The sequence below is a fragment of the Xenopus tropicalis genome, chromosome 4 (assembly GCF_000004195.4).
Source record: "Xenopus tropicalis strain Nigerian chromosome 4, UCB_Xtro_10.0, whole genome shotgun sequence".
NCBI classification, from domain to species: Eukaryota; Metazoa; Chordata; class Amphibia; order Anura; family Pipidae; genus Xenopus; species Xenopus tropicalis.
Window position 1 is genome coordinate 138,847,469 of NC_030680.2, and position 123,543 is coordinate 138,971,011.

General features: G+C 45.0%; 1 protein-coding gene across 3 annotated transcripts; it reads right to left on the reverse strand.

Annotated features, from left to right (window-relative positions):
* Positions 1 to 24,867: 24,867 nt before the first annotated feature.
* On the reverse strand, positions 24,868 to 92,444 carry mtmr14 (myotubularin related protein 14). 3 transcript variants are annotated; one of them, NM_001097244.1, is given in 19 exon segments: positions 24,869 to 25,994; positions 31,188 to 31,343; positions 47,133 to 47,312; positions 47,655 to 47,793; positions 49,928 to 49,986; positions 50,671 to 50,744; positions 54,303 to 54,339; positions 55,289 to 55,365; positions 61,295 to 61,380; positions 61,869 to 61,935; positions 71,206 to 71,280; positions 72,682 to 72,752; positions 74,036 to 74,109; positions 75,960 to 76,082; positions 77,934 to 77,991; positions 78,916 to 78,991; positions 79,614 to 79,722; positions 80,762 to 80,910; positions 92,234 to 92,419. In NM_001097244.1, coding segments are annotated over 19 exon segments (1,881 nt in total). In that variant the 5' UTR covers positions 92,324 to 92,419; the 3' UTR covers positions 24,869 to 25,813.
* Positions 92,445 to 123,543: the final 31,099 nt, after the last annotated feature.

Genomic DNA, 123,543 nt, shown 5'->3' on the forward strand with positions numbered 1-123,543 from the left:
GGAGTTTGATGATGAGTTTGATAAGAGGAAGAATGTTGTGAAAATTAAGTGGGAGAAAGAGAGGGAGGATTTCCCGGGGCGCAGGTTTGTGGGCAGAAACATTATTAAACAGTTGCTGGGTTTTACCCCACAGGACGTTTATGCCTTGCTGAGTGTCACAGACACAGAGTTTGATTTAAGCTTTAAGTTATCCCAAGGGTTAGAGGAGTTCTGGAGGCGGTACCATCTGAGTAAAGAGGCCAAGGAGTGGGAGGGGTTTAGGGTAATACCGGTGTCCAAACCCGAAACCAAACTGGTCACCATTATCATGAAGAGAGAGACAGTGCATGAGCAGGACATCCTCATATGGCTCCGGCGCCAGTGCACTGTCCTATCCCCCCTGGAGCCGGTGTTTGATGAGGAGGGATTCTGGGTAGGGGGGTATAAAGTCCAAGTAAAATTGTATGTGGATCAGAATGTTCAGAAACATCTCCCAAATTCCTTTTTCATTGGGAAAGCAAGGGGTGTCTGTTTCTATGTGGGCCAGCCCAGGCTATGCTATAAATGTGGGTCCAACAGGCATTATGCTGTAAAGTGCAACATACAGAAATGTGCTTTGTGTGGGGAGACTGGGCACCCAAGCAAGGAGTGTGTAAAGGCCATAAAGTGTAACCTGTGTATGCAATCCGGCCATGCTTATAGGGCCTGCCCCGACGCCTGGCGCAACATTAGCAAGGCTTGTCCCAATCTGGAAAATGTAATGAGTACCCCAATGCCAGGGGAGAACTTGCCCCAGACTGAGGGAAGGGGGGAGGAGAGGGCAGGTGGGGCAAAAGAGACAGACAGGGGGCGCCCAACAGAGATGAGAGGGAAGGAGAGAGAGAACAAACAGGCAAAGGCACAGGCAGTGGTACGGGCAGCCCAAGAGGAGGGAGGTGGAGGGGATGGTTGGATAGTGGTAGGCAGCAAATCAAATAAAGCTAAGGAGGCTCAGTGCCCGGGTGTAATTACCCTCCCAACTGAAAATAGGTTTGTTTTGCCAGGAGGGAAGTCGTGGGGGGATTTAGCAGAGGAACAGGTAGAGTTGGAGAGAATGGAGGAGGGGGAGGAGGAGGAGAGGGAGAAAAGGAAAAGTCTCTCATCTGATATCATCTCCAGCAGGAAGAAGAGCAAAAGAGAAGGGGCTTTTCAGTCTCAGGGGGCAGAAAAGGAGTCACTGGAGGAAGGGGAGTTGGGGGAGCAAGATGTGATGGAGAGTCAGGGGGCAGGTGTGCGGGTACAGGTTAAACGGTCTGCTGGGAAATGTTTGGACAATTTTCAAAAAAAGAAACATAAAGATGCCTCTTGATATGTGTTTTATAATGATCTGTAAGAAATAAGATGCTTTGGAGGGAGGTACGTTTTGTTTTTTGATGTGATATTGATTTATATGTTTGTTTTTTGTTTTTTTTTTGCTTGATTGAAAAGTAATTATTGTTTAATTGTATTTGTTTAATATATTTTAATAAAATTCTCTCCCTACTATACCTGCTATCCCACAGCCCCAGTCCCTTCCCAGAGGCTATTATCCCCCCCACTGCTACTATAGGCACCATCTCTCCCTACTATACCTACTATCCCCCAGCCCCAGTCCCTTCCCAGAGGCTATTATCCCCCCACTGCTACTATAGGCACCATCTCTCCCTACTATACCTGCTATCCCACAGCCCCAGTCCCTTCCCAGAGGCTATTATCCCACTGCTACTATAGGCACCATCTCTCCCTACTATACCTGCTATCCCACAACCCCAGTCCCTTCCCAGAGGCTATTATCCCCCCACTGCTACTATAGGCACCATCTCTCCCTACTATACCTGCTATCCCACAGCCCCAGTCCCTTCCCAGAGGCTATTATCCCACTGCTACTATAGGCACCATCTCTCCCTACTATACCTGCTATCCCACAGCCACGGTCCCTTCCCAGAGGCTATTATCCCCCCACTGCTACTATAGGCACCATCTCTCCCTACTATACCTGCTATCCCACAGCCCCAGTCCCTTCCCAGAGGCTATTATCCCCCCACTGCTACTATAGGCACCATCTCTCCCTACTATACCTGCTATCCCACAGCCCCAGTCCCTTCCCAGAGGCTATTATCCCCCCACTGCTACTATAGGCACCATCTCTCCCTACTATACCTGCTATCCCACAGCCACACTCCCTTCCCAGAGGCTATTATCCCCGCACTGCTACTATAGGCACCATCTCTCTCTACTATACCTGCTATCCCACAGCCCCAGTCCCTTCCCAGAGGCTATTATCCCACTGCTACTATAGGCACCATCTCTCCCTACTATACCTGCTATCCCACAGCCACACTCCCTTCCCAGAGACTATTATCCCCCCACTGCTACTATAGGCACCATCTCTCTCTACTATACCTGCTATCCCACAGCCCCAGTCCCTTCCCAGAGGCTATTATCCCCCCACTGCTACTATAGGCACCATCTCTCCCTACTATACCTGCTATCCCACAGCCACACTCCCTTCCCAGAGACTATTATCCCCCACTGCTACTATAGGCACCATCTCTCCCTACTATACCTGCTATCCCACAGCCCCAGTCCCTTCCCAGAGGCTATTATCCCCCCACTGCTACTATAGGCACCATCTCTCCCTACTATACCTGCTATCCCACAGTCCCAGTCCCTTCCCAGAGGCTATTATCCCCCCACTACTACTATAGGCACCATCTCTCCTACTATACCTGCTATCCACAGTCCCAGTCCCTTCCCAGAGGCTATTATCCCCCACTACTACTATAGGCACCATCTCTCCCTACTATACCTGCTATCCCACAGTCCCAGTCCCTTCCCAGAGGCTATTATCCCACTGCTACTATAGGCACCATCTCTCCCTACTATACCTGCTATCCCACAGCCCCAGTCCCTTCCCAGAGGCTATTATCCCCCCACTGCTACTATAGGCACCATCTCTCCCTACTATACCTACTATCCCCCAGCCCCAGTCCCTTCCCAGAGGCTATTATCCCCCCACTGCTACTATAGGCACCATCTCTCCTACTATACCTGCTATCCCATCAGCCCAGTCCCTTCCCAGAGGCTATTATCCCCCCCACTGCTACTATAGGCACCATCTCTCCCTACCTATACCTGCTATCCCACAACCCCCAGTCCCTTCCCAGAGGCCTATTATCCCCCACTGCTACTATAGGCACCATCTCTCCCTACTATACCTACTATCCCCACCCCAGTCCCTTCCCAGAGGCTATTATCCCCCCACTGCTACTATAGGCACCATCTCTCCCTACTATACACCTGCTATCCCACAGCCCCAGTCCCTTCCCAGAGGCTATTATCCCACTGCTACTATAGGCACCATCTCTCCCTACTATACCTGCTATCCCACAACCCCAGTCCCTTCCCAGAGGCTATTATCCCCCCACTGCTACTATAGGCACCATCTCTCCCTACTATACCTGCTATCCCACAGCCCCAGTCCCTTCCCAGAGGCTATTATCCCACTGCTACTATAGGCACCATCTCTCCCTACTATACCTGCTATCCCACAGCCACGGTCCCTTCCCAGAGGCTATTATCCCCCCACTGCTACTATAGGCACCATCTCTCCCTACTATACCTGCTATCCCACAGCCCCAGTCCCTTCCCAGAGGCTATTATCCCCCACTGCTACTATAGGCACCATCTCTCCCTACTATACCTGCTATCCCACAGCCCCAGTCCCTTCCCAGAGGCTATTATCCCCCCACTGCTACTATAGGCACCATCTCTCCCTACTATACCTGCTATCCCCCAGCCCCAGTCCCTTCCCAGAGGCTATTATCCCCCCACTGCTACTATAGGCACCATCTCTCCCTACTATACCTGCTATCCCACAGCCCCAGTCCCTTCCCAAGGCTATTATCCCCCACTGCTACTATAGGCACCATCTCTCCCTACTATACCTGCTATCCCACAGCCCCAGTCCCTTCCCAGAGGCTATTATCCCCCCACTGCTACTATAGGCACCATCTCTCCCTACTATACCTGCTATCCCACAGCCCCAGTCCCTTCCCAGAGGCTATTATCCCACTGCTACTATAGGCACCATCTCTCCCTACTATACCTGCTATCCCACAACCCCAGTCCCTTCCCAGAGGCTATTATCCCCCCACTGCTACTATAGGCACCATCTCTCCCTACTATACCTGCTATCCCACAGCCCCAGTCCCTTCCCAGAGGCTATTATCCCCCCACTGCTACTATAGGCACCATCTCTCCCTACTATACCTGCTATCCCACAGCCCCAGTCCCTTCCCAGAGGCTATTATCCCCCCACTGCTACTATAGGCCACCATCTCTCTCTACTATACCTGCTATCCCACAGCCCCCAGTCCCTTCCCAGAGGCTATTATCCCACTGCTACTATAGGCACCATCTCTCCTACTATACCTGCTATCCCACAGCCACACTCCCTTCCCAGAGACTATTATCCCCCCACTGCTACTATAGGCACCATCTCTCTCTACTATACCTGCTATCCCACAGCCCCAGTCCCTTCCCAGAGACTATTATCCCCCCACTGCTACTATAGGCACCATCTCTCTCTACTATACCTGCTATCCCACAGCCCCAGTCCCCTTCCCAGAGGCTATTATCCCCCCACTGCTACTATAGGCACCCATCTCTCCCTACTATACCTGCTATCCCACAGTCCCAGTCCCTTCCCAGAGGCTATTATCCCCCCACTACTACTATAGGCACCATCTCTCCCTACTATAACCTGCTATCCCACAGTCCCAGTCCCTTCCCAGAGGCTATTATCCCCCCACTACTACTACTATAGGCACCATCTCTCCCTACTATACCTGCTATCCCACAGTCCCAGTCCCTTCCCAGAGGCTATTATCCCACTGCTACTATAGGCACCATCTCTCCCTACTATACCTGCTATCCCACAGCCCCAGTCCCTTCCCAGAGGCTATTATCCCCCCACTGCTACTATAGGCACCATCTCTCCCTACTATACCTACTATCCCCCAGCCCCAGTCCCTTCCCAGAGGCTATTATCCCCCCACTGCTACTATAGGCACCATCTCTCCCTACTATACCTGCTATCCCACAGCCCCAGTCCCTTCCCAGAGGCTATTATCCCCCCCACTGCTACTATAGGCACCATCTCTCCCTACTATACCTGCTATCCCACAGCCCCAGTCCCTTCCCAGAGGCTATTATCCCCCCCACTGCTACTATAGGCACCATCTCTCCCTACTATACCTGCTATCCCACAGCCCCAGTCCCTTCCCAGAGGCTATTATCCCACTGCTACTATAGGCACCATCTCTCCCTACTATACCTGCTATCCCACAACCCCAGTCCCTTCCCAGAGGCTATTATCCCCCCACTGCTACTATAGGCACCATCTCTCCCTACTATACCTGCTATCCCACAGCCCCAGTCCCTTCCCAGAGGCTATTATCCCCCCACTGCTACTATAGGCACCATCTCTCCCTACTATACCTACTATCCCCCAGCCCCAGTCCCTTCCCAGAGGCTATTATCCCCCCACTGCTACTATAGGCACCATCTCTCCCTACTATACCTGCTATCCCACAGCCCCAGTCCCTTCCCAGAGGCTATTATCCCACTGCTACTATAGGCACCATCTCTCCCTACTATACCTGCTATCCCACAACCCCAGTCCCTTCCCAGAGGCTATTATCCCCCCACTGCTACTATAGGCAACATCTCTCCCTACTATACCTGCTATCCCACAGCCCCAGTCCCTTCCCAGAGGCTATTATCCCACTGCTACTATAGGCACCATCTCTCCCTACTATACCTGCTATCCCACAACCCCAGTCCCTTCCCAGAGGCTATTATCCCCCCACTGCTACTATAGGCACCATCTCTCCCTACTATACCTGCTATCCCACAGCCCCAGTCCCTTCCCAGAGGCTATTATCCCACTGCTACTATAGGCACCATCTCTCCCTACTATACCTGCTATCCCACAGCCACGGTCCCTTCCCAGAGGCTATTATCCCCCCACTGCTACTATAGGCACCATCTCTCCCTACTATACCTGCTATCCCACAGCCCCAGTCCCTTCCCAGAGGCTATTATCCCCCCACTGCTACTATAGGCACCATCTCTCCCTACTATACCTGCTATCCCACAGCCCCAGTCCCTTCCCAGAGGCTATTATCCCCCCACTGCTACTATAGGCACCATCTCTCCCTACTATACCTACTATCCCCCAGCCCCAGTCCCTTCCCAGAGGCTATTATCCCCCCACTGCTACTATAGGCACCATCTCTCCCTACTATACCTGCTATCCCACAGCCCCAGTCCCTTCCCAGAGGCTATTATCCCACTGCTACTATAGGCACCATCTCTCCCTACTATACCTGCTATCCCACAACCCCAGTCCCTTCCCAGAGGCTATTATCCCCCCACTGCTACTATAGGCACCATCTCTCCCTACTATACCTGCTATCCCACAGCCCCAGTCCCTTCCCAGAGGCTATTATCCCACTGCTACTATAGGCACCATCTCTCCCTACTATACCTGCTATCCCACAACCCCAGTCCCTTCCCAGAGGCTATTATCCCCCCACTGCTACTATAGGCACCATCTCTCCCTACTATACCTGCTATCCCACAGCCCCAGTCCCTTCCCAGAGGCTATTATCCCACTGCTACTATAGGCACCATCTCTCCCTACTATACCTGCTATCCCACAGCCACGGTCCCTTCCCAGAGGCTATTATCCCCCCACTGCTACTATAGGCACCATCTCTCCCTACTATACCTGCTATCCCACAGCCCCAGTCCCTTCCCAGAGGCTATTATCCCCCCACTGCTACTATAGGCACCATCTCTCCCTACTATACCTGCTATCCCACAGCCCCAGTCCCTTCCCAGAGGCTATTATCCCCCACTGCTACTATAGGCACCATCTCTCCCTACTATACCTGCTATCCCACAGCCACACTCCCTTCCCAGAGGCTATTATCCCCCCACTGCTACTATAGGCACCATCTCTCTCTACTATACCTGCTATCCCACAGCCCCAGTCCCTTCCCAGAGGCTATTATCCCACTGCTACTATAGGCACCATCTCTCCCTACTATACCTGCTATCCCACAGCCACACTCCCTTCCCAGAGACTATTATCCCCCCACTGCTACTATAGGCACCATCTCTCTCTACTATACCTGCTATCCCACAGCCCCAGTCCCTTCCCAGAGGCTATTATCCCCCCACTGCTACTATAGGCACCATCTCTCCCTACTATACCTGCTATCCCACAGCCCCAGTCCCTTCCCAGAGGCTATTATCCCCCCACTGCTACTATAGGCACCATCTCTCCCTACTATACCTGCTATCCCACAGTCCCAGTCCCTTCCCAGAGGCTATTATCCCCCCACTACTACTATAGGCACCATCTCTCCCTACTATACCTGCTATCCCACAGTCCCAGTCCCTTCCCAGAGGCTATTATCCCCCCACTACTACTATAGGCACCATCTCTCCCTACTATACCTGCTATCCCACAGTCCCAGTCCCTTCCCAGAGGCTATTATCCCACTGCTACTATAGGCACCATCTCTCCCTACTATACCTGCTATCCCACAGCCCCAGTCCCTTCCCAGAGGCTATTATCCCCCCACTGCTACTATAGGCACCATCTCTCCCTACTATACCTACTATCCCCCAGCCCCAGTCCCTTCCCAGAGGCTATTATCCCCCCACTGCTACTATAGGCACCATCTCTCCCTACTATACCTGCTATCCCACAGCCCCAGTCCCTTCCCAGAGGCTATTATCCCCCCCACTGCTACTATAGGCACCATCTCTCCCTACTATACCTGCTATCCCACAGCCCCAGTCCCTTCCCAGAGGCTATTATCCCCCCACTGCTACTATAGGCACCATCTCTCCCTACTATACCTGCTATCCCACAGCCCCAGTCCCTTCCCAGAGGCTATTATCCCACTGCTACTATAGGCACCATCTCTCCCTACTATACCTACTATCCCCCAGCCCCAGTCCCTTCCCAGAGGCTATTATCCCCCCACTGCTACTATAGGCACCATCTCTCCCTACTATACCTGCTATCCCACAGCCCCAGTCCCTTCCCAGAGGCTATTATCCCACTGCTACTATAGGCACCATCTCTCCCTACTATACCTACTATCCCCCAGCCCCAGTCCCTTCCCAGAGGCTATTATCCCCCCACTGCTACTATAGGCACCATCTCTCCCTACTATACCTGCTATCCCACAGCCCCAGTCCCTTCCCAGAGGCTATTATCCCCCCCACTGCTACTATAGGCACCATCTCTCCCTACTATACCTGCTATCCCACAGCCCCAGTCCCTTCCCAGAGGCTATTATCCCCCCACTGCTACTATAGGCACCATCTCTCCCTACTATACCTGCTATCCCACAGCCCCAGTCCCTTCCCAGAGGCTATTATCCCACTGCTACTATAGGCACCATCTCTCCCTACTATACCTGCTATCCCACAACCCCAGTCCCTTCCCAGAGGCTATTATCCCCCCACTGCTACTATAGGCACCATCTCTCCCTACTATACCTGCTATCCCACAGCCCCAGTCCCTTCCCAGAGGCTATTATCCCACTGCTACTATAGGCACCATCTCTCCCTACTATACCTGCTATCCCACAGCCACGGTCCCTTCCCAGAGGCTATTATCCCCCCACTGCTACTATAGGCACCATCTCTCCCTACTATACCTGCTATCCCACAGCCCCAGTCCCTTCCCAGAGGCTATTATCCCCCCACTGCTACTATAGGCACCATCTCTCCCTACTATACCTGCTATCCCACAGCCACAGTCCCTTCCCAGAGGCTATTATCCCCCCACTGCTACTATAGGCACCATCTCTCCCTACTATACCTGCTATCCCACAGCCCCAGTCCCTTCCCAGAGGCTATTATCCCCCCACTGCTACTATAGGCACCATCTCTCCCTACTATACCTGCTATCCCACAGCCACGGTCCCTTCCCAGAGGCTATTATCCCCCCACTGCTACTATAGGCACCATCTCTCCCTACTATACCTGCTATCCCACAGCCCCAGTCCCTTCCCAGAGGCTATTATCCCCCCACTGCTACTATAGGCACCATCTCTCCCTACTATACCTGCTATCCCACAGCCACACTCCCTTCCCAGAGGCTATTATCCCCCCACTGCTACTATAGGCACCATCTCTCTCTACTATACCTGCTATCCCACAGCCCCAGTCCCTTCCCAGAGGCTATTATCCCACTGCTACTATAGGCACCATCTCTCCCTACTATACCTGCTATCCCACAGCCACACTCCCTTCCCAGAGACTATTATCCCCCCACTGCTACTATAGGCACCATCTCTCTCTACTATACCTGCTATCCCACAGCCCCAGTCCCTTCCCAGAGGCTATTATCCCCCCACTGCTACTATAGGCACCATCTTCTCCCTACTATACCTGCTATCCCACAGCCCCAGTCCCTTCCCAGAGGCTATTATCCCACTGCTACTATAGGCACCATCTCTCCCTACTATACCTGCTATCCCACAGCCCCAGTCCCTTCCCAGAGGCTATTATCCCACTGCTACTATAGGCACCATCTCTCCCTACTATACCTGCTATCCCACAGCCCCAGTCCCTTCCCAGAGGCTATTATCCCCCCACTGCTACTATAGGCACCATCTCTCCCTACTATACCTGCTATCCCACAGCCACAGTCCCTTCCCAGAGGCTATTATCCCCCCACTGCTACTATAGGCACCATCTCTCCCTACTATACCTGCTATCCCACAGCCCCAGTCCCTTCCCAGAGGCTATTATCCCCCCACTGCTACTATAGGCACCATCTCTCCCTACTATACCTGCTATCCCACAGCCCCAGTCCCTTCCCAGAGGCTATTATCCCCCCACTGCTACTATAGGCACCATCTCTCCCTACTATACCTGCTATCCCACAGCCACAGTCCCTTCCCAGAGGCTATTATCCCCCCACTGCTACTATAGGCACCATCTCTCCCTACTATACCTGCTATCCCACAGCCACAGTCCCTTCCCAGAGGCTATTATCCCCCCACTGCTACTATAGGCACCATCTCTCCCTACTATACCTGCTATCCCACAGCCCCAGTCCCTTCCCAGAGGCTATTATCCCCCCACTGCTACTATAGGCACCATCTCTCCCTACTATACCTGCTATCCCACAGCCACAGTCCCTTCCCAGAGGCTATTATCCCACTGCTACTATAGGCACCATCTCTCCCTACTATACCTGCTATCCCACAGCCACAGTCCCTTCCCAGAGGCTATTATCCCACTGCTACTATAGGCACCATCTCTCCCTACTATACCTGCTATCCCACAGCCCCAGTCCCTTCCCAGAGGCTATTATCCCCCCACTGCTACTATAGGCACCATCTCTCCCTACTATACCTGCTATCCCACAGCCCCAGTCCCTTCCCAGAGGCTATTATCCCCCCACTGCTACTATAGGCACCATCTCTCCCTACTATACCTGCTATCCCACAGCCCCAGTCCCTTCCCAGAGGCTATTATCCCCCCACTGCTACTACAGGCACCATCTCTCCCTACTATACCTGCTATCCCCCAGCCCCAGTCCCTTCCCAGAGGCTATTATCCCCCACTGCTACTATAGGCACCATCTCTCCCTACTATACCTGCTATCCCACAGCCCCAGTCCCTTCCCAGAGGCTATTATCCCACTGCTACTATAGGCACCATCTCTCCCTACTATACCTGCTATCCCACAGCCCCAGTCCCTTCCCAGAGGCTATTATCCCCCCCACTGCTACTATAGGCACCATCTCTCCCTACTATACCTACTATCCCACAGCCCCAGTCCCTTCCCAGAGGCTATTATCCCCCCACTGCTACTATAGGCACCATCTCTCCCTACTATACCTGCTATCCCACAGCCCCAGTCCCTTCCCAGAGGCTATTATCCCCCCACTGCTACTACAGGCACCATCTCTCCCTACTATACCTGCTATCCCCCAGCCCCAGTCCCTTCCCAGAGGCTATTATCCCCCCACTGCTACTATAGGCACCATCTCTCCCTACTATACCTGCTATCCCACAGCCCCAGTCCCTTCCCAGAGGCTATTATCCCACTGCTACTATAGGCACCATCTCTCCCTACTATACCTGCTATCCCACAGCCCCAGTCCCTTCCCAGAGGCTATTATCCCCCCCACTGCTACTATAGGCACCATCTCTCCCTACTATACCTGCTATCCCACAGCCCCAGTCCCTTCCCAGAGGGTATTATCCCCACAAATACACTATACATAAGTACTGTACAGAACTAGAACCAGTTCTTAGAAAGGAGTAAGAAAAAACTACGTTTGAAAACCATAAAAGGTGACCTTGTCCCAGTTCGTACCATGCTGCGTATGAGTTGGGGGGATTTAGGGGGTGAACTGCATATTAGAGGGCATATTAGAGGGTACATGACTTTTTCTGCATTATTATAGTTTTCCTTTCTGCGTTAGAATGCTATCTAGAAATGTGACTTACACAGCCCCAGATAAGGGTTATTCTCATTGTGCCTTATCATCTTTACTGACAGTTATTAGATGATCCCATTGTGTCCGGCCCGGTGCTACACAGACAGTGTAAAAGACAATACTGATCCGTAAAAGCCAGAAGGGGTTTGGCACTGATAATAGCCTGGCAGGCTCGCTGTACTGACCCACTGAGTGCATGTATGTCCAGACACTTTCTGTTCTGAGATAAAACTGCTTAAAGGTCTGTGATTTAATGAACAAACGAAGGAAGATGTGGGCAGAAGTTTGTACCAGAGAGAAGGCACCTTGCCCCCATTATACTGTGCCGAGAAGCCGGCTCCTCTCTTTGCCTTTGAGAAGCACTAAAGCCTGGAGCTCAAAGCTCTGCCTGGGCCCCCTGAGCTTGTACCATCAGACTGAATTCTAAATGGCATTGTATAGAGAATATAGGAGGGCACATTAGAGAACAAGATGTGAGAGGCTTGGATCAGAGTAGGCAGAGGTTTTATTATCCAGCTGCATTAGGTGCCCCCGGGTTAGTCTTCCCCGTGCCATCTGGAGAGAAACAAGGCAAATCCTATAGTTTTAGTGCGCGCAATCCAGTGTTTTCTCTCCCCGGGATAACTGACGCCTGCCCTGAAACAACAAAATGAGGCTTCAGACAAATAGTTCTTGTGCCGTTCTGTCTGGAGACATTGGGCCCAATGCTGTGCCCGGATACTGTGCCCGGTTACTGTGCCCGGTTACTGTGCCCTGATACTGTGCCCTGATACTGTGCCCTGACACTGTGCCCGGATACTGTGCCCTGATACTGTGCCCTGATACTGTGCCCTGATACTGTGCCCTGATACTGTGCCCTGATACTGTGCCCTGATACTGTGCCCTGATACTGTGCCCGGATACTGTGCCCGGATACTGTGCCCTGATACTGTGCCCTGATACTGTGCCCTGACACTGAGCCCTGACACTGTGCCCTGACACTGAGCCCTGACACTGTGCCCTGACACTGTGCCCTGACACTGTGCCCTGATACTGTGCCCTGATACTGTGCCCTGATACTGTGCCCGGATACTGTGCCCGGATACTGTGCCCTGATACTGTGCCCTGATACTGTGCCCTGACACTGTGCCCTGACACTGTGCCCTGACACTGTGCCCTGATACTGTGCCCTGATACTGTGCCCGGATACTGTGCCCGGATTCTGTGCCCGGATACTGTGCCCTGATACTGTGCCCGGATACTGTGCCCGGATACTGTGCCCGGATACTGTGCCCTAATACTGTGCCCTAATACTGTGCCCTGATACTGTGGGGTAAGGGAAAGGACTAAACTGGGTGTTTACATGGACTGTCAGTGCCGGACTGGCCCATGGAGATACCAGGAAAACTCCTGGTGGCCCAGGTGTCAGTGGGCCCTCCTGCTCCTGACCATTTGGTCTGATTCATGGCCATTCCCTATTTCTGAATGGGAAGGAAGAGTAGAAATAGATGGAAGAATAGATGCTAGCATGTAAATAAAAGAGACTAGGAGAATAAAGAGGTTGGGTGAGGAAAGGAAGAAAAATAATTTGGAAAGTGGGCCTATGGTCTAAGGTTTTCCCAGTGGCCCCCGGGGTCCCAGTCCGACACTGTGAGCCGTGCATTATTCATATTATTTCTTTAGAAAACTATTTGTGCTCATGGTGCTCTTGTGAGTGGATCTGCAAGTAGTTCTTCTATAGCATTATCAAGATAAGTCATAGTAACATATTGTTAGGTTAAAGGGGAACTATTGCTTCCGAATGAAAATTAGTTAAAGAGCCCCACACAACACAGAAACCCCTAATATCCCTATCCCTGTAATCCGTTCCTTCAAACAGTATGAATAAATACCATTTTATATGCTGAAATCCAGCTGCAAAACAGTTCTCCTCTTTCTGCTTCATTTGAAATCCTGGCAGGGGAGGAGGGACTAAAACACTGATGTTACAAATTGTAACAACTTCTCCACAGCTTACAGACAGCATGCAGGAACTACATAACCCACAATGCATTGCACTGGGATGTTCCTTATCTTATTGACATCACGTGTGCAGGGAATTGTGGGATTGGGAGGATGCAGGCTGAAGGCTGAAGGCAGGCAACTACTGTTACATTTTATTTGAGTCACAAAGTAGCCAGCCAGACCAGCAGGGGAACAGGGGGCGGGGCTTAGGGAAATGTTCCAAACCTTATTATTACATTAAAAATCACGATTAATTGTTGTATATTGCAAAGTTGCTTGTAATTATGTTTACTTTTCAAAAAGCTTAAGTAAGTTGTGTTTGGGTGGAGTTCCCCTTTAAAAGAAAACACACATCCATTGTGTCCAACCTTTTATGCCTATATATAACCTGCCTAACTGCCAGTTGATCCAGAGGAAGGCAAAACAATCCCCTTTTGAAGCTGCTCCAATTAGCCGCAGAAGGGAAATAATTCCCGGACATTAAATACCGGTATTTGATTTGGTTCTGTTGAAGCGGAACTACAACCTCCGGTTCACACAGGTGGCCGAGACACTATTGGGCTGCTGGGAGTTGTAGTTCTAGAGCATGTAGGGGCATATGCCTGGCTCAGTAGGCTATTTGTAGTTAAATAAATGCCCCAGTAAGGTAGGTTACTCTCTGTACCAGTCTATACTAAACTCTGAATAATTCCTTGAACGCCAGGAGAGAACGAACCGTCAGCCAATGAGATCCCATTCCTGCACCCCCACACACAGTATCCTTCCCATTCCTGCACCCCCACACACAGTATCCTTCCCATTCCTGCACCCCCACACACAGTATCCTTCCCATTCCTGCACCCCCACACACAGTATCCTTCCCATTCCTGCACCCCCACACACAGTATCCTTCCCATTCCTGCACCCCCACACACAGTATCCTTCCCATTCCTGCACCCCCACACACAGTATCCTTCCCATTCCTGCACCCCCACACACAGTATCCTTCCCATTCCTGCACCCCCACACACAGTATCCTTCCCATTCCTGCACCCCCACACACAGTATCCTTCCCATTCCTGCACCCCCACACACAGTATCCTTCCCATTCCTGCACCCCCACACACAGTATCCTTCCCATTCCTGCACCCCCACACACAGTATCCTTCCCATTCCTGCAACCCCACACACAGTATCCTTCCCATTCCTGCACCCCCACACACAGTATCTCCCTATCCGACGGTAACACAGACATTCGGGGGTCAGACGCGGCTGCTCGGTGCCACATTAGCACTAATACACGGATTAAACTGACAATCCCTGACAGATGCAAAGAGCTGGAATCCACTGGAGAATGAGGGATTTTAGCTGGTGCCCAAAATACATTTATATATCTTATATAGGGGGGAAGAGACTTTATGTTGCTCTGAAACGCTCTGCGATGGTGCAACAGGCATATTCATTTCCTATTCTGTTACACCAACCAATGCCTGGTTGCTAGTGATAAGTTGGACCCTAGCAACCAGATAACAGTTTGGCAAATTATGTAAGTGTTGTTAGTTCTAGATGATCAGCCAGAGGCGCTGTTGAGTAAGGGGAAGGCCCAGATAGAGGTTATATAAAGGAGAGAACAGGGCATTACTTCCTTTTTGGTTGATAAGATTAATGGGGTTATGTAATATCAGGAGCAAAGTTCTTATCACCTACTGCAACCAATCAGCAGGTAACATTTACTGGTCACCTGTTTAAATAGAAGCATCCCATAGGTTGCATTGGGCTACTGCTCCTGGGCAAACTTTGTGCCTTTTATTACATAATGGGGTACTAAGGAGGAGAAGTAAAGAGGTTATTTAGTAACAGGGTAGATTGGTCCAGCTCACTATAGTTGGTGAGAATTAGGCACAGGGAGGGAGAGAAGGATCAGTGACCTGGCAGTACTTTGCCCAGACAGGGACCCAGAAAAGAGGGGCTGGGGTAGTTAGGGCCTAGTACCCCAATGCAACATGGACCCTGGTGCGAGGGACTGGACACCACAGTTTCTCTACCATTAAGTGCAACTGACCCTAGTAACTCCCATGAGATGGCTGGTTGTATAATTAAAGATCTACCACCATGTTTATCAGTTAACAACAGATATTTGGGGGCTCTGAAGTGACATCATTGTGCCATACTCGCAAAGTGTCATCATCACATCCGTGTCACACTAAACACCGGGGCTCCTGGGGAGGACATTAGCGTTGAGTATAGTATACTCCAATAATAAAAGGCTTATAAAAAAAAAAGCACTGCCTTCTTCTTAAGTCACCGTACCCTTGGTAAGAACCCTACTAACAAACCCGTGTATCTATCCCTGTACTGACCCCTCTGGGCTGAATAATGGCAGCCCCAAAGCACTGCCTGGAATATGGAAACTTCTAAGAATCAATGATACCATTGGCATTGGCAATTGAAGTAGCACAAGTAGGAGCACCTACCAGCCCATAGGGAACCCTGGAATCCAGCCCTGGCAGCTGTATGGGGTATACTCCTGCAGTGGGTCTGATACCTGTGAGTTACCCACAAATTTTTTTTTAAAAAAAGTAACCTGCAGGTTGTGGGTAGAATTTTTGGAAGCGGGTATTGATAGTTGGTGGGTCTTTAAGAGTATATGTCGTTGTTTGAAAAACATTTTTAGCTCCCCACCCGCTTCTGATGATGTCACTTCCAATTTGCAGCAACATCACTTCCTGTGTAATGGTGGTCAGCGGGTCCCAGATCAAGTTGAGGATAAAAATGCGGGTTACGGGTTTCAAAAACTGATTCCACCCAGGACTCTAGTACAGGGCTCAGTTATACTGGAGTGTGCTGCAACTGCAGGAGTGGAACTAGGGGTAGGCAGAAGAGGGTGCAATGATTGGGGGGCACCAGGCAGGAACCTCTCCAGCCTACCCCTAGCCTGCGCTCCCTTCTCTTGCCCCCACCGGTTGTCATAACGCGATGGGGTCAATGACTCCCTAACCCCCCCCCCTCTCGACGGAATTCCACATACCATATTGTATACAGTAGGTGCCATGGGCATATTGGGGTACAGTACGAGTACAGGGGCACCTACACTGAACCCTTGTGGGTTGAGGGCATCCAATGGCTTCTCCATATGCAAACACGTATGAATGGAAGATAAAGGGTGAGCCCATTGCTTTTCTTTATTGCTCAGGGGTTCAGATGCTCCTCACCCCAATATTGCACTTTATACAGGTGGTTTCCAAACAGCAGCCGGTTATAAATTCCAGCACAAGGAATTGCATTGTGGGCAACTGACGTCCTTTATTCACGGGCTATTACCATTATTCTGTCTCTCTATATCCAACATATCCATCAGGGGGTTCCAGCCTGCAGCCCCCCCAGCTAATGCTGCTTCCTGTTCAAGCCACACCCACACCCCAGCTCTGCTATTAGAGGCAGGACCAATCAGAACCCACCAACACAGTTATTATTTCAAAAAATATTTTTAATAAAAGTCATAAAAAGCTCAATGCAAAAAAAAATGTGGCTGAAAGAATAAAAAGGGCAGATTCACAAAGATCTGTACAGTATCAAGTGCGGCGCCACTTCCCCAGAACCCAAACGTAAAATAAAAAAACATTAAAATTCAAGGGAAAGAAGAAAAGATACATTCGACTTTTGTTTAAGTAGCGAGGAGCTGCGTCACGGGGTGGGTTTCAGCCCCTCCCAGAACCCTACAGGAGAACTAAACTCAGCACAGAACTTGGCTACAGATACTTTACGTTATGTTCTGTGCTTCTGTACCAGCCCAAGGCACCCACAGCCCTTTAGCAGGGAAGATCTGTGCCCCCAAAGATGCCCCAGTAGCCCCCCCTCATCTTTCCTGCTGATTCCCTGCACATACTCTGTGCTGCTGGCACTTAATCAGCCCAGTAGCATCTGATTTCTGATGCCCCTGAGCTTCCCAACACCTACCCAGAGCCCACTGAGCGCGTGCAGTGCCACTGACACTCCTATCAAATCCAAGATGGGGAGCTGCTGTGCAGAATTGTAAAGGCCTGGGTCATTACTGTTACAGGGCCTATGAACGACTGGGCTGGTACAGTAAGTTCTTTATATACTGCATTTCTAGCCAGGTGCTTTTCAGGCATTAGTCCGTGGGAGGAGTCAGGAAGAAGCCATTGTACAATGTGATCCTGTGCTCTAGGGTCTGGGCTGTCTCACCAGGAGGCAAGTGGCCCTTTAAGTGATTCTATCTCAATTTAAGTTTACAGCCATCCTGTATACAGAAACTGTCAGACCCAAAAGGATTGTAAATACTTGTAACCATGTTGTGACTACTTTTGTTGTTGTTGCCCTGTGCCCATATGTAGCCAGCTCTGGGCTGGAACCAACCTGTAGGCAAAGGGTTACAGTAGTCATGGCTCTAGTGCAATCTGGAGCACATCAGAGCTTCCTCAGTTCCAAAGTAAACACAGCCAAACTGAACAGCAAATAGCAACAAAATACACGAGGGGAAACATTACTTTCAATTAACCAAAATTCTTATACTTCTTATAAAGGACAAGTAAGCCCTTTATTATAAAATCCACTACAATTACTCTGTACATCCCCCAGAATAAATGCAGATTTATTTTGTTTCTCTATTACAAGCAGCTGAACTGCAGCTCTTTCACCGACTTCCTTGTCTAGCATGGGGCTCCGCCCCCTCTTGCTTTCTGAGCCCTCCTCTCTCCTGCTATAAAGACCTCAAAGAGGTGCCTACTGGGCATGCTCACTGCCTCTGCTCCAATTACAATCAATCAGGCATGCACAGTAAGGCACCTCTTTGAGTTCATCATAGTCGGATAAAGGAGGGCTCAGAAAGCAAAAGAGGGCGGAGCTTCATGCTAGACAAGGAAGTCAGTGAAAGAGCTGCAGTTGAACTGGCTGTAATAAAGAAACAAAATAAATCTGCATGTAGGGAGAAAGGTATTTCTGTGGGGTGTACACGGTCATTTTAGTGATTTAAAAAAAAGGTTAGTTTTACTTATTCTTTAACCCTTGATGATTATCCCAGAATATCTATGACAGCACTGCGGACAAACAAACTTTATATAGGAGAGGGAATTGATTCTTATTTGCACCAACTGAACCAATAGGAAGTTGGGAGCCCCAGCAAATATGGCACAAAGGGAATGACTAAAGTGGCCTTACCTGGGGTGGACGGGCCCACTCTTATGTCACTTTTCTCCCTCTGGCAATTGGTGCAGTATTGAGGGGCTGCCATGGTGGAAGGAGAGGTGCCCCTGCCCGCTGCATTATGGGCCCAAAAACCCAGTTCTGCTGTCTGCCCTTTTCCTTGGTTTAGGAGTCCGGGGGTGATATGCGCAGTACTGACTGCCGATCGAGTAATGAGAGCTGCCAGCTAATTACTATCGATAGTAAGCATTGAGTTACAGGCAGACAGACACATAATCATTGCCTGGGATCATTCTATTAATCCCCCCACTAGGCCGGCACGCAGGGAAGAGCAATATTTATTTAGAAACCATCAGAGACAATGAAGTTATGGCACAGATAACGAGCGCAGAAGGGTGACCTTTCCCGCTACCTACAGATCTGCTACAATTTCCATTTCATTTCGCTCGCTCCGCAGAGAATATTTATGAGATTCTACAGAATGGCAAATAAAAATGGCGACGGCTGCGTTATCTTGTTTGTCGAATGTGGGCAGGAAAGGGAGCGTAAATCATATTCATGCGGCTCTGTATATATACATTCATTTCTCTGCCTTTCATCTATGGAAATGACTGATGGGGAAAAATAAATGAAAAATGAGATGTTTTGCCCAATATCCCACCCTCTAATATGCAATAAGGGCACCCACCAACTGTCTAGCAGCGATGAAGCCTGAGGCAAAACACACTCTGGGCCAAATTATTTATATAAACTGGGGCTGTGGAACCTACTTATGGTATAGACTGTTAGATGGTGTTCCTAGCTGTAGTTCAGCAACAAGTGATGGGCCACAGATTGAGTAACACTGACACTGGTTCAACTATACTTTCTATTCCACATTCATAATCCTTTCCCAGAGGCTATTATCCCCCCACTGCTACTATAGGCACCATCTCTCCCTACTATACCTGCTATCCCACAGCCCCAGTCCCTTCCCAGAGGCTATTATCCCCCCACTGCTACTATAGGCACCATCTCTCCCTACTATACCTGCTATCCCATAGCCCCAGTCCCTTCCCAGAGGTTATTATCCCCCCACTGCTACTATAGGCACCATCTCTCCCTACTATACCTGCTATCACACAGCCCCAGTCCCTTCCCAGAGGCTATTATCCCCCCGCTGCTACTATAGGCACCATCTCTCCCTACTATACCTGCTATCCCATAGCCCCAGTCCCTTCCCAGAGGCTATTATCCCACTGCTACTATAGGCACCATCTCTCCCTACTATACCTGCTATCCCACAGCCCCAGTCCCTTCCCAGAGGCTATTATCCCCCCGCTGCTACTATAGGCACCATCTCTCCCTACTATACCTGCTATCCCATAGCCCCAGTCCCTTCCCAGAGGCTATTATCCCACTGCTACTATAGGCACCATCTCTCCCTACTATACCTGCTATTCCACAGCCACACCCCCTTCCCAGAGGCCATTTGCTCATTGTTGTTGCTACTGAGTGGAGGTGCTCTGAGTGCTCTGTGGAGTTGTGACTTTCTCCCAGGCCCGGCTGGGTCTGGGGGTTAGTTTTTGTGGGTATTTTTTCTTTGTTTTTTGCTGTTTTTCCCTGCTCAATGGGGAAGAAAGCGATTAAACCGTTTAGCCGGGTAGTGAAAACCCGTTTGAGAAGCAGCAAGAAGGCCACTGGGTCCAACATTGTGGTGACAGTGGAGCGCACTGCAGAGGGCAATGTTTCCTGCTCTCTTAAAGGGAAGGAAAAGAAAAGCAAAAGCTGTTCCCAAAGCGGCATGGAGAGTGACTCTGAGGACCTGGGCGCCAGTGTTGGAGTAACTGCAGGGAGCTGCGGAGCTACAACAGAGGCAGACCAGGAGGTGAGAGGAGAGTCTGATGACTGCAAAATGGCTGCTGGCAGTGAGGAGCTTGGAAGCCATATGGCCCTGGAAGTTGCAGAAAGTGCTCTGACCAACCAGGAGATGGCTGCTGCCTGTGAGGAACATGGAAGCTGTGTGGCCCTAAAAGTTGCAGAAAGCGCTCGGAGTGACCAGGAAATGGCTGCTGCTTGTGAGGTGCATGGAAGCCGTGTGGCCCTGGAGAGTGAACAGGTAATGGCTGCCGGGCCCCTGGGGAAGGCTGGGGAAGTGCACAAAGGTACTGAGACTGTAATACAGTATGATACAATTATTAATGCTTTGAAGGAGCTGCGGTGTTTGGAGGAGAAGCAAAACAATTTAAACAGAGACATTGACAGACTGATAAAAAATCAGAAGTTGCTGAGAGGAGAGAGGAGAACTCAGTACATCAGGGAGTTGGCTTTCCACAATAAGGAGCTGGAAGAGACTGAAATTAACATTAAAGACATTCTGGCTGTTATAGAGCCATGGAAGGAACTGTATGACAACAAACAGAGATTTGAGCAGATGAAGGAGGGCAATGTGACTGCTGAGAGACTGCTAAAAGTTGCTGAACTGCTCAAAGAGACTGAAGTTTCAAAAACTTTTACTGAATGTAGCGTTGCTACTAACATTGTGCATAGTAACGGTCTTTCCAATACTGATAGTGTGTGTGCAGCTGCCGTGAGTGGGGTGAGTGCTGGGGGCAGTGTGGGGCAAGCAGCTGAGAGTGGTGCAGCTGAGGTGCAGGTGATTGCAGGTAATGCAATGTGTGTGAGTGAGGGGGGAGGGGAAGGAAAAAATGTTGTTTATTCTGCTGGGGAAAGCAATGTGCAAGGGGGGACTGAGAGTGTTGCTGGGGCTGCGGGGGGCAGTGTTTGGGAGGGAAGGAGATTCTTTGCACGTGAGCAGGATGAGGAGTTTGATGATGAGTTTGATAAGAGGAAAAATGTTGTGAAAATTAAGTGGGAGAAAGAGAGGGAGGATTTCCCGGGGCGCAGGTTTGTGGGCAGAAACATTATTAAACAGTTGCTGGGTTTTACCCCACAGGATGTTTATGCCTTACTGAGTGTCACAGACACAGAGTTTGATTTAAGCTATAAGTTATCCCAAGGGTTAGAGGAGTTCTGGAGGCGGTACCATCTGAGTAAAGGGGCCAAGGAGTGGGAGGGGTTTAGGGTAATACCGGTGTCCAAACCCGAAACCAAACTGGTCACCATTATCATGAAGAGAGAGACAGTGCATGAGCAGGACATCCTCATATGGCTCCGGCGCCAGTGCACTGTCCTATCCCCCCTGGAGCCGGTGTTTGATGAGGAGGGATTCTGGGTAGGGGGGTATAAAGTCCAAGTGAAACTGCATGTGGATCAGAATGTTCAGAAACATCTCCCAAATTCCTTTTTCATTGGGAAAGCAAGGGGTGTCTGTTTCTATGTGGGCCAGCCCAGGCTATGCTATAAATGTGGGTCCAACAGGCATTATGCTGTAAAGTGCAACATACAGAAATGTGCTTTGTGTGGGGAGACTGGGCACCCAAGCAAGGAGTGTGTAAAGGCCATAAAGTGTAACCTGTGTATGCAATCCGGCCATGCTTATAGGGCCTGCCCCGACGCCTGGCGCAACATTAGGAAGGCTTGTCCCAATCTGGAAAAAGTAATGAGTACCCCAATGCCAGGGGAGAACTTGCCCCAGACTGAGGGAAGGGGGGAGGAGAGGGCAGGTGGGGCAAGAGAGACAGACAGGGGGCGCCCAACAGAGGTGAGAGGGAAAGAGGGGGAGAACAAACAGGCAAAGGCACAGGCAGCGGTACAGGCAGCCCAAGAGGAGGGAGGCGGAGGGGATGATTGGATAGTGGTGGGCAGCAAATCAAATAAAGCTAAGGAGGCTCAGTGCCCGGGTGTAATTACCCTCCCAACTGAAAATAGGTTTGTTTTGCCAGGAGGGAAGTCGTGGGGGGATATAGCAGAGGAACAGGTAGAGTTGGAGAGAATGGAGGAGGAGGAGGAGGAGGAGAGGGAGAAAAGGGAAAGTCTCTCATCTGATATCATCTCCAGCAGGAAGAAGAGCAAAAGAGAAGGGGCTTTTCAGTCTCAGGGGGCAGAAAAGGAGTCACTGGAGGAAGGGGAGTTGGGGGAGCAAGATGTGATGGAGAGTCAGGGGGCAGGTGTGCGGGTACAGGTTAAACGGTCTGCTGGGAAATGTTTGGACAATTCTCAAAAAAAAGAAACATAAAGATGCCTCTTGATATGTGTTTTATAATGATCTGTAAGAAATAAGATGCTTTGCAGGAAGGTACGTTTTGTTTTTGATGTAATATTGATTTATATATTTTTTTTTTTGTTTTTGTTTTTTTTGTTTTTTGCTTGATTGAAATGTAATTATTGTTTTATTGTATTTGTTAAATATATTTTAATAAAATTCTCTCCCTACTATACCTGCTATCCCATAGCCCCAGTCCCTTCCCAGAGGCTATTATCCCACTGCTACTATAGGCACCATCTCTCCCTACTATACCTGCTATCCCACAGCCCCAGTCCCTTCCCAGAGGCTATTATCCCCCCACTGCTACTATAGGCACCATCTCTCCCTACTATACCTGCTATCCCACAGCCCCAGTCCCTTCCCAGAGGCTATTATCCCCCCACTGCTACTATAGGCACCATCTCTCCCTACTATACCTGCTATCCCACAGCCCCAGTCCCTTCCCAGAGGCTATTATCCCCCCACTGCTACTATAGGCACCATCTCTCCCTACTATACCTGCTATCCCATAGCCCCAGTCCCTTCCCAGAGGCTATTATCCCACTGCTACTATAGGCACCATCTCTCCCTACTATACCTGCTATCCCACAGCCCCAGTCCCTTCCCAGAGGCTATTATCCCCCCACTGCTACTATAGGCACCATCTCTCCCTACTATACCTGCTATCCCACAGCCCCAGTCCCTTCCCAGAGGCTATTATCCCACTGCTACTATAGGCACCATCTCTCCCTACTATACCTGCTATTCCACAGCCCCAGTCCTTTCCCAGAGGCTATTATCCCCCCACTGCTACTATAGGCACCATCTCTCCCTACTATACCTGCTATCCCACAGCCCCAGTCCTTTCCCAGAGGCTATTATCCCCCCACTGCTACTATAGGCACCATCTCTCCCTACTATACCTGCTATCCCACAGCCCCAGTCCTTTCCCAGAGGCTATTATCCCCCCACTGCTACTATAGGCACCATCTCTCCCTACTATACCTGCTATCCCACAGCCACAGTCCCTTCCCAGAGGCTATTATCCCACTGCTACTATAGGCACCATCTCTCCCTACTATACCTGCTATCCCACAGCCCCAGTCCCTTCCCAGAGGCTATTATGCCAATGCTACTATAGGCCACCCTACTAGGCATATACTATACAAAGGAACAGGCAGGCATAAACTAAAGCGTGAAGGTGAAGGTGTGAGCAGTGGCCAGTGGACACAACAAATTGTGGTGTGTACAAAGAAGTTTGTGCAAAACCACAAAATTTTGTAGTTTGACCTGAGCACATAGTTTTTAAAAATGCACACAAAAATTGAAAATGTGTGTGCAAAAGATTTTTTTGGGGCACATAGCCAAAAAGGAATGCAAGGGAACATTGTCAGGCAGTGGGCAGGCACACGAGGGAGAGAAAAGGAAAGGACGGAGCGGGGCAGGTATATATATGAGAGTGGGCCGCATGTGAATGAGCGGATGGGAGGAAGGAGAGTAGCTGAGTAGTGAAGCTGGCAGGCACCACAAAGAGGAAAGAAATGAGCTAGTGTGTAATTGAAGGGTGTGGGTGTAAGGAGCAGGCAGGCTTCTTACACTCATTGTTTGAGTAGGTTAATTTTGTTGAAGTGTTTGACACATCCATAGTGAAACTTAGGCCTCCTCTAATTGGTCTTTCAGGTCTGACCAATCAGAGTAGTGCTGCACAGTGAGCAGCTCCTAAATTGTTAAACTCCAGTCATTCACAGCACATTGCAAACTGACTGTACTTGGTACAACAGCTCCTAACTACTCCTCCATCCGTCCCATAGCCGCCCAACGCCTCCTGGCACGAGGTTCAGCAGCAGCTGCAAAAGCGATAATGGTTAGAATATTATTTAGTTATTATTACTGGCGCTCACTGGAGTTAATCTGTATGATCTCCAGCCTGCTTTACTGCTCCATTTCATGAAATACATTTAATAAAGTTCCATCAATATCAGCATCCTTTAGTTAATCTGCCCCTAAACAGGTCATCACCAAAATGCAATTGTAACGGACTGTGGCGAAGCAGCAATCAATACAAACGGGGAAATATAAAATGAATATATTTAGGTTGTTGTGACTGCAGTAGTATCGTAAGTGTGAACAGTTCCAATAGTAGTTTGATTGGCTGTCACCATAGAAAGGATTGACTTTTCCAAGTTATTACATAGAACAAGCAGGACAGAAGCTGGATCTCAGCAGTACGGATCGGACAGAGATTGTGCAACTGGTGGGAAGATCATCTGGACATAAAGGGAAGGAACATGGAGGATACAAAATGCAGCTGTATTGGTGCATCAATTGCATTCCGGAGAAGACAATTGGGTCTTTGGTATCACACAGGGTTGGTGGAAACAAGAGGCAACAAGCAAAACATTGTATTAGAAATGGTTGAGGTCTTCACCAACCTCCATAAAGAAGACAGGAAGGTTCCAGCACTCCATCTGTTGTAGAGCTGCAAGTATTGGCTCTCCCCTGCCAATCTCACTGAAGGGGCTGCAGTTCTACTACAGATGGAGAGCCAGTCCTTGGTGGAAGGTCATTATCCAGAGCTTGCTGGAGATGGAAAGAGCTTGAACATTAACATGGCGCTTTCATAATCCCATCAGCCTGGTACATATCATAGCTAAGGAAGTCCCCTAATGGCTGTGCCAATGTGTAAGCACAGTAACATTTCCCTTTCTATTTGTATCAGTTGCTGATGAAGGTCATGCCATGTCCTGGATGGCTTTACAGTGCAGAATGCTATTGCTACAGCCCTTAGGAACGTTCCTATGTCGATTGCCTTCCTTACTTGTGATGTGTGCACCCCTGTATTTGTTTCCCTGCCCATTTCCCAATGTCAGAGCACCTTTGAGAATATAAGAACCCAGATAAACATGGAAATTTCCAGGTAGACAGAACATCAAACTGAGTGTTATGGCTTCTGCGGCCCGGGCAACGTGAGCCTTACAGCATGGCTTGTAGATTCCCCAGTAATCCAGTGGGTTTTTCACACGATAGTGCTGGCGCCTCTCAGTCCTACGCCTCGTGCAAACTGCTCCAGAAGGCCTCCGATTGCTCCAGAAGGGCTTGGGGATATAGACTTCAAGCCAATAGTGGTATTGTAGGCAGCCAGGAAGGTGGATTGCACGGCTTCTAATCGAGACTCCCTCTCAGTGAGGGCTGGCAGTCTGTAAGAGGAGAAGCTTGTTAGTAACCATTAAATAAGTGCAATGTTCCTTATAATGAGCATGTACATAGCAAATGGACAGAACATAACATAGGGTAAATCATATTTTATATAACTCTGAATAAGAGTTAGTAAGATATAGCCTTAAGACTTTTTTTGTCCTAACCTGTAACCCTTACCCAAGGGCTATGTGCTGAAAATGTCCCTTTCCATAGCCCAAGGGCAAGTTCACAACTGTGTCACATAACATGGAGAGAATTGTCACAAATGGAATTGTGTCAGCAACCCATTTGATATTCCCTCTATATATATTTATATATATGCCATCATAGGTATTAGTCACAAGTTGCACACAACCCTTCCCAGCCTGCAGCTGGTTTGGTCTGGAGAGCTGGGGCATTTCTATGACCTGTATCAACACAGTTGGACTGGCGGGTGCAAGGGCAGTGTCGAAATGGGACCCCAGGGGCCACCAGAAAAGCTTAGACCATAGGCCCAAACTATTTTTTCTCCTTTCCTCACTCTACCACTTTATTCTCCAAGTCTCTTTTATTTACATGCTAGCATCTATCCTTCCGTCTATCTCCCCCCTTTGTTCCCATTCAGAAAGAGGGAATGATCATGAAGCAGGCCAAATGGTTAGGAGCAGGAGGGCCCACTGACCTCTGGGCCCACTGGGAGTTTTCCTGGTATTGTGGTGGGCCAGTCCGACACTGGTGCAAGGCCCACCAGGGCTGCCACCCCAGGGGCCCCTGTTGTGGCCCCCACACCCCCAAAGGACCCCTGCTGCTCACCAACCCCCTTCCCCAAGCGCTTGTATAATATAGTTACTTTTGGGTGCACCAGGGAAGGGAGAACAGCAGCCGTCGGGAGCTCCGGGGATCGGATCTGGGCCGGTGGGGCCAACCAGTCCTGGGGCCCACTGTGTTTTTTCCCATTGCTCCATTGGCCCAGTCCAACCCTGTGCAGGATGTCATCGAGGGCAAAGATTTATCACTCTGAAAGTGCCCCATCGACAGATAAACCAGCAGACCCCTCACATTCAGGCCACCCATTAGAGCTGGAACTAGGGGTAGGCAGCGCAGGCACAATAAGGGGGGAACAATGCCAGGGTGACACTCAGCTGGGAAGAAGCAAGAAAGCAGTCAACCAAGCAGTGAGAGGGACCGATGAGCCAATTGGTGGGGGGCTGAACAGGCAGTGCACTGGGCTAAGTAGTATTGCCTTGGCCACCAATACCCCATGGCCCAACTCTTCTATCCTTCTATCCCTCCATCACTATCAAGTACCCTGAAATGTGCCCAGTCCCACAGGAACGGCACCCTGAGTTTGCTCACAGCCTATACAGACACACCATAAAAATGACCAACTATAGGGATTCCCCTGTTCAAGGTCCAATAGCCTGTGGAGAGCGATATTATAAATCTCTTCCAGAATATGAATTATTACCCTGTAATGAACACAAATCTGCAGGAACAACCTTCAGGGCAATGTTCTGACAATCTGTCTGCAACAGTGAATTCGATCACAACAATACGGACATTGATGGGTTTTCTAATCTGACTTTACCTCTAGATACATAGAGGTGCCCTTTAATAAATGAATACATTTATGAATACAACTGGAGATTTGCCAGGGACAGGCAGTAGCTGTGAGTGCAGTGCCGTTAGGGTATCCAGCCGAGTATCAGTAATGGGGTTGGCACCTCCTACTCCAAGTAATAATATACACCTATAGGGTATTGGGCATTCCAAGTACACAGAGGCCCAAACAGCCCCCCATTTGCCCAATAAATAGTGAGTGTCTATGGCATCTTACAGCAGCCCCTCTGGCATTTGCCAGAACCCACAGATTGCCAGTCCGGGCCTATAATTATCATCATTTTGAGTTGTCTCGCCTGTTCTGTACTGAACATTCTGAAGCCATCAGTATTCCCTGGCACTGTCACTCTGTTCCTTTTAATCAGGTAAGCTTAAAAAAACCAAAAAAAAACCCAGAATTTGCCTTAGCAACAGCCAACGGTCACACCAATTACACACGATAAATATTATTACTTGAGGGGAACATCACAGCAGGAACTGCGAGAAACGCAGGAACATCAGATACTTGAATTAAATCAAATTACAACTTAAGATCGTTGTGTACTGGGCTGCAGAATATAAATGCATTTTTAAAGGGCAGTTTTCACTTTGGGTCAGGGATGAAAATGGGTTCTACCTATTGTTTGTGTCGTACGTGTTTAATAATGGTACAAATGGGGCGCAATTCACTCTTAAAGGTGCTCCTATTCACTAAACCTTCTCGGGGTGCTGTTCTACTGAGTACCATGCAGCCATGATGTGTTTGTGATGGTATGGGCCCTTGGCTCCACTGAAAACAAACCTTAACACTACAGTGCATAGTGGCATTTGTAGGAACAGTTTGGGAAAGGTCATTTATTGTTTCAGCACAATACTGCCCCTGTGCACAAAGTGATGTCCATACAGAATGGGTTCACTGAGATGGGAGTGAAAGAACTTGACTGGCTGAGGTCAGGGTTGGGTGCAACCAAACTGGGTGCAACCAAACTGAACCCCTGTCGAATAAACTTGGAATGTCAACTGCCAGGTCTGATCCCCCAACATTGGTGCCCAACACTACTAATGGCTGAATGGAAGCAAAGTGAGGTCCATACAGAATGGGTTCCCTGAGATGGGAGTGGAAGAACTTGACTGGTTGCACCCAACCCTGACCTCAACCCAACTGACAGGGGTGCCCAAACTTTTTCCCCTGGTGGTCGACTTTTGGCCTCTCCCCGCATACATACGCCATGCAGCGTACGTATGCATACCCAATAAATACACAGAACCACCGCAATTCCGCATTTCCCAGCTTCGACGCAGTCCACCAGAAATCCAGGGGGGGGTCGACTAATGGACCGCGATTAACGTTTTGGCCACCCCTGCCCTGTGGGATAAACTTGGAATGTCAACTGACAGGTCTGATCCCCCAACATCAGTGCCCAACACTACTAATGGCTGAATGGAAGCAAAGTGAGGTCCATACAAAACTGGTTCGCTGAGATGGGAGCGGAAGAATTTGACTGGTTGCACCCAACCCTGACCTCAACCCAATGGAACCCCTGTGGGATAAACTTGGAATGTCAACTGCCAGGTCTGATCCCCAACATCAGTGCCGAATACTACTAATGGCTGAGTAGAAGCAAATCCCACTAACAATAATCCTGCATCTAGTGGAAGGGGGGGACAACTTCATATTAATTCTCTCAGCTTGGGACAGGCAGGTGTCTGGGTAAGTTTGGCCGGTCTCCATAAAAGGCAGAAAAGAGTGCGGCACAATGTTATCAATGATTAATGCAAAAACACTGCAAAGTATAATGGAAAATCACTTTAAAAAATGCCCCCCATACAACATGTATTTTGGTAGGAGCTACAGGGAGACATCCCCTAACAATAACAAATAAAATGTAGGAGGACACCTACAAATGCCCCAATCAGTCTATATTTAGGATAATCCAGGGGGGAATGAATGGGGCCCCAGGAGAGGAAAGTACAAGTTTCTCATTGGTTATGGTAGTTTGATGTTTGATAGCTCAATTATAATTACTGGGGTGGGTCACAGAATGGGCGCAGCTCCACTCCAAGTTACCCAATTTATGATTGTAATGGCAAGTCTGTCTGTTTGATGTATGTACTATTGGTGCAAATTAAAACATTAAAACAAATGCCTTGAAAATTGATTTCAGTAGAAAACTGAATTTTCTTAAAAAAAAGGGGTACAGCACCACATGGCCCCCTTCTTCTCTGCCATGCTAAATTAACTCCGTAATCTCCGACCACAGGAGCTGAGCAGCTTGGCAGAAGGAATGATGAAATCTGGCACCAAACGCGATGTTTCTTGCTTTGCGAAACCGGTGGCTTTTTTCCCCATCTCGTCACACTAGCACTTACATACGGTAGCCTTTAATCAAAGGCAACACTGACAGATTTTTTGAAGAAACGTGTCTTTTTTTTCCCAACAGAAACCCAAATTAAGATCAAGTAATAATGCCACATTAATCTCGTTCTAATGGCTTCCGACTGTGCCGCTCTGCAGGATCAGCCATTTCTGATGCCAGGTAAAGTAGAGCACCAAGAATGAACCTGTGGGTCCGGGGGGACGCTGCTAGCCGAAAGCTCTTTTCTTATATTGCTCGAGTGCTGACAATCACTCAAATGCCAGGTGCTTATTTTTAGCTGCAGCTGTTCCATTTCCCCATCTGTCCAGCTTGCGAGAACATTTTGGGACTAAGTCAGTAGTAAAGCTTATAATTATCTTCTCTTGGTCTGGAAAAACACGCCGGTGATCTATCTCCTGCGGTGCGTTGGGGTAATATTCTGCGGGAGGTCCCATTGTCATTAGCACAAGGGCCTTGCCATTAAACACAATATTAGATTTTATGATTGAGAGGAAAGAAAGGCAATCAACATTCACGACGGTGCCTACGGTTTCTCTTCTCAGATGAATTAGGTTTGGGTTTCTATGAACTCGGAGCACGGGGGCTAAAAAAATGGGAATAGAGAAAGCTATGGAATATCTTTAATATGAACTTATTCCTACATGTAATCCAGTATTTAAGACAGGAGAAGAAGAATCAGTAGTTATGATTTGCAGGCAAAATCGTTGAATCTGGGTGATCGAATAATCGTAGGGTGATGGGACAAAGTAGAGAGAAGGACTCCCAACAGATATTGGGCGTTAGGGCAAACACTAAGTCGTAAAGATACTTAACTTTGTGGCCATTTTATCTTAAATGACAGTATATGATGCATTTCCTCACTGATTATATAGTAAAATTCCATCACAACCAGTAGAAGATTTAGAAACAGACCAAGAAGAAGTTCTCTAGCAAATATAGAAGAATGAGACCTCAGTATAGTGGAGAGGTTTCTAAATAAACATAAGAAATGTCCTTCTATAGATAAAAAATCATTTTGTTAACAAGCAATTAAAGAATTATGGAATTGGATTGTATGATTTAGTTCAGGAAGTCTGAAGAACTTGATACTGCTGATTAGCTGAAGGACATGGCTCATCTAGAGACCAATTATAAGGCAAAAGTATTCTTACTGTGGGTTTTGATTGGCTAGGGCTTGATATTCAAAAAAAAAAACAACAGTAAATAGTTGAGCTTCTCATTTCTGATCCCACTTACAAGTAAGTCTTAGGGTGCTCATCCGGAAAGCTGAAGGGGAGAGAGGTGCTGGCGCTCAGGATCCCATGGTCATGAATACTCTCACCCTCTGAAACCATCTGCCAGCTGCCATAATCAGTAGAGATGGAAGATCCGGGCAGGGAATGGTCCGCTGATCTGAGGCGAAGAAAGAGAGGGAAGACTGTAGAATAACTTAATCTTCTGTTAAAAGGACCTGTCCCTTTTTTTTATAGCTTAGGAGTTGCCATTTGCCATAGTTTTTTTTAGTTTTTCAGCAGCCTGGCACCTGAAATCAATGGAAGAGAGCCCAAGGCACATGCTATGCTGCCCACCGGGTGAGTAGGAGCTCTTCGCAAGTTGGTCAAAAACACTGAGGCATTGCAAAGCCAGGAGTCATGCAGAGACTAGCCCACCAAGGCATGGACCCTTCAGCAGCTCAGTAGGGTGCACTTGGAAGAGCACAAATCATGGCAATCCCATTTTAGTCTATCTTTTGGTCTTGTTTGGGAGCAGATGGAAGCAGTTAAATATTTTTTAAAAAGAAAAAAAATAGAATTTAAGCAATGACTAATTATGTGCTTGAGTTTGGTCCAGGTCCAAATTTCCCTAAATAGCACGTTCAGAGTAGGAAAAACTTGGCTTTGGCCTTGAAACAAATTCTCTAAAAGATTTCTAACTAATTGTGAATTACTGTGCTGTGAATTCTTAAAAAAAGGCTCTATAAGACATTCTTTGCAAATAACCCTTTGTGGGGGAGTGCGCTAAAAATGCACCAAAACGTTAGGTAGATGCAAGTGAAGCTGAAGATGCAAAGCTCTGTATTATCCATGCATTCCCAAGCAGTGGCATAGAAACCAAACCCACGGCAAGAACAGGAATGAGAAATCCTTAGCAACCTCTATGGTTTATGTGCCTAAGAAATACACAATAAGAATGGCTAGATACATGCATTAGAAGGTCCATGAAGGTTCTCATTTATCCAGGTCATGATATACAGATCTTCTCCTGATATGCCCATCTAAGGTGGGCGATATGGAATTAAACAGGTGGGCATAGGTGCTGTCGGGCAGAGGACTGCATCAAAGATCCAATGCGGCCCCTGATCTGATGGAATATCAAACCTGTCCGATCAAGATCTGGCCAATTTTAGGCCAGATCTCAGTCGGGTAGGCCCGTCGGGGGTGCCCATACACAGACAAGCTCCCAAATTGGTCTAAAGGACCCAAATCGGCACTCACCAACATCCATTCTTAGAACTCATTCAGGTAGTTGTTTGCGGAAACTAACAGGTGTAAAAGTGTGATTTGGTAACAATGGTACCACAATGGATATCGGTGACTTTGTTACCCTTAAAGAAGGAGGAAAGGTGGCATCACTGGGGGGTGCCAAGGTGTTAGTCACCCCCCAGTCATTGTATTCACTTACCAGATACCCCAGGTTGGTGCATGTACGGTAAAGTGAAAAGCGGCATTTTAACAAACAAGTTGGCTATTTTACTGTACTGCGCATGTGTGGGCCCCAGGATAGCATCATAATGAGGAGGAAGGAAGAGGAACGCTTGCCTGCATGTACCCCGGGCTGGAACGATTTTCTGCCAATAGGAACACCAGCCCAGGGTACAAGGTAAGTGATTACAATCACTGGGGGGGGGGGTACTTAACATTTGTGATTTTACCTTTTAAGAGTTTAAAATGCTGTGGTACTCCCTACCACTCAGCTGGACTGAAGAAGCCGCTTGGATGAGTGTTTCTTAGAAAGTCCAGTTGCTATAGACTTAGCGCTACTAGATACGGTATAAATGAGGAGGGCATTCAGCAACAGGTTCCCAGCTCCAAACATCAACCTCATACGAATTATTTTGATTGCTCTAAAATACAACATTTCCATAAGACTCTTGAGCATTGTTGGAAAACTACCAAATTGGCCAAAAATACACTATATGGGCAAAAGTATGCTGATGCAAAGTGTAATTATTGGATTTGGCCATTTAGGCTGCAGGCATCTATGTTGGCCCAGGTGGCGCTATATCATACAATGATATTCTTTCTGACTGTGTCCTTCCTACGTTCCATACAGATGAGTTTGTTGAGTTGGAGTGGAAGAACTTGGCTGGCCTGCATGGAACACTGGCCTCAACCCAACTGAACTTGGTCAGATTATTAATCTGTATATTACAATGCTTTTGTGGATCTTGTGGATCTAGTGGAACCTTTCCAGAACAGTAGAAGCTGTTATAGCAGCAAAGGGAGGAGCAACTTCATAGTAATCCTTTTGGTTTGGGAATGGTGCCTGGGTGCTTTTGGCCATGCAGTGTAGCACGGATACATTAAGTGGCAATAAATCAGACAATAAATCTGAACAAAGCACAAACAATACCAAACCACACCGCAAAGGTATAATACAAAAATGAACCCACACTATTGCTTGGAATAGAAGCAAAGGCACCACTCTATAGGTAGCATGGCTACTCACAAAACAAAACTTATATATCACCTACACAGGGTACTATTAGCCAAAGACTACAACGGTGCATAAAGACAAGAACATGTGCCAGAAGAGTTACACCATTTATTAAACATAAAAGAAAAAATAATATAGGTGGTTCGGTGGCATTTGCACTTCCATTGCATTATAGTGGTACATTAGGTGGTCGTCAACTACACATTCTGCTAGTGCTTTGCAACAAAGCATGTTCTAGTTAAAGGGGAACTCCGGCTTCCAAAGCAAAATGTGTTAAAGAGCCCCACACAACACAGAAACCCCTAATATCCCTATCACTGTAATCTGTTCCTTCAAAATGTATGAATAAATACCATTTTTATATGCTGAAATCCAGCTGCAAAACAGTTCTTCCCACCTCCCCTCTCACACAGGAGGAGGGACTAAAACACTGATGTTACAAATTGTATCAACTTCTCCACAGCTTACAGACAGCATGCAGGAACTACATAACCCACAATGCATTGCACTGGGATGTTCCTTTCCTTATTGACATCACGTGTGCAGCAGGGAATTGTGGGATTGGGAGGATGCAGGCTGAAGGCAGGCTGGGGACAGGCGACTACTGTTACATTTTATTTGAGTCACAAAGTAGTCAGCCAGACCAGCAGGGGAACAGGGGGCGGGGCTTAGGGAACTGTTCCAAACCATATTATTACATTAAATGAAAAGGCTGTGTATTTTTAAACTGATGTATATTGCAAAGTTGCTTGAAATTATGTTTACTTTTCAAAAAGCTCAAGTTGTTTTTGGGTGCAGTTCCCCTTTAAGCAGTCATCCACGGCACATTCTGCTAGTGCTTCCCAATGAAACACCTCATGGCTAAGTATAATATATTAGACTGTTCGAGCAATGGAATCAGCTAAATAAATCCCATCCCACATGAAAGTTCCCTAGAGCCCCCTGGGATTACAGTAATAGGCAGTGAGAAATGTCTCATAACGAACAGATAATAATGATACATTGAAATGAAGGCAGATAATGGGGGCCCAGTGCGTGGAACAAACGGCTGAAAACATTATTTCGGGGGAGATCCGTCCTATGGGACTGTCACGAGGCGCAGGAACAGCCGATTGCAGCTTTAATGGAATTACATTTGTACTTTTTTTGTAAAATAACTGAAATTGTATCTTTTTGTTGTTATGATAAAATGTAGGTAAAATAAATGATTTTATTTAAAACACTAAGAATATAATGAGTTAAATAATATATTGTACATCTGTAACCTGTGGTGTTTTCTCTGCCAGCACAAAACAACAGCGGAAAATAATGCCAATACTGCCCCCACCTAATGCCATTGACTACAATAGCACCCATTTGTCAGTGTGCACACTGGGTGCATTTTGGCTGGAAAACTCATTTTTTAGGGTGAAATCCCTCCCTCGTGAACCCTGAGAGGCAGATTCCATTATAGTCACGGCCATGGACAGTAGGGGGGTCTTCTCCATGAGCACTTTTTGCACCGGTGAAGCCACGTTTGACATTACTCTCCCCCCTTCTGGCTGCCAGAAATGATTTGGTGCAACCTATTTGGCCAAATGTATGTAGACACCCCGTCTGATGATTGGAATTGGCTATTTATGCCACAGCCCTCACTGCTGACACATTATATAATGACATTCTTAGATATTCCATGTAGCAACATAATGGGGAAGGCCCCATCCTGTTTCAGCACAACAATGTCCCTATGCCCAAAGCAGGGTCCATACAGAATGGGGAAAGAACCTGACTGGCCTTTCCCCATTCTGTATGGACCCTATATTATATATATATATATATATATATATATATATATATATATATAGGTACAAACAGTTCATAAGCTGCACACCAAAAGTCATAAACGATACCTGGGTGCCAGGGCAGTGTAGGAATGTCTAGGAAAGCGGAATAGACCGGCACTCACAGGCTATTTAAACATCAGAGGCTTTAAACGATTAATAGAGAAGTGGGGTTCTTTATTAGTCCGACGTTTCAGTTCCTACAGGAACTTTCATCAGGGACAGCAGTGTTGTACAACATAGAGAACGCCTTTTAAACCCAAAAAGGGCGCCAAAGCTTGTTGCTAAGCAACAATAAACATACAGGACTTACATATACAGCAGTTAACAAACATAAAAAAACATATAAACGTACCAGGGCAATCATATAAGCGTGCCCATGGATGTGAGCTAGAGGGGTAGGTGGAGGGAGTAAGGGGAAACTGTATTCCATTGCACATGTATCATTACACATCGCACCGATCCGGTGCTCAAATATATGCAGACAGTCAAGCGCTATGGAGCGCCTTACAGCAGTCCGCATTTCATAATCAAGGAGAAACTGCCAGCGCCACGAACCCAGCCCCTTTGTATGGGATACACACCTGTCACCCGACCCAGTCCCTGCCGAACCCGTCCGTGTCCATATGTGAGCCGCTCTGCATAGTTACCGCTAGTAAGCGGGTGGTTGCTAGACAACCCGTCCATAGTAAGCGGACATAGCAGTCCGTGTGCATAGGCTGTGCCATATCAGTTGGCGCTTCTAGTGGCCACATCTTTAGCTTGGCCCAGGGTGGTCTTCAGATCCACTGGTCCTTTTACTAAGGTTCAGAGGTCTGTGCCAACCCTATTTCCAGCTATGTGGTTCAAACAAGGAAATCCCCCAGGGGGGGTTTTATAGTTCAGCCGCACCATTTACTAGGATGTTGATTTATATTGCAGAAAGTTTAGCCCTATTGTAGGGCCCACTCATTATCAGCAGGGGCATTATTAACGGACCCGGGTATGGAGAGATGTCCCCACGCGGGGCGCCATCAAAAGTGGGTATCAGGATCAAGAAATACAGGGGGCACGCCTGCTGCCCCACGGTGTGTAGTATCTGGGAAACATTTGTGGCAGAAAGTTAGTTCCCTGGTACATTTATATATGTTTTTTTATGTTTGTTAACTGCTGTATATGTAAGTCCTGTATGTTTATTGTTGCTTAGCAACAAGCTTTGGCGCCCTTTTTGGGTTTAAAAGGCGTTCTCTATGTTGTACAACACTGCTGTCCCTGATGAAAGTTCCTGTAGGAACTGAAACGTCGGACTAATAAAGAACCCCACTTCTCTATTAATCGTTTAAAGCCTCTGATGTTTAAATAGCCTGTGAGTGCCGGTCTATTCCGCTTTCCTAGACATTCCTACACTGCCCTGGCACCCAGGTATCGTTTATGACTTTTGGTGTGCAGCTTATGAACTGTTTGTACCTATATTGGATTTTGAAGCAGCACCCAGCCTATGATTATTTGTACGTTGGCATTTCGCACATTAGTTTATCTGCTTGACCTACGGAGGTTCCCTACAACACGGCTTTTTACCCAGCATAAGATTGGACCATTCTTGATTTTTTCGCCCGACTCACAGAGGAAATGGATGAAGGTGTCTCACAAGTATCCTTTTCGGTGGATACCAGTCAGGACTTCACCTTCAAGACTACAGATAGGATATTATTTAGGATATTATTTACAGAAACCCCTCTGGATGTTGCTGTGAGTAAATCAACCACAGATATGTATCATGAAATTTTACACCTAAGGAAAAGGGAACTGGATCTTCAATTGCATGGTGTATATCTATCTAACTACCATAGACAAAGACTGATCCCTAGGGGTTTCAGAATCAACAATATACCCACTATAGGCCGTAATAACCCTGAATTCTGTAGTAAATGGTGTGGTATCCTTAATCACTGCTCATTTGACTTACTGTTACTAGTTATTGAACAGGTTGGGGGTGAACTCTCCACAGTCAGGCATGAGCTTAATCTGTTGGAGACACAATACACTGACTTATTGAAAACTGACAATACCAATGACTGGTTAAACAAATTACAGCTCACTGTTGATAAGTATAAACATGACCTAACTAATTTTAAACAAAACAAACTTAAGAAAGTGTCAGATGACTACAAACAAAAACGGGTTTACGGGTGGCTGCTAGGTATCAAAACCGACACCCGTAACCATAGACCATTGAGACGGAAAAGATTACCTAAGTCCTTGCAGACAATCGATAGCTCAGAACAATCCACTGACTCCGACAATAGCACAGTGCCCAAACCTTTTTTAGGGGTAACAACCCGCTCCCAAAAAGACAAAGGAAACGTAGACACACCAGATGTGGGGGGCGGGCACACAAGCAGCAAACCTCCAAGGGGAAAGAGAACATAATCTTTAATCTTAGCAAACATGTTATGACGGAAGGTGAAATTTCCCTTCTGTCCAAAGGGCTCTCTTTTGTCCCCTCTACCCCACCAGACACTTTTGACACACTTGTTGACATACACAGGTTCCAAAGAAAACTCAAACTGAAAGAACACTTCAGAAACTCACCCACACAAGAACACTCCAGGTTTAGAGGCAAGAGCACTTTTGAACCCTCTAACACTCCCCCCACGATACGCACGTTTGGGAAGGTACTGTCATTAGAAGCAAAACAGGCAGGCGACACACACAGGGTCCGACATAACCTCTCCCCATCGGAGCGCCAAGCCATCCGCACACTCAGGGAAGACCCCGACTTGGTTATTAGACCTGCTGACAAGGGGGGCTCGATAGTTTTATTGGACTATTCCTATTACAGAGAGGAGGTGTTACGACAACTCTCAGACGCACACACTTACAGGTTACTACCTGGAGATCCTACGTTCAAGTTCAAAGCTGAGCTTGATAAATGTCTATCCATGGCCCTGGGGGCAGGCTGGATCCCTAAGGACATACATAACTTTCTGACAACGGAATACCCCCGTACACCAATTATTTATACTCTGCCCAAAGTTCACAAATCCCTCTCCTCTCCCCCGGGTAGACCAATTATCTCGGCCGTGGGTTCCCTATACCAATCTGTCTCTACTTACATTGACTCCTTCCTACAGCCCCTAGTACAGGACATGTATTCCTACACTCAGGACTCAACACATGTCATTAAGAGACTGAGGACACTGGGCACTATCCCAGATGACTGTATCCTAGTTACGATGGACGTCACCAGTCTATATACGGTGATACCACATGACCAGGGGATAGGAGCAGTGAGGGAGGCCCTGACCACTAACAATACTAGCAACACACCAACAGAATTTTTGCTCCAATTGCTGGAACTCACACTCACAAGAAATTTCTTTCGGTTCGAAGACCAGTTTTATCTACAGACCTCGGGTACGGCCATGGCTTCATACGCCAACCTCTATATGGCACAATTTGAATCAATCCACCTACTTCCTTTATTACATACAACAATTTTGGTGTATTTTCGCTACATAGACGATTTGTTCTTGATATGGACTAAGGATGAGGAATCACTGCTTGCCTTCCACGAGTACCTGAACAACCTTGATTGTCCTATTAAATTAACCATTAATTTTGACAGAGACAATATTGACTTTTTGGACCTTAACATTTTTAAGGACCAGCAGAAACTGGGCACAAGACTATACAGGAAACCTACAGACCGAAACTCCATCCTCCATGCATCTAGCCACCATCCCCCAACAACGATTAGGGGTATCCCATACTCACAATTTCTGCGGGTGATTAGAAACAACAGTTCGAGTGACACAGCCAAGATCCAACTACAAGAAATGTTTGAAAGATTCCTTGACCGAGGTTATACTGAAAAACTCTTAATAACACAACTGGAGAGAGCTCTCGAACATAGCCAGGACACACTTCTCTACAAGACACAGAGACACGACGGAACATCCTCTCCACTTATTTTCACCACTACGTTTTCTTCCACATCTCAAGTATTATCCAACAGTATCCATAAGAATTGGCCTATGGTCAATCAAGATGAATCACTGTCCCTATACCAGGCCCAAAAACCCCTGATGGGATATAAAAGGGGTGATAGCCTGAGAGACTTGTTGGTAAAAACAGACTTTAGAGGATCAGGTTCCAAACAAAAGAATTGGCTATCCTCCATTCAGAAACTTGGCTGCTATAGATGCCCTGATTGTGTAACCTGTAGGTGTATGTTGACTGGACCTGATTTCCCACATCCCCATACGGGTAAGAGACTGAAAATACGCTCAAGATTGGGCTGCCTATCAACGTTTGTGGTATATATTATCACGTGCCCATGTGGCCTATACTATGTGGGCAAAACTGTGACCACACTCAGGGAACGGATTGGCAATCACCGGTCCACCATCAGCAAGGCCCTTAAAGAGGGGGAATCAAATCAGCCTGTTGCATGACATTTTCTGCTTATGCGCCATACCCTTCCCACATTTAAATGTATGGCCATAGACCATCAGCCAACCCTCCCTAGGGGAGGCAACAGGGACTTGGCCCTTCTCCGTCGAGAATCACGTTGGATCTATAAATTGGACTGTGTGGCCCCACGGGGCTTGAATGAGACATTACCCCTTGGCTGTTTTATTTAATAATGTTACCCTGACTAGCATAATGTTCTCTTTCCCTATGATTATACTCTGCATTCCCTTGGTCATATGAATAATGTCCCTCTGCCCCTTTACACATGGTTGCATTGTCTTGTGCTACATTCTCCTTACTAAGTAATGAATTTTGCAACATTGCATGATACATTCTGTCCAAATTCTTAGCTAGGCATTCCCTGAACACCTCTGTCTTATGCACATACTTCAAGTCTGCTTACGGAACTAACTTTCTGCCACAAATGTTTCCCAGATACTACACACCGTGGGGCAGCAGGCGTGCCCCCTGTATTTCTTGATCCTGATACCCACTTTTGATGGCGCCCCGCGTGGGGACATCTCTCCATACCCGGGTCCGTTAATAATGCCCCTGCTGATAATGAGTGGGCCCTACAATAGGGCTAAACTTTCTGCAATATAAATCAACATCCTAGTAAATGGTGCGGCTGAACTATAAAACCCCCCCTGGGGGATTTCCTTGTTTGAACCACATAGCTGGAAATAGGGTTGGCACAGACCTCTGAACCTTAGTAAAAGGACCAGTGGATCTGAAGACCACCCTGGGCCAAGCTAAAGATGTGGCCACTAGAAGCGCCAACTGATATGGCACAGCCTATGCACACGGACTGCTATGTCCGCTTACTATGGACGGGTTGTCTAGCAACCACCCGCTTACTAGCGGTAACTATGCAGAGCGGCTCACATATGGACACGGACGGGTTCGGCAGGGACTGGGTCGGGTGACAGGTGTGTATCCCATACAAAGGGGCTGGGTTCGTGGCGCTGGCAGTTTCTCCTTGATTATGAAATGCGGACTGCTGTAAGGCGCTCCATAGCGCTTGACTGTCTGCATATATTTGAGCACCGGATCGGTGCGATGTGTAATGATACATGTGCAATGGAATACAGTTTCCCCTTACTCCCTCCACCTACCCCTCTAGCTCACATCCATGGGCACGCTTATATGATTGCCCTGGTACGTTTATATATGTTTTTTTATGTTTGTTAACTGCTGTATATGTAAGTCCTGTATGTTTATTGTTGCTTAGCAACAAGCTTTGGCGCCCTTTTTGGGTTTAAAAGGCGTTCTCTATGTTGTACAACACTGCTGTCCCTGATGAAAGTTCCTGTAGGAACTGAAACGTCGGACTAATAAAGAACCCCACTTCTCTATTAATCGTTTAAAGCCTCTGATGTTTAAATAGCCTGTGAGTGCCGGTCTATTCCGCTTTCCTAATATATATATATATATATATATATATATATATATATATATATATATATATACACACACACACACACAAAAATAAAGCCCTATGGGATGAATCCCTAACATCAAAGCCCAAACCTTTGACTCACTGTTCTTGTGGCTGAATGGAATTAACTTCCACCAACAATAGTGGGAACCCTCCCAGAAGAGATGGGGCTGTTATAGGAGCAAATAAAGAGCAACTTACTAATATATTACAGACATTATAGATGTCAGACAGGCAGGTGTCCTGATACGTTTGACCAAATAGTGTTTACATTTATCAAAAGATCTGATTGCCGAATACTCCCCATACTGCTGTATATCTTCATCAGGCAAAACTACACTGAGCACCCAGAAATGTAAAAGCTCTATGGGCATTGATATATAGTCTAGGACTAATCTGCCTTGTTTCAGTACTGTATAAGGAGGCAGATATTCCAATAAAATGAAATATAATCAGAATTTGTTCTTCAAAGTGAAGCGTTCTAAATTCATTCTTTATAGGTTCAGAATTTGTCATTACAGTGAACGGCAGACATTTTTTTTTAGGTATTCTTAGTACAGAAATGAGTTTCCTAAGATTTTGGGAGGTTTAATGATCAGAATAGTGATTAAGTGAAACCCAGACTTTCATGCTGCCACAGCTGGGAAACAGACCGAAGAGCGTGTGATCCAACGGCAGGCAGGAAAATAATGAACATTCTGCAGCCTACATGGGAGCGGAAGTACAGGAGGCAGCTGGACGGCACACAAATGATTATATTTAATTACTCTCAGGTCAAGGAGTGGCAGTGATTCCAGCAATGGCATCAGGTCAGAGCTGCACCAATCAGCTAAAATCGTTAGCAGCAGCACCGGTGTAGCTGCCTCTGTCAGTGGTGCTTCTTACAGCCCAGATAAGGTGTTGCAAGGACACCTTTAGGATACTGGCACCCCCCATACCCTTGCATTGAGGTCACTGGCATTTCAAGTACACAGAGGCCCAAACAGCCCCCCCCCACCAGCCCAATAAATAGTGAGTGTCTATGGCACCTTACAGCAGCCCCTCTGGCATTTGCCTGAACCCACAGATTACCAGTCCGGGCCTGGCTACCCATCATCGAACTTGAGCTTCTTTCAGGAATTTTTATCCAATTGGTACCTTTCATTGCTCTTGCATTTGGGGTGTTAGTAACCCCTAATATCTCTCCATTAACTACGTTTTTTAAAACTCTAAACTAAAATCTAAACAAAGCATGTACTACTATCTAAAGCCAGAATGAAGATCAATTTGCTGTTATATATACTATGTTCTCTGTTCACCCTGCATACCGGATTGGCACCACGTTATTGTCTATCCTAAAATCAGGGCCCCCCAATGCTCCCGACACAGAATTGCAGCTTCGTTAGCCAATTTTCCAAACATAATGAACCAAACAGCTCAGCTTTATTCCAGCACAATTTTAAACACAATGCAATAGATGCTGCTAATGAATATTTATTTTGGATAACAAAGAACTATCCCCAAGTGCTCTAGAAGTTCTCAAACAGGAAAAAAATAAACTTTCCAAACTTGTAAAAGCTTAACCCATGGATGTGCAGATCTGGCCGCTAAGCACAAGGACTCTGGTTTCTTATTTACCTCATAATTAACTTTTCCGCATGATGTAGACCAGGGGTCCCCAACCTTTCTTACTCGTGAGCCACAGTCAAATGTAAAAGGACTTGGAGAGCAACACAAGCACCATAAAAGTTCATGGAGGTGCCAAATAAGGGCTGTGATTGGCTATTAGGGGCCTCTATGCACACTATCAGCTTACAGGGGCTTTATTTGGTAGGAAATCTTGTTTTTATTCAACCAAAACTTGCCCCCAAGTCAGGAATTCAAAAATAACTACCTGGTTTGGGGGCACTGAGAGCAACATCCAAGGGGTTGGGGAGCAACATGTTGCCCCTGAGCCACTGGTTGGGGATCACTGATGTAGACAATGCCTGGAGCCCCAAGCAGCCCCAAACGCTTGCATTTTGTATTTAAGACCAAACACTTACTGATTTCAATGTATGGTAGCCCAACGATGATCAGCATACTGTAGATATTGTACGATTCATCATCTGGGCAGGTCTCAACATTTTATTTGCTTCTGCACTATGTTGGTCAGGGTATGGGGCACTGCCAGATGAGGAATTAAAGAGAAGCAGCAGCTCACTTTCTAATGTTCCAATCATTTGGCTTGAACTAATGGAACAATACAGAACAATATATCTATTTATCAATTTATAACGCTAATTGACTGCTAAAAATTCCGGTGAACAACAGAATTAAAAAGAAGACGAATTGCAAAAGGCATCAACTCGGGATACCACTTCATGTTAACATAAAATGCAAAGGGTTAGAACATAATAACAAAGACCAATGGCAACTGTGATTAAAAGCAAATCTTGCAAAATGGGACTTGCAAAGTCCCTGAGTTCTGATCTGAAGGAGGACTTACCCATAGGGGGCCTAAGTTGCATACAGTATGTGAATGTCGGCCCTGCCAAATGCAGGCAGTGCTTCATTAGGGAGCTCAGAGACCTGACAAACCCGGGCAATCCTATAGCACTTTTCAAACATTTATCTTTAGATTTGCCCACAATTACATACAAAGGCAAAGACGAAAATGGAGATGTCTAAAACATAGACAGAGTTCAGCAAAGCTTTGCACAATGCATACTGGCCTGCAAGCAATTTAATACCATTTCTTTTTCATTCTTTTTACCCCCCTGTACAGAATCTGGGCACATGAAGGAAATAGAGGGACACTGATGGCTGTTGAATAATATTCATTTTGTGCTAGTTTAGCTTTGCTGTACCCCTAGCAGACAAATTTAATGGATAAAATATTTGGGGGCAGGAAGACTTGAGATCTAACAAAATCAGAAAATCGATATCCAGTACAATATGTGATTCCCACGCCGGTATTAGCACTTTCCTGTTCGTCAGCTCTAAATAAAGTCTATGCCTTCTGTGTTGCTGAGCAGTCTCTGCTGCCACCATCAGTTTTACACAAAGGGTTTATATATTTACTTCAGAAATGGTACAAAGGGTAAGATGATTGAGGGTACAAGGATTTTATAACCAATCAACACATTCCAATTCAGCTTCTGGCGACAATTAAAAACCCAAGTGGTTATTGTTTCAATGAATCTACTTCATTAGGCAGAAGAGTGCACAAACGGGTTTTCCCAGTAAGTTTTCAAGCCATAATACTGTCTCTACTTGGAATAAGGTCCTCAGTGGGGTCCCTCAGGGTTCTGTACTGGGTCCACTTTTGTTTAATTTGTTCATAAATGACTTAGGGGAGGGTATTATGAGTAATGTATCAGTGTTTGCAGATGACACAAAACTCTGCAGACCAGTCAATTCTATCCAGGATGTGACATCCCTGCAGCAGGATCTTGACCAACTGGCAATCTGGGCAGCTAAGTGGCAGTTGAGATTTAATGTGGATAAATGTAAGGTCATGCACCTGGGATGTAAAAATATGCAAGCACCGTATACCCTTAATGGGACTGCACTAGGCAAATCCATAATGGAGAAGGACCTTGGAGTCCTTGTAGATAATAAACTTGGCTGTAGCAAGCAATGCCAGGCAGCAGCTGCAAGGGCAAACAAGGTTTTGAGCTGTATTAAAAGGGGTATAGATTCACGGGAGGAGGGGGTTATTCTTCCCCTTTACAGAGCGCTGGTAAGGCCCCATCTAGAATATGCTGTTCAGTTTTGGTCTCCAGTGCTCAAACAGGACATTACTGAGTTAGAGAGGGTCCAGAGAAGGGCAACTAAGCTGGTAAAGGGTATGGAAAGTTTCAGTTATGAAGAAAGACTGGCCAAGTTGGGTCTGTTTACACTGGAGAAGAGGCGCTTAAGAGGTGACATGATAACTATGTATAAATATATAAAGGGATCATATAATAACCTTTCTAATGTTTTATTTACCAGTAGGTCCTTCCAACGGACACGAGGGCACCCACTCCGTTTAGAAGAAGGGAGGTTCCATTTAAACATTCGGAAAGGATTTTTTACAGTGAGAGCTGTGAGGTTCTGGAATTCCCTCCCCGAATCAGTCGTACTGGCTGATACATTATATAGCTTTAAGAAGGGGCTGGATGGATTCTTAGCAAGTGAGGGAATACAGGGGTAGGGGGGATAGCTCTTAGTACAAGTGAGGGAATACAGGGGTAGGGGAGATAGCTCTCAGTACAAGTGAGGGAATACAGGGGTAGGGGAGATAGCTCTCAGTACAAGTGAGGGAATACAGGGGTAGGGGAGATAGCTCTCAGTACAAGTGAGGGAATACAGGGGTATGGGGGATAGCTCTCAGTACAAGTGAGGGAATACAGGGGTAGGGGGGATAGCTCTCAGTACAAGTGAGGGAATACAGGGGTAGGGGAGATAGCTCTCAGTACAAGTGAGGGAATACAGGGGTATGGGAGATAGCTCTCAGTACAAGTGAGGGAATACAGGGGTAGGGGAGATAGCTCTCAGTACAAGTGAGGGAATACAGGGGTATGGGAGATAGCTCTTAGTACAAGTGAGGGAATACAGAGGTAGGGGGGATAGCTCTCAGTACAAGTGAGGGAATACAGGGGTATGGGAGATAGCTCTCAGTACAAGTGAGGGAATACAGGGTTATGGGAGATAGCTCTCAGTACAAGTGAGGGAATACAGGGGTATGGGAGATAGCTCTCAGTACAAGTGAGGGAATACAGGGTTATGGGAGATAGCTCTTAGTACTAGTTGATCCAGGGACTGGTCCGATTGCCATCTTGGAGTCAGGAAGGAATTTTTTCCCCTCTGTGGCAAATTAGAGAGGCTTCAGATGGGGTTTTTTGCCTTCCTCTGGATCAACTAGTAGTTAGGCAGGTTATATATAGGCACTATGGTTGAACTTGATGGACGTATGTCTTTTTTCAACCCAACTTACTATGTTACTATGTTACTATGTTACTATGTATATTGCATGGTCTGAAATACGGGCTAAGCCAAGTGCTTCAGTTCTTACATCAATTAATATGTGTATTTCAGACTTTACTTCTCCTTGAAGTGAAGAAGACCATACAACAGCAGAGCAGTACCTGTAAACATTTAATGGTCTAGACCAGCGGTTCTCAACCTGTGGGCCGGGACCCCTTTGGGAGTCGAACTACCCTTTCACAGGGGTCGCCTAAGACCATCGGAAAACACATATTTCCGATGGTCTTAGGAATAATTTTATTGTTGGGGGTCACCACAACATGAGGAACTGTATTAAAGGGTCGCGGCATTAGGAAGGTTGAGAACCACTGGTCTAGACACCTCCAGGATCTGTTATAACAGTATTTTTGCATGGTATTTTAGTGTCAGTATCACTTTAAGTTCTTGTGCTTTAACCAGGAATTCATCCTTTTCCATGTAAGAGTATAATTCTTGCCCCATATCTCCATCCAAGCACAGGAGAGGTAATTAGGGGGCAGCAGTAGGCTGGGATTGCCTTGGGTGGCAAAAAGTCTACAAGTGCCCTTGGACACTTCAGCCCAGTTCGGAAAAAAATAATGCCTAAGAGGTCAGGCTAAATTGCCGAGACTGTCTGCCAGTGACAGAATATTACTTCTGATCAGAGGACCCAATGACTTACATATAAAGCCTACAGCTGTAAAGTCCTACATTACAACCCTCAGCATCAATGCCTATTTGACCCTTGTCTTGTTAATCCTCAACACCACAGGCATTCAGCCAGTATAAAAAGGGTCATGCGTATATGTTAAACACACATCCCACCTGCGCTGTGGCACCTCGAGGGGGCTGCTCCCAGGTCTCAGGAAATGGTCCGAGTGGTTGGAAGAAGAGGAGCTGGATGACTTCGCTTCAGTCACAGCTGGCTGGAATGGGCGATCCTCGGCAGAAGGCTGACCTCTGCTCCAAAACACCGTCTGCGGAGAGGAGGCACGGGTCTTCTTCCTGTTAATAAGGGACCAGCATTTATAAAGAGTTTTGTATGTAGGATAGGCTGTCCTCACAATGACATGAACACACGAGTATCACTGATAATATGACATCTCACTGTATATTGTAAGCAAAATAACAGCAATTCAGAGGGCTCAATGGACAATAAAACCCAAAAATCCCCAGGGGACTGGCAATTTGTATAGATGAAACACTGTATTCATAAACAGGCTCCATGGTTTCTTGTTACATCATGGCAATGGCACATTACGTATTACCAAGCCAGAGCTACTAAAAAATGGGGGGTGGGCACCCCAGTCCTTTACAGAATCCCCAATGAATACAGATATATCTCACCAAACAGCTTGGCCCTGGTTTCCAAAAGTCATCAGCTCTACAGGTTCACAGTTATAGTTTCCATAGGCGCCAGGGGAATCTTCAGTGATAACGGAGAAGTCACTGCTGAGACTGTTGGCACTGCCACGGTCCCTGCGTTCTGGGAAAGACCAAAAATACAAGATTCAGAGACACCCCAACTGGTTACCTACCCTATTAGCACCAGGGCTATGCATAGGATGGGTACAGCTTGCAGCCTGCACATTACAAAGGACATAGGGCCCGATTCACTAAAGTCCGAAATAAGGAGTGCTATTTATAGCATGCGTTAAAAATCTTATCACTTCTTATTTTTCGCTCGATTCACTGAAAGGACACTTGTCATAATTAAGAAGCGATGTTCTTGGCGTTATTTATCTTGCGACAACATATTTTCAAGCAATATATTATGCAGCACACAACATTTTACGCAGCACGTTGCTTGAAAATATGTCGTCGCAAGATAAATAACGCCAAGAACATCGCTTCTTAATTATGACAAGTGTCCTTTTAGTGAATCGAGCGAAAAATAAGAAGTGATAAGATTTTTAACGCATGCTATAAATAGCACTCCTTATTTCGGACTTTAGTGAATCGGGCCCATAGTGTCTGTGGTCAGTTTATATGGCAAAGAAATATCTCTAGAGAAAGTGTTGAGCTCTGTTTTCACCTTGAGATAAATATGCCCCAGAGAGTATATTTTGTGGGTGCAAATTTAATGTTTGGCATCTTACTTAGCATGGGGTGTGAATGACACACTTTGCACTAATAGCATTGGGCACACTTGGATATGTATATTCAAATATATCTGATCACATATATTCTACTATCTACTAATAATCATGGGATCGGATGGTAACGTTGTTTATTGAGTATAGGTACGGGATCTATTATTCAGAAACCAGTTATTCAGAAAGCTCTCAGTTACAGGAAGGCCATCTCCATTTTAATAATTAAGATTCAGATTTTAAAAGGGTATTTCCTTTTTCTCTGTAATAATAAAACAGAATCTTGTACTTGATCCCAACTAAGATATAATTACCCCTTATTGGGGGCAGAACAGCCCTATTGGGTTTATTTAATGGTTAAATGATTCCCTTTTCTCTGTAATAATAAAACAGTACCTGTACTTGATCCTAACTAAGATATAATTACCCCTTATTGGGGCAGAACAGCCATATTGGGTTTATTTAATGGTTAAATGATTCCCTTTTCTCTGTAATAATAAAACAGAATCTTGTACTTGATCCCAACTAAGATATAATTACCCCTTATTGGGGCAGAACAGCCATATTGGGTTTATTTAATGGTTAAATGATTCCCTTTTCTCTGTAATAATAAAACAGAATCTTGTACTTGATCCCAACTAAGATATAATTACCCCTTATTGGGGCAGAACAGCCATATTGGGTTTATTTAATGGTTAAATGATTCCCTATTCTCTGTAATAATAATACAGTACCTGTACTTGATTCCAACTAAGATATAATCACCCCTTATTGGGGGCAGAACAGCCCTATTGGGTTTATTTAATGGTTAAATGATTCCCTTTTCTCTGTAATAATAAAACAGTACCTGTACTTGATCCCAACTAAGATATAATTACCCCTTATTGGGGGCAGAACAGCCCTATTGGGTTTATTTCATGGTTAAATGATTCCCTTTTCTCTGTAATAATAAAACAGTACCTGTACTTGATCCCAACTAAGATATAATTACCCCTTATTGGGGGCAGAACAGCCCTATTGGGTTTATTTAATGGTTAAATGATTCCCTTTTCTCTGTAATAATAAAACAGTACCTGTACTTGATCCCAACTAAGATATAATTACCCCTTATTGGGGGCAGAACAGCCCTATTGGGTTTATTTAATGGTTAAATGATTCCCTTTTCTCTGTAATAATAAAACAGTACCTGTACTTGATCCCAACTAAGATATAAATAATCCTTATTGGGGCAGAACATTCCTATTGGGTTTAATTAATGTTTAAAATAGTTTTTAGTAGACTTTATGGAGATCCAAATTACAGAAAGACCCCTTACCAGGAAAAGTCATTCTGGATTACAGTTCCCATACCTGAATATAAAGGGATGTCCTGCCCTGTGGGCTAAATAGTGAAATACATGTTATTCTACCTTGATTCTATAGAGCCTACAAGCACGTGAGAGATCTATATGGGGTTTGCCTTTCATATTTATCAGTGTATAAATGCACTACTTTCAGCTGCCAGTGGAATAAATGTAATGCCACCTACTCAGCAAACAGAAATCTTCCAGAGATATCGCAGATTCACGAGGCTGGGAACTTTTCCTCCTACAAAAACAAAGTCAATATTTAAAGAACACTTTTTAATCATAACAGAAAGAGATGCCATTATATATTTTTTGGGCCAAAGTAATGATGAATGAAGCTCTGTGAGGTCACAAACACAAACAAGGGCCCCTAACTCATTGCTAAAGGGCCACAATACCGTATATGCAATTTCCATAATGATTTTCTATAATACAATAAAAATGTGACATATATACAGACCCCCCTGTATTACACCCAGTTTTCCCCATAGTTAAGCCAATAGCGAGACATTGCTTAGCATTTGAAACACTGTATAAAGAAACAACATATCTTGAAACTCAATATGCAAATAAAATGAAACTTTTTTATTTCTTTAATTGAATTGTATTCACTCAATAATCTTTTAAGTAAGAAAAAAAATCATTAAAGAATAATGTCCTATTTAAGGGAAGATTTTCCTTTCTTGTATAAAGTAGGAAATTCCACGGAGTGCTTATGAAATTGGAATCCGGAGCAACACGTGCTTTCCTATATACACCTCGGTGTGCAGCAGGTCCCAGCCTGGGAACCTTTCCAGCGGAGAATAAATTAAATAAAGTGGGTCAGGACACTAGAGGTTTGATGGCCTCCATCGATATCCCCAAGCTGGTTCTGTTAACGAGGTCAGATGCATTTTTTTTTCCCTTTACCAAGTCAGGCTCTTACCATGCTTTCCTGCCTGATGAGGAGAACTCATCTGAAGTGATGTGCTTCAGAAAATTGAAGCAGAAGAAGAATATCTGGATGGTGGGGAGAAAGGAATTGTGTCAGAGACTGTGCCGAGCGCAAGATAAAACTGCTGTTTGATAACCAATACATGCCCTAAAGAGACAGTAACAAAAATGTTTATATATATATGTCTAACAGGGTTACACAGGTATGCGAAAATAAGTAGGATCATTTGCCTGGGTGCAGTACTACAAAAAGTACCGCACTCACAGGTACTGAAGTTTCAGCTGTATCCACAGTATCTATATATGCTACTGTATAGTAGCATATATATATATATATATATGCAAAAGAAAGTATATATAGGCAAAATAAGAAAACTGTCACACTCAGGGTTTCTATAATATGCAAAAAGGAGATTTTATTGCATCCTGAGAAAGGAGGGGTGTCTTGAGAAAGATCCGTAGCAGCACTTAGTCATAAGCCCTGTGAGTGCTCCATTTTTTTACATGTGGATATTTATTTCTTTAGGACACACCAGGGCCATTTTCTCCTATATTGGGAGTTTATTACAATTGTTTGTTTATTGTCAATGTTGTGGTCCCACTAGAAGACCTTTCTCAAGACATACAAACAGAATAGCATCATTCCGGACTCCTGACTATATCTATCTATCTAACTATCTATCTATTTTAGACCTTACAGAAGCCCAGCAAGCAAGGCAGTTTGTTTTTAGCAAAAGATGCCACCTGGTCTATGGACCCTGATTTGGAAAGCCTCAGTGTTCTCCCTCCAAAGAAGTGTTCATTTCAGTGTTGGACTGGACCACCTAAACACCAGGAAAACTCCAAGTGGGGAGTCAGCCAGGTGCCAGTGGGCCCTTCTGCTGATCCAACCATTTGGCTTTGTATGGCTGTCCCATGGCTAGTCCCCATTTCTGTATGAGAACAAAGAGGAGGAATGGAGGGAAGGAAAAATGGCAATATGTAAAAAGAAAATGCTAAGTCTGGAAAGTGGGTGGTGGGTTACGGCTTTCTGGCAGGCCCCTGGGACCCCAGTCCAACACTACAAACCAAGATGCTAAAATGTGTACAAAATTGAGAATGTGTTAATGCTATTCACTTGTATCCATACATGCTAGCTCCCCCATTAGCCTGCTCTGCACACACTGATGTAGGGGAAACATGGAATTACCCCCAGCCTGGACTTGTCAGTGATTGCAGGGTTCCCTTAAGGGTAGAGTCAGTAGCAGTGCTGCCATACCTGGGAAATGATGTTATTTGCACTCAAATGCAGTAAGAAATATGTTTTCCACAACTTGCATGCAATTTCCTAAAACATTTGCCACATTGGTGAATTGTGCATGTAGAGGTGGGTGCTACTTAGTGGGTGCCGTAATTATGCTGGAGCAAAAATCTGCATTGTGGGCAAAAAAATCTGCACTGCTCTTATATACTGTAGTATCAATCACACTTGCAGCAGCCAGGGGCATAAGCATAAGCTGTGTAGCAAAATATATAATCACTTTGTACTGAATGTTGCAAGGTTAATAAATAACTTGCACACTTAATGGCTTTAGAGACCACCAGAGAGATTTTCATTTCCTGTGACTACAATATTCCAGGTTAATAACTCTGATAGGAATTCAGTAGCCCCCACCTTCTCCAAGATTTAATGGAGTTCATTACCCTTTTCATTGCCCAGTGCAGCACTTATTTCTATACATGCTCTACAGTGCTTAACCATACAGACTGAGCAGCTCCCAGCCAATCAGGACTTCAGGCGTGCAGGCCCAAGTGTAGACTGTAACACAAGCAAAGATGCTGGGAAATTGGGTTTCATTCAAAAATATACGTTGATGGAATATCCCCAAATGCTGTTTCATTGTGGATTATAAACAGGTTCTGCATCAGGGGGAGTACTGTAGTCGGGGGCCCCCAAGATGGAAAAGTGGGGCTTGTGAAGAGTGGGTGGGGTTTGGGTGAATTGTTTTGGTATAATTGGGAAGTTGCCAGGGAAGATCACAGGCGTGACTATGGATGCAAGGAGGCTTTTTTGCATAAATGGACCCTCATTTACTTGTTGGCAGGGCCCCCTACCTAGAGGACCCAAGTGACCAGTGGCATAAAATTGGGGCCGCCTAGTGAGAGGGCCCCCGTTATTACTGAGAGTGTCCCTGGCCATGAAAAGAACAGGCAAGCAATGGCAGGATGTGGGCATTTACAGTGCCTGTGGGTGCAGTATAGTTATTTTTCCAAAAGCACAGGGTTGCCATACATGTGCATATACAGTGTTGTTACAGGGACCCCCTAGTGAAAATGCACTTATATTTGCCTATTTGTAGCTGTAAGTTACCCTCCCATATAGATTGTAAGCTCTACGGGGCAGGGACCTCCATCCTCTTGTATCTTTGACTCTTAACTTATTGCAACTGTAACTGTATCTTGTATTTATTGTTGTACTTTGTATTTATCTATTATCTTATTAACCCCCTGTTTGTATTAATGTATTCTACTGTACATCGCTGGGTACATAAGTAGCGCTTTATAAATAAAAATATACATACATACATACATACATACAAATGCTTACTTTTCTGCATCCCTCAAAAGGCTGTGGGTTTGGCCACTTTATTAGCAGTTAATTAGCCAGCCTTGACTAATGTTAAGGTGGCTATACACGGGCCGATTCTAGTTACCGATATGGGTCCCTTAGACCGACTCGGCAGCTTATCGGCCTGTGTAGGGGCACTAATGACGGGCCTGCCCGACCGATATCTGGCTTGAAATCGGCCAGATATCGATCGGGCAGGTTTAAAAATTTAGTCGGATCGTGGACCGCATCATTAGCCTGATATCCCCACCCGTAGGTGGGGATATCAGGAGAAGTTCCGCTTGCTTGGCGATCTCGCCAAGCGAGCGGATCGTAGCGTGTATTGCCAACTTTACAGTCTGTGGACACACAGTAAAAAAAGCATTACCCTAATTACCCATACTGATTTGCACTCAAATCAGAGAGAAGCCAGCATACCCCCCTTGCTCCAGGGTCAGGCAGGCCCAACGGAACACCTGGTAAAAACAAAATGGGCCCTGCCCTAGTGTGCCGCTCCTCCTGCTAGGAACTACGTGTCCCGGCATTAACCCCTGTTGGAACTGTGTGCGCCAGCGCGGAAGGGGGTGAGGTATGCAGTGTGAGGGGGGGGAAACAGGAGCTTGCAACTGGGGTGGGAGGCCCCCAGGCGGTAGCCCCGGTGGGCCCCTGACACCCAAGTCTGAGAAAGAATAGGGCTTGTGCATACTTTTTTCCTATTGTTGTAATCAAGAAAACTCTATGGTTTTTGTTGCTTTTTTTTATAGCTAAACAGGCCACAAAGAGAAACTGAAGCTACTCCATCTTTATTCCTTGTAAGGTAGATAGGTAACAAGTATACACCACACTCCCTGCCCCCTTTGTTGTAACTGATTTGTTAGCAGCATTAGCAAAATCCCTGTTTAGTAGAAGAAATAAGAAATACCATCGGTTTCTCATGAATACAGCAATATGTTATTCATATGTTCAGCTATTTAATTTATGTTGAACAAGAGAGTATACTGTCCCTTTAAGAGCTATATAAATCAAGAAGCACGTACCTCTTCACCCTTGCTGAGCCGGTCATTTAACATGTGCCTGGAAATTGAAAACACGCTGGCATTACATACAAACTCGACAAATCAAGCTATTTATGTGCATTAACCAATTCATTTAAGCTGTGCCTCCCACGAGCATAATATATGCCATAGCCAATGTCTGGCACCAACACACTCAACACATTTTGCTTTGCCTGGAACCGGAATGGAATATATATATCAGTAAATATTGCCCTTTTATATCCTTGTCCTTGAGCCGCCATTTAGTGATGGGTTGTGTGCTCCCTCAGAGATCAGCTGACAGGAAGTGATGCAGCTCTAACTGTAACAGGAACTAGTGTGGGAGCAAAAGGCAGAACTCTGCCCATTCATTGGCTGATGGGGCCTAGCATGTATGTGTGCCTTGGTTTGTTTGTGTGCACTGTGAATCCTATGACCCCAGTTGGCGGCTCTTAGTACTTAAAATGGCTTTGTATTTAGGATTACCCAATAGCACATACTACTAAAAAAGTATATTTTTATGAAAATTATTTATTTAGATGAAGCAGGGTTTTACAGATCCCTACACTGTTTGGGGGTATAGTTTTTCTTTAAACCTTCCAAAAACAATGGTATTTGAAAGAAAGATTGCCGCCCAGCAGAATTGTGGCTAACTTTACTCTATGGGGAAGGGAAAAATTACCTTATAATTATAGATAATTATTAGAAAAAACAAATAATAAATAAAGAAGTGCAAAAGCAATAAAGGTAGCAAAACTGTGCCTTTAGAACTGGGAAGAAAGGTTGCACTATGCCTGATAAAAATTCAGAGGTGCACACTGCAGAATCATAGGGTGCAGGCCAGCCCTATCCCTACCGCCTACCAATAGGCAAGTAGTAAGGACAAGGCCTTGCTGCACCCTGTACTTTCTGCCACTCCCTAGTTATAGGACAGGAGTGGGGCTAGTCTACATGCCTACCTCTTTAAAAAAAATCTCAGAAAGACTTACCCAAACAGGAACCAATCATAAGCTACTGTAAGGTACAGGATCTCTGCAGGCTCCAGGTTGCTATGGACCATTCCATCCTATTAATAAGGAAAGCAAACACATGAGCATACATTCAGCAATTCTGCCTTCATAAAACAGGTATGTTAGACTTTCTGCACACGCCGGCCTTTAAATTCTTGGGCTAATGGCACACATATTGCTTCACCAAGACTACAAGGGCACGGCTTGCTGAGAAATTAGAATGTTTGGAGGTAAAGGGGCATGGCCACCGGAGCTTATGGGGCTCCATGATTGACGCGGGCCTGTAGATCCTTGACCCCCAGTCTGTTACTAGGGATGTAAGGATGTATTTTAGTGATGCTTCTCAATCTCACTACACAGACATCCCTGCTGGCAACATTAGGTTTCATGGATCAAATATGGTAACCAACTGCATGCGTGACATTATAGTGTATGTATGTGGCACAACAGCAGCAGGTAGGTGCAGGCCGTACCCAGCCAACTGATGGTTAAAGCCAGGACAGGACCCAAAACACTCGCTCCTATTTACATGTAAACAGATCACTAGTACTGTGAGTCTGTCTTTTCCCTGATATTGAACTTACTGTATGTTACGCTGCCCAGATACAGGTATCGGACCCCTTATCCGGAAACCCGTTATCCAGAAAGCTCCGAATTACGGAAAGCCCATCTCCCATAGACTCCATTTTAATCAAATAATTCAGAATTTGAAAACTGATTTCCTTTTTCTCTGTAATAATAAAACAGTACTTTGTAATTGACTCCAACTAAGATATAAATAATCCTTATTGGAGGCAAAACAATCATATTGTGGTTAATTCATGTTTTATTGATTTTTTAGCAGACTTAAGGTATGGAGATCCAAATTACGTAAAGACCCCTTATCCGGAAAACCCTTGGTCCCGAGCATTCTGGATAACGGGTCCTATACCTGTATATATATACAGAGAAACCAGGTTCTCTTACCTTCACCTCTCTACATTCCCAAACTCACCCGCACATATATAATACCTTGTATATAAAAGCATCTGGCTTAGAGACAAATCGTTTTTATTTACAGTTGGGATCAAGTACAGGTACTGTTTTATTATTACAGAGAAAAGGGAATCATTTAACCATGAAATAAACCCAATAGGGCTGTTCTGCCTCCAATAAGAATTAATTATATCTTAGTTGGGATCAAGTACAGGTACTGTTTTATTATTACAGAGAAAAGGGAATCATTTAACCATTAAATAAACCCAATAGGGCTGTTCTGCCCCCAATAAGGGGTAATTATACCTTAGTTGGGATCAAGTACAGGTACTGTTTTATTATTACAGAGAAAAGGGAATCATTTAACCATTAAATAAACCCAATAGGACTGTTCTGCCCCCAATAAGGGGTAATTATACCTTAGTTGGGATCAAGTACAGGTACTGTTTTATTATTACAGAGAAAAGGGAATCATTTAACCATTAAATAAACCCAATAGGACTGTTCTGCCCCCAATAAGGGGTAATTATACCTTAGTTGGGATCAAGTACAGGTACTGTTTTATTATTACAGAGAAAAGGGAATCATTTAACCATTAAATAAACCCAATAGGACTGTTCTGCCCCCAATAAGGGGTAATTATACCTTAGTTGGGATCAAGTACAGGTACTGTTTTATTATTACAGAGAAAAGGGAATCATTTAACCATTAAATAAACCCAATAGGACTGTTCTGCCCCCAATAAGGGGTAATTATACCTTAGTTGGGATCAAGTACAGGTACTGTTTTATTATTACAGAGAAAAGGGAATCATTTAACCATTAAATAAACCCAATAGGGCTGTTCTGCCCCCAATAAGGGGTAATTATATCTTCGTTGGGATCAAGTACAAGGTACTGTTTTATTATAACAGAGAAAAAGAAAAAAATAGGTTTTACAATTTGTAATTATTTAAAATGTAGTCTTGGGAGATGACCCATTTTCTGTTTGCAAATACTGAAACATATATTTGGAAACCTTCTAAGGTTTAGGAGGCTGGGGGCTACCATCTAGCCTGCAGCCCTCCATATATTGCTGACATGCCCTACTGGATAATGGAAGTTGTGACTTGATAACAGGTTGAATGTCCCCTGTTGGATATTCCTTCCATACATAAAACTAACAAATATATTAAATGTTCTCTTAAGTATCTGTGGCTCTTCATGCTGCATATGATTATATTTCATATTAATGGAACACTAGGATTCTAGTACAGATATCCTTGTTTTGTCCCCAGTGACAAGCAGTGGATACCATATTAATTACAAGAGATATGCAGTTGCCTAAAAGGCATTGATTTTTCTATTGTTCCCCTGTGGGTCTCTGCATTCCGTATTGAAGCTTTTCTGGACACTTGTAATAATAGCGGCACAGTTATATTTAAAGCAGCTCACTTCTCATTCGGAAGAAGCCTTAGAATGTATGGAATTCTGAGATCCCAGCACGTCAGCATTTTCTTCGTGTACTTTAGATAAAATGCTCGAAGACGAAATGAATGTAGGGCCCTGTTGCACGGGGTGTTTGCATCATTATGGATCTCTGTGGGCTACAAAGCCTTGTTCACACATTGTGCGTCAATACTGCAGATATCTTACACACATTCTTACAAGGAAGAAAATCAGAGATGCACCAATTCTACGAATAAGAACCATTTGTTGTGGAAGTTATTGTGATACTAATATCTACAGTTAGTATTAGTGGTTGTATATATAGTTTATGTATGTGAGTGTATAGATTGGTAAGTATAGGTTTGTGGGTGCTGGGTTTACTTGGAAGGGTTGAACTTGATGGACTCTGGTCTTTTTTCAACCCTATGTAACTGTATGTAACTATAAATATTTTATGCCTTGGATCTGGGCATTCTAGGAATAAAACTATGTCCCCAGGGTACAGTGGAAGCAAGTATGGAGGATCCAAGGGTGGTTGTTCTCCACTTTTGGCAACACGTCCCTTTCCATCCTCCTCCCTATCTTCAATTTTCTAGGCTGATCTCCCCCTCCCATGTGGCTGGATGTTGTTCTCCCCATTTTTAGGCAACAAGACACACTCCATGCTCCTCCCTCCTCCCATGTGGCTGGTCCCTCTACATGCTCCTCCCTATCTTCTGGATCCATTGCTCTAGGCTGATCTCCCTGCTCCCATGGGCTGGTCCCTCTACATGCTCTTCCCTATCTTCTGGATTCATTGCTCTAGGCTGATCTCCCTGCTCCCATGGGCTGGTCCCTCTACATGCTCCTCCCTATCTTCTGGATCCATTGCGCTAGGCTGATCTCCCCGCTCCCATGGGCTGGTCCCTCTACATGCTCTTCCCTATCTTCTGGATCCATTGCTCTAGGCTAATCTCTAGGGATGCACGGAATCCAGTATTCAGTTCAGGATTCGGGCAAGATTCAGCCTTTTTCAGCAGGATTCGGATTTGCCCGTATCCATAACTTTGACCCAACCAAAACCGAATCCTTAAAATCATGTGAGTTTTTTTTCACATAAACATGGAAGTTGGTCATTTTTCACTGCGCACAAAGCATGCAGTTCTCTTCAACCCCTCCGGACGAATATTTAGCATAGGATTCAGGGTTCGGCCGGATCCTAAAATAGTGGATTTGGTGCATCCCTACTAAGCTCCACCCCAGGATATTTTAATAGACATATAAAGAGCAGGCCTTGTCAGCTAAACAACAGAATGAAGAGGTGTTCCCCCATTAGCCAAGTGAACAGTATGGTTATATGCACTGAAATAGCTGGATTACATAGGCCTCTATCAATTGTTTCTTGGTCTGTGCCATCTTTGGTGGGCATCACCATTGCAAACTTGCAAAAGTGTTTCCCAGAAACAAGCACATAGCAGTGGCCAGAAGACACTTACTAAATAGTGTCATAATCCATGGCTACCAGCAAGAATATCTACTCTGTGTGATAGGTCAGTGTACAGTTCTCTAAGGTGTCCCCTTGTGTATCACAGGGGGCCCTAAAACTTGAAAACTGGGAGCACTACCCTGTGGTGCAACCAGGTCTGGGATTTACACACACCCCAAACAACCTCCCCTAGCCCAATAAATAGTGAGTGTCTATGGCATCTTACAGCAGCCCCTCTGGCATTTGCCAGAACCCACAGATTGCCAGTCTAGGATTGGGCGCAACAATCCCCGACGGCAGCCAAATCAAAACTCCACATAAAATAGAGAACAAGGAGCAAAAGCACTTACAGATAATACAATAATGTATGTTATTTATTGTACCAGGAAACCAAAAGTACATTGTGGTTTACCGGTATAGTAAATAACAGTATGTTGTTTCATTATCTGTAAGTGCTTTAGCTTCTTTCCTTTATTTTATCACTGAGACCACTGACATCTAGGGGTACTGTCTCACAAGTTAGTCTTATTAGTATTAAATTTCTTATGTGGGGTTACAGATACACTTCACGCAACAGACCAGTACCAACCACTGTCCAGCTGTCCCAATAGTTCCCAGAGATGGTATTTTTTCCAGTATAAGAGCTGATCGGTCTCAGATTCTGGCAAATGCCAGAGGGGCTGCTGGATGCCATAGACAGTCATTATTGATTGAGCTGAAGGGCTGCTTCACCTCCATGCTTAAGAAGGCAGAGGACTTAAAGTGGCTGTACACCTACCAATAATGATCTTTCTTGCGACCATTGGTTCATTCCCTCCATTGACGTTCAGGGCTGAATCGTCAGAAATGGAGCTAGAAAAAATAGAGATTCTACCTCCACCTGACGATTCAGCAGATTTTGCTCAGCGCCTTCGATGGCACCCAATCAAAATCTTTTGTCCCGCCCGATTGACAAGACGCCCGATATCCAACACTCTTGAAATATCGGTCATCTTGTTGATCCGCCATACACGCACCGAATATCGTACAAAACAAGGTTTTGTGCAACAATATCAGTGCATGTATGGCCACCCTTACTGTCCTCCAAACATGAACTCCAAACATCCTGAAGTGATGAGATAACAGTACGTCCTTCCCCATCATGCTTTTACTGGGAGCAGATCAATCCTTTCCACCCAAACTCAATCACAGGGATCTTAACACGGCGCTTGGCACATTTCCGCTCAAGTCTAATCTGTGCCATCCTGCTTAACACCAAGCACATAAGAACTTTCTTGTAGTTCAAATACCCAAAGCAGCACTCTGTCAAGCAGCAGAAGGTGCATAAGCATCAGCACAAGCTTGTAGAGACAATAGCCTTCCTCAGGTACTAAGTGATCTCCATAAGTGTTTGACTTAGTAGGGGCTGTTGGCAACTGGCGGTTAAAGAAAAAGTCTGTACCGAGATGTCTTGGCTTTAACAGAGTGACCTTCAGGCTCTAACTCTACCGACTAACTTTCTCCACAGCTCTTTCAAGCTCTAATAAAGGGAGGCAGTACCCTTTTTTCACTTTGCATGTAGCCCCATGGCTTGGCCCTTCAGTGCAGCTCTTTGTGCTCCTAGAATGGAATTGAGCACAAAAAGTTGCACCATATTTAATGGTGTATATTGCAGCTTTACCCTGAATTTAAGTGCTCCGTACCAGGGCACCATGGAGCAGAATTCTGTTCATTAGAACTCTTGAATTTGCATCTGGAGCAACAGTAAACAAGCCTGCTAACCTGTAAGTAGTGGGCAAAGCTAATTCTGCTAAGTGAACACTTCTTTTAACATTTACAGAAATATTACAACAGGAGCAACCTCAGCAGAGGCATTCTTCATAGACATCAGTAGATACATGTGATATGTGACCACCAAATGGTGAGGATGGTTTCAGGTTTCTGAAGAATTTTATTATTCTTTACTTGTGCACAGTCAACATATTACATTTCTAGTGCCAAATAACCAAAGTCAAAAAATCATAGAAATTCCTTGCCGGAAGTGCCCTGGAATGAGTATTCATAAAATATTGTGTTCATACAAAAACACTGCTTTCTCATACTCAATAAATGAAAAAAATAACTCATGAATGAACTTACAGCCCACAGCGACAGTCGCAAGAGTGATATGAAGAGTGGTGTGCGATCCCAGCCAGAAATACAGTGCACTAGCAGCCCACTGTGCTCTGCAGAGAGAGAGAGAGAGAGACATAAAAGAGACTGTTGGTGCTGTTCAGATGCTATGATTGATGTCCCCTTTCCTTCCCACAAGGCAAAGTGCTTGGGGGGGGGTTTAAAAATAGTATTGTCCCCCCCAACAAACATGTGGGCTCTATTTGCCTGCATCTCTGGTAGGCAAAACACTTTGGCCTCCATAGCACTTGTAATCTGATGTAATGTAAAAGACCCCTTATAAGATCTATCCCAAATAGGCCACAACGGTAGGAGTTATCATTCAGCCACAGCTGGAGAGCTGCGATTTGCTAAACTTGGGCCAAGAACTTAATTAGAATTGAAAGCAACACCCAAGAGAAGGAATATGGGGGTTGACACTGGAAGATTAAAACAGTGTTTATAAGGAAAGGTCCCCCATGTGAAGGAGCTCTGTGTCTGTGAGATGGCAGAGATCCATAGATCAGGTACATAGATATAGAACTTTAATGATGGCACTTACCATCCCCATTGAGGATATGAATTAGCAGCTTCAGGTAATTCTGCGTCTGCTTCACCAAATCCCAACTCTGAAAGCAGAAAACAACAATCGAATGTTTTTGATTGAAAGACAGAAAGTCAATTTGGAAATGAACATCTAAAGAGGATGTGGGCTAATTAACTTACTCACAAGCTAATATCTGCTTCTATGTCTGCTAAACCCTAGGGAGTGTGTATTTAAATCAATAAACATTACTGCTTGAGGCGGGGGCACCATTGCCCAGTGACTTCCAGTTGGATGTATCGGGACTAAAACAACCATTGCACATAGAATGAGAGTGACCAAGGAATCCCAACGCCATGGAACACTCTGCTGTGGATCACACTGACGCCTTTCTAGCACAATGGCCGTATGCTAGCATCGGACCCCATTCCACTTATTCCCAGTGAGAAACCAGTATTATTCAGGGAGAATTCAACTTATCAAGCTAACACTTACTCTGTTATATACAGCAGAAAGCTGCTAATCATTTAAGAAGATTATTAAACACTGTACAATTGTTTCCCATTTGGCCCTAAAGCCAATCCATACATAGTCGGCTAACAAGTCTTGGATGATTTAGAAAACACTTTCACTATCCAGAAACGAAATGGAGTGTAAGGGTAAAGACACATGGAGCTACTTAGTAGCAGCTACTTGTCACGGTTACTAAACAGCAAAAAATCCCCTGCCATAGACAATACTGAGAATTGCCTCTGCTAAAACACACGTAGAGACATTTATCAGTAAATGATCAACTTTGTCTATTTCTGTAACTGCAACAAGTAGCTGCTACTAGTAGCTCAGTGTGTCTTCACCATAAATGTATTAGTATAGTGCTACTAATATGCACAGTGCTTTATCAAGGCCCAATATACAAAGGGCACCACCAGTGACAGACTAGAAAACGCTACTGGCCTCGTTTACAAAGAGCAGGAGAAGAACTAGGTGCCAAAACCTGCACTCAGTTTATTTCATACATAATAATGGCATTGAGAATAAACTGATAGCTTCCATTGCAGCCCCTAGTGTGCCTATGCCTTTGTACCAAGTCAAAATAAAAGGGGCTCATTTATTATTTTCCCAAATACAAGTGCTAAAACACTTCTACCAAATCAATAACCTGACACAATGCAGGCCCTTACATGATGCCTACAGTACAAATTTTGAAGCCCCTGCTACTCCCAGTCTGGCCTTAAGCTAGGGGGTGTTCCAGGAGATTCCACCTGTCGATCGAGAGCTGAATAAAGCTCTACAGCGACACACAGGGTTGCTGCCATTAGGCAAGTTGAGATTCTTGCCTCAGGTGGCAATGCCCAGTGGGTAACCAGAGGTGGCAAAAAGCAGCTCCCAGTAACTTCAAGATCCAAAACACCATTTTTTAAATCAGAATTTCAGCTCTTGTAGTGCAAAAACTGCAACTGCTCTTTCTTAGGCCCCTCCTCATCCTCCTCCATCCAGCCATATTCTTCATTTCCCTGAGTGCCCCAGCCATGTCACCTGTGGTCTGATAAACTTTAGTCACACTTTACTGCTGCGCTGCAAGTTGGAGTGATATCCCCCCCCCCCTCTCCCAGCAGCCGATCAGCAGAACAATGGGAAGGGAGCAAGATAGCAGCTCCCAGTAGGTATCAGAATAGCACTCAATAGTAAGAAATCCAAGTCCGGCTTGGGACTCCTCCAGTTACATGGGAGTAGGAGAAACAATAGGTTAGCTGAAAGCAGTTCTAATGTGTAGCGCTGGCTGAAAGCTCAGACTCGGGCACAATGCACTGAGATGGCGCCTACACACCAATATTACAACTAAAAATATTTTTGTTGGTTCAAGAATACAATTATAAATGGCAGAGTGAATTATTTGCAAACAGTGTCATTTAGAAATAAAATGTACACCATAAAAATCATGACAGAATCCCTTTAAGAGGGGGGCAACAGGGGGTTAGTCTCCCCCTGGAGCCATGATTGCCCACAGTCAGAGGTGCCGCAGTTTGCACTCCATTGGCACTTTTGCTAAAGTCTTTATTATTTACCCAAACCTTGCGGCTTTCACAGAAACATAAAACATTTCCCAACTTTCTCAGTTATTATACAAAAAAAACAAAAAAACAGAAGCAGTGAAGTTCTGGGGCTCAGGTATCAGAAAATGGTATTTTCTCTCGATACAAACTACGGTAGGATAAATATTTAATAGTTTTGCTCCTTTGATGTCAAGACACAGAAAACATTAAGTGAACATAAAACAGCCTAAAGGAAAACCAGAGGGCACGGTTGGAACCCGACTGCCCCACGTTTGTATTCCGGCTGCACGCGGATCATGTGTGTTTGTTCTCGTGCCTGCCAGGGCTGTTTCCCCAGTTCCGCTACTGACCAAAGGATTCCTTGACAAGGACATTCAAAGCGCAGTCCTCTAGGAGAGATGATAAAAGGAACATGGGCAGCCGTGCCAGCTCAATGCAGTAACCGCAATCCTCCCGAGCCCGGTATCCAAGAACAAACTGGCAGCGTGTGTGCTCACATATTTTAATGAAATTTACAATGACAAAAAAAGTTAGTAAGAAATAAGCCAAACTGAAGAGCTAACAGTCAGGGAGAAGAGGAGAAATACCAAACGATGGGCCAGATTCATGGTTCTGCAATTGAATCTCAATGAACTCAATCTGGCCCAGTATTCTAGGTACAGAAATATGTGAAAAACAGCTGCAACTTGGGTGGGGGTCCGATCTGAAGATCTAGATTGAGACTGGTATGTGTTTAGGAGGACATCACCTCTAAGGGTTTGACAACCCTACAAATAGTTTGCTCCTGGGATCAGTCATTTTTAGATATCCAGATAGAAATAAAATGTATTTAAAGCAGAAGGAAAGTCATTTTGGCATTTTACTGCCAATAGATTTGCCACATTAGTGCCACCTAGAACATTATATTTATTCTGCAGAAACCATTAACATACCTGAGTAATCAGCTTTACAAGCTTTCTCCCATTGCTTAAGATTAGCAGCTGCCATTTTAAGCAGCTTCCTGCCTACAGTCTAGCGTTTATAGCTGAGATCACACATTCCTAAGGGGGGAGGGAGGGAGTTCTTGGCATTCTACTGGGAGGGGGGAAGCAGGAGAGGGGAGAGAGGAGAGAACTGTGCAGACTCTGGCCATGGGAATGAAGGATGTTTCTGAGAGAGGAAATCAGGCACTGGAACATCATGTTTAAAAAAAAATCAAGAAATCCTGTGTTTCTTTTGATAGAGCTTACTTAGTTTTTACCTCTCCTTCTCCTTTGAACTCATTGTTGAATGTTAGGTGAGGATTTGCTCAGGTACAAGGAGAAATAAAGGGTTAATCATTGGGGTTGCCAAATGTTAGGCACCCCCCAGTGACTGTAATCACCTGATACCCCAAGCCAGTGCTCCTGTTAGCAGAAAACTGCACCGGCCCAGGGTACACTTTAGCTGCTTACGGAGCGATCCTCTTCCTCCCGATCTCTTTGCGTGGGCACGCATTCACATTATACTGAATAGCTGAACTTTACCAAAAAAACTTTCACTTTTTCACTCTACTGCACATGCATCTGCCACTGGGGCACTGAAGAAACAAGAAGAAGAAGAGGAGGATCGCTCCGTGGTGCTTGCTGAAAAGTACCCAGGGCCAGGGCAGTTTTCTGCTAACAGGAGAACCGGCCCTAGTATTTGGCACCCCCCCAGTAATTACCCATTTCCTTCTCCTATAATACAAATGACCAATCTAACATAACAGGGAGCTACAACACAAGAAGGATCATTTACAATGAAGGCAAAGTGCACCTTGACCCCCCACCTTGCTTTAGGCAGTTGTAAGAGACCTGTTTATGGGCCCTGGGGGTACCTGCATGTATAGTTGTGGTAAATGAGACCTTAGACCCGAGTTTGATCTGTTCTGAGCAAAGCAATGCTGTGCCTATTGACGCAGGAGAACCCAGGAGCGACCCCATGTCCTGAATGGATGGTAGCTCCTGGGTACCCTTTGCACCCACTTGTGCCTGAAGAATTTGGCGCAGATTTCACTCACAAACCAAACACCATAAATGACGTCAGACAGACTTCAGCACAGTTGCATCCGATTCAAGAAAAAAATGTGCGCATAGTTGGGGTCATTTTGGCAAATCCCCACAACTGTAGCATTGCGGTATGTGTAGTGCAATTGCTCCAAGCCTATGGCCCCCTTGCAACTCCAATGACTGCAATGCGACTTTGTTAGAAAAAAAAAAAACATGGCGACTGCACTCGAATTTGCACTTTGCTCACTGCACTTACTGACATACACGTGCCTTCATTTCTTGCTTTTATTACAGTGACTACAAATGGGACTGGGGCAGGCATCTGTATAAACCTCTCACATAGGTACCACACCGTGTCCTGGGGGATCACCCCTGAAGGATTTCTGTACAGCCGCTAGATGTTGCCTTCATCTCATGTTGTTGGCACCCCCCTGCCGAGCTGTGGCCTAATTCTGGCTTTGGGCAAGCCTGTCACTGTGATGGGGAATAACAAAATCTGCAGATGCCTTAGTGATAAGTTGGACGGGCTGTGATGGGTAAGTTATCCACATTTTCAGCTACCGCTTTTGCACTGAAAGGTTCTTCATGGGGGCACTGGCAAAACATGTCACGAAAATAACAGTCAAAGGAAGCCAGTTCCCATTGTGTGAATAGTATTATTTGAGAAGCATTCACCTTTAAAGCTTACTGCTTTCTGGCATGAAGTAGAAGTCAACAAACACCCAACCGCAGTGCCAGTACATTGGGGATTAGTACTTACACTTCTGTGAACTGGATTAAACCATTTGGCCTGCAGCCTTGTGCCTTTATATGGAGCTCAAACTCCTCAGTGACTTCTAATATCCTTATCATTTACAGTAGGGGGTACATTATCCCTTATAATACATGAGTGATACTCAGAGTTCCCTGTATAACTCAGCCTGCAGCCTTGTGCCTTTATATGGGCACAGAACCCCTCAGTGACTGCTAATATCCTTATCATTTACAGTAGGGGGTACATTATCCCTTATAATACATGAGTGATACTCAGAGTTTCCTGTATAACTCAGCCTGCAGCCTTGTGCCTTTATATGGGCACAGAACCCCTCAGTGACTGCTAATATCCTTATCATTTACAGTAGGGGGTACATTATCCCTTATAATACATGAGTGATACTCAGAGTTCCCTGTACAACTCAGCCTGCAGCCTTGTGCCTTTATATGGGCACAGAACCCCTCAGTGACTGCTAATATCCTTATCATTTACAGTAGGGGGTACATTATCCCTTATAATACATGAGTGATACTCAGAGTTCCCTGTATAACTCAGCCTGCAGCCTTGTGCCTTTATATGGGCACAGAACCCCTTAGTGACTGCTAATATCCTTATCATTTACAGTAGGGGGTACATTATCCCTTATAATACATGAGTGATACTCAGAGTTCCCTGTATAACTCAGCCTGCAGCCTTGTGCCTTTATATGGGCACAGAACCCCTTAGTGACTGCTAATATCCTTATCATTTACAGTAGGGGGTACATTATCCCTTATAATACATGAGTGATACTCAGAGTTCCCTGTATAACTCAGCCTGCAGCCTTGTGCCTTTATATGGGCACAGAACCCCTCAGTGACTGCTAATATCCTTATCATTTACAGTAGGGGGTACATTATCCCTTATAATACATGAGTGATACTCAGAGTTCCCTGTATAACTCAGCCTGCAGCCTTGTGCCTTTATATGGGCACAGAACCCCTCAGTGACTGCTAATATCCTTATCATTTACAGTAGGGGGTACATTATCCCTTATAATACATGAGTGATACTCAGAGTTCCCTGTATAACTCAGCCTGCAGCCTTGTGCCTTTATATGGGCACAGAACCCCTCAGTGACTGCTAATATCCTTATCATTTACAGTAGGGGGTACATTATCCCTTATAATACATGAGTGATACTCAGAGTTCCCTGTATAACTCAGCCTGCAGCCTTGTGCCTTTATATGGGCACAGAACCCCTTAGTGACTGCTAATATCCTTATCATTTACAGTAGGGGGTACATTATCCCTTATAATACATGAGTGATACTCAGAGTTCCCTGTATAACTCAGCCTGCAGCCTTGTGCCTTTATATGGGCACAGAACCCCTCAGTGACTGCTAATATCCTTATCATTTACAGTAGGGGGTACATTATCCCTTATAATACATGAGTGATACTCAGAGTTCCCTGTATAACTCAGCCTGCAGCCTTGTGCCTTTATATGGGCACAGAACCCCTCAGTGACTGCTAATATCCTTATCATTTACAGTAGGGGGTACATTATCCCTTATAATACATGAGTGATACTCAGAGTTCCCTGTATAACTCAGCCTGCAGCCTTGTGCCTTTATATGGGCACAGAACCCCTCAGTGACTGCTAAAATCCTTATATACACAAGAACCTAGGCAGAATATAATTTCAATACAGGTCGTATTAAATGTGCTTATTTGTATTAAAGGTGCTTGTATTAGTACACAGTCCCTTTAAGCCATTTCATGTACGAGGAAACAGAAAACAATTTTATTCTGCTGTACCAATTTAAAAAACGGAAATAAATTCAAGGACAAGTGAGAGTGAAATGTCTGTGGTTTATAAAAAGGATCAGATAACATCCCAGGAGGCAGGCAAAGGTACCTGTGAAATCAGTCTCAATTAGACTTGTCTAAGCAAAACCATTAATATAACCTGCCTGCAAGTCTTCCTGCCGTGCTGTGACCTAGTTTTCTCAGCTTTGCAAACACCGGATCCCCCGTTGCATTCCTGATGGAATATCCCAGAGGCTGCACAAAAGGGAGCTCAGTCTGTTATGAACTAAGCATTATGTAAGAGGAGCAGAACCTTATGTTGCCAAACATTGAAAGATCTGCTTGTTTGGATATTTCCTGATACACCCGCCTAAGTTGGGCAATATTGGGCTGATTGGATCCTTTGGGAACAAACGATCGGATCACAATGGCAGGAACACAGGCCATCAGGATGAGGACCACATCAATAAGTCAGTGCAGTCCCCGGTCCCACAGGAAAATCAAACCTGCCCAATCGGTGTCTGGCCCAATTTCGACTGGGCAGGCCAAACAGAAGGGCCCCATACATGGGTAAATAAGCTGAAATCAGTGAAGGGGCCAAACCAGCAGCTTAAATCTGCCTGTGTATTGCCTCCTTACGTTTAGCCCTTTGCCTGAGTAGTAGTAATAGTCAGTGCAGCCAGCAGAGGTAAGGAAAGATACCTACATAGGTCTAATATCCCAATCATGTCCAGTATATGCCAATAACTGTGTTTGATAGTAACTAGATGCTTATTGTAGATTCAGATATAAAGGTGTGTGCATTATGCAGCAGAACACCACTAGATTATTACACTGCACCTTTAATTACTGCTCTGTATACAGCAGGGGGCTCAAACTCAATTTACCTGGGGGCCGCAGGAGGCAATGTCAGGATGAGGCTGGGCCGCATAAGGGATTTCACAAAAAATTGGCTTTCAAGGGATAATGCAAGGCACGGCGGGCGGGAGCTGCTGATTGCGGAAATGACGTTATGCCATCATAACAGTTATTATGGGAAGACGTTCTGTGTGCACAATTAGCTCCTTAGCAGCTAATTGTGCACACAGAACGTCTTCCCATAATAACTGTTATGATGGCATAACGTAATTTCCGCAATCAGCAGCTCCCGCCCGCCGTGCCTTGCATTATCCCTTGAATCGCAATAAAAATCGCGATCCATTCATTGCTTTTGAGAAGGCGTTGGTGCGGGCCACAAAATATTGTACCGCGGGCCGCAAATGGCCCGCGGGCCGCGAGTTTGAGACCCCTGGTATACAGACCTTTTACTGCTACTTGTGAGGGCAGACTGAGCTAATTTGCTACAGGCCTTAGTGAGCTGGCAACTGCTCCGTGGGCTACAGAGCTTCAGGGCATATCCACATAGTGAAGCGTCAGCACCTAGCTAGCAGCACCCCACCCGCTGCTCATTGCTCTGCCTACGCACAACCAGATCTCCCTTATGACCCTTATGGCCAAGCTTGTTTATCACTAAGAGCAACAAATTGTTGGTTTTTGTTGCAGGGAGAATCATAACTATGGCTATTAAAAAAGGGATTTCTCTGATTATGCATAAACATTCCATCCATGATTTAACTCACATAAGCAGGCATCAGCTGTGGGACTTATTAACGAACCCGACTGACTGGATTACCCACTGCCAGTCCCCATGCAGTTACTGTCAGCTTGATATGGCTTAAAGGTAACGGGCACCAAGCCATAGAACCACATGGTTTGAATAGAATTTCACTAGCAAGATGCTAATCTTTCTCAGCCAGGGATTGCTGAACGACTGCTGGTCTATCCTGTCTTTGCTTCCAATGCTCTACCATATGTAGCCACTCAAAAAAGAGAGAGGTGCGCATTAGTGGTTTAACAACTCCAAAGTGAATCAGACAAAATACTGTGATACAAAACATTACATATGCCCAGTGCATTTCTCTCTTCAACAGGTCAAAACAAATGTGAGCCATATGCTGCTTCTATATTACATTTTTTTCCCTTATGAAGACTCATTTCTGGCTCAAATACAGCAGGCATATATTTTTGTAACCCAATAAAAACCATTAGTAGCACTATTTTGCCTTTGTTTTTGTATGCAACCATAGAAGAACTAGAATACTTTTTGTACAGTGCTGCGGAATATGTTGGTGCTTTATAAATAAATGTTATTATTAATAATAATAATAATAATAACACACAACTGTAATGGAATACAAATCTTAAAAGGATAAGTAAACCTCCAAAATAAGTTAATGTAAAATTGCAGAGACTGCTATTCTGAGCACTTTTGCAATTTACTTTACAAGATATTAAGGGAAATAAGTGTTGTAAATATGAATGAATTTTGTTACAACAGCGCCACCTTCTGGGCAGTTTCCTACTGTGTGGTAGTCGAGGAACGTGTCAGGAGAAAGAAACAGCTCTGATCTGATGATGTTCTATTTAGGAAGCCATTAGAAACCTCAGATAACTGTTATCACATCTTAGAATATCAGACCAGCCCTCTTTCTTGCTTCTGACAAGTTCCCTGACTGGCTCACAGTCGGAAACTGACCAGCAGGAGGTGCTGACGTAAAAAAATTCATTCATACTAACAGTACACTTTCCCTTAATATCTTGGAATCTTACATTGTACATGTACTTATTTTAAAGGTTTACTTATCCTTTAACCTATAGAAATGAATGCCTACAGTAACTTTATAGAAAAAGAAAATATTGTGGCTTACCTGGTACTCCCTCCAGTCAATATTCAGGTGCCTTGTAAGGGAGGCTGGAATATATAATGGGGCATCAACATAATCCTGAAAAAAAGGGATTAACACTGCATTAGCACAGTGGGTCAGATCTACACTGCCACATTCATCTGTGGTCTAGAAATATAAAATGGGTCCAGAGCAGCTGTTCTGTCTTTTATATCCAACCATTACATAGAGTCTAGGTAATTTCTTTACAAGACAGTCCTATAGAGCCACAGTATGGTTATCCCTGTTCCATAGTTGCCCTGGAGAGGAACAACTTACAGCATGTAAGTACATGAAATCATCTTAAGTGCAAATGCATGGAACACCTGCAGATTCAGAAGTGAAGAGGAGCCACAGCCCCATACACTTGTAGTTCCAATCATTCGGGCTGTTAGTGATAACTAATGAACAATAGAAGTGTATGGCCACTGACACAGTATGCATATGGGTGGCCCGCAGACTTGTTAGTCAGATACCATAGAGCAGGGATCCCCAACCAGTGACTCATGTGAACCAGTGGCTCATGTGACCAGTGAACATGTTGCTCAACACCCCCGTTGATTTTGCTTTCAGTGGCCTCAGAGCAGGGTGTCCAATTTTAAATCTCTGGCTTACAGGTGAGGTTTGGAAGCAGAGAGACACAGTTTTACTCCGAGCAGAACCTCCAGCAGGCCTACAGTCCACATGAGGCTACCAAATAGCCAATCACAACCCTTATTTGGCACCCCAAAGAACTTTTTTCATGAACACTTCCTACATCTGAGTGTGACTTACAAGTAAAGAAAATGGTTGGGGATCCCTGCCATAGAGGATATGCTAGGGTACAGTCACTAAAGGCCGAGGATTGAATAGCACCAGGCTAAAGGTTCGACATCTATAATAGTAATGATTCAGGCCTTTAAAGTTCTCACAGGAGCTCTCCATACTGGTTTTTGTCATGAGTGCCAGTGACACTGCACATGCTCAGAGGTTGGCCTGTCATAGAAGCTGATGTTACAAGGCTGAAATTGATATTGTATATATACAGTATAGTGTGAGTGGGTCCCTAAGCTCATGTAAGTGACAGCAGCACAGAGTATGTGCAGGGAATCAGCAGAAAAGAAGATGGGGGGGCTACTGGGGCATCTTTGGAGGCACAGATCTTCCCTGCTAAAGGGCTGTGGGTGTCTTGGGCTGGTAGAGAAGCCCAAAACACAATGTACAACATTTCTGCCCTACTTCTTTAGTTAGGCTTTAGTTCTCTTATAAATAAATGAATATCTGTTGTTGGTTCTCCTCTGTAATATGTTGCCTGTGCTCATTTTTCCTAAATTATGCATTTAAATATTTTTTATTTTACGAAGATTTCCTGCATCACAGTCTTGGGGAGAATTCCGCTATTAATCTAGATGTAAAGCAAAAGACAAGAGAACACCCATTATATGCTACAATTGCCGTTTTGTATTGCAAATGCCTACTTGCCTGTTTCCAGTTGAAAACAAGACCTTCTGCAGAATAGCCCCGATCCTTGTAATCCTTGAAAAACTCACAGCCTGTGAAGAGAGTAATGAAGATTAATGAAGCCCATTTCATGCGTGATCAGGCTTTAACAGGTATAAATGGAGAAAGCGCAACGAAGTATTTCTTTTTAAAATGGCTGAAGTCAAAATACGGTGGGGCCATTTGTCAGCTGAACTTGGAGAGGAAGACTGCTGCGCAATCAGGGGTGAACCTTGTGAGGCTGATAAATGAGCCTCATAGGGAAACATACACTTTTCCTTAATGACCCAAAAATACCCATTAAATAATTAGGGATGCACTGAATCCAGAATTTGGTTCGGGATCTTTGTGTCTGGCTGAACCCAATTAGAATCCTTAAAATCACGTGATTTTGGTTACATGAACACCAAAGTAAACATTTTTAAGAGCATGCGCCACACATGTTTCTGTTTAACCCTTTCATAGCTTAATTTCCATATGCAAGTTACGATCAAGTTCAGTATTCAGCCGAACCTTTCACAAAGGATTTGGGTATCGGCCGAACCCAAAAATAATGGATTTGGTGCATCCCCAAATAACAGCAGTATAAAGCATCATAGTTAATCATATTTAATAAACACATAAAAGGGAGCTACCATATAGCTTTCTCTCCAGCTGCAGATACTTATTGGGACCCCTCCCCCCCAGGCCCCTGCATTGGTCCCCCAGTAGTTATGCAATAATGTATTTTTTTAATCTATAAATAAATGGTACCGCACTTCCTTATTAACTTACCATCCTAGGAAAATACATTTTATGGCACTGGTGGTCAGAGACCTTATTGCTGACACCATAACATGTAAGTTTCCTGGTTTATTGATTTATGGAAACCCTGTGTGTTTGCTGGCAACAGACAGCATGGTAGGACCAAAGAACCAGGGCCGGATTTGAAGTAAGGTCCCCCAAGGCCGACCCCTTTGGCCCAGACCACCTCCTCCTCCCTCCCCTCCCATGCTGCCCCTAAATTTGTGCCGCCCTAGGCCCAGGCCTTTGTAGCCTAGCCAGGTGTAGGGTAATGCACTTCTCATGCAGCATTTTGTTACCACGATTGTTTAAAGGAAAAATTACAGAGACAAAACAATTACCAATTACTTCCCAATGAAGCATAAAAAAATTAATGGCACAAATGTATGACTGCCTCCCAAAATGTGCCTTATATAGGTTATACGCCAGGGCTTCCTTTATGCAGGGATTTGCATCATCTACTGTACAATGATTAAGGGGTCTGCAACATTACCCGCCATTTTGTATCAATCAAGAGCTGACCATGATGAAAACAAGTAATGTACCATCTCACCTGGATAAGGAACAGATAGGAGAGTGAAGTCTGAATAACGCTGAGCTTTATCCACCTTCTCAGATGAGGTCACACTACAGGGAAAATATTATATATACCGTAAATGTAAATAGCAAGAGAGATATACAAGGCAATAAAAAAATACCAAGATACCAATTATAGTATCTTAGCCCTAAGAAACTGTGAAAAAGGTGTGTCCTGGTATCTTCGACTAATTTAACATGAACACAAGGAACGATTTGTACATCTTCTCTACCAACAGTCCCATTACTGAGCTTTCTTTCTTTTTTTTTTTTAGCATTTGGGGATTAAGGAACTGCTATAGTATATGTGGATACCTTTTGTTTTAAAGGGTAAGTAAAGACTTATAAAGATGGCCTTGTTTGATTATTATTATGACATTTTGGCCCTCTGCCTCCCCTAACCCCTGGGTATGCTGCATGTTTCATGTTTATATAGATTGTAAGCTCTACGGGGCAGGGACCTCCTTCATCTTGTGTTTCTGACTCTTATTGCAACTGCACCTTGTATTTATTGTATTTATTGTTGTACTTTGTATTTATCCATTATCTTTTGTATTTATCCATTATCTTTAACCCCCTGTCTGTATTAATGAATTCTACTGTACAGCGCTGCATACATAAGTAGCGCTTTATAAATAAATAAAGATATACATACATACATACATATACATACATACATACATGTTCTAGGGCACCACCCCAGGGTTCTGGTGCATAAATGCATCAAGTACCCAGCCCTTACAGTGGCCAGTTGTACATGTTCTAACCCTGGGGGAATTAAAAAATCATGAAAGTAAGTAGGGATTAAATGAGAACTAACTTAAAGGGATTCTGTCATGATTTTTATGGGGTACTTTTTATTTCCAAATTACACTGTTTACATAGCAAATAATTCACTCTGCCATTTAACATTTTATTCTTGAACCAACAAATGTTTTTTTTTTAGCTGTAATATTGGTGTGTAGGCGCCATCTCAGTGCATTGTGCCTGAGTCTGAGCTTTCAACCAGCGCTACACATTAGAACTGCTTTCAGCTAACCTATTGTTTCTCCTACTCCCATGTAACTGGAGGAGTCCCAAGCCGGACTTGGATTTATTACTATTAAATACTATTCTGATACCTACTGGGAGCTGCTATCTTGGGTTTACATTCCTTTTAAAGGAGGCATATCCTATAAAAATTAACAATGTACCAGTGAATTATACTTCTCTAGATATAGAAGGAATTTGCTAAAAAAGTTGTGTTTTGGACTGATTTATTGAGAAATTCCACAAAAAACACCACTAGCCCCGCCCATCCGTTCCACTTCCTGCTGGCTGAATTCTCTGGATGAGCTGGGGAGCCGGCGGCACTCAGTACAGTACACTGCACTGTAGTATAGGAACCAATCAGCAGCTAGGCTGACCTGATAGGGAACTGAAGCCTGTCTTTGCTTGTGGGAGTGCAGGGCTGTGAATGTCTCTCCCCCTCCTACTGTGCTTCTGGCAGGGACCATTAGGACACGCCCACTCTTCATTTCACACTGGACGGAGAAGTGATAGGATTTATAGGGAGCTCCAATAAAGGGGCCATTGTTACAGATAGGGTTAATGTTTAGCCCAAAGGGAAACCAGCACCATATATTATTCATAATTGCCTACAAAATTAGCATTTTTCCCATTTATCCAATATGTCTCCTTTAAGATGAATAGGGCTTCTGGCTGTGGCAGGTATCACAGTGGTCCTGTGCCGTAACATTTGTCAGGCATCTTTAAAGGGCCTTTACTTGCAGTGATAGTACTGCACAGTATCATAAAACTGGCACAACCATCCCATTAGTTGGAGGACAATTGATAAAGGTTGGCATTGAAAAAGAAGTGGAAATACACAATTACGAGAAAAGAAAAAAATACAAACTTACTTTAATCCAAACTTCACTTTTTTGTTTTCAACCATCAGGTCACAGATGTATCGGACAGAGAGGTATCGTAACAGCTTAATGTCATGGCCTCTGACTTTGTCGAAGAGTTGGGAGTCTCCATTTCTTAAAATACAAAATAACACCATCATTATTTAATAAAAGCACAAAAGAGAAAGATAAGAATATAGTTAATGTTACATGTCAAATGAAAAGGTGAAGAAAATGCCAGTTAACTGCAATGACATTCGTCTTTGAACCTTTTCTTTCACCAAATCCCTCAGCTCTCAATACGATTCTAAATTTGTGCCTAAACATGTTACTACATTTAAACCGATCATGCAGCCGGATGTTCTGGATAATGTGGGTGTTGTAAAAGAGTACATAGGTCTGATTAGCAGCTAGTTGGCATTTCAGTTTCTAAAGCTGAATGATGAGGGGTTTATACAGCCATTGCTGTACAAATCATAGTAAAACCTGGTATTAGGATTGAACATCAAAAAGGGTATAGCTTCACAGCACAGAGCTCCTCAGCACAAAAAAAAAAGTTCAAGTCCATCCACAATGTGTGAGCACCCTGTGCATGGGATCTGCAAATCACGCAAATTCCCCCATCACCCTCAATTGCCCCCACCCATCTGTCCTTGCCAAGTCCCCTGCCCCTTATACCTAGCTCTTGGGTGACATTGCCACTTTGTTTCCTACTAATAAAAATAGAGATTTGACAGCTGTTTGAATTTCCTACCCACCCAGGTCACATGGGGGGGTGTATGTAAAGAGACGAGTCACAGGCAGAGCAAGTGATGCGAGGAGAGAAGGAAGTGAGCATGGTCACGGCAATGGGACACACTACGCTTTACAGCCTAAGGTGTGTAATTTCAAAATCCGGCCCTGCTGCTCTTCTCATACTGAATGGTCTAATACTTTCAACATATTCAGACTGTCTGACAGGTCTGCATAGCCTGATATTAGTATCTGACTGTTAGCCAAGGGGCCGAATGATTGGATCAGCCCAAAAGTAGGTTGCCATATCTAAGAATGATCCTCTTGATTCACAACCTAGTCAGATGAGTGGATCTATTAGTGTATTGCCAGCTTTACTTATTAATTTCTGGGCTAGCTGCTTCCCTGATGTCTTAGTGACTGTATATGCTGCATTCATAAGCTGGATGCAAGATGGGGGTTATAACTCAAAGAGCTTCTGGGACAGTTTAGGTGGATTTTACTCAAGATGTGACACAATTAACACGGGGCAGAATCTAAAAAAAGCTCCTTGCTTGCTCACTAGAGTTCCTGAGTGAAGGGTTAATGCAACATGGTCTCAGTCACACTGTTTGATTGGATTTGATTTTAAATGCACTACAGACTTAGAATGCTAATAGGCAGTGTAAGAATCAAATATGAGGGGCCTTGAATTGGCATGTGAGCTTACATATTTTGCCCAAAGTGTGGTACTACCATCTCATTTTATTATTAAAAGGCAACCAGAGTGTTATCAGTCTCTCTCCTTCATTTTATGTACAAATAATGGCTTTTTATTGTTTCTAGCAGCTGGTCAACTCCAAAAGGTGGGTCAGGCTGAGCGATGGCACAAGGGTGCTTCTAGCAGCTGTTCAGCGCCACAGTGTGGGTTAGACCGAGCACTGGTGACTTCTTTTTGTGTTTCATGGACAGAATCTAAGAAACTAAGAAAGCTAAACATGCACTTCAACTAGTAGGTATCCCTGGCATTCCTTTACCTTGTGTGTCATTGTGGACATATATATAAGAAGTCTTCCCTGTGAGTCTGATACAAATGTTTTGATGGATTTATTGAACAGAAAAATCACCCAATTTCTTGCACTTGAACATCCAGGTACCAGAGTACAGTAGTTTTAAAGCCCTTTGTAATGACAGTAGGATAAACACACAACCAGCACAATCACAACTCTACATGCACAAAGCTGCAGGTCAGTGCGTTTCAGCTGACATACAGACCTGGCCGCTGCATCCTCTTCTGCAACCTCTGTGTCTGCCCAAGCGTCATCTGAGCCTCCTGTAAAAAACCCAGACATACAGTTTATATAGCAGTAATTCATTCTTTATTTCGTACACTCAATGTGGAAGTCATTTAATGTACATACCACATCACATGGAATGAATAAAAGCAGAAGAGCACCCTAAATGTAGAGATTAAACCTTTTGAACTCATTAGTCACGTTCTTTCACGTCTCTATTTTCTGATTCAAACTTAATGCCACGGACACATGGAGCCGACTGTACACTTCCCTCGGTATCCACAAAAAAAGCAAAACCATGCATTTTTTCAGCAATATCCACTCAACGTAGCTCCAAAGAGGACAACACCATGCCTGTGAATGGAGCTACAGGAAAGAGTGCAGGAAAGTGGATCTGCTTTCCTCTGTCTGTGTACAAAACACAGGAGGAAGAAAAACTGACAATCCACTCTGTGTGCCCCTGGCCTAAGGGCTCTTGTCACGGGCGACTAATCTCCCCGAATTACCATCCCACCGGCGAAAATGTAAGTCGCCGGTGGGATGGTAGTTCGGGGAGATTAGTCGCCCGTGACAAGGGAGATTTGTCGCGGGCGACTAATCTTCCCGTGTGCCAGAGCCCTAAAGGATATTTAGTAAGTATAAAAGGAAATGTGCTTGGCTGTTTGAATAACTAGCTATAAAGCCATAACCTTGTTTGGATTGACCACTTTTCCTGACATAAAATCTACAGAGCTGGCTGTCAAGGACCCGATTACCAACTCTATAGGATTTATGTCTCTAGGTTGCTTTTTGATCTATGGCACACTATGTAATGTATATGAAATACACCTCCCCCCCCCCCCCTCAGAAATGGAGGTAAACTAGGTAGTAAGGAGTATTGTGCAAATATAGTATGTAATATCTGGAATATTTAAGACATGTACTGTGTTGCTAATGTTCTGCTTTTGGAATGCCACACATACCTGAGAATATGTAGTTATACCCAGTCCGGCCGTATAGCTCCCCCCATCCAGCCAGTGTTGCTGATCTACAGATATGCTGTGAAAAAGAGAAAAAAAAATAATCCTATATTATCATCAGCTGGTGTCAGAATTAGAATCACATTGACCAAATATTTACTGAACATTGTTTGCCTATGTCAGAAGAGAGAAGAGATTTGTGCAACCCCTGGGATTACCTTGAGCTGAGGCAGAAAGGGCAGACGCTTGATCCCACATCGCTCAGTCTGCTGCCTACACAGGTGAAACAGTGCTCTGCTCCAGTGTCATAACTATCTATTCAGCAGACCCCATAGTCAGGGGGGCCTGACACAACCAAATTATGCTGCTGCCCTGCTCCTAACGTGCATATGGTGCGAGCAACGACTTTGCCTTTAGGACACCATCAAGTTGAATAGAAATGTGTGTTTAACAACTATACAGAAGTGTTATGCTGTGAGTCTGATATAATGCAACATGCTAGATTCTAAGGGACACACACACAGAGATATACACAGCCAAAAAAGGACACTATTGTGCACTATTTAAAGGAGAACTAAACCTAAATGAAAATGAATAGAAATGCTGTATTTTATATACTGAAATTACGCTTTAGTTCTCCTTTAAACGAGACCAGTAAGTTTGGTGATCTCTGCAAACACATACACCAACGATAATTTTACCTTTCCCTTATAAAGGATGACCGGACAGACAAATCGGCCCCGGCATCGCGCCATCTTGCTCCGGTTGACCAGGTCTTGCAACTTGCTGACTTGCACGGTGCTCTCAAACCTGTTTATAAAACCCACAAACACTATGAAGAGATTGTCTGTGCCTTATACATGTCTCATCAAAACACTAGGCTCATGAAATAACACCCTCTGCAGCAGCTGGAACATCCCTGGCCAGTATCGAGAGTTGGGCCAGCCTGCCAGGATACCAGGGAATATCCTATCATGCCTTTCTTTAGGATACTTCATCATTTTATTTATATATACTAGACTGATAATCCTGCAACCCTGATGGATCGAGGATTATTGATCTGGATGGATAGCAAGCAAACAAGAGCTGTAGATCTCTGCAACTCATCTTCACTTCCTGCTGTTCTGATCATTTTGGCGGCTGACCCAAATAAACAGAACAATACACAGGTACCCATATGTGCGTGTATGGCCCTTTGTATGGTTGCCATCTGTTCTGTCTGTATGCTGATGGGTCAGAGCACCTATGGGCTGATCAGTTGGAATAATATGTGGCAGACAATGTATGGGCACATTCTGTATCCTTCTGACTAGCAAATGTTAATTTTAGGGGGAAAACCACTAATAATTTCTGATACAGGCAGGATAAAATGACATATATTTTGCTGATGAGGACATATTTGCATGTACATACAGTGTCTGCCGCCCCATCTGTAGAGAAATGCTGCCCCCTTTCTGCACACTAATGTACATGCTGGCACTAAATTACACCGCACTGCTGTGTAGCCATCTTGCTGTGTGTGTGTGTTTATTGGCTGTGATTGGAGGAGGAAGGTCAGCGGGGGGAGTGCCAATGCTCCAGATCGGCAGTGCCCACCTCATTTTTATATATTTATATTCACATATCTGTATCCATCATTATCAAAGCAAAAAATCATTTTTAGCAACTGCTGTAGCCTGGGTGCTCACAATGATCCTATAAATAAGAAGTCAGGAAGCACATCAACGTTTAACTTGGCCTTAAATTCTTTCAGCATCTTTTTTTGGTAACACTTTTGGTAACATCAGGTTAATGCTACGATCAATAAACTATAAATGATAGAGTGTATAAGCAGTATTCTTTCACGTACATGTTTTTGTCTTCCACCGTGCTCTCGTACTCCAGAAACACGATCTGCCTGGGGTAATGGCTGCACAGCTCCCCGCTGGCATTCTGGATGATGCTGAAACAATAGTCTTTGCTGAACAGTTCTAAGCAGCGCTTCTCGATTCTCTCTACCTGAAAGACAAAGAACAGTTTTATAGCGCGTGCTTGTCCTTTACTTAGTTATACGTTTTATGGTCTTCCATCAGTTGTTGGTTGAAGGGCTGGTTGGGGTATGTAATGAACGCTGTGTTATCACATTAGGTTGCAAGGCACGGCTCTCTGCTGTAAACTAAAACTCCCAGCATCCTCAGCCAGCTTATAAAAGCTAAAACTTCATGGCCCTACCCCCTAAATCTATTTCCTTTCAAGTTGAAAGCACGTGGGTATAGCATCCTACACATAAAGATCACTCCTACTTTGTCCAATGGCATTTATACATAAATGTGGGGGTGGCCATATTGGACATCTCTCAGCTGAAGAATACCCCATAGGCACCAAGCATACAGCTTCATCAGAATGCCTTACCAAAATATGAAAACTACCCCTATCCTGAAAACTAGAGAATAAAAATAATTCATGTAAATTGCAAAAGTGCTCAGCAGAGCAATTTTACATTCATTTGTATCATGAGTGATTAAAACAGCCAGGTTTCAAGTAGGACAAAAATTGTTGTTCCTCTGCATCCAATGGGGCCCCATGGGGTTTGATAAAGTTGCTATTATGATCTTTTTACATTCCTGCAACATCATTACCCCCACATCTCTATCTCTTTCACACATTTATGTGATTATTAGTAAGAAGCCCTCATGCATTCGTAAAACATATATTGCTGTACAATTAGGAGCTAATTCACTAATGTAGGTGCTAATTTTTGTCAGTGCAGTTAACAGTAGAGTCCTGCAGCAGGTCGGGTACCTGTGGGTTACCCACAAGAAATGCGGGTACCCTGCGGGTTGTGTGTAGGATATTTCAGATGCGGGTCTGTGGATCAGGGGTTGGTTAGCAGGTCTTATCTATATTTCTTATTTAATATTATACAATCTATATTATCTATTTTTATTTAAAAAAAAATTCTACCCCCTGCCCACTGATGATGTCACTTCTGGTTTGCAGCAACAGCACTTCCTGTTTAATGGTAGTCAGTGGGTCCAAGTGGGTAGAAATGTAAGTTGGGGGTCCAGGTCATGGGTCGGGTTTCAAAAATTGGTTCCGCACAGGATTCTCCCTAATAGCAACCAAGTTAGACAATGAAAGTAACTATCCGATTGGTTGCTGTGGGTGACTGCTCCGGCACTATTTAGAGCCTTAATAGTAAATAAGCACATTTGTTTTAGCACCTGTAACACTGCTGGTACAGAAAGTGAGAAATACCAACAAAATGTAGCATTGCCTTGATGTGAGCAATGTCCCCTGATTTGTTTTAGTGCTTGTTCTATGGAATTAAAAAACATAACAAAGGTCAAGTCACACATAGATTCACATTAATTATTCACTACAGGCTTTCGACATGTAACTTACACCAAATAAAGCAGAGACAGGCAACCTGTGGCCCAATGGGGTTATGTCGTTGCAAGTCCCAGTACAAGAAGGGATACTATTATTTTCCTCCTACAGTTTTAACCCAGGTTTTAAATGGTTTCTGAGGAGCAGCAATTCAAAGTATTTCCCTGTTGGTGCTGTAAATTCTATCTACAGTGCTGTGCAGACTCACTAATACTGGCCATTAGGGTTGCCACCTCTTGTAGCTTCTAATACTGGCCAAAGTGGGGGCGTGTCTACGAAAGGGCGGGTTGATGACATCGGGGGCCAGGTCATGACTCGATGGAGGTGGAGTTGTGATGTCACCAGCTAGGATCTTAGGAGTATATTTATCATGCTGTGTAAAAAGTGGAGTAAAGGTCCCCATACACAGCTGATTCTAGCTGCCGATATCGGTCCCTTAGACTGTTACCTTGCCAGTAAATTTGTAATACTGACCCCAGCCTTGACTGGTATTTTACAAACTAGGCAGGCCTTGTGGCAACCCTACTGGCTATACACGGATACATTACCTTTGGCCAACTATATTACCCCAAAGGCCAAACGGATATCTCGATAGCAGATATCGTCCGGGCAAGATGGCTCTTCTGGTGCCACAAATAGGCAAATACAGGAAATAAAAACAAATTGGCACACAATATATAGGGCAGATGGGAAAGAAACAAAACTGGTTCGGGCTTCGTTTGCGAGTGTGTCAGTGGAGTCTCAGGGAAAAAGGAAGAAAGAGAAAGAAGTGCTCTTGTGCGGGTTTCAATATCTATCCCCTCTATAGTGGGTTTGTGATATGTTCTATAAGCTGTTCCCTAACGGGTCGGTATTACAAGGGAGTTGCTTGCTGTTTGCTATATACATATGATCAAGATGTACAAATATATACACGGCCGGAACAAACATTTGACTAACAAACATTTCATCCCCGGGGTGATGACAAGAGGCCATATACAAAGAGTACAATAGAGTTCCCAAATGACAGAGCTGGGTAGTGTTTAAAAATGGGTTTGGATGTTAAATAGATGTTCATGGGCCACAGAAGAATACAGTGGTGTGAAAAACTATTTGCCCCCTTCCTGATTTCTTATTTTTTTGCATGTTTGTCACACAAAATGTTTCTGATCATCAAACACATTTAACTATTAGTCAAAGATAACACAAGTAAACACAAAATGCAGTTTTTAAATGAGGGTTTTTATTATTTAGGGAGAAAAAAAATCCAAACCTACATGGCCCTGTGTGAAAAAGTAATTGCCCCCTGAACCTAATAACTGGTTGGGCCACCCTTAGCAGCAATAACTGCAATCAAGCGTTTGCGATAACTTGCAACGAGTCTTTTACAGCGCTCTGGAGGAATTTTGGCCCACTCATCTTTGCAGAATTGTTGTAATTCAGCTTTATTTGAGGGTTTTCTAGCATGAACCGCCTTTTTAAGGTCATGCCACAACATCTCAATAGGATTCAGGTCAGGACTTTGACTAGGCCACTCCAAAGTCTTCATTTTGTTTTTCTTCAGCCATTCAGAGGTGGATTTGCTGGTGTGTTTTGGGTCATTGTCCTGCTGCAGCACCCAAGATCGCTTCAGCTTGAGTTGACGAACAGATGGCCGGACATTCTCCTTCAGGATTTTTTGGTAGACAGTAGAATTCATGGTTCCATCTATCACAGCAAGCCTTCCAGGTCCTGAAGCAGCAAAACAACCCCAGACCATCACACTACCGCCACCATATTTTACTGTTGGTATGATGTTCTTTTTCTGAAATGCTGTGTTACTTTTACGCCAGATGTAATGGGACACGCACCTTCCAAAAAGTTCAACTTTTGTCTCGTCTGTCCACAAGATATTGATCTTGGCAATCATTGAGATGTTTTTTAGCAAAATTGAGACGAGCCATAATGTTCTTTTTGCTTAAAAGTGGTTTGCGCATTGGAAATCTGCCATGCAGGCCGTTTTTGCCCAGTCTCTTTCTTATGGTGGAGTCGTGAACACTGACCTTAATTGAGGCAAGTGAGGCCTGCAGTTCTTTAGATGTTGTCCTGGGGTCTTTTGTGGCCTCTCGGATGAGTTGTCTCTGCGCTCTTGGGGTAATTTTGGTCGGCCGGCCACTCCTGGGAAGGTTCACCACTGTTCCATGTTTTTGCCATTTGTGGATAATGGCTCTCACTGTAGTTCGCTGGAGTCCCAAAGCTTTAGAAATGGCTTTATAACCTTTACCAGACTGATAGATCTCAATTACTTTTGTTCTCATTTGTTCCTGAATTTCTTTGGATCTTGGCATGATGTCTAGCTTTTGAGGTGCTTTTGGGCTACTTCTCTGTGTCAGGTAGCTCCTATTTAAGTGATTTCTTGATTGAAACAGGTGTGGCAGTAATCAGGCCTGGGGGTGACTACAGAAATTGATATTGAAATTGAAAATTGAAATTGATAAACCACAGTTAAGTTATTTTTTAACAAGGGGGGCAATCACTTTTTCACACAGGGCCATGTAGATTTGGAGTTTTTTTTCTCCCTTAATAACGTAAACCTTCATTTAAAAATAGAGCTGGGCGGTATGACCAAAAATTTATATCACGGTATTTTCAAAATTATATCGGTATCACAGTATTTGACGGTATATAAATAAAAAAATAAATAATAAATATTGGTGGCCCCCCCCAACACCAACCCCAACCCCAGCCCCCCCCAACCCCAGCCCCAACCCCAGCCCCAACCCCCCCAACCCCCCCCGCCCCCCCAACCACAACCCCCCCCGCCCCCCAACCACAACCCCCCCCGCCCCCCCAACCACAACCCCCCCCAACCGCAGCCACAACCCCCCCAACCACAACCCCCCCAACCACAACCCCCCAGCCCCCCCCAACCACAACCCCCCCCAACCACAACCCCCCCAGCCGCCACAACCCCCCAGCAGAACTTACCCAACTTGTAGTTCCTCCAGCTCCAGCGATGCGTCCTAGCGTGCGCGCTGACGTCACATGCGCGCCGACGTCACGTACGCACGGGCGCAACCCGGAAGTAACAGGAGAAAAAAAGCAGGAGGCGCGCATACCGGTATAGCGGTATGTTTAAAACTTATACCGTTTTTTTTTTTAAAACCGGTATACCGGTTAAACCGGTATACCGCCCAGCACTATTTAAAAACTGCATTTTGTGTTCAATTATGTTATCTTTGACTAATAGTTAGCGGTTTTTGATGAGCAGAAACATTTAAGTGTGACAAACATGCAAAAGAATAAGAAATCAGGAAGGGGGCAAATAGTTTTTCACACCACTGTATGTTCGAGTCCCCAAAACCTCTGTGCTCTCATTGGAAGCTTCAACGCTTGTGTGTATGAGGGGGCGTGTTTACCTTCTTGGTAAATATGTTTGTATGGAACGATACAAAGAAGTTTTCATTAAGTCTTTCTTTAAAGGGGAACTAAACTCACTTGGCCAGGTGGCCACATATCTCGCTTCAAAAGCCAATGTGGTCGTCATCCTGATGGGATTTTCAAACCTCCCCAATCAACATCTGCCTGATTTTCATCCACATATCAGTCAGGTAGGCCTGCCGGAGGGCCCCATACATTGCCCAATAAGCTACCAACTCAGTCCAATGGCAGCTTTTTATCTGCCCATGTAAGGCCACATTTAATTGGCAAATAAAAGCAAATCTCTTGCTAAAACAGGTTGCCCCTATGCTAAAGAATATTTGGTAACACTCATATAGTAAATGTATATATGTGCTTTTAAAATTTAGGGGCATAGTTCGACTGGATGGAAATAAAGTTTGCTGCAAGTCGCCAAACATGGCATTTTTAAGGGCATATTTATGAAGGGGTGCATCTCAACTGATAAATATTTCATTTTCATGCCTGAAATGCAAGCTGAGTTTTCCCTGCCTTTTGTTGAGACTGAGGCTGTGCTTTGCCTGGGCCTTACAGTATGAGTCTGGAAAATGCAGTAACAAATGCAGAGAGGAATATTTACCCTTGAATTACAATTTCATATATGAGTAATACTGGTAAAGCCATATACATAAAGATCTGACAAACTGGCCAAGTTGCCAAACAAACCAAACAGATCTTTCCCTAACTGGATCGCCTAAATGGGTGTCCCTCATACCAACCAAACTGATGACATGGGGGGCCCCAACAAGACCAATCAGACATAGACTCATTCCATGGCCCACTGTAAACCTCATGCAAAAATGAACCTTCACCCGCACTCCCTCCGCTCTCCAAAATCCACTCACACTCGGTGCACAGTGCTTAGAGGGATCGGCACCCTCTGCACAGCTTCCAAATAGATAGCAATGGCACTCAGGAGTTTAATACGGGACTCAGCCCTTCAAAAGTTTTATTGTGGAAAATGCATTTTCCGCAATAAAACTTTTGAAGGGCTGAGTCCCGTATTAAACTCCTGAGTGCCACTGTAAACCTCAGCCATTAGGAATTTCCAACTTGCCCAATCAATATGTGAACAAGCCCCCCAACTGTATATTGTACGCTGCTGCCATAATCCTGGCTAATGGGCTGCCTGCTTCATCAATCTGTCAGCCAAACTGACAGATAATATCTTCTGGTGTATAGGAAGCTTAACCTTTAGAAAAAACTTCATGAATATTATCCATAAAAAGGAATCTTTTCTTAAACTAGTAAACCTCATGCATCAGAAAAGAGGTTCCGGAACTGTGGGGCTAGCTCCCCTTGGGGGCCCAGACTAAAGGCAAGTTAGGGCGAGACTGGGGACAATGCCTATTTGCTCTCCTACCTCGTGCTGGAGAGTTAAAGGGCAACTGGGTTGCACATTATGTGCATGCACATGACATGGGATTGGGCAATACGTAATGGGACACTTGTTTATTACTACATTGAGAATGCCATCCCTGAATTCCTCTGGAGAGTATCTCCCCTTAGTCTCTTCAGAAATACATTTAAAGACACTTGTATAGCACCTGAGCTGGGAAGTGCAGGGTCAGCAACTGTAACCTGCAGGACTTAAAGGAACAGTAACACCAACAATGAAAGGGTATCAATGTCATTAAAAAATAAATGTACTGCTGCCATGGTAAAAGTTTTAAGTTTGCTTCAGAAACCCTACTATAGTTTATATAAATACCCCGCTGTGTAGCCATGGGGGCAGCCATTCCTGCACTGGTACAGCTGGGGTGTTTGCTACAGAAACCCTACTATAGTTTATATAAATACCCCGCTGTGTAGCCCCGGGGGCAGCCATTCCTGCACTGGTACAGCTGGGGTGTTTGCTACAGAAACCCTACTATAGTTTATATAAATATCCCGCTGTGTAGCCCCGGGGGCAGCCATTCCTGCACTGGTACAGCTGGGGTGTTTGCTACAGAAACCCTACTATAGTTTATATAAATACCCCGCTGTGTAGCCCCGGGGGCAGCCGTTCCTGCACTGGTACAGCTGGGGTGTTTGCTACAGAAACCCTACTATAGTTTATATAAATACCCCGCTGTGTAGCCCCGGGGGCAGCCATTCCTGCACCGGTATAGCTGGGGTGTTTGCTACAGAAACCCTACTATAGTTTATATAAATACCCCGCTGTGTAGCCCCGGGGGCAGCCATTCCTGCACTGGTACAGCTGGGGTGTTTGCTACAGAAACCCTACTATAGTTTATATAAATACCCCGCTGTGTAGCCCCGGGGGCAGCCGTTCCTGCACCGGTACAGCTGGGGTGTTTGCTACAGAAACCCTACTATAGTTTATATAAATACCCCGCTGTGTAGCCCCGGGGGCAGCCATTCCTGCACTGGTAGAGCTGGGGTGTTTGCTACAGAAACCCTACTATAGTTTATATAAATACCCCGCTGTGTAGCCCTGGGGGCAGCCGTTCCTGCACTGGTACAGCTGGAGTGTTTGCTACAGAAACCCTACTATAGTTTATATAAATACCCCGCTGTGTAGCCCCGGGGGCAGCCGTTCCTGCACTGGTACAGCTGGGGTGTTTGCTACAGAAACCCTACTATAGTTTATATAAATACCCCGCTGTGTAGCCCCGGGGGCAGCCATTCCTGCACTGGTACAGCTGGGGTGTTTGCTACAGAAACCCTACTATAGTTTATATAAATACCCCGCTGTGTAGCCCCGGGGGCAGCCATTCCTGCACTGGTACAGCTGGGGTGTTTGCTACAGAAACCCTACTATAGTTTATATAAATACCCCGCTGTGTAGCCCCTGGGGCAGCCATTCCTGCACTGGTACAGCTGGGGTGTTTGCTACAGAAACCCTGCTATAGTTTATATAAATACCCCGCTGTGTAGCCCCGGGGGCAGCCATTCCTGGCTAAAGGAAATGGATTACATGACAGATAATGGATAAGCTCTGTAAAATATCATTGTATTCTACAGAGCTGTTATCTGCTATATAACCTGAGCCTTTTCTCCTTTTTTTCCAGCTTGAATGGCTGCCCCCATGGCCATACAGCAGCTTATTTATATAAACCAGTGATGCCCAACCAGTGGCTCAGGAGCACCATGTTGCCCACCAACTCATTGGATGTTGCTCCCAGGGGTCTCAAAGCAGCTGATTATTTTTTTCATTTCTGGCTTGAAGGTCAGCTTTGGTTACATCAAAAGTACTGCCAGTCCATATAGGGGCTATCAGTGGCCAATCACAGCCCTTATTTGGCACCACCAGGAACTTTTTGCATGCTTGTGTTGCTCTCCAAAATTTTTTTACATTTGAAAGTGGCTCACTGGTAAAAAAAAGGTTGGGGACGCTTGATATAAACTAAAGTAGTCCTTCTGAAGGAAACAAACTTTTACCATTGCAGGGAAACTGGTATTTTAATTTCTTTAAAAAATGTTTGTTGGTTTTACTGTTCCTTTAATATCTTCCTATTTGCTTTACTTAGATTGTAAGCTCTATTGGGCAGAGACCTCCTTCCTCTTTGACACTTAGCTCAATCTTTAATGTAACTGTACATTGTATTAACTTGTATTTATTATTATAATGATTCCCTGTTTGTTCTATTAATATTGTTCTGTGCTGTGTACATAACTATATAAATAAAACTATACATACACTTGCATACGTGCAATGCAGCATAGCCGCTGGTCACAGAATATAGCATAGCCGGGCCCAGATGTTGCACCTCAAGCCCCGGCATGCGAAGGGTAAAAAGTGACATGAGTTCCTCAGATGTTAGCGGTTAGCATACGGAAACTGGACGAATGTTTTCCTATAGCGGCAGAACACGAGACTCAAGGGAGGAAGTCACACACGCATGGTGTTCTGTACAAGCCAGATGTCAGCAAATCTTCAATGAGTAACTGCATAGTGCTAATAGAGAACTCATGGCCTGACACTATTACTATTCTGGCCTTACCACACACACACATCAATAACATATCAACTTCAGTCACACTTTACTGCTGCGCTGCAAATTGGAGTGATATCCCCCCCCCTCACCACCAGCAGCCGATCAGCAGAACAATGAGAAGGGAGCAAGATAGCAGTTCCTAGTAGGGTATCAGAATAGCCCTCAATAGTAAGAAATCCAAGTCCGGCTTGGGACTCCTCCAGTTACATGGGAGTAGGAGAAACAATAGGTTAGCTGAAAGCAGTTCTAATGTGTAGCCCTGGCTCCTTCTGAAAGCTCAGACTCAGGCACACTTTACTGCTGCGCTGCAAGTTGGAGTGATATCCCCCCCCCCCAAGCAGCTGATCAGCAGAACAATGGGAAGGGAGCAAGATAGCAGCTCCCAGTAGGTATCAGAATAGCACTTAATAGTAAGAAATCCAAGTCCGGCTTGGGACTCCTCCAGTTACATGGGAGTAGGAGAAACAATAGGTTAGCTGAAAGCAGTTCTAATGTGTAGCGCTGGCTGAAAGCTCAGACTCAGGCACAATGCACTGAGATGGCCCCTACACACCAATATTACAGCTAAAAAAATACATTTGTTGGTTCAAGAATAAAATTTTCAATGGAAGAGTGAATTATTTGCTATGTAAACAGTGTAATTTAGAAATACTGTATATAGAACACCAAAAAATAATGACAGAATCCCTTTAAGGAACGATACAGAGTTAGGGCTTTGCACCTAGTACAGAGGAGAAATAGCTGGAAGAATGATAAAGGAGAGACAAACACTGCAGCCGCTGACATAAGTACAAAGGTCTGAGACATTAGGACAAAATGTAACTCTCTTGCCAACTGGTAAATTGGCCGCAACAGTGATTTCTAGTTAGGGTTATGTAAGGTTGGGTTAAGCAAAGAGCTGAAAGGTGGGAGGGAAAGGAACAATATGCAAAGCTTCAGCTTTCACTTCCCCTCATAATCAGAATATCCTTACTTCAATGATCCCCAACCAGTGGCCCGGGGGCACCATGTTGTATCGCCAACCCCTTGGATATTGCTCTCAGTGGCCTCAAAGCAGGTGCTTATTTTTGAATTTCTAGTTAGGGTATAAAAGGTTGGGGATCCCTGCCTTACGTGAACTAAGCCATGGGGAGGAAAACACACAGGGCAAATGTATGAAGCAGAGTGTGAATGATAATATATATATATTCAATTGTCACTGCTGGCTGCAATATACTCACAATTCCGGTTTATACAGGAGCCCGGTATAATAACCCATTGCCCACGTAGGCCCCTAGGGATTCAAAAATGCTGTGCCCCTACCCTGCAGGGCTCCCTCCCACCCCCTCACCCACCGCTGCTGCTTCTCCTCATCCTTTGGCCCAATCTCTTTCACTGGGCTTTGGGCTTGTGGGAGATTAAAGTGGCTGCTAATAGCTCCCCAGTGGCGTAATGCCTCCCCCAGGTTTTTGCAACCTCTAGGCCCGGACCTTTGTGACCTGCCCACAAACCTGGGCCTTTCTTGGCAGTGGGCTTTTCCAATTAAGTAGAATGGGCCCCAATGAAAATAGAAATATCCAATTAAATTGTTCATCTGATCATGCCCTGATCTTCCCCAGCCAAGCCCTAATGGTCCCTATACACGGGCCGATTGCAGCTGCCGATATCGGCAGCTTATCGGCCCGTGTAGGGGCAGAAACGAGGGGCCTGGCCGACCGATAACTGGCCTGAAATTGGCCAGATATAGGTTGGCCAGGTTAAAAGATTCAATCGGATCAGGGACCGCATCGGCTCGTTGATGCGGTCCCCGAACCAACTGCCGCCAATATAATTTGTTGAGTCTTAACGTGTATGGGGACCCTAAGGGTGAAGACACACAGAGCTACTAGTAGCAGCTACTTGTCACAGCTACTAAAACAGACAATGCTGATCATTTACTGATAATTGTCTCTACGTGTGTTTCAGTAGAGGCAAGTCTCAGTATTGTCTATGGCAGGGGATTTTCTGGCGTTTAGTAGCCGTGACTAAGTAGCTGCTACTAAGTAGCTCCGTGTGTCTTCAGTCTCTTTTCAGAGACTGTTTGCCATATAATGCAACAATGTAGCAGAAGCCAGTTCTCCCCCAGGTGTAGCTTCTGCAATATTGTTTCCATAGTCAGAACTAGCAGAGATTATTAGCAGCCATGTACTGCTGTAAATATTTTTTAATTCATATAAACTGGAAAATTGCTTAGAATTCCATTTTCTTTCACTGTGCAAATAAAAAGCCATTTTTGGTTGGAATTTATTGTTACTGAACAAGATTTCCTTGGGATCCCCCGGGGGTGGGGATGCGGCTCAGTTACCCAGGCTGGGTATGGCTGTAAGAGCCCAGCAGCCTATAAGGGATCGCTGTGTTTACACGATGCCCCTCCATTCCCCGGAGAGTGACCGCTGCCGGTCTATTAATAACCTCCCTACAATAACAACACAGCGGGTAATGCACTTGCGCTGCCAGAGGGGGCGCTGTTGCTGCTCTGTCCCACACCTCTGCACAGTATACTTCTATTCCCTAGGGAAATTCTTCCGTTTGCTCCGCCAAACCCGAGCTAAGTGCCCACCACCGACCCCACTTACCTTCGGGTTCACGTCCTTTGCTCGGTACTGAGCCTTCGAGAATTCCTCCAGCAGCTCCGACAGTGCGTCCCACCGGACTGGAGCCTCCATAGCGGCCAAACCGCCCGAATCAAAATACAAAGCCCATCCCGAAAACCGGAGCCCCGGGACCTGCCTGACAGGACATCCGTGGCGCCTCTAGTGACGTCTTTGACAGCTGTCGTAGGCGCGTTCAGATGACGAAAGGAAGACGGAAATCCAGCCATCTTGGTAGAGGAACACAGTGGGCTAGGCAGTGCCGCTCTACTGCTGTGCCTGGAAGTGAAGGGCATGCTGGGAAATAAAATCCAACACGTCTATCTCTCCATAGCTGCCTGCTTTTGGAGGGTAGTTTTGTGATGTCCGTGTGTTCATGGGGTGTAAAGATGTGTTTTTTAATACCAAGTTATTAAATAGTGTATGGCAGGTATAATAAAAATTGTTATTATACCTGTATACTTTATTGTACGTTTGCCTTAGAACAGACTGTGGTAGTGTGGTCTGACCCTGCCCTGGCAGAACAGGTTATTGTATAGCTCAGGGACAACATGTTGCTCCCCAACCCCTTGGATGTTGCTCTCAGTGCCCCCAAACCAGGCAGTTATGTTTGAATTCCTGACTTGGGGGCAGGTTTTGGTTGAATAAAAATAAGATTTCCTACCAAATAAAGCCCCCTGTAAGCTGATAGGGTGCATAGAGGCTGCCTAATAGCCAATCTTAGCCCTTATTTGGCTCCTCAATGAACTTATATGGTGCTTGTGTTGCTCCCCAAGTCTTTTTACATTTGACTGTGGCTCCCAAGTAAGAAAGGTTGGGGACTCCTGTTGTACAGGGTTAATTCAGTGTTTCTGCTACAGAGTCAAGAGGAGCTAAGAGGTCAAACTATGGTTTCCAGGTACACCCAGGAGGGTAAGAGAGCTTTAACTCTTGCTGTAGAGCAAAGCTTGGAAACAAGATAGAGAAGCACTCCAGGCAAAGAACCCATGATAGACCTAAAGGAGGGAAGGGACAAGTGATCCCCTATAGAGTCTTCTGCTCCACTTATGAGAGATGGGTTCATGAGGAGGGCTAAAGTGGAGCCTACCTGAAGTGCCAGAAAGCAGCCCTTGAATCCTAGAAACCATGAAACATCCTGAACCTTCAGTCCCACTTTACGAAAGAACATTTCATAAAGTGGGACTATGTTATACAGGAAAGGGGAGAACTTGCACGCTGTGAACAAACCATAATTAGTATGGCAGTGTGGCACTTCTGGTAGCTATAACCATAGCACTAGAATTCATGTTTGCTAGCCAAAGAGCCTTATTCAATAAAGTGCAAATTTGGAACAACATGGTGTTTTTATTATTCACAATCTGCTGTTGTCCATGAGTTCCAGTTGCCACTAGACAGGAGAAGAGTGCATAGTGGGACCTATGTCTATGGTGTTCTGATGCTGCTCCAATCCAGTACTGGCTATTTACAGTAATCAAGTCTATGCCCCCTGAACCAAAGCAATTCCTCTGTAAAGCTGATGGATCTTTCCCCGATATGCCAACCTAGAATGGGCAATAGTGGGCTGATCCAATCATTTGGCCCTAGGGATTAAAGGCCGCCAGGGCAAGGACAGCTTTAAAGGAACAGACACATTAAAAAATTAAACTGTTTTAAAGTAATTAAAATATAATGTGCTGTTGCTCTGCAAAAAATTTGTGTTTTTGCTACAGAAAAGATACTATATAAATAAGCTGCTGTGTAGCCATGGGGGCAGCCATTCAAGCTGGAAAAAAGGAGAAAAGGCACAGGTTACATAGCAGATAACTAGTAGATAATCCCCATATAGTGGGTGTTTATCTGTTATCTGCTAAGTAACCTGTGCATTTTCTCCTTTGAATGGCTGCCCCCATGGCTACACAGCAGCTTACTTATATAAACTAGAGTAGACTTTCTGAGGCAAATACACCAGTTGTAGCAATGCAGGGCAACAGTACATTATATTGTAATTACTTTTAAACACTTTCATTTTTTGACGTTACTGTTACTTTAACAACCAATGTGGTCCTTGATCTTACAGGCAAAACCTGCCCAATAAACATCTGCCTGCTTTTCTGCCAGATAACAGTTGGGCAGACCTGGCCTGGCAATTTGTAGATTCTGGAAAATGCCAGAGAGGGTGCTGAAATATGCCTTAGGAAGACCCTATTTAGTGGGCTGGTGGGCCCTTTGTGTACATGAAATGCCAGGGTCTATTTTAAATCCCAGTCCGGGCCTGCAGTCAGGTAGGCCTGTTTGCGGTGCCAATACACAGGCATATAAGCTGCCGGATCCATCTAAAGGGGCTGAATCAGCAGCTTAAATCTTCCGTGTATGCCCACCTTAACTGTCAGACTTGTGTGTGCAGAATCTTCTGGGAACTAGTGACTGGGGAATAATAGCCTCGGCATCACTGATATTGTTGCAGGACCTTGCAGTATGTTTTTCTAGGTAAAATACATTCAAAACGCTAAAGTCTTATAGACATCATTCCCTATTAGTGGATACAGTAACATGCTGGATATCTGCTAACTGCCAATAATGCCAGAGGGTCAAAGCTTAATTCTAGCATTGGGAGGATCACTGTTCTCCCCCCGGCCAGGGATATAATTCACTAGAGACAAATCCTGAAATAAGTTCATTTTTCTGTGCTCTTGTCATTTTCAGTCAGGGCTGTGTGACTGACATGGCTGGGTTCTGACAGCTGAGGGCTACCTCGTGCCACTTTGCTTGCCACCTTTCCAGTCACAGCAGATTTGTGCCAGCTTCATGCAGACGCCTCTGACGTTTTCACAGCTGCTGCCTCTCGGACTTGTGAGGCTCGGTCCTATTTCGGAGACAGAATAGAAGCTCTGGGTTGCCCCTGGACTCAGTGTGCCTTGCCTCATGTTAACTGGGTTTCATTGAGCCTTTCTGGCACGTTTCAATGACAAATGCACTTGGCTTGGTGAGTTACAGTGTTTTTAATTAGAAATAACTCTATTGATTTATTAGTGGGCGCATTACCCCTATTAATATGTAGAGCAGAGTGTGCAGTACTTGTATCAGAACCTATTCTATTCTGTAGGGCATAACCCCTTTGAATTATTAGGTGCAGTTCCCCATTAAGTTTTATTAGGATGTAGACAATGATATTCTGAGACAATTTTATATTGGTCTTTATTCTTTTTTTGTCCTTTCATACCTATTCCCCCGCCTACCATTCCCCTTACAGAAAGAGATTAATACAGAGGCTGGAGTGTAATCGCTCATCTTTCAATTCATACCTTCGCCTATTCAGCTTCCAGTCTGTCACTCCTGGTTGCTGTGATAAGTGAGACCCTGACAGTGAGATTACATTTTAGTTCCAAAAGGAATAGATGCAGAATATAAAGTGAAAATAATGAAATATGCACTTGGATTAAAAAGTAACGAGAGTTTGCACGTTGCCTTCAAATTCCACTTTCAGATTGAATTAAAAGTTATTTTAAAGGCATACTGCCTCTTTAAGAAGAAAATTTTCATTCCTATACTTAACTTATACAAAACCGAACAGATAGAAAACTCATTTAATGATATGTTTATGAAGCAAAGCTCAGGATGAGCTGTAGATCGTTAGCCTTCTGATAAACTAAAAGCAATTAATGATCATAGCTCAGTTTGCAATATCTGATGGTTCTGTGAAGGGGTAACACAAGCCCCTCCCAACATATATTGCATATTTCTGGACCCCACCACCACCTACATGTGACCCACCCAGGGTGGAGGGGGATCCAGAGGGTACAGGGCACAACAGGGAGAAGCAGGGAAATTGCAAGACCTTAGCGAGCCCCCTCTTCCCTCCCCCCAGCTCCCTAAAGAATTTAGGGTCTTCTCAAACTTGCATTTGGTTTTAATTATTATATTCGTCTTTCTCTTCTGCTTCTTTCCAGCCTTCAAATGGGGGTCATTGACTCTGGCACCCAAAAACTATTGTGTGAGGAAATGTTATTGTTACTTTTTATTACTTATCTTTCCATTCAGGCTCTCTCCAATTCATATTCATACAGTATCCCTTGTTAAGATCGCTGTCTGGTTGCTAAGGTTAATAAGACCATAGAAACCAGATAGGCCACTGGTTGGGGATCACTGCCTTTAAGCAAAACAAGGATTGTTTGTCCATATATTGCAATATACTTCAAGCTGGCCAAATACGTCAAAGCCACCCCCGGTCTGGCCAGTCCTACACTCACTCACCCCCGGTCTGGCCTGTCCTACACTCACTCACCCCCGGTCTGGCCAGTCCTACACTCACTCACCCCCGGTCTGGCCAGTCCCACACTCACTCACCCCCAGTCTGGCCTGTCCTACACTCACTCACCCCCGGTCTGGCCTGTCCTACTGAATAGGATTATTTTGCATCCAGTAAAGATTAATTATATCTTAGTTGGGATCAAGTACAGGTACTGTTTTATTATTACAGAGAAAAGGGAATCATTTAACCATTAAATAAACCCAATAGGGCTGTTCTGCCCCCAATAAGGCGTAATTATATCTTAGTTGGGATCAAGTACAGGTACTGTTTTATAATTACAGAGAAAAGGGAATCATTTAACCATTAAATAAACCCAAAAGGGCTGTTCTGCCCCCAATAAGGGGTAATTATATCTTAGTTGGGATCAAGTACAGATACTGTTTTATTATTACAGAGAAAAGGGAATCATTTAACCATTAAATAAACCCAATAGGGCTGTTCTGCCCCCAATAAGGGGTAATTATATCTTAGTTGGGATCAAGTACAGGTACTGTTTTATTATTACAGAGAAAAGGGAATCATTTAACCATTAAATAAACCCAATAGGACTGTTCTGCCCTCAATAAGGGGTAATTATATCTTAGTTGGGATCAAGTACAGGTACTGTTTTATTATTACAGAGAAAAGGGAATCATTTAACCATGAAATAAACCCAATAGGGCTGTTCTGCCCCCAATAAGGGGTAATTATATCTTAGTTGGGATCAAGTACAGGTACTGTTTTATTATTACAGAGAAAAGGGAATCATTTAACCATTAAATAAACCCAATAGGGCTATTCTGCCCCCAATAAGGGGTAATTATATCTTAGTTGGGATCAAGTACAGGTACTGTTTTATTATTACAGAGAAAAGGGAATCATTTAACCATTAAATAAACCCAATAGGGCTGTTCTGCCCCAATAAGGGGTAATTATATCTTAGTTGGGATCAAGTACAAAGCACTGTTTTATTTTTACAGAGAAAAAGGAAATCAGTTTTAAAAATCTGAATTATTTGATTAAAATGGAGTCTATGGGAGACAGGCTTTCCGTAATTCAGAGCTTTCTGGATATCGGGTTTCCGCATAACGGATCCTATACCTGTAATTGTATTGTACTAAATCTAGCAGTTGTTAGTGTAATATGTCCTTTGTGTTATTATAAACTTGGGGGGCCCGGGGCCGCGGATGCCCTCTGTGCCCTTCCCCAAAAAACTAGTGTCTGGTCTATAGTTGTATTCCCCATTAGCTCAGTGCTGAATAGACCATATGCAATGGAGCGGTTCTGTTAGGCTGGATACATTCCCCTCCCCTCCTGTTCCAGCCATGACAGGCATATTTATGGCCCCTGAAACAGTAATTTTGTAGAGGTGACTGTTACAGTTACAGATAAACCCTGACTTCAGAAGATGTCACTTTGCTTTCTCCACACAGAAGTGAATCCCCTCAGGGCACACAGCACAAATAAATTGGCTGCAAAACAGAAATGCGCTGCTGACATTGATCCAGGCACAGAAGTATCAGCTGCAGCCGGGGCAGAACAGGAGCCGTCGGTGAGGCATCGGCGATCTGAAGTCACACTGTCGAGTGCATCACTCTGAGCGCAGCCTGGGGCTATCATCCAATCACAGAGAAGGAGGGAATTTAGGATAAATTGCTTGGGGAAGGGGATAGGGGTGCATGAGCAGCTGCTAATGGGGCATTGGTGGGAGAATATTTTTTTCTTTTATTACTATTATTAACCCATGAGTACCTGATGGGGCCAAAATAATTTCTTTTTTCCTATTTATATCACTACAGGCACAGATATCAGTCATGCCAAGAAATGTACCTCCATACGTGCCAATGGCAATTCTTTAGATGGAACAATCCAGAATCGCAAGCCTGAAAGGTATGGGGCCTTGAAAAGTGGGTGGGGGTTTGGTGGAAATCTGGGTGTAACTGGGAGTGGTTGGAACAGATCATAAGTGACTTAAAGGTGGCCATACACTGTAAGATCTGCTAATTTGGCAAGGTCGCCAAGCTAGCGGATCTTCTGCCAATATGCCCATCTACGTACGGGTTGGCAATATCAGGCATAGGCGCCATTGGATGCAGTCCCCAATCTGAAGGAAAAATCAAACCTGCTTGATCGAGAGCTGGCCAATTTCAGACCAGATGTGGATCAGGCCTGTCGGTGGTGCCCATACACAGGCAGATAAGCTGCCGATTCGGTCTAAAGGATAGCCTTTAGGAAGCCATACTCAGGAAAATTTAAGTTGAAGATTTGGGCCCCTTATACCGATTCAGCAGTTTATCTGCCCGTGTATGGGGCCCTCTGACAGATCTGCCTGACTGATATCTGTTCAAAAATCGGTCAGATAGACTGGGCAGGTTTCCCACTGGATAGTAGATCAGTTTGTTGATGTGGTTCTCATAACAACAGCATGTACCCCCCATTGTTGTGATGCGATTCTTTGGCCTTAGGACCAATCGATCGGATCAGCCCAATACAAATTTAGGTGGGCATATTGAGGGAAGATCCACTTTTGTGGAGACCCTGCCAATCCTGCTCCCCAACCAACTCATTGTGAACAACTGCAATCTTTTTTCTGTACCCAGGCCTTCTGTGCTGTGAGTGGGCACATGAGGTGCAGAAAGAACATGGCGGCTGTGCGCTATGCAGAAAGCCCAGGACCAGTGTAGCAGGTTAGCAGTTCAAACCACTGGGGGAACCTGCCATGTTTTTTTACTTTTGTTCCCCTTTAATATTAATAAATTGGGAGGTCTGGATCTTATAGTCAATCCAACCACACTAGGAGGGTGTCAGTAATCTGATCGGCCCTCTAAACTCTTTACATATATATATATGCCCAGCTTAAAGGGGCAGTTAATTCAGAACTCAAAGCCTTGTATATATATCAACCTATTCTGCAAGTCCCCAGAATCTCCCTTAACCTAATGCTGCATAAACTAATAATGTAAGTGAGATTATTATAGCTTCCTGCATTGTGTTAATCATTACCTCCCATTTTCACAACCGGTAACAGAGGAGTAAGGTATCGTGGACAATAATTTCATTTAAAGAGCATATTCTTTATAAAAAGTGGGAGCAATTGGGTCTGTGCTTGCCCCTGTAGACAAGGTGACTGTAGGCTTTGCAGTGCCATCAGATGCCCAGCAGGGGGCACAGACACAGCGCGGCACGCTGCTACAGTTTGTAGGTTCCCTGCAGGTGAACTGTAGGCAAGTTAATTGGACGGAAGCCGTTATTTTCCACCCTATTATCATTAGAATTCCTGGGAGCAGAAGTGACCCTTTGCCGCTGAAGGTGCCTGAAACCTAATTATGCACCCAGACAAGCTGCCAGGGTGTCACATACTGATGTAGGCATCGATCTTTTCTTCCTTTGCCGGTGACGTGTTATTGCTGCTTTAGGTCACAAAGGGGAACACTAGGCAACAAATTATGTAGATTCTTTTTCTTGTGTACAAAACAAAAGCCTTCCGGCACAATGGCGGGCCCAAAGAGGGTCAAATTGCCTTGCCCTTTATACAGATTATAGTGCTAAAATGCCCTCCCCTTTGAGCAAAACAGGGGTTGTTTGTCCATATATTGCAATATATTCAAGCTGGCCAACTACGTCAAAGCCACCCCCGGTCTGGCCAGTCCTACACTCACTCACCCCCGGTCTGGCCTGTCCTACACTCACTCACTCACCCCCAGTCTGGCCAGTCCTACACTCACTCACCCCCGGTCTGGCCTGTCCTACACTCACTCACCCCGGTCTGGCCTGTCCTACACTCACTCACCCCCGGTCTGGCCTGTCCTACACTCACTCACCCCCGGTCTGGCCTGTCCTACACTCACTCACCCCCAGTCTGGCCAGTCCTACACTCACTCACCCCCGGTCTGGCCTGCCCTACACTCACTCACCCCCGATCTGGCCTGTCCTACACTCACTCACCCCCGGTCTGGCCTGTCCTACACTCACTCACCCCCAGTCTGGCCTGTCCTACACTCACTCACCCCCGGTCTGGCCTGTCCTACACTCACTCACCCCCGATCTGGCCTGTCCTACACTCACTCACCCCCGGTCTGGCCTGTCCTACACTCACTCACCCCCGGTCTGGCCTGTCCTACACTCACTCACCCCGGTCTGGCCTGTCCTACACTCACTCACCCCCGGTCTGGCCTGTCCTACACTCACTCACCCCCGGTCTGGCCTGTCCTACACTCACTCACCCCCGGTCTGGCCAGTCCTACACTCACTCACCCCCGGTCTGGCCTGTCCTACACTCATTAAGATTCATTAAGAATTCTACTGCTTCATTATACATTTAACAATGGGACTGAGTTTTACCTGCAATTTGCTCTTGTTTCTGTCTATATATTTTTATATATACTATATATGTAGGCGCTACTGTGGTATACATCTTTATAAATCGCTACTTATGTACGCAGCGCTGTACAGTAGAATACATTAATACAAACAGGGGGTTATTAAGATAATAATAGATAAATACAAAGTATTAAAATAAACAAATAAAATAAATATAAGATACAGTTGCAATAAGTTAAGAGTCAAAAACACAAGAGGATGGAGGTCCCTGCCCCGTAGAGCTTACAATCTATATGGGAGGGTAATTTACAGACACAAATAGGCAAATATAAGTGCTGTAGGTCACAGTGGGTGACACTACAATATAAGTGCCAGTTCCCAGATCAGGTGCTGGGTGAGTGCTCCAAAAGGGAGTCTTTAAGTTTAGTTTTAAAAAGACTAAGGGAGGATTCTCTCCGGAGGAAATCAGGGAGGGCATTCCCAATGTGAGGGGCAGCAGGGCAGAAAGGGTTAAGGTGGGAAACAGCAGTAGTAGCCAGGGGGGCAACCAAACGATTGCTCTGCGAGGAACGAAGGAGTCGGCCAGGCCGGAACTAGGGGTAGGCAGAAGAGGCAGCTGCCTAGGGCGCAACCATTGGGGGGCGCCAGGCAGGAACCCCTCTTGCCTACCCCTAGTCTGCTCTCTTAGTCATTGCCCCGGCTCTTGTCATGCGGTGGGGGCAATGATCTATCGTGTCGCAAACCCCGCCCCCCTCGACTGGGCATGCGCAAAATTACGGGGGGGGGGCGAGCTGGCTGACCGGATTGCCTAGGGCGCCCGGTCGGCTTGGCCCGCCCCTGCGGCCAGGAGCATATGGCGACACAAGGGAAGAGAGAGAGTGAGGAGCAGAGGAATGGGGGGCTTTGACGGTTAAGAGAAGGAGTTTGTAAGATATTCTTTGTTTAATAGGAAGCCATGATTAATGGGATGTTGGGGGGCCAGGGTGTATTTTTGAGTACTAGTCCTGGCCCTAGTCCTAGCCCTTTTGCATGCAGTAGTGGCCAGCATTACATTCACAGATGGGTCCATGGTCCAGCTTGAGGGTGGCAAGACTAAATGGACAGCATCTTACTGAATGGCAACCTCAGGGTACAACGCTAGTGATGGGCGAAATGTTTCGCCAGGCATGGATTTCGCAGGGAATTTCCGCGTTTCGCCATTGGCGGATTGTTTCGCGAAACGGATGAAAAAATTCGCAATTTTTTCAACGAAGCGAAACGGGACAGATTCGCTCATCACTATACAATGCCTTTTTTAAACCGGGCACGTATAAAATACACATGGGAGGCTACTGAATTGACTTCTGTATAGCCACTCACTGTGCATCTTCACCTGACCTGGATACAAACCATTGCCACAAGCATAAGTTCCCTTGGGCTTCATCCTGTGGCTGTCCAGCTGTTGCAGAACTACAATTCCCAGCACCACAATGCCAGCCCATAGGTGCTTCATACATGTGCAGCCCCAGTACTATATAGTGTAGTTATGAGTTATTATGGCTCCAGCTCCCAAGCGACGACTGTGTTGCCTCCGTCTCCGTCGATTCCTCCACCACCTGCCGAGTACAAATTATAATAAAACAAATCAAGGCTTCTTGTTTAAGATGCTGTTTACCAGTCTGTGCTGAATAGAGGAGGCACGGCGGTGTGAGCAGCGGCGGGGAAGCGGTGCTTATTAAGGGACAGTAATGGCGTTTGCAGCATAACAATGAGGAATTGTGGCAGAAGAGGGTGGGGGGCGCTACTCTACGCTTCAATCTAAATGCATTACTAAAATATGGAAATGCTTTCTGCGCCATTCGCGCCCACACAGACGTGCCTTGGGTTTGTCTCTGGCACTCTGCAGCCCAGTCACACCGCCCAGCGGCTTGGAATGGAGTGTTAATGAGAGTTTCGCACTTCTCTTGCTCCTTTCACATTCTGTCCTCTCTGTCTAGAAGGGCCCTACATGCACACGTGTGTTGGAGTTTTGTGCATTCCACCACACGGCGATGCAGGGGTTAACTGATATAAGTCTCCCCTAAGGGTAAGAAGCCACAGAGCAGTTGAGTCGCCCGCAACATCGTGGGTGACAAACCGCTCCGAAAAGGCTTTCCACCGGCAACAATAGGAGTCGCCAGTAGAAAGCCCTTTGCATCCGAAGCCGCTCAAATTTCCTTCTGAAGGCAACTTTGCACGACTTCGGAAAAAGATCATACTATTCATAGCAACTTTGTAATTGGTCTATTATTTATTTTTTATAGTTTTTTAATGATTTGCCTTTTTTCCTACATCATTCCAGCTTTTAAATAGGGTCACTGACCCCCGTATCTAAAAAAAAATAAAACTATTGCTCTGTGACCCCTCCAATTCATATTCCAGTCTCTCATTCAAACTATTGCCTCATTCAAACTATTGCCTGGTTGCCTGGCAAGGTAAACAAGTCCCTAGCAACCAGATAGTTGGTGAGGTTCCTAACTGGAGAACTGCTGAACAAAACGCTAAATAACCGAGAAACAACAAATAATAGAAAATTAAAACCAATTGCAAATTGTCTCAGAATATCATTGTCTACATTACACTGAAGGTTCATTTATAGCAAAAAAGGGTGCTCACCACTAATATTTAAACCCTTAGGCAGGTTGACTATTAGGTTACTTTAAAGGTGAACAACCCCTTTAAACCTAACTTTAGTAGGACCAGGATCCCACGGTGCCGATATATTGTATAGTAAAAGTTCATTTTAAGGTAAATGCGGGGGTGCTGCTTCCATTAAGTGTGTTGGGAACTTAAATAGTGTAAATTCTGATTTTTCAACCGGAATTTCAGTTCTTTTAGTGCAGAGAGTTTTATTGCGCTTTTTGCACTAGCAATGCAGCCCCTTGACCCCCTACAATGCGAAAAAAACAAGTGTGGGGGGGGGGAAGGGGGCCACCAGGACCCCTGAGGTGGCGCTGGGTAAACGTTCCCTTTAAACTTGGGGGCATCACACAAAACTTGCCTTCTCGGTATAAGACTTGGCAGATTCCATCAATCAAGTAGGTATAAAAATATGTTACTGGCTGAGGGCCACTATTGTTCCATTCATTGCCAAGGGGTCTTTTATCATCCTCAGCTACTTGCCAGCACATTCATGCACCGGTGGGTTATAGTGATGGTTCTGACAAATCTGTAGGCACGGCTGCTGCTTTACTTACTGTGCAAGCGCCAATGTCCTGCCAGGCTGGGGTCAGGAATAGCTGCGGGTAGTGTTTGCCTGTTACAAGGAATTTATATCCACTTCAGCATAACAAATGCAGCTCTTTAGTGGCCATTTCAAATGGAGAAGAATGAACTGTGTGCCCTTGGCAATCAATAGCTGCTGCCGACTGAGAAGCAATGCAGACACTTCTACTAACTGTACGGTCTGCGTCAGGAAACTTCATCATCACCATCATTATTTATTAATATAGCCCCAGCAGGTTGCACAGCGCTTCACATTCATTTATAACAAACAGGGACTTTACAAGAATGTAACAGCCAAGGACCTTGCTCAACCAACCTTATTGGGGGATCAGGCAGATAGATGGCCCTTATATTCATGCCCCCGGAACATTTGTATTTTATTTAGTTTTTTGTCTCCTCATGTTTCAGTGTTTCAGACCAGAAGCTCACAGTGGCACAGGGGAATCAGCCATCGGTCTGCAGCAATAACCTACCCAGCCAGGGGGGTACATGTGCCATAGGCAAGGGCACCCACTCTTCTTGGCCCACCCCCGCTTGTTGGCCCACCACCTAAACCAAAACCTTATCCACCGCATCTCCCCCCCCCCCCCACTCATTTACCTACACCAGGGCCAGAGTTAAGGCCCCCATACAAGGGCCGATTCTAGCTGCCGATATCGGTCCCTTAGACTGATTCGGCAGCTTATCGGCCCGTGTATGGGCACTACCGACGGGACTGCCTGACCGATATCTGGCCTGAAATTGGCCAGATATCGATCGGGCAGGTTAAAAAATCTAGTCGGATCGGGGACCGCATTGGCTCATTGATGCGGTCCCCGAACCGACTGCCCCATTGCCGCCAATATAATTAGATTGTTTGGCCCCAGGGTCAAAGGATCGAATTAGCCTATAAGCTCCCCAATATCGCCCACCCATAGGTGGGAATATCGGGAGAAGATCCGCTCGCTTGGTGATCTTGCCAAGTGAGCAAATCTCAACGTGTATGGGCACCTTTAGAGAAGGGAGCAGAGGTGCTCAGGGTAAGACTGGGGCATAGGGGCCCACTGGGGCTGCAGCCACGTCCGCTCCCCTTCATGCTACATCCCTATCCATTTTTATTATTTGTGGTTTCTGACTTCAGATTTTTTTAGCAGCTCTCTAGTTTGGAATTTCAGAAGCTATCTGGTTGCTAGGGTGCAAATTACCCTAGCAGCTAGGCAGTGGTTAAATAAGAGACTGAAAGATGAATAGGAGAGGGACTGAATAGCATGCAATACAAACTAACAGTAAGAATAAAGCTGTAGCCTCACGGAGCAATGATGTTTTTGAAGATGTTGTAGTTCTACCGCAGCTGCAGAAAGTGTTGCCCATTCCAGTTATCAATGCTGAAGGGTTTGAATGCTGGAAGTATAGTAGGCAGTAAAGTAGGGCCATTCCCTTATGTGCCAGAAGATGGCGCTTTACACAGCGTCATTAGCTTGATAAATGGCATTACTGCTCAGCATGGGAACGGCTACAATAAAGCAAAAAGCACATCATTCTCAGAAACCTCATTTACTCCTGCAGATTGTTTGAGCAGAGATTGGTAAATTATGTATGCAGTTACCTATTTGTGTCTTTGTGCTATAAATATACTATTTATTCATTTGTGTATGAACCCCTGTATGTACCCTGCGCAACTACATCTCTCTCACACACTATTCCTTCAGTTGGGTATGAACCCCTGTATGTACCCTGCGCAACTACATCTCTCTTACACACTATTCCTTCAGTTGGGTATGAACCCCTGTATGTACCCTGTACAACTACATCTCTCTCACACACTATTCCTTCAGTTGGGTATGAACCCCTGTATGTACCCTGCGCAACTACATCTCTCTTACACACTATTCCTTCAGTTGTGTATGAACCTCTGTATGTACCCTGCGTAACTACATCTCTCTCACACACTATTCCTTCAGTTGGGTATGAACCCCTGTATGTACCCTGCGTAACTACATCTCTCTCACACACTATTCCTTCAGTTGGGTATGAACCTCTGTATGTGCCCTGTACAACTACATCTCTCTCACACACTATTCCTTCAGTTGTGTATGAACCTCTGTATGTACCCTGCGTAACTACATCTCTCTCACACACTATTCCTTCAGTTGGGTATGAACCCCTGTATGTACCCTGCAAAACTACATCTCTCTCACACACTATTCCTTCAGTTGGGTATGAACCTCTGTATGTGCCCTGTACAACTACATCTCTCTCACACACTATTCCTTCAGTTGGGTATGAACCTCTGTATGTACCCTGCGTAACTACATCTCTCTCACACACTATTCCTTCAGTTGGGTATGAACCTCTGTATGTATCCTGCACAACTACATCTCTCTTACACACTATTCCTTCAGTTGGGTATGAACCCCTGTATGTACCCTGCGCAACTACATCTCTCTCACACACTATTCCTTCAGTTGGGTATGAACCCCTGTATGTACCCTGCGTAACTACATCTCTCTCACACACTATTCCTTCAGTTAGGTATGAACCTCTGTATGTACCCTGCGTAACTACATCTCTCTCACACACTATTCCTTCAGTGGGGTATGAACCCCTGTATGTACCCTGCAAAACTACATCTCTCTCACACACTATTCCTTCAGTTGGGTATGAACCCCTGTATGTACCCTGCAAAACTACATCTCTCTCACACACTATTCCTTCAGTTGGGTATGAACCCCTGTATGTACCCTGCGCAACTACATCTCTCTCACACACTATTTGTTCAGTTGTCAGTGGGCCCCTGTATGTACCCTGCACAACTACATCTCTCAGACACACACTATTCCTTCAGTTGGGTATGAACCCCTGTATGTACCCTGCACAACTACATCTCTCTTACACACTATTCCTTCAGTTGGGTATGAACCTCTGTATGTACCCTGCGCAACTACATCTCTCTCACACACTATTCCTTCAGTTGTGTATGAACCCCTGTATGTACCCTGCGCAACTACATCTCTCTCACACACTATTCCTTCAGTTGGGTATGAACCCCTGTATGTACCCTGCGCAACTACACCTCTCTCACACACTATTCCTTCAGTTGGGTATGAACCCCTGTATGTACCCTGCACAACTACACCTCTCTCACACACTATTCCTTCAGTTGTGTATGAACCCCTGTATGTACCCTGCGCAACTACATCTCTCTCACACACTATTCCTTCAGTTGGGTATGAACCCCTGTATGTACCCTGCACAACTACACCTCTCTCACACACTATTCCTTCAGTTGGGTATGAACCCCTGTATGTGCCCTGCGCAACTACATCTCTCTCACACACTATTCCTTCAGTTGGGTATGAACCCCTGTATGTACCCTGCACAACTACACCTCTCTCACACACTATTCCTTCAGTTGGGTATGAACCCCTGTATGTACCCTGCACAACTACACCTCTCTCACACACTATTGCTCCAGTTGTCCCTGTTGGACTTTGCTTGACTCTCGTCTCCCCCTGTTTCTCCCTGAATGTCACCTCTCCTGCCTTTACCCTGGCACCCAGCTCACTGTGTTTGGCTGAAGTGTCTGCATTGCAGCAAGTTCAAATCTCCCAGAGAAATATCAAATGGAAATCTAATAAAACTGTGAGCTCCTGACTTGGCTAACGCAGCGCTGCCCCCCTCGAATGTTCCTCCATCCACTCATTAAGGGAAGAGCCTGTGATTTCGGAGGAAGCAGATTTAAAGGGATATTATTATTTCTTATCCTATAGTTTCTAATCCCAAGTTTAAAACTATAATGTCAATGAGTCAACGTGTCTCATGTTTAACAGGTGTACCTTACTATGCCCCCCTTTATATATTACACAGGGCCCCATCTTTTCTAAATATCCCAATGAATACAGCGCCCCTAAATAATCTCACTATTTACCCAAAGTCCAATTGCCCTTTCATGCCTCCCTGCACATAAGGGGAGTAACGCTGACCCCCAAAACCACATCTGCATGATGTAAATTCATTATTTAATACCCCCCCCACCAACACACTTTTAGCCCCCAGTGCTATTGCTTATTAATGAATAAACACATGAACATATTTACATTTGTATATAATAATCTCTACCCACAAATAGTTTTGAGCTGGATCAGTCACTACCAAATACAACATGGAGATGGGCAGTTCTCCCCCTAGGGCCCATTACTAACCACCTCTGTGCTTTACACTGGTGCAGAAAGGGTTACCATTCTATACCTAGCCCTCCCATTGGTGGAGCCATTCTGCTTATATGAAGAAACCAATGCAGAGGCCTTTAAAATCACAGACCTTCAGGACCATCTGTCTTGCATTATAGTGGGATGATCAATAATTCAGGACCCTCCTTTGACTAGATAGATTGCTCCTCTACATGCAAAATACCATTTTAATATTTCATCCCCCCCTGGGGAGAGGAGAGTTTTAATCCAGCTTCCCTACTCGATCACGCACAGTTCACTTACTGCGTCTCCACCAGTTCTCAGAATTCGGCATAATGTATTTGTTTGACCATCGACCTGTTTTGGGTTGCGTCTTGGTGTATGAAGCCTGCTCTATAGCCAGAATGTGATTCTGTTGGACAGATACGGGTGGCTGGGCTCTGTAAAGCCATAGGGAGCCTCACATTTCTGACTATAAAGGGGGGTGATGTTCCCTAACAATTCCCTTTGGGGTGCGGCCTTCAATATTAATATTAAGAAATACTCATATGCTTATTTTGCCCATTGGAAGCATCATTGCCACATTATGCCATTTGAAGCTACAATACAGCAAACCCCATGCCTTTGGGGTTATTTTACCTGCCCTCCATTTGTGAGCTGTTTAGTTGGCATAAGACATATTTGAAAATCACAGAGCAGAAAGCGGAACCCTGGTCAAAAGCAACTGTAAAGTACAGTGTTCCCTTGATCCCATAGTGCAACACAGCGCGCCCTGTGCTTCACTCACAATTAATGGGCTCAAATGTGTTCATTATTTATGGAAAGTGTTAATAATTAGTGGGTCAAACTATTCCTTTGGCTTGTGCTGTCTATGATAGGCCAGAGCTTGTTATGCATGAAAAATCAGCCATGTAATACCCACCATCCTATTTGCACATCAAAGGGTACATACAGGCCCCCTGCAGGGTTTGCGCTCAAGTTCCCCACTAAATTTTTGGTGACCAGCTTGGGACCATAATAGGTACTATTATGGTCCCAAGCTGGTCACCAAAAATTTAGTGGGGACAGAGCTTCAGTGACTTGACATATTCTGCCCCCAAAGCCAGAGGAAAGGCTGCATTGCTCTTGGGATATTTATTTAGTCCCAAGGCAACATCATGCTAACAAACAATGGTGTATCATATAACCAGTCAATAAATATATAGTGGCAGTGTCAGACTGAGATGCCAGGGGCCCACCAGAAAACCTTGGACCATGGGCCCACTTACTAAACTATTATTCCTCCTCTCCTCCCTCAACTTCTTTATTATCCAAGTCTCTTTACTCTATCCTTCCATCTCTTTTTCCCATACAGAAATAGGGAATGACCATGAAATTGACCAAATAATTAGAAGCAAGAGGCCCCACTGACACCTGGGCCCACCGGGAGTTTTCCTGGTATTCTGGTTGGCCAGTCTGACACTGTATAGTGGTATGATCCACATAGCAGCATAAATAGCAGGTAATATCATGTCCCTCATTGACTTTGACATGTATCACTCTCTATCCCTACTCCTGTCTTGTGTAGTTCCTGAACTGATAGATCAGCCATAGGGGTTTCAAATCCCAATACAATTAATGGGGGTTGGGGCTGTTATTTTAGATATCTAGAACAACTAACTTGCCAGCACTAAACTGGATAATCCTTAGTCATTGGGTCCCTTTCCCCAGGTTCCACTTGGGCCTTCTCCTGGGTGAGGACATATATATACCAACTCCTCTGCCTTATTTAAACTAATGGGGGGGTCACATTATACTATATGTCAGAAGGGGTCTACTATACCAAAACAGGATCAGATATCATGTTGTGGGATACCCATCATCCTTTTTATTTATTAGGGGGCAGGGATGGACTGGGCCGCCGGGACACTGGGAAAAAACCCGGTGGGCCCCGACGGCCCAGACCCAACTCTTGGGGAGGACGTTGGGTGGGGGCCCCTGCGGGGGGGGGATAGGGAGGCTTAGCGGGGGTGCAGCAGGGATGCAGCTGGGGCCCCTAGGGGGTGCAGGGGACACGGCCAGCGGGGGCACCTGCAGGGCCCCTGGGGCGGCAGTCCAGGTGGACCCTGCACCCCCCAGTCTGACCCTGTTAGGGGGCATTTAAACAGGGGCACATTCTGGCAGGAATACTATGGTATTTGTTTTGTCCTTGCCTGAAAGTTGGGGGGGGGGTATATCAGTATCTTTATTGGTTTGGGGATGGTATCTTGAGTCTTGATGACATCAGATGCAGGCTAGCAGGACTATCCATATGGAAGAGGGGGCCTTGTGACAACAAGTGTAGATTCCATTTAACCAAATGCCAGCGGGTAGGGGTTACAGGAGGAGAGCTCTGTGGCAATGCAGGCTAAGATGCCCATAAATCTGTGATGTCCAATGTGCAGCTGTTGCTCAACTACAGTATTAGAAACAATCCCAGGATTTAGGCTAATCTCAAAGCTCTGGGATAGAGTTTAACTGTATGTGTTAAATGTGTGCTTGGTACCTTGAGTAAACACATTCCTGCCTTGTACCTATTCATACATACATTCATTCATTGAGTTTTATTGGGAAAGTGGTATTTCTCTTTATGACTCTTGTCTAACAAGGAGACATATGTACCTGATGTTGATCTGAATCCACTCTGAGTTATTTTGTATTTTATATACCTGTATTGGAAGAGTTTTTTCAAAGAACTTCTAGCTCCGCATTTGTTGATGAAATACAGATCCGGACAACAGAAGGATCATAAATGAGCTGCTCCTATTTAGTATTAATAAAAGGGGAGATATCTTTGGTTTCAAAGGAGAACCCCACACAACACAGTAACCCCTAATATACCTATGTAATTTGTTCCTTCAAACAGTATGAATAAATACTGCAAAACAGTTCTTTTCTTTCTGCATCATTTGAAATCCTGGCAGAGGAGGAGGGACTAAAACACTGATGTTACAAAGTGTAACAACTTCTCCACAGCTTACAGACAGCATGCAGGAACTACATAACCCACAATGCATTGCATTGTGATGTTCTTTTCCTTGTTAACATTGATCCCAATCAAGAGGGAGGCAAAACAATCCTATCGGGTTTATTTAATGTTTGAATTATTTTTTAGTAGACTCAAAGTATGGTGATCCAAACTACAGAAAGACCCCTTATCCGGAAAACCCCCAGGTCCTGAGCTTTGTGGATAAAAGCTCCCATACCTGTATATATATATCACTCCTTTCATTACAGGCACAAAGACCAAACCTGACAGTGGCATGCTGTAGGCCTGAGGTATCAGTGGCAGGATAAATTACCCTAATCCCAGAATACTGTCAGGTAGCACTGTGTGGGTCACCGGTCACCAACCTACTGAATATTAAACTGGCACTACCCAGTATTATTCCCCCCGAGACCCGCCTGTTAGGAATACTAACTGACCTAGTTCTTACTAATGTGGCAAGAATAAGATAGAAAATGACTGTATACTGGGGGGCAGCATCCTCTCATTCTCTTTCTAGTTGAAAGAAGGGGCTTTTCTCATGAAAGCCCATTGGCACTTTCCAACACTGGGGGGGGGGGGGCAAGTTCCTGTTAAAAAATAATGATCTAGAACTAGATGTAGCTTTTTACTGCCCAAATGGAGGGCAGCCAGGGGCAATGTTCCTGCCTCACAGTGGCCTCACCCTTATAAAAAGGAGGCCTAACTGAGCCGGGCCCCTGCCTTTTCCCCTTGAGCCCACCTCCTGCCGGCCTGGCACAGTTGGTACATTCTTAGTCCCAGAAAATTCACACACAAGGCGCTATATGGATCAAATGGAATATCTTTTCTTTTAACTTTGTTTATAATAAAAATGCATCTGACAGGGTTTGGAACGGATCCCCCTCCTGTCCTTAGAAGATGCTGCCCGCTGCTCGGCTGCATTGATATCCTCAGAGTTGCTTGAAGAATTTGCTTTTCTCTCCACCACAAACATATGTGAGGGCTGCGCTTGGCGATAGGGAATTCTATAAATTAACCCTTTTATCGCTGTAGATGATAGATCTATAAATCTGGCCAAAACTGAAAGGCAGCACTCAGAATTGCTATCTGAAATCATGGGGCAAACCCTACTTAGCTGGCAGGCCCTTTCTCACCAGGGGGCCAAGTTATTATCCCATTTGCCCCCTTGACCCCATTGGTAATAGGCCCTGTGGACTAATAAGAGTATTTAAAAATGTTAAAGCGCCCCAATCTGATACACAACACCCCATCTGTGATTTTGGGGGGGCACTTATGCTGGCCAGCTCACCTATGTTACATAATGAGAAATTGGGATATTTTGGCCACTCCCTAAATCAGGGGAGCCCCAGCCTTTCTTACTCGTGAGCCACAGTCAAATGTAAAAAGACTTGGGGAGCAACACAAGCACCATAAAAGTTCATGGAGGAGCCAAATAAGGGCTGTGATTGGCTATTAGGGGCCTCTATGCACCCTATCAGCTTACAGGGGGCTTTATTTGGTAGGAAATCTTGTTTTTATTCAACCAAAACTTGCCCCCAAGTCAGGAATTCAAAAATAACTCCCTGGTTTGGGGGCACTGAGAGCAACACCCAAGGGGTTGGGGAGCAACATGTTGCCCCTGAGCCACTGGTTGGGGATCACTGACTAAATCTATACCAACCAGGCCTAGATCCAGCCCAGACTTGTACTTACACCCACTCCTTTTTGTGACTCAAAACTTCTCAAATTTAAATTTAATAGGTGCCAATATTTCTAAAAAGTTCTGACACAGAACACAGGTTCCCCATTCTGATTGGGAAATACCATAATACGCTAACGTGTTTTGGCATAAAAACAGCAGCTCCATCTCATATAATTATTTTTGGCACTGATCCGTGCCCCGTGACTCCCTGTCTGCACAAGGGTTAACGCAAGGCAAGCTTCATGGAATTGCTTGTGTTTTCCGACGAGTCCACTAAATAAATCATCACCGTTGCTACGCTGGAGACTTGATAGCATTAGATGCCCAGCTTATCCGGATTTTCACCGCATCTGGGAAGTGTATGTGGGAATCTGTCCCTTCATCTTTACACGAAATGCCCAACAGGGGGATAATGTTACATGAACACCCACCAATACATGGCATGCTGGAATTGCACTGGGTTATTCCTTGTGATACATCGGTACCAAGAGCACTGGGCAGAACCTCTGCAGGAAAATAACAGGGTGAGACCTGGGACTAGTTATCCAGAACCTCAACCGCCCATTACATGAGGAATAAGTATTAATTGCTTACAAAGCTGAGAGGCACTAGAGACTGTGCCTTTCGCTGGTGCCAGGGATGTGCCAAGCAGCCTGGGCCACAGGATTTATAATGCAGCTCGCAGCTTTGTATCTGTTATTGACCTACAAATCCCAACATCCCAAACAGTCGGAGCTGGGAGCTGTGGTTCCACAACAGACCGAGGCTGATTTCATGTGTCCAACTTGGCTAGACTATACCATAGTCCACTGAAAACTGTTTTACCGATTACAAAAATGGAAATTTAGCTTTTACAGTTACCAAGGTATCCCCAGTAAATTGCTGTCGGAGGCCTTGTGCCTGGGGACAATTATGTCCCCAACTAACCTACATAACCAAGTGACGCCATCTTGCCTTAACATATATACTATGGTTTAAACACCCGCAATGATACAATCTTGGCTCAGACCGTGGGGTCAGCTTCCTTTATGGGTCTAAAAAGGCCCCCCTCCCCAGCCACTCTCTTACCTACTCAGCACAAGCATCTGGGGCAGGGGACATGGGGAAGCGGGGGACATGGGTGGGGGGGTGTCGGGAAGGTGCATGTCGGGCCCCTCTGATGATATTTTTTCTGCGGGGGGGGGAGGAGGCAGGCATGTTTGAAAACACCCAATCCAGAGTTACAGCTCATAACACTGACGACCCTTATGGTGTCCATCAAGGCAGTAAGGGACATAATAGTATTACCCGCAATGCAGCATTTCCTCCTTAGAAATTCCAGCACAATTGTAGGGGAGTTGCACCTTCCACGATTGTGCCCAGTGCATCAGGGGCAAGTTCAGTGCTAACATTTCCACAGCTGTGATTGCATCTCTTCCTGTGCCTGGCATGAAAACACCATTATTGTGTAATTCCTTTCCGGAAAGTCTGTTGTGGCTATTGGCGAAAACCCACAGTGACAGTGGGACCCCTGGAGTTACTGACATTCATGGTCAGCTACAGGCTTCCCAAGCGTCAATAGGGGGACAGACGGCAGTAGGGGGAGTCAGGGCAAGGTGTAAAACTGCCAATGAGTAAAGTCCATCCTATGGCCCTCACCAGACTGGGGTTCTTTTATATCATGACTAGGAGGTTTGCTGAGAGGATGGAGGAATCAGCAGAAATGAAAGCAATCAGCAGGATGTGCTGAGCCTCATTAATCACAGACTGGAGAGCAGCACATTAATCACTTATCGTCTGAAATTTGAGGAAAGTCCCATCACCCTCAGAAGACTATTTTCCACCATAGAGAGGAATCTAATGTGTATGAGTCCTGGCTCTGGTGCCCCACTTGGGAGGAATAAAAGTTTGCTTGCTTTTTGGGAATTAACCCAAGGACCCTGAAGGGACCCGTTAATTCCACTATTTCAAAATGGCAGTAAAGAGGAAGCCACACTTAAGCCTATGGTACGTATGGGGTTTGGAATGGTCTCAGGGATAACTATGGTGGCCAAAGCTCTATTGATCTCTAGTTACTGCTTCACATAATAAAAATACAGAATGCTTGGGAACTGGGGGTTTTCCAGATAAGGGGTCATTTAGATAACCATACCTTAAGTCTGCTAAAAAATAATGTAAACCTTGATTAAACCCAATGGGATTGTTTTGCCTCCAATAAGAATTAATTATATCTTAGTTGGGATCAAGTACAGGTACTGTTTTATTATTACAGAGAAAAGGGAATCATTTAACCATTAAATAAACCCAATAGGGCTGTTCTGCCCCCAATAAGGGGTAATTATACCTTAGTTGGGATCAAGTACAGGTACTGTTTTATTATTACAGAGAAAAGGGAATCATTTAACCATTAAATAAACCCAATAGGGCTGTTCTGCCCCAATAAGGGGTAATTAAATCTTAGTTGGGATCAAGTACAGGTACTGTTTTATTATTACAGAGAAAAGGGAATCATTTAACCATTAAATAAACCCAATAGGGCTGTTCTGCCCCCAATAAGGGGTAATTATATCTTAGTTGGGATCAAGTACAGGTACTGTTTTATTATTACAGAGAAAAGGGAATCATTTAACCATTAAATAAACCCAATAGGGCTGTTCTGCCCCCAATAAGGGGTAATTATATCTTAGTTGGGATCAAGTACAGGTACTGTTTTATTATTACAGGTATGGGATCCCTTATCCGGAAACCCGATATCCAGAAAGCTCCGAATTACGGAAAGCCTGTCTCCCATTGACCCCATTTTAATCAAATAATTCAGATTTTTAAAATTGATTTCCTTTTTCGCTGTAAAAATAAAACAGTGCTTTGTATTTGATCCCAACTAAGATATAATAAATCCTTACTGGATGCAAAATAATCCTATTGGGTTTAATTAATGTTTTATTGATTTCTTAGTAGACTTAAGGTATGGAGATCCAAATTATGGAAAGACCCCTTATCCTGAATACCCTTGGTCCCGAGCATTCTGGATAACAGGTCCTATACCTGTACAGAGAAAAGGGAATCATTTAACCATTAAATAAACCCAATAGGATTGTTCTGCCCCCAATAAGGGGTAATTATATCTTAATTGGGATCAAGTACAGGTACTGTTTTATTATTACAGAGAAAAGGGAATCATTTAACCATTAAATAAACCCAATAGGGCTGTTCTGCCCCCAATAAGGGGTAATTATATCTTAATTGGGATCAAGTACAGGTACTGTTTTATTATTACAGAGAAAAGGGAATCATTTAACCATTAAATAAACCCAATAGGGCTGTTCTGCCCCCAATAAGGGGTAATTATATCTTAGTTGGGATCAAGTACAGGTACTGTTTTATTATTACAGAGAAAAGGGAATCATTTAACCATTAAATAAACCCAATAGGGCTGTTCTGCCCCCAATAAGGGGTAATTATATCTTAATTGGGATCAAGTACAGGTACTGTTTTATTATTACAGAGAAAAGGGAATCATTTAACCATTAAATAAACCCAATAGGATTGTTCTGTAATTATATCTTAATTGGGATCAAGTACAGGTACTGTTTTATTATTACAGAGAAAAGGGAATCATTTAACCATTAAATAAACCCAATAGGGCTGTTCTGCCCCCAATAAGGGGTAATTATATCTTAGTTGGGATCAAGTACAGGTACTGTTTTATTATTACAGAGAAAAGGGAATCATTTAACCATTAAATAAACCCAATAGGGCTGTTCTGCCCCCAATAAGGGGTAATTATATCTTAGTTGGGATCAAGTACAGGTACTGTTTTATTATTACAGAGACAAAGGAAAAACATTTTAAAAATATGAACTATTTCATTAAAATGTGGGAGATGGCTATCCCGTAATTTGTAGCTTTCTGGATAATGGGTTTCCGGAACAGATCCCATACCCTGATATACATATACAGTCTCACCATAGAGAAAAGACCGCTAGAACCTGAGCCATTTGATCAGGGATTGCTAACCTATACCACAAATTGACTCTACACCATTTTTTGAGACACAAAGGCAATTCTTCAACTTAATTTGTGTCCCTCGGGGAACGTTAAGAAAGGCAGCGTTAGACACAACTGGTCAGCAAGTGAAATGCATCTGTGTAACAGGATAACCCCAGGGGAGCCATTATTTCGGTGAAGAGGTGAAAATAAACTGTATATTCTATAACAAAGTGTAATACATACCGTACAGTATACGGTCTTGACCCCATCGGTGGCATTCGCTTGTGAGTATGAGCCCTAAGCAGTCTCCCCTTCATACAACTCTGCTTGCAGCTATTTCATTTGCACCCTTGGGGAAATTAGATGTATATATAGAGGCAAACAGCAATGTCAGCTCTTTGTTCTTTTTGTAAGGTTTCTATTCCTTTGATTCCCCCTTAAAGAAATAGTTAGGAATGGTTATTGTCCTTTAATGTATATAGCACATTATAGAAATCATGCATCATTCCCATCAGCCTTTGCCCCAGTGGAGCTTACAATCTAAGGTCCCTATTACATTCCCATCAGTCCCTGCCCCAGTGAGCTTACAATCTAAGGTCCCTATCACATTCCCATCAGTCCCTGCCCCAGTGAGCTTACAATCTAAGGTCCCTATCACATTCCCATCAGTCCCTGCCCCAGTGAGCTTACAATCTAAGGTCCCTATCACATTCCCATCAGTCCCTGCCCCAGTGAGCTTACAATCTAAGGTCCCTATCACATTCCCATCAGTCCCTGCCCCAGTGGAGCTTACAATCTAAGGTCCCTATCACATTCCCATCAGTCCCTGCCCCAGTGAGCTTACAATCTAAGGTCCCTATCACATTCCCATCAGTCCCTGCCCCAGTGAGCTTACAATATAAGGTCCCTATCACATTCCCATCAGTCCCTGCCCCAGTGAGCTTACAATCTAAGGTCCCTATCACATTCCCATCAGTCCCTGCCCCAGTGATCTTACAATCTAAGGTCCCTATCACATTCCCATCAGTCCCTGCCCCAGTGAAGCTTACAATCTAAGGTCCCTATCACATTCCCATCAGTCCCTGCCCCAGTGGAGCTTACAATCTAAGGTCCCTATCACATTCCCATCAGCCCCTGCCCCAGTGAAGCTTACAATCTAAGGCCCCTATCACATTCCCATCAGCCTTTGCCCCAGTGGAGCTTAAAATCAAATTCCCCTATCACATTCACACACTACGCTCAGTTTCCTCAGGAGCCAATTTAAGAGGTGTTCACCCCTAAATTAACTTTCAATATGTTGTAGAGATTGCTATTCTGGGACAATTTGCAACTGGTCTTCTTTTTTATTAATTGTGGTATTAAAAATATTAGCTTGTTGTTTAGTAGCTCTCCAGGTTGGAATTTTAACAGCTATCTGGTTGCTAGGGTGCAAAATACCCTAGCAACTAGCCAGTGGTTTGAATTAGAGATTTGTCAACTGGGCGCCCAGAGTCCGCCCCCCCTTCAGACCAATTCAGCAGCTGCCAGTGTATGAGGCCCTCCAACGGGCCTCCATGACCAATATGGCCAAAAATTGGCCAGATGTCGATTGGGCAGGCTTGATCTTTCTGCCATATGGCCCTAGGGCCAAACAATTGCATAAGCATGATATCATTCACCCAAGGTGGGCATATTGGGGAGAAAGATTTACTTGTGTGGCAACCTTGGTACGGCTAGCTGTAGTTGGCTTTGGATGATTCTTTGCTGTCCGGAGGATGAAGAGATGTGCAGAAAACAATAGCTGGTTGGACATCCCTGTAGCAGACTGAAGAATGGCTTTAATGCAATATACGGATCACACAAGTAGGCCTGTAAGTTGCAAGGGCACTGAGATTTCCTCTATATATACATTATTCAAGGCACTAGGAACACTTGCCATTTCCAGGTATATGTGAGCATAGGATGTGTTGTTTTTGTTGCACAGCTGTGTAATGTACATTGCTCTCAGATCTCTATGAGACTTAGCTGCACTGACACCAGCTTCATGGTCAGGGCTTGGTATACAATGGTGCCACCACCAGGTCCAACATGGTAGTGCAGGGTAACCCCCTAATTCAATGTAAACCTTTGGTTTTTGCCCAATTTATGGATAACCCTAATGTGAAAGTAAACTATGTGGAAAAGGGACATTTGGGAATTATGACACTCCTTCCTCAATCAATATGCCCTCATATTTAGGGTTTATTTCTCTCCCTGGGGAACTTGTGCTGTCAGATACTTTAGTTAGTTTAAAAATGGTGGGGTATTTTTTTTAGCACTGGCATTAATATACTTAGAATATGGTTAGCTGGTCCAGTCGCTGCTTTGAAATCCAGAAGAATTGTCTGACCCAAATATGCCCAAAGTACATCACATGAATGCTCTGTTTTAAACTTTAACTACCTGATGAGAACCGTGCCACAAGGTTCCAGCCATTCTAGTCAAAGGAAGGGTGGAGCCTATATATAATGTAAATAGAATTTAAACAAAATGTAGTTAGTTTATAGCAACAACAGCAGAAAACTCCCTCATCATCAGGATAGATCAAAATAACTGCAATTAACATTTCATAACGGCATAACATTAATATAGACAATTGGTAAACCTGGTGTTAGATATATATTTCCTTGGGTGTTTATGGGAGACAGAAATGCTAAACATTTTATATCCTGTCATTCACTGGCCCAAAATCTCTGTGTTTCTATCTAATGAAGATGATCAGGATCAGTGGTCTATTCTACCCCCTAGTGGGCAAGTGCCACATCACATCAACCATATGGCAGGGCAAGCTGAGTTGTGTGTTAAAGGGAATGTCTGGGGGAATCCTGCCCAGCGTAGTCCAGACGGATGACTTTGAATAAATGCCATGAACTGCTTCCGTCTTCTCTCTGCTGTCTTTTCTTATGCATACACAATATATCAGATATAGCTACCTTTAAGATGTCCAAGCAGCTACTGTCGTGAGCCCCACAGTGTAGCACTGTGCTGTAATGTGGGAAAGCACCTCTGCTAACCAATTAAGTACCTGTAACCCTATTTTGGCTACGGTTGTACTTTTAACACGCAATCACCTGCGTGTGGCGCTACAGGAGCCCTGAGCCCCCGCTTATTATGGGGGACAGGTGTAATATAAATGAATGGCGTGCCTCCACCCAGGGTAGGTATAGGTAGAACTATATGTCTCTTCCCTGGGAAAACTCTATGGGGTCCTCCTTGGACCCGGACTCCCTGCAACTCCCAGTACCTTGCCCCTCCCTTGGGGTAGCTGCTTACCAGGCAGTTGAGGATCCTCAGTATATGAACCACCAAGACACTGGTTAAAATGGTGAACCAGATGAACTTGTTTATTGATGCAGGCAGAACACTTCAGAGGATGTCACACTGACGGCTCAAGTCACACACTCTCTCTTTGGGCTACCCCCGGTACTCCCGCCGGATGCTTCCACCTAGGAACTCACCCCGGTCCACGCGTAGGGCCCCTTAACTGGGAACACTCCCAGGTGCTGACTTGGCTCCTCTTACTACACACTACAGGCCCTTAACTCCAGCCATGAGTGCTGGGGGGTCTTAACCCCTCTCTCTCCTGTTGGGGCTATTGCTACCCGTTCTCTCTATCCTGCCTGTCACTCCTAGAGTGACCTGTTACAGTACCTCCTGTACTAGAACACTAGCCTGTTATACGCTTCTTTACAAGAAGCAGTCCCAGGACTAAGACCTTCACAAAATGGGTGTCAGCCTTTTTTATATTGCAGCACACTAGTGGTTGCTAACAGGGAAACTCCCTTTTCACACATAAACACCTAGGACCACCTTTAGGTGTCCAAATCTCATAAGGCCACCCTCATGGTGCCTGTCTAAAGGGGAACTAATCCAGGAGGGGCCCAATTCTTTGGGGTCCCTACATACCTGTTATCTAAACTGATATTATTCCCTTTGCCCATATAAGCAGTGGGATAATAGCCTCTGGGAAGGGACTGGGGCTGAGGGATAGCAGGTATAGTAGGGAGAGATGGTGCCTATAGTAGCAGTGGGATAATAGCCTCTGGGAAGGGACTGGGGCTGTGGGATAGCAGGTATAGTAGGGAGAGATGGTGCCTATAGTAGCAGTGGGGGGATAATAGCCTCTGGGAAGGGACTGGGGCTGTGGGATAGCAGGTATAGTAGGGAGAGATGGTGCCTATAGTAGCAGTGGGGGGATAATAGCCTCTGGGAAGGGACTGGGGCTGTGGGATAGTAGGTATAGTAGGGAGAGATGGTGCCTATAGTAGCAGTGGGGGGATAATAGCCTCTGGGAAGGGACTGGGGCTGTGGGATAGCAGGTATAGTAGGGAGAGATGGTGCCTATAGTAGCAGTGGGGGGATAATAGCCTTTGGGAAGGGACTGGGGCTGTGGGATAGCAGGTATAGTAGGGAGAGATGGTGCCTATAGTAGCAGTGGGGGGGATAATAGCCTCTGGGAAGGGACTGGGGCTGTGGGATAGCAGGTATAGTAGGGAGAGATGGTGCCTATAGTAGCAGTGGGATAATAGCCTCTGGGAAGGGACTGGGGCTGTGGGATAGCAGGTATAGTAGGGAGAGATGGTGCCTATAGTAGCAGTGGGATAATAGCCTCTGGGAAGGGACTGGGGCTGTGGGATAGCAGGTATAGTAGGGAGAGATGGTGCCTATAGTAGCAGTGGGGGGATAATAGCCTCTGGGAAGGGACTGGGGCTGTGGGATAGCAGGTATAGTAGGGAGAGATGGTGCCTATAGTAGCAGTGGGATAATAGCCTCTGGGAAGGGACTGGGGCTGTGGGATAGCAGGTATAGTAGGGAGAGATGGTGCCTATAGTAGCAGTGGGGGGATAATAGCCTCTGGGAAGGGACTGGGAGATGGTGCCCATTAAAATGTAAATTAACCTGCAAAGCTTGTTGTGGATGTGGAAGTTGTACATCAAAACAGCTATAGCTTGGACAGTTTGCTACAAATAAATAATGGGGCCATTGCAAAGCCAGTCCCACCAGCATTAACAATGCCACACAGAACATACACACACATTTAGCTTTTGCATTCAGCATCAGATATTTTGTCCCTATTTACCAGTGGCCGGTTCAAGATAATGGTTTTCAAAGTCATCTGTATCTATGTATGAATGTATAATGTTATTTACAAAGGGCTATGAGGATACACAGTGCTCTAAAAATTTACAAAATAGAAAAGTACACACAGCGAGGACAACATTATGAGAAATAAATATACAGATAAGTGCCATAATATAATATAAGATTAAGTGCCATGTGATTGGAGATATCGGTAGGAAGGACATCCCTGCCCAGTAGAGCTTACATTCTAAGATGGTGGATCACATAAAGGCACAAATAGGAGGGCAAAGTACAATAATGATTTATTGGGAGGCGCCATCTAAGGCCCGGCATTTGGCCAGACACCCCTTAGCCTAGGGTGACCAGGTCACTTGAAAATTCAGAGACACATCTAATAAATACATGTGGCAAGGCAGCACTTATTGCATTAAAAAGAGGTTGGATTTTTTAGACATGTCCCTGAATGTTCCACTGATCTGGTCACCCTAGGCTAAGGGTGATAGTAAGAAAATCTATGGCAATAATGTTCACCCAACACCTTGAAAAAAAATTTAAATTGACTTTGAAGGTGGGATTCCAGGAGTAATTCTGCCCAAATATATCCCTACAGACTAAGCTTCCCTAGGGAAGGTTCTGGGCCCCCCTAAAGGGATTGGTTTAGGAGGTTTAGCCAGAAGCAGAAGAGTTGTTACAATGGTAAGCATTACATGGTTACATAGTAACTGAGACTGAAAAAAGACCCATCAATTTATAAGATACTGTAGGCAGGGCAGCAATCAGGGGGTACAAGGGGTACTGCAGTTGGGGCCTTATGGCAGCCAGGGGCTAAATGATGAAAATACATGGTTTGTAGGTTGAGAAAGGGGCAGAGCTCGCAGGGAGAGGGCTCAGGGGGCTGGTCGGGTCGCAACTGTCTGTTTGGGTTTCAGCCTTGTGAAGCCTGAACAATAATCTGGCCAATAAATGAAAAACATCCCCGTGTTCTATCAACATGTCTTCATGTTATCAAGTACATTTAATTTTGTACAATTACAGAAATAAAAAGCAAATTAGTCGAAAAATTAGAATTCTCAATTATATCCCATACCTTTAACTAAATGATTGGACTCATCAGGCAGAATAGAACAGAGATCCTGGTGTCATAACCCCGCCCCCAACATCATTGTGCCCACCCCTGAAATCATCACCCCCAGTATCACTGCCCCACCCCCCATATACCATCAGTAGTGATGAGCAAATCTGTCCCATTTGTCTTGCAAAAAATTCACGAAACAGCGAAAAATTTGTGAAACTGTAAAATTGTCGCGCATCAAAAATAAAAATTGCGTGCAACAAATTTTTGACGTCTAAAAAATGCTGCACAAGTCAAAAAATACTTCCTTCCAGGTTAAAAAATGACAAAGTGATTGGGTATCACCAACAGCCTTATTTTTTTCTCCCTATAAATTAATGGGGCCCTGAGACTATTTGATCCTGCGATACCATATTTATACAGTAGTTGGCGCTGTAGAGCTTTACTATTTCCTACACTCATTTGGC

What these genes read in the sequence shown, in the direction of transcription:
- mtmr14 (XM_012960368.3), bottom strand. Translation starts at nt 92,323, where the DNA reads ATGGAGGCTCCAGTCCGGTGGGACGCACTGTCGGAGCTGCTGGAGGAA. An exon ending in GAAGAGGATGCAGCGGCCAG is followed by an intron (nt 76,083 to 77,933) that starts GTCTGTATGTCA and finishes TTGTATTTTAAG; the next exon opens with AAATGGAGACTCCCAACTCT. An exon ending in TGCGACTGTCGCTGTGGGCT is followed by an intron (nt 55,366 to 61,294) that starts GTAAGTTCATTC and finishes CCTTATTAATAG; the next exon opens with GATGGAATGGTCCATAGCAA.